The sequence below is a fragment of the Hippopotamus amphibius genome, chromosome 1, assembly GCF_030028045.1.
Source record: "Hippopotamus amphibius kiboko isolate mHipAmp2 chromosome 1, mHipAmp2.hap2, whole genome shotgun sequence".
Lineage (NCBI taxonomy): Eukaryota > Metazoa > Chordata > Mammalia > Artiodactyla > Hippopotamidae > Hippopotamus > Hippopotamus amphibius.
In genome coordinates, this window is record NC_080186.1 from 183206152 (window position 1) to 183325353 (window position 119202).

At 36.4% G+C, this 119202-nt stretch overlaps 2 protein-coding genes across 5 annotated transcripts; both read left to right on the top strand.

The window, feature by feature from the left end:
* The first annotated feature begins 7248 nt into the window (after positions 1–7248).
* Positions 7249–37893, top strand: CCDC112 (coiled-coil domain containing 112). The gene is made up of 10 exons (XM_057737168.1): positions 7249–7522; positions 21210–21331; positions 24892–25013; positions 27607–27696; positions 29703–29778; positions 30097–30487; positions 34337–34750; positions 36170–36265; positions 36952–37070; positions 37284–37893. Exons 1-10 carry the CDS (start codon positions 7406–7408, stop codon positions 37312–37314), a joined length of 1578 nt encoding a protein of 525 aa, XP_057593151.1. The 5' UTR covers positions 7249–7405; the 3' UTR covers positions 37315–37893.
* A 2831-nt stretch (positions 37894–40724) lies between these two features.
* PGGT1B (protein geranylgeranyltransferase type I subunit beta) lies at positions 40725–99129 on the top strand. 4 transcript variants are annotated; one of them, XR_009054002.1, is made up of 11 exons: positions 40725–40881; positions 46654–46772; positions 57650–57717; positions 61446–61597; positions 62867–62999; positions 68980–69025; positions 75437–75621; positions 81582–81690; positions 85277–93480; positions 94707–94800; positions 95703–99129. XR_009054002.1 is itself a non-coding variant. In XM_057737188.1 (9 exons), exons 1-9 carry the CDS (start codon positions 40742–40744, stop codon positions 85456–85458), a joined length of 1134 nt encoding a protein of 377 aa, XP_057593171.1. In that variant the 5' UTR covers positions 40725–40741; the 3' UTR covers positions 85459–95121. The 4 variants fall into 4 exon arrangements, 1 of the variants encoding a protein (XP_057593171.1); XR_009053999.1 differs by having other exon boundaries at positions 85277–94800; XR_009054003.1 differs by having other exon boundaries at positions 85277–94800; positions 95837–99129.
* The last annotated feature ends 20073 nt before the right edge of the window (positions 99130–119202 follow it).

A 119202-nucleotide genomic window follows, 5' to 3' on the forward strand; every position in this document is an offset into this window, starting at 1 on the left:
CAATTTTTTCCTTTTTCTTAGGTTTTTAACGTTTAATGTTTAGATTTTTAATTTGCCAACTTTAGTAATTGTATTTTCTTAGAAATGATTCATTTCCTCTGCATCTTCAAATTTATTTGCAGACAATCAAGCAAAATAGACCCCTGTAATTATTTTTTTTTGTATTTTTATTATGTATATTTGTGCTGTCTTAATTTTAGTTCTTGATCAGGTCAGCTAGTGGTTTATCTGTCTTAACAGCATAAATTTATTCATGAGGGTTATCATTTCTCTGTTATTTATTTTATTATTTTTTTCTTTCACATTTCTTAATTCATTTCTCCTTTTTTCCTTTTTTGATTATTGATTTTTCCCCCATCTTCTTGAGTTGGGTGGTTAGTTCATTTATTTTTATTCTTTCTTATTTATTAATATAACTACTAAAATTGTTAATTTTCTGCTGAGGATGGCTTTAGGTGTATTCCATGGATGTTGGTTTGTAATGTTACCAATGTTTTCTAATTAAATTGCAGTTTTAGTTTTGATATGCTTTTTGACTCTGGAGTTTTAAAATTTTATGTAGTAGGGTCTTTCTGTCTTCTCAGTTGATTTCCTTTGTGATCAGAGAATTATATCTTCATTATTTCTGCTTTTTGGCATTTATTGAGGTTTTTGTGGCCTGCAAATGATCATTTTTGTGACTATTTCATGCATGTTAAAAAAAAAAAGTATAGTCCCTATTTTCAGTGAATAGAGTTCAGAATATGTCAATTAGAATTACCTTATACATCTGTCATCTACTCTACTCTATATTGAAAGCCCTTTCTCTGTTCCCTTCCCCAGGTGGAGCCCCTTCTCTGTGCCCTTCTGCCTTCTTCTCCCTTCTTCTTCCATGGCTTAGAAACCTTAAAGAAGGAGAGTAATTCTGCTATAGGTGTCTGACAGCTACAGCCCCAAGCTCTGCCAAGAAAGTGAACACCCCTGCCTCTCAAGCTAAGAACTAGTCCTTGCAGAAATATTGATAGGCTGGGGAAACAAATCTGCAAGAACTAGTCATTATATCTTATTCATTTACACTGACCAGTAGCCAAGTCACGCACACACTTGGCTTTACATATTTGTGCAAACCCAAAACCTTTCCTGTTTTCTTTCTTTCTCTTTTGATTCCACTAAGGTTTCCACCAAGTACTTCCTGCAGACAGATCTATAACACCCCCTGAGCAGTCTTTCAGTGCTGCCTACTTCCATGCCCAGGTCAGGATGGCACTTCCTTGTTTTCCCTGTCCTCAGAAACCTGGTTTGGTATCTACAGTCTTTCCTTGATAACAGCACCAATGCTTGTTGATTTTCCTTCCAATATGAGCAAGCCATACAGTGTCTGTGTGCTCCAGATTTTGCCAATCACTAGACATTTACTTTTTGTTATATGTTATAAGCACCAGATAGTGCTAAAATGTTGATTATCTCAGTCTGTGTAACAAAAATTCAAAAGCATTGGTTTTAAAAATGGTTCTTTTTCTCACATAAAAAGAAGCCCGAAGGTAGCCAGTGTAACTGCTCAAATTAATACACAATAATTGTAATAAAATCTCAAACAATACAGAAGTCCCAACGATTCAATAATATTTTCTATATCATTTTCATGATGTGTGATTTCTTAACTTCCACATTTATATATAGAGACTTATTTTGATTTGAAATTCTCAAGCAAGAGTGAATACTTAATTGAAAAGTTACTTTGTTCCTATGAGCTAGCAGTTCCTGAAAAATTTCCCATAAATTCAAGGGAATATATAGATGAAATACGAGTTTAATTTTCTATCTAACTGTAGAAGAATGACCCTGTGATAACTTCTTCTGAAAGTAAAGTTTTAACGATAGGTTCATGTTCATCAAGTGGGTTTGAATTTTCAGGGAAAAGTGCTCTGTTGGGACTAAGTAGTGTAGTCATAAAACTGTCAACCACACTGAAGATTTTTCATTTCCCTGAAGCTGAGCTGAAGGAAGTAAACCTGGGACTACCTGCAAAAGAATAATCAACATCCATTCAAACACAAGTGATTATCTTCTTTATTTTCTACTGGTCTCCAGGAAAAACGTATTTTACAAAAAAAGAAAAATAGACTTGGAGGCTTTTTTGCTTTAGGAAAATAAGTTTTAACTATTCAGTCAGATCCAGGCTTGATGCTTGGCTCTGCTATATTCTAGCTGTATTATCTTAGAAAGTTTATTGACTAAGATTCTCAAACTTTATTTATTTACAGCAAAGGGTAGCTATGTGTATTAATAAGAGTGTTTGGCACACAGTAGGCCATCAAAAGTAAGGATTATTTTTTTTAAAATAAATATTCACGGTTTTTCCTTTTATCTAGGCTGACCTTCAAATTGTATTAACAGCTACATTTGGTGTAAAGATTCACTGTTATTGCTTTGGCTGTTGTTGTTGTTATTGTTCAACAATAAATGTTTTTGGCCCATCCTCAGGGAACTGACAGTGTGTTGGAGAGTATCTGGTTAGGAAACTCTAACATTACTGAGAACTATTAAAAAAAAGAGCTGAAAGACTGGGAACTCTTTAAATCACTTTCTCCTTTCAGTTTCTAGAAATATATTTAAGTGTAAACAATTGAACATTTTGTATGAGGATAGTCATTTAAAGGTCAGTGGAGGGAGTGCAGCTGTTTTTATTTGAGAATGAAAATTGTGGAGGAAGTTATCACCCCTTACATAAGTAATATTGATTAGCTTTTAATTCTGATTTCAGAAGTCAATATGAAGCAACCTTATTCCAGCCCTGTCAATTTATACTGGTGAATTCTATAGCTCACCGTAAAATTATCCATTTGTTAGTGTGTTTAAGACAGTAATACAAATACTTTGTTAATAATTAAGACATATAAAAGAATAAATCCATTGCCTAGGCATAAGAGTGTATTTGATTTTGCCTGTGTGGAGCATTTTCAGCATATTATTCTGTGACTGGGATGGATCATAACTCTTTCACCATTGTTCAGTTTGCAGTAGTGATCTCTACATAATTATTGAAACAAAACATTTGGCTCTTCTAAGTCCTTGTTTCATGATCTGACTTAAGGGGAACCCAAGTTGACAGCCTTTTTTTTTAAAAAATTAATTTTTATTGGAGTATAGTTGCTTTACAATGTTGTGTTAGTTTCTACTGTACAGCAAAGTGAATCAGCTATATGTATACAGATATCTCCTCTTTTTTGATTTCCTTCCCATCTAGGTCACCACAGAGTACTGAGTAGAGTCCCCTGTGCTATACAGTAGGTTCTTATTAGTTATCTATTTTATACATAGCATCAATAGTGTATGTATATCAATCCCAATCTTCCAGTTCCTCCCATCCCCTTTCCACTTTGGTACCCATACATTTGTTCGCCACATCTGTGTCTCTATTTCTGCTTTGCAAATAAGATCATATATACCATTTTTCTAGATTCCACATATATGCGTTAATATACGATATTTATTTTTCTCTTTCTGACTGACTTCACTCTGTATGACAGTCTCTAGGTCCATCCACATCTCTACAAATGACCCAATTTCATTCCTTTTTATGGCTGAGTAATATTCCATTGTATATACGTACCACATCTTCTTTATCCATTCCTCTGTTGATGGACACTTAGGTTTGACAACCTCCTTCTATCTTCCTGTCTGGAATAAGTGTGAGAATTGGAAAGGAAGAGATAACATGACCTCTATTTGCAGATAATGTAATAGTATTAAAGGAAACCCTAAGAGAATCATTCTAAAAATAAAGCCAAAATTAAGAGAATTGATTAAAGTAGCAATATAAAAAACTAGCAAAGAAAAATCAATAGTCTTCATATATTCAAAGAATAACTAGCTAGATGATATCAAGGGAGGGGAAATCACTTGTAGTTTCAAAAAAATTTTTTTAATGTGGGAATAAGCTTAAAATGTTTACTCTTCAAATTGCAAAAGTAGACTTGAACAAATGTAAAGGCAGACCTTGTTCATGGGTAGGGCAACTCTATGTCATACTTAATTCTTCCCAAGTTAACAAAAAAATTTAATGTGATTCCATTAAAAATATTGAGATTTTTCTCTTAAAATAGACTATTGATTCTAAAGTTCTTTGGGGAAACAAATAAGCAGGACAAGGTAGGAAGAACCCAAAAAGAAGAACAATGAGAGGAAGTAGCCCTGTAAGATATTAAAACATTTTATAATTCCTGTATAAGTAAAAAAAAGCACGTTCACTGATATATAACTAGATACACAGAATGATAGAATAGACTAAAAAATTCAAAATAGAACAATCATTTGTGAAAAGTTAAATGACATCTCAAATCACTGGTGAAAATATACTGTTTTTAATAAATGTTTTTGGCATAACTAGATAGCCATTTGGGAAAAAGTAAAAGTGAATCCATATCTCATCCTGGATATCAGAATGAAATCCAAATAATCCAGAAATCTAAATATAAAAAGTAAAACTGCACAAGAAAACAAGGATTCATTTCTTTATAAAGTGGGAGTGATAAAGCCTTTCTTTCCAACTATGATTATAAATCCGGAAGCATCAAAGAAAATACTAAAACATCAACGAACTTGACCACATAAAAATAAAAAGAACTTTTTCAAAGGAAAAAAAAAAAAGCAAAAATCATTAACCAAATAAAAACCTAGAAAAAATTTGCAATTTAAATGACAAAATTACATTACAATCACCTAATTAATAAAGAGCTCTTAAAAACTGGGAAGAGAAAGACCAAATACCATTGGGGAAAGATGTGAACAGAACAGAGTTTAAAGAAAAAGATGTCCTTCAACTTATGAAAAAAGGCTTCATTCATAACAAGAGAAAGGCATATTAAAATTACTGAGAATTACCATTTTCCACCTATTCAGATTGTCCAAAATACAAAAACTTGAAGATATACTGTGATGACAAATAATAAGGAAACAGGCACCCTCAGGCATGGCTAGTGGGAGTGCAAAATGGTACAACTTCTATGGAAAGGAATTTAACAATATCTAACTACATTGCCTTTGCACTTATCATTTGACTCAGCAATTCCACTGAAGATACACTTCCCCAAATATGAAATACTAGTGATCATTACTTGTCCTGGGGTTCAGGGCAGGTCACCCCAAAATATGCTACTTTGGCATACCAATTGCTTTGAATTAGTTACTTGAGAAACAGGCAGTTCAAGGAGGACACTCTGCCCCAGCCCTCTCCCTCTGAAAGCAGGAAATAAATCTCCCATCTTAAAGGCAATCTCCAAGCACCAAAACATAGGGACATCTTTACTGCCAGGGATAGAAAATTCAGGGTGGAAAAGGCTATGTAAACAAATTCTGCTTAAGTTTCTTCACTAATTACTACCCAAGCCTAAGTGTCTTTGTCAGTTCTTCACAAATTTATTGTTTCTTTGACTAAAAAGTATAAAAGCTTCCTGCTTTGGTCATTTCTTTGAGTCTCATATTTCTGTGAACTCCCACGTGTATGAAATTTTGGGTGAAAAGTAAGTACATCAATTAACGAGGTCTTACCTTCTCAGTACCCCCAGGCTACCCTCTTCTCACTAGTGCATGGGGAAAGGAGAGCAGCCCATCTTTTGTCTCCAAATCTACCAACCACCTTGTGCTGCAACCCTCCAGTAAGGAAGAGCAGGTGCCCCTCTCAAAGACCAAACTTTCCATTTGTGACCTAGACTCCAGGGTACGAATGCCCTCCACTAGCCCCCAGCTTGAAACACACACACACACACACACACCCCTTCTTTGATCACACATCTTCAAGCTACCACCTCATTTCACTGATCCCCTGCATCACACAATCGTCAAAATAGTTGTCTAAAGACATAATTTCTACTCCTTACCTTCATCATGTCCTCAACTGTCTCAGTCAGGCTTTGGTCCTCACCACCCCACTGACAGTGCTTTTGTCAAGGTGGCCAGTGGCCTCCCCATTGTCAAATCCAACCATCAGTTCTCTGTTTTCATGTCACTCAACCTCTGGGATGCAGACCACACAGTTGATCTTTCTCTCCTTCTTGAATCACTTTCTCCATAGGATTCTGGTTTTCCTCCCTTCTCCCAGACCTCTCCTGTCAACGCCTCCTTCTGGTTGGTGTCATCTGTGTTGGAGGGCTCTGGGACTCACTTCCCAAACTTCAGTTTATACTCTCCCTGAGTGATCTCATTCAGTCTTTTAAGATGTTTTCTACATGGAGACGAAGACCAAATTCATATATTTAGCTCCAGTCTCTTTCCTGGGCTCCAGAAGCATTTATTCATCTGTCTAACATCTCCACCAGGATGGTCTCTGGAATTAGGCCAGCCAGGCTTGTATCCCAGTTCCTACTTGTGTATGGTCATATGTGACTTAATGTTATCTGTGAAATGAAAATGATAATAGTACCTTCTTCACTGGGGTATTTAGAACAGAGTGCTGGCACAAAGTAAGTGCTCAATAAATATCCTGTGTGTTTACTTGTTTGAATTCCCTGCTAGAAGTTTGGAGAGAAGGAACCTCGTGTGTATGTCTAATTCAACAGTTAATTCTCAAGGGCTGGCATACAGTAGCAGCTGGATATTGATTGAATGGATGAATCGATGGATGAATCCATTCCATTAAAGGAGGAAAACGCGGTACATCCACAGACCAGCCGAATTGCCACTGGTTGCCCATGCCTTGACTGGAGGAGTCATCTCAGGCTTTTTTCCCACTTTCCCGACACTGTATTTTTGGAATCTCTCTTCTCAATGGCCAAGTCCTAGGGGTGTGGCATTCCTGCATCTGATATCTGATAGTGCGGGGCATGCTCTGTTTCGTTTGAAAATGTGGAATACAGTCTATTGTTCAGGCTCATCAATGATGTTTTTTCAGTTAGACTCAGTTTCACCAGAACTTAGTAGAAACCTAGAAAGAAGTTCTATTATGTAAAGTGTACCTACCGTGGATCTATAGATATCTATATATATCTGTATATATGACACGAATTAATTTAAGTAGGACAATGAAGAACAATGAATTTTCCTGGCGGCTAGAGGGCAGGGGCGGGGAGAAAGATTTTGCCTAATAAAGAGTAGATACGTGCTCTGTAATACAACCACGCCACAGAGAACGCGAAGCCGAGCCGAGCCGGCCACCCGGCCCCGCCCCGGCTCCGGCCCGCCCCGCCCCGCCCCGCCCCGCCCGGCCCCGCCCCGGCCCGCCCCGGCCCCGCCCCGCCCCGCCCCGCGGCCCACCTCCGCCCTGCACTCGCTCCGCGCCCTGCGCTCCGGCCCCGCCCCGCATCTCGGCAGCGCTCTGCGTCCTGGTGGAGCCCCGCCGCGCCGGCCGAGCCCGAATCTCCCCACGCCCGGGCCCCTCCGCCCCAGACCCGGGGGGGCCGCAGCGGACCGAGCGGCTCTGCGTGGGAACATGGCCGCTCTGACGACGGTCGTGGTGGCGGCGGCGGCCACAGCTGTCGCCGGGGCTGTGGCGGGGGCGGGCGCGGCCACTGGGGCCGGCGTGGGAGCAACGCCTGTGCCGCAGCAGGTAAATGGAGGAGGCGGGCGTGGGCCGGAGGGGGCTGCAGGCGCCGGAGGCAGGACGGGGCCCCAGGCTGAACAGGTGTCCTCAGCGACGCGGCCAGGGGAGGCGGGAGGCGCGGGCTTAGCCTCCCTTTGCCCGGGGCCTGGCACACGCCAGCGTTTCGCATTGTTCTTTTGTGCGTTTAACTGCTTTTATGGAGCCACCTCCCTTGTGGTTTTGGAGTGGAGGAAGATCTGGGTGGCAACCCTGGCTTTGCCTTTTCCTTGCGTGTGATGGGAACATATTTAACCCCTCGGTGACTCAGTTTCTTCTCTAAACATTGGAACTGATAATATGCACCTTCCCGAGCCGCGCACATTGTCTGGGAAGCCCCTGGTACGGTGCTTGGTTGGAGAGAGATTCAGTGCCCAGTGACTGGTGGCTGCTCTGTTATTGTATCAGCGCTGGGAACACAAGGAGGAATCAAACACGGGATGGTCTGAGGCTGATGTGTTTCCGAAGATCTTGTTAGGACCCCTTTCTCTGCAGTGAGGACCCGAGGATCCTCCAAGGTGAATTGTGGGATCCAGCTGCCCAGATCAAAGATCTTGACTCCTCTCATTCACAGCTCACACCCAAAGCATGGGCAATTCCTGTCTGCTCCACTTTCAGAATAAGTCCAGAATCCCAGTCTTCTCCTTGTCCACACCATCATTTCTCCCCCAGCAGAAACACTTTCCTAGTTGGTTTCTGTTCTTCCACTCTTGCCTTCCTGAAGTATTCTCAACAGTCAGGTGATTGAGTCCAGTAATGACACTTGTCTGCTCAGATCCCTCACAGTAAAGGCAAACGTTTTTGCCATAGTCTAGAGGGCCTCTGAGCTGCCCCCACCACCTCCCTGTCACCTCATCTTCAGTCCCCTGCTCTGAGTCTGCTGCAGCAATACTGGTTTCCTGGTGGTCCTTCCGACAATGGAACACTCTCCTCCCTCAGGACTTTTGCAGTTGCTGTTCCCTCTGCTTGGAATGCTCTTTCCTCATGATCTCATGGCCAGCACTATCACTGCCTTCAGATATCTTTGTTCAAATTTCATCAGCTCAGTGTTTCTTTCCATGACCTCCCCAAACTGAATCCCTTTACCCAGCACACCCTGTTCTCTTTTCTGATTTTGTTTTTCTCCATAGCACTTATTACCATATAATATATTATGCATATTATATATGTAATATATAATATTATATACTAATTATAATTATATTACCTACTTTTTTTATTGTCTTTCTCCACCCTGCCTGGAAATGTAAACCCTACCCTCTATGAGGGAAGAAACTTTGGAAAGTTTTATTCACTGTTGTATTCCCAGCACCAAAAATTGTGCCTCTTTAGTCCAGGAACATAGTAGATGCTCACTAAATATTTGTGGCTTAGTCCAAACCTGAAGGAAGGCGCTTATGAGCTGAGGGCAGCTTCTACCATTTTCTTCCTCTAAGGAAGTACAGTGTCTTCACCTGTTTCAAGAAATTCAAGAAATTATACCTCAGACAAATTTTCTCACACATCCTCTGTATTTCTTTTTATTATTCTAACTCTGGCCCAAATGTCTCAGAAAAAAAAGTAAAATATAGAAAAATACATGATATATCAGATATATTTTATTTTATTTTAAAATATTTTATTTCAGATATATTTTAAATACTTTAAAAATATTTTTTAAACCATATGGCCCTAGTGTTTTAGCCCTCTTGCTAGCTCTCTTCATGAAACCTTTCTGGCTTACTTTGGTTGAAAATGATTTGTTCTCTAAATCCTTAAAACCATGTTCTACCTCCTGGTTTGCATTTCTCACAAGTTGCCTAATACTGTTATTGATGCACACTCTTGCCCACTGCAGTGATTCTCAGAGGTTTGCCTTCCTTCGTGTTGGATCAGAATCACCTATGGAGCTGTTTCGGCTGTTACGTCAGTCCCTCATATTTAGCAATGTCTGGAGATAGTTTTGGTTGTCCCAGCTGCAAGTGGGCTATGGGGAAGGTTGTGTGTGCTACTGGCATCTAGTGGGTACAGGCCAGAGGACAGCCCCCAACAACAAAAAATTACCTGGTCCAAAATGTCAGTAGTGCTGAGGTTGAGACTCCCTGCTTTATATACTCTCACCAGTTTAGGGAAGGCAGAGCCTCATGGTTGACAATCACAGCAATAGCGAGGTAGAATTTCTCAAGGGTGTTTGGGTTTTTTAAAAAAGGATTAGAATCTCTACCATACCATATTATGATTTTGAGGAGTTTATATGTTATCCCTCTTTATACTCCCCCAACATACCATACACACATACACATAGACGCACACACACATACACACTATACACTCAAATTCTACAGCCTAGCACTGAACTTGAATGTTTGTCATAGGATTTCATGAATGACTATTCCTATTGACTCTAACAGTGAAACCAACTAATGTTTTCCTAAGAAGAGATAATTTTCCTCGTGACAACCTCCTAATATTAGAGATGTCTGCCAAAATATCTAAAGTTCATATATTAGCCTGCTAGGGCTTCCATAACAAAACACCACAGACTGAGTGGCTTAAATGACAGAAATTTACTTTCTTACGGTTTTGGAGGCTGGGAAGTCCAAGATCAAGGTGCTGTCAGGGTTGATTTCTGACTTGTAGACAGTCACCTTCTTGCTGTGTCCTCAACATGTGCACATGCAGAGAGAGAGAGAGCTTTCCCTGGTTTCTCTTCCTCTTTTTATAAGGACCAGTCCTAATGGTTTAGGGCTCTATCTTTATGATCTCATTTAACCTTAAATACTTCCTTAAAGGCACCACCTCCAAATCTAGGGCCTCAACATGTGAACTTGGGGGGTGATAATTCAGTCCATAACAGTTCCCTTGAATTATTTTGGAATAATTTTCTTTGACGTTTTAGAACTGTTTTATATTGTGTTTTATTTTACAACTCATAGAGTGTGGAATCCCATAAATTTCTTACTCATTTTGAAAACAAATATTGTGCCCTACCTATGCATTTTAATATTTGTATATTATTTGTTCATAATTCCCCTCAACCATTGCCTTTCACGGCTGAAGACTACAAATCTCTTGATTCTCCTCTCAGATGCCATTTCCCTCTTGATCTTTTTAGCAGCTGCATTATGACATTTTTGAAGTATCTCTAGCAGTATCACACTGGCATATGCCCTGGTTTTGTACCAGAATAGGGCTATGTCTTCTGTTTGTTTTGTTTCTAGTGACCGCCCTGTGATGACCTGTATTTTATGGCATTTGGCTGCCTGAAGTGGTCCTTCAGTGATAAGCACATTACTTTTCTGACTTTAAATCATTACTCAAAATGGATTTCCTCCAGAAGATCACACACATGAATGGGGCTGTGGTAGAGTGAAGAATCCCCCTCCCCACTTAAGGATAGTCACATCCTAATCCCCAGCACCTGTGAATATATAACCTTACATGATAAAAGGAACTTTGCAGATGTGATTAAATTGAGGATCTTGAGATGGAGAGTTTATGCTGGATTATCTGAGTGGGCCAATGTATTCACAAAGGTTCTTGTAAGAGGAAAGCAAGAGGATCAGAACCAGTAGTAGATGTAAAAATGAAAGCAAGGGGTGAAGTGATGTGGGCAAGGGGCCATGAGCCAAGGAATGAAGGTGGCCTCTAAAATCTGAAAAAAATGGTAAGGAAGTAATAGATTCTCCTCTGAATCTGCAGAAAGAACACAGTCTTGTGAACACCTTAATTTTAGACTTGCCCTCCAGAACTGTAAGAGAATAAGTTTGTGTCGTTTAAGCCTCTAAGTTTGTGGTAAACTGATTTTTGGTAAGTTTATTATAGTAGTGATAGGAAACGAGTGCAACCAGAGAAGGGCTAAGAAGGCCTGAGCTCTCACCTTTGGCTGACCTTGAGCTCTTCGCCACAGAAAGTGAGGGCTAAAGTGGAGTTGTAAACTGCTTGCCCAAGTACTGATGACATGCTCCAGCATGCACTCAGAACGCCTCAGCAAAGTCTGGGGACTTATTGGTTCAAGACAGCTAAGAATATCTTTGACCAACCAATCGTTCACTGACAACTAAGCTAATGAAGAAGGGACTTCAGTGCCACACAAACAAAAAATACAGACTTTACTGAATTAGTTCAGGAAAATGACTGAACAAACAGCAACAAAAACAAACCTTGGAGAGGGGAAAAAAATCTCATTTACAGAGTTGCCACATAATGTTATTTTAAGTGTTGAGTTTTTGACAAGCAAGTTATGAGATATACAAACAAGAAAGTATGGTGCACACACAGAAAAATTTAAAACAAAAAGTGCAGTGTAAAGAAACTACCCCTTAAGATGACCAAATGTTGGACATACTAGACAAAGATTTTAAATCATCTACTCTAAATATGGTCAAAAAGGTAAAGAAAACAATCTCTAAAGAAATAAAACAAACTATGAGAATGGTGTTTCACCAAATAGAAAATATCTATAAAGAGAAAAATTATAACAAAAGAATCAAATAGAAGTTTTGGAGTTTAAAAATACAAGAACTCAGTTGAAAAATTCACTAGAGGGACTCAACACTAGATTTGAGTTGGCAGAAGAAGATAGGTCCGTTTGGATTATCCAGACTGAGGAACAGAAATAAAGAATGAAGAAAAATGAACAGAGCCTTAGAGACCTGTGAGATACCATCAAGTGTTACAGCTAATGAGAGTGCCAGAAAGAGAGGAGAGAGGAAAAGGGGGAAAAGACAATTTGAAGAAATGATGGGTGAACTATAAACCTACACATTGTTGGAGCTCAGTGAACTCCAAGTAGAATAAACTCAAAGAGATCCATACCTAGACACGTTATAAATTGTAGAAAAGACAAAGACAAAAAGAAAATCTTGAAAGCACCAACAGAGAAGCAACTCAACACATATGATCTTCAATAAGATTAACAAATGATTTCTCAACAGAAACCTTGGACTCCAAAGGCATGGGATGATAGACATAGTCAAAATGCTGAAAGAAAAGGACTCTCAACCAAGAATTCTGTGTCCAGCAAAATAATTGTCTAAAAATGAAGGAGACTACATCAAACTAAAAAGATTCTGCACAGCAAAGGGAACATCAACAAAATGAAAGACAACCTAGTGAATGAGAGAAAACATTTACAAGTCATATATATGATAAGGAGTTAATATCCAAAATATATACTCATACAACTCAATAGCAAAAAAACCCCAAAACCAAAAATCAAACAAAAAAAAATCCAATCAGATTGAAAAAATGGGCAAAGGAGCCAATAGACATTTTCCTCAAGAAGACATTCAGATGACCACAGGTATGTGAAAAGCTGGTCAGCATCATTAACCATCAGGGAAGTGCAAATCAAAACCACACTTTTTAGAATGGCTGTTATCAAAGAGACAAGAAATAACAAGTGTTGATGAGGATGTAGATAAAAGTGAACCCTTGTGCACTGCTGGTACAGATATAAATTGATTCAGCCTCTCTGGGAAACAGTATGGAGGTTCCTCAAAAAGTTAAAAATAGAACTGCCATATGATCCAGCATTTCCACTTCTGGGTATTTATCTGCAGGAAATGAAAACACTTACTTGAAAAGATACATGCACCCCAGAGTTTACTGTAGCACTATTTACAATAGTCAAGATATGGAAGCAACCTGTGTCCCCTAACAATGAATGGATAAAGAAAATATGATACACACACACACACACACACGCTCACTGGAATACTTTTCAGCCATGAAAAGAAGAAAATCTTACCATTTACAAAAATGTGGATGGACCTTGAGGACATTATGCTAAGTGAAATAAGTCAGACAAAGGCAAATACATACCATCTCACTAAATGTGAAATCTAAAAAAAATTAAACTCATAGGTACACAGAACAGGTTGGTGGTTGTGAGACGCAGGGGATGGGCTGGGCAAAATGGATGAAGATAGTCAAAAGCTACAAACTTACAGTTATAAAATAAATAAGTCCTGGTGATGTAAGATACAGCTTGGTGACTAGTTAACAGTAGTTGCTGAGAGAGTAGATCTTAAAAGTTCTCATCACAAGAAAAACAGTTTGTAACTCTGTATGGTAATGGATGCTAATTAGACTTACTGTGGTGAGCATTTTGCAGTATATACAAATATTGAATCATATTGTACATCTGAAACTAATATAATGTTATATGTCAGTTATATCTCAATATAAAAATCAAAGGAGATTGGAATTCAGAGGGAGCTTGGAGTTTACCTGATACAGTGTTTTCATTCTAAAAATAAGGTTGAGACTTAAAGCTATTAATTTGCCCCAATTTCTGTTATTAGATATACATCTCAATAGAGGCTTTGTTTCCAGCAGAGTGTTTCTGCCAATGAAACGTGCTAACTCAAGCTCTAAGTGAGTTGATTTGTTAAAAATATAGTTTTGTCCCTTACAGCCTAGTAAAAACCAAAGACTTTATTGTTTGCCAGATTATTTTTCATAAATAACGTATAAAATGGAAACCTAGATTACAAAATTTGCTGCCACTAATTATAAAGACATCTTCACTCTATTGTTCCAAAAATATAATGGCAGTAAAATATAATGGATAATGGTAGACTATGGAAAATTGAAAATATACACACAGGTTCTCTGTTAGCTCCGATGTAAATTCTCCTAGAAGTCCACATCCCTGGAATTCACCTAACTAGAACAGGTAAGTACACTTGACCCTTAAACAACACAAGGGTTAGAGGCACCAACCCCGGCATAGTCAAAAATCTGTGTATAACTTTTGACTCCTCAAAAACCTTTTTAACTACTAATAGCCTACTATTACCTTTTGGTCGACTAACACATATTTTGTAAGTTATTATACTGTATTGCTACAATAAAATAGGCTAGAGAAAATAAAACGTTACTAAGAAAATCATAAGGAAGCAAAAATATATTAACAGTACTGTACTGCATTTATCAGTACTGTGAGTTTACATCACTTGTTTATAAGATGAATTGCCATTCAGTATCTACATCAATATTGTCTTATACAAAACACTGTAGATGTTGTACATATTACTAACATTAGACATCAAAAATGAAAACATAATGTGAAGAAGAAATTCATGTTTATTTGCAAGTGTAATGATCCATGCACCAATACTGAAGAGGAAGCAATATGATTGGTTTATGGTAGCCTACTATAGTCGATACATTTGCTTCACAATAGCCTAGCCTATACACTAATGAATGAATCAGTATAAAGTTTTATGGCATACAATATTATGGTCATATTCATAATGTAATATTGGGAACATTGTTCCAGTTTAAAAAAAAACCACTTACCTGTGATGATAGGCTGATAGACACTTTCTCCAATGAAGAGAGAGATAAGCATACTGTACAGTAATATAATTCTTAGAAAGCAAAGTTATAAAACAGTAAGAAAACTTAACACATTATTAATTTTATATATGGGACTTCCTAGGTGGCGCAGTGGTTAAGAATCTGCCTGCCAATGCAGGGGACATGGGTTCGATCCCTGCTCCAGGAAGATCCCACATGCCGCAGAGCAACTAAGCCCGTGTGCCACAACTACTGAGCCTGTGCTCTAGAGCCTGTGAACCACAACTAATGAGCCCATGCTCTGCAACTACTGAAGCCTGAGTGCCTAGAGCCCGTGCTCTGTAACAAGAGAAGCCACAGCAATGAGAAGTCCACACAACTCAACAAAGAGTAGCCCCTGCTCGCCACAACTGGAGAAAGCCCGTGTGTAGCAACGAAGACCCAGCGGAGTCAATAAATAAAAATAAATACATACATAAATTTATTTTAAAAAATTTTATATGAATATCACTGACCTTATGCCTATGTAAGGATAGATTAGTATCTACATGACTTCGTGACATACTTAATTTTTTCTTAATTTTTTTGATATTTCTAGGCTGTGTGGTTTGTCTGTTCTTTCAATGTCACAGATCTCCAAAATTCTTTCCAATATATTTATCGAAAAAATCTTCATATAAGTGGACCTGCTTCAAATCTGTATTGTTCAGGGGTCAACTGTATATTGCTTCTACTCAGAATTGGAGCATATTTTCATCAGCTAAACAATTTCCCCAAATGATCAGGATTATATTATACTTATAAACTAATGAACAACTTTTAAAAAATTTGTATTCTCTACACATATATCTCAAGTAAAATGTAAAAAGCTTTAGTGAAAAAATGGAGAAATTTAGACATCCCCAGATTTAAAAAACTAAGAGAATTCATTGCCAGCATATCTGCCCTACGAGAAATACTAAAGTAAGTCCTTCAAGCAAAAATAAAAAGCCCAGGACCCCTGCTGCAAGCACCCCCATCCCCACGGTGAGCCACAGCCACCGCCCCCCCCCCCCCCCCGGGTGACCCTTCAACACCAGCAGGGACTGCTTACTTTCCAGGATGTGGCCATAGATTTCTCTCAAGAGGAGTGGGAATACCTCGCCCAAGATCAATGGGAATTGTACAGGGATGTGATGTTAGAAAACTATAGGAACCTGCTCTTGGGTGAAGATACCTTCCTTCCAGAATTCCTTATCCACCCACAGGGTTTAGAGTCCATCATTTGTAGAATGTCTCCTAGAATCTTTTGCTTCTTACAATAGAGTTTCAGACTGCAACCTTTCAGGAAAAATTGGGAGTTTGTGGGTATATTTTATTTTATTTTAAAATTGTAGCCTCCCTTTTAATATACACCCTGCTTAGGGTGTGTCTGTATAAACTGTGTACTATATGCTTCTGTTGTAGTGCTTACAATATTTTATTGTCTTATTTTCTCTAACAATTTTCCATGGATTCTTTGGGCTTAAGGTATATTAAAAGGGAGACTGCAATTTTGGGACTTCCCTGGTAGCGCATTGTTTAAGAATTCACCTGCCAATGCAGGGGACATGGGTTCGATCCCTCGTCTGGGAAGATCCCACATGCTGCAGAGCAACTAAGCCTGTGCGCCATAACTACTGAGTCTCCATGCTGCAGCTACTGAAGCCCACATGCCTAGAGCCCGTGCTCTGCAACAAGAGAAGCCACAGCAATGAGAAGCCCAAGCACTGCAATGAAGAATAGCTCCCGCTTGCCACAACTAGAGAAAGCCCAGGTGCAGCAATGAAGACCCAGTGCAGCCAAAAAAAAAGGAAGGGGGAAACTGCAATTTTAAAAGAATGAAATAAAATAAAAATAAATCTAACAAGAGACACACACACAAATAAATAAATTAAATAAATAAATAAAAAGATACCAGGCAAGTAATTCAAATCCAAATGAAGAATAATATCAGTGAAGAGCACTGGTAAAGGTAAATACAGAGGTAAATATAAAAGTCAGTATAATGTAAAGGTGTATAATGATAAAGGTAATATATGATGTATTATTATAATAAAGGTATACATAAGTATTATAATACATAAAGACAAATGTAGAGGTAAATATAAACGTCAGTATTTTTTTTTGTTCATGACAAACTTTTGTCATAAAATAAAGAGGGGAACACTTCTCAACTCATTCTGTGAGGCCGTTATTACCCGATACCAAAATTAGGTATCACCAGAAAGAAAATAACAGATCAGTATCTCTTATGCATACAAATACAAACATCCTCAACAAAAAGCTATCAAACCAAATCTAACAACATAGGGAAGGATTATACACCGTGATTAGTTGGGACTTATGCCAGGCATATGAAAATCAATCAACATAATAGAACGTATTAATAGAATAAAGGACAAAAACCATAGGATCATCTCAGCAGATGCAGAAAGAGCAACTGGCAATATCAAACACTTTCATGATAAAAATATTCGACAAACTAGCAATAGAAGGAAACTCCTCTGCCTGATAAAGGCATCTATGAAACACCAACAGCTAACATAATACTTAGTGACGAGCGATTGAAGGCTTCCCCAAATGTTCAGGAATAAGACAAGAATGTCCACTCTCACCACTTTATTCACTGGATAGTCTAGCCAGGCAGCTAGGCAAGAAAAACAAATGAAAAGCATCCAGATTGGAAAGAAAGAAATAAAACTATCCTTATTTGCAGATGGTATGGTCTTGTATATAAAAAAATCCTAACTAATCCACAAAAAACTATTAGAGCTAATAAACAAGTTCAGCTCTTTGCAGGAACTTGCAGGATAAAAGAGCAATATACAAAAATCAGTTGTACTTCTATACGGTAGTAATGGACACTTCAAAAATGAAATTAGGAAAATAATGCCATTTTGGAGTATTGCTTAGCAATAAAAAAATGAAATACTGCCATTTGCAGCAACATGTATGGACCTAGAGTTTATCATACTGAGTGAAGTCAGTCAGACAGAGAAAGACAAATATTATATCGCTTATTTGTGGCTCTAAAAAATAATGCAAATGAATTTTTACAAGACAGAAACAGACAGACAGAAAAAAACTTATGGTCACCAAAGGGGAAAGGGGGGACAGGGATAAATTCGGATTATGGGATTAACAGATCACACCACTATACATAAAATATATAAACAACAAGGAGTAACTATAGCATAGGGAACTATATTCAATATCTTGTAATAACCTATAATTGAAAAGAATCTGAAAAAATATATGCATAACTGAATCACTTTGCTGTACATCTAAGCTAACACAATATTGTAACATATTGTAAATATACTTCAATTTAAAAAATTAACATTCCATAGTATAACGAAGAATAAAATACATAGGAATGAATTTAGCAAAAGAAGTACAACACATTTGTTTTTGAAATGTATAAGTTCTGAAAACTCAGAAACATCAGTGAGAGAAATTAAAGACCTACCTAATAACATTTTGTGTTTATGAATGTGAAGACTTAATATTGGTGAGATAGCAATACTCCCCAAGTTGATTTACAGATTCAATGCAATCCCTATCAAAATCTCAGCAGCCTTTTTTTTCCCCCCACAAAATTGTTGAGCTGATCCTAAAATTCATATGGGAAATGCAAGGGACCCAAAATAGTCAAAACAATCTTGAAAAAGAGAAAAGTTGGAGAACTCCCACTTTTTAATTTCAAAACTTAGTACAAAGCTATAGTAATCAAACAGTGTGGTAGTGGTGCAAGGGTGGACATACCAGTGAGAGTTAAGAGTAAACCCTTTCATTTATGGGCAGTTGATATGCAGCAAGGATGCTAATATAATTCAATAAGGAAAGAATAGTCTTTTCAACAGATGGGGTTGGGACAACTGGATATCCACATACAAAAGAGTGAAGTTGGACTTCTCCCGCACACCATATTTAAGAACTAACTCAAAATGGATTAGAAACCTAAATGTAAGAGATAAAACTGTAAAACTCTTGGAAGAAAACTTAGATGTAAGTCTTCATGACCTTTAGGTAATACTTTCTTCTGTGTGACACCAAAGATAAAATAAATAGGACTTCTTCAAAATTTAAAGCTCTTGTGCTTCAAAGCACATTATTAAGAAGGTGAAAAGACAGCTCAGAGAATGGGAGAAAATATTTGCAAATCATGTATTGATAAGGACATGCCTAAAATGTATAAATAACTCTTACAACTCAAAAAATAAAAAGACAACCCAATTTTAAAAATAAGAAAGAATATAAGTAGATATTCCTCCAAAGAAGTAGCCAATAAGTATATGAAAAGATGCTCAGCATCATTAGTCATTATGGACTAATCAAAACCACTGTGAGATACCACTTCACGTTCTTTAGGATGATTATAATAAAAAAGACAATAACAAGTGTTGGTGAGGATGTGAAGAAACTGGAACCCCCATACAGTGCTGGTGGGAATGTAAAACGGTGCAGCCGTTGTGGAAAAAACAGTTTGAACAGTTCTTCAAAAGTTTAACACTTCTGTGCTTCAAAGGATATTATCAGGAAAGTGAAAAGACAACTTAGAATTAGGGAAAATATTTGCAGATCAGTTATCTGATAAGACTTATGAGAATGCTTCCAGCTTAACAATAAAAAACCAAAATTTTTAAATGGGAAGGTAAAAAAGGAGTTACCTGTGATCCAGAAATTCCACTGCTAGGTATATACCCTCCAAAATTGAAAACATATATTCATCCTAAAACTTGTACAGAAATGTTCTTAGTAGCATTTTTCATATTGGCCAAATAGTGAAAGTAACCCAGTTGTCCATCAGCTGAGGAATAAATAAACAAAATGTGCTAGATCCGTATGGAATATTACTTAGCCATAAAAAGGAATGAAGTACAGATTCATGGTACAGCATGGATGAATCTTAAAAACATTACACTAGGTGAAAGAAGCCAGACACAGAAGGTTGCATATCGTATGATCCTGTTTATATTAATTGTCCAGAATAGGCAAATCCATAGTGTCAGAAAATAGATTAATGGTTGCCAGCAGCTGCAGGGTGGGGTATGGGAAGTGACTGCTTAGTGAGTACGGGATTTCTTTTTGCTATGATGGAAATGTTCTGGTACTCGATAGTGTTGATAGTTGCACGACTTTGTGAATATACTAAAAACCACTGAATTTTAAACTTTATGTATACATTTTATGGTATGTGAATTATATCTCAGTTTCAGAAGGATTTCTTAAATTCATTACTTTATTCTTGCTTGCTCCTTGAAATTTAAAGACTTGCTTCCTTTTTTCTTTATTTCCCACATCCAGGCTGTCAGCAATTCCTCTTGGTTATACCTCCAAGATATATTTCGTCTCCTTACTTTTAATCTTCACCGCCACCCCAGTAGCCCTCAACACCAGCGTTCCTTGTCTGTGTTGCTGCATCACCTGCCTCATCAATTCTCCTGCTTCCAGTCTTGCCTTACCTCCTCCTCCACCTCCTACCAATTTATTCTCCAAAAAAATAGCCAGAAAGATTTTCTTTAAAAATTAAATGTATTGTGGCATTCTAAAGCCTTCAGTAAAATCCAGACTCCCCTAGTGACTTAAAATGCTGTTGTGATATGCCACTTGCCTACCTCTCTACTCTCATCTCCTGCCAAGCTCTGCACTTTACTAATTGTGCTCTGCACAATTGCCTTTTCTCTGCTTGAACTAGCCAAGGTTTTTCCTGCTCTAGGGCTTTTGCACATGCTGGTCCCTCTGCCTGGCACACCTTTCCCTACAGCTTTTGGCATGGGCTGGCTCCATTCTTCCTTAAACATCATCCCCTCAAATAGACCTTCTGTGACCAATCTAACTGAAAAAAAAAACAACAACAACAACCCTTTGCTTCATTATCTTCACATCAGCACTGTTTATTTCCTTAATAGCAGTTAACATGTTGGATTTTTTTTTTTAATTTACTGCTTACTTACTATTTTCTTTTTAAGTCTGTTTCCCTCACCAGACTTTAAGTCAGGGGCCATATCATCATGGACCATCACTGTTTCCCTAGTGTCTAGTGCAGCACCTGTCACATCATGAAGTCTTCAATACATACTGGTAAATGACCAATGACCAGTGATTGAGTGAAAGAATTAGATCTTTTTCTAAAAATCCCTGAAGACTTTACATTTCTTACTTAACGATTTAGCATTTTAAGATAGATATTCCTTCTTCCACAAAATGTATTTTTAAAAAATAAGATCGGCCCAGATTTATCCCCTGAGAAACTCCATTATTGATGTTTTATCTCTGAAAAAAATTCCACCTTCATCTCCTACCATTTTTATTACTGAGGATAAATTTATTTTTGTTTTCCATTCAGAATGATGGCTGTTTTGGTACTTCAGGTGGAATTCGTCCTTTTCAGCTTCAAAACTGGAGGCAGAAAGTTAGTCGGACTAAGAAAGCAGAATTCATACGTACAGCAGAAAAATTTAAAAGCCAGTAAGTATAAGAATATTCAAATAACATTACTAGCCATTTTATAATGAACAATATAAAGTTAATTCTACTCCATCCTATCCAATCCCACACTACGTTATGAAATTCTAGTCATTAGTCTTTCAAATGTGCAAGAGAAAAGTGAGAAGTGTGAAACAGACAAATGGTAATAAACTAATATAAAGTTAAATTTTAGTAGAGTTAAATTTTATTTATTTTCACCATTTTCAATCAGTGTGTATCAAGGAAAACAAAAGTTATTTCTTTAGATCACATATATCAAGTAACAGACTGAATACATTTTCACTTACCAAAGTAAGCGCTTGGTAAATATTTTTAAGTGAGTGAATGATTTTAATGGAAAATCTGTACTGTACCCTTGAGGGTTTTTTTATTGGCCTTTTAATTGGCCTTCCTTCCTTGGTCTCTGGCCAATTTCAGCTCCATCCTGCACATTATGACTAGAATAATTGAGAAGTTGGTATTTAAGTTTTAGTGTATATGTATTTTTTAAAAGTAACCGGTGATATTTACTGGATGCTCAAATTGTCAGTAGCACCACATGATATGATAGATACCATGAGTATAGATAAAAGAATTAGAACTCAGAGCACCCAACCCTTCCCTGTAGTTGGAGGCTTTATAAAAACATTGCTCTGAATTTATACAGTATCAATTTGCTAAAGAACCAAGAGAAGAGGAATAAGAAATGGTCTCTGGAACAGAATTAGTGGCAGTTATCTGTTTAGAAATTCTACCAATAAAAAGTGTACTGTTTGAATTTTGAAAAGTTATACCATACTGTAGCCTTGTGAGATTGAATTCTCACTGTATTTATATAATTCTTATATTTGTAATACTCAGAATTTGATAAAATACAAATTTTTTCAAATTTCCAAAATGCATTGTCTTAGATATAATTGGACTTTAGGTTAAGAATTCTGGTTTATGTTTCTTTCTAGATAGGGTAATCCACCAGGCGGTAAATGTCCATATATATAGCAAACCAGTAGACTATGCCAGATATCTTGTCTATCAGTTATGTGTAGATTTTGTAACTCTGATTAATCTTTCTTCATCTAAGATTTTAGAAAAACTCATTGAAAGAGTATTAGAAAAATCCGTTGAAATTGAATCCAACAATTCTCATTGGATACAAAGGAAAGAATTCGTAATAGAATTGCTTTATTTTCAGAATAAGTTATACATTCACGTAATTCAAAAATTAGTTCATACCAAAGGGTCCACAGTGGAAGGTCTTTGTTTCACCCACTTCCCTTCCCCTCAGATAACCAGTATTTTTAGTTTCTTGTGTATCCTTCCACAGATATTTTATGTGCTTATAAGGAAATAAAAAGACATATTCATATGGTTCCTTTTCTATATAAATGGTAGCATACTGTATACACTGTCCTGCATCTTGTTTTATTTTGTTTTTTAACTTAAGAGTATATCCTAGATACCAAGGAATTATTGATTATGTAAGGCATGATAATGGCATTATAATTACATAAGTCAAGTATCCATAATCTCTAGAAATGCACACTGAAGTATGTTGGGGTGAAATTACATAATGTAGTAGATTTACTTTAGAATACTTAAGCAAAAAAGAAAGAGATAAGAAAAGGTAGATGAACCAAGAGGGGAAAAAGAGAGGTAAAATTGTTAAATCAGAGTGGTATGAGGTATATATCATATGAAGCTATATGAGGGGAGTCGGTTTACCATTCTTTCGGGTATGTCTAATATTTTCATATAAAACCTTTTTTAAAAAGAGTGTATCTTGGAGACCTTCCCTTGTCAGTACATAGAACACGGTACCACTGCATTGTATTCCAGTGTGTGAGTGTACCATCATTTATTTAACCTGCCCTTTAGTGATAGACCTTTAGGTTATAGTAAATCTTATGTTATAATAAATAATGCTGAATTAATTGCAGTATCCACATAGGTTCACATTATTTTGCACGTATGAGTGTATCTTTAGGAAAAATTCCTGAAAGTAGAAATGCTGGGTCAAAGGTATATGAATTTGCAAATGTGACGAATACTGCTAAAGTGTCCTCCATAGGCAATTTATGGCTTCACCAACAGTATATGAGAGGATCCATTTCACCACAGTTTTATCATCAGATTATGTTATTTAACCTTGTGATTTTTTCCCCCAGTCTGATAGGTGTACAGTGCTACCATGGTGTAGTTTTAATTTTCATTTCTTATGTTATGAGTGAGGTGCCATATGTTTGGCAATTTGTCTCCATTAATACCTTTTGAATGTCTTTGTAGGTTAATATTTCTAATCTGGGGATAGCAAAACATAACTTACTGTCGTCGTATATCCTGTGTCCATGACAGACATTTCTAATTTGATGAAAGTAATTTCCCCCACCCCAGCCAGAGTCTAGATGGGCTGGAGTCCTCAGCTCAGGACTCCAGGAGCCACCCTCAATCTGTTAGAACTGACCTGCAGACTGACATCTATTTGACGTCTCTGTTCTACCCCTTCCTTCCTCTCCCTACATACATGCAAGTTATGACCTCCTCAGCCTTTGGGGCAGCCAGGTAGGGCCTGTGGCATTCTCATCTGTTTATCCCAGTATGCCTTATGAATATTAAGTTTTTCTCTATGTGTGGCAAGTGAAAAAGATTGGGAAACTCTACCTTAGATAGTTGCCCCTCAGGTTGTATGAAATTAAGTCAGTGGCCAGAGATACTCTACCGCTCATTAAATTCAGGATTAGTGAAGAAGTCATATTAATTTCCACCTTGTGGGAGAAAGAAAACAGATGTTGAGAAAATAAATTTCTTTGTCCAACCAAAAAAGTTTCTTGATGGTAATTGTTTTGTTTTACCCCAGGGTTCAAGCTAACATTAGAAGTCCTACCTACCAGTAGGTAGATGGACTAAAGCCAAGGAACAAGGATGAGCTGAAGGAAGCTTTGAAGGAAATGCAGACAGTATCCCTTAAATATACTAAAATTTCTAGATTGTTTCCCTTTTGAAGTTTTAGTTTTCCTAATTTTAATAACTTGCATTTCCATAGTGCACTTTACTGTGTAAAGATCCCTCACATGTATTATCTCATACAGTGTTAATCGCAGCCCTGTTGGGTAGTGGAGAGCTGTTATTAGTCACATTTTAGTGATGAGGAAGTTTTTACCTGGAGAGGTTAAATGTCTTGGCTCATGTTACAAAGTTAACAGTCTCTCCTCTTGAAAGCAGCCATAAGCCCTGGTGACAATTTTTAGCTCACGGTGAGATTGAGAGATTGAGTTGGAATCAGTAGCCAAAAGTTTATATATTTTCAAAGCAAGTCTATGATTAAATTTGCTTAAATTAACATTTTGTAACCTAAGTAACAATTCAAATTACTTGTGATTTTAGTTGAATTTAACACTTTTCTAACTACTATTTTGACTCCTTAGGCTTATTGATCCAAGTAATTATATTTTGAATCCTTAGATGAATTAATCCAGATATAAAGTACAGATTGTGTCTTCATATTTTAAATAATTAAAAATGTACTTAAATCATACTTATACTATTTGTTTCTTTCCCTAAAGAGTTATTAACATAGAAAAAGATAAACACAGTCATTTCTACAACCAAAAAAGTGACTTCAGAATTGAACATAGTATGCTGGAAGAATTGGAAAACAAATTGATTAACAGCAGGAAAACAGAAAGTAAGTTGAGTTCATGATGAACAAAACCTGTTGAGAGATATAAAGTTATAGTTTTGCCCTGTGCTTTGTCTTTGTTTGTCGACTGTGTTTTCTTTATCAAGGTACTTTCTAGCTGGTAATGAGTTTATCTTTTAGGGATATGTATTTATTTTTTGAGTCACTATTTAGTTATTCTAACTGGATTGTTTTCTGTGTATATTTCTTTCATTTTAGTAGGAAAAAGAGGGTTTTGTTTTCTGGTTGTCAAATCAATTAATGCTATTAAATTTTTTTGAAGTAAAGGGAAATTGATTCCTGGACTGTCTGATTTTAGCTCATTACCATGAACCATGATCTCATTGACTAAGCCCCGGACTAAGTAAGCATCAACAGATTCAGAACCTGTACTTAGTGGTATGAAGTGGTCAAGTCACATACTTGCTTAAACCTAAGTTTACTTGTCTACCATTTCTACCATAGGAGAGCTGTCTGTACATCTGATGAAATAATATATAAGAAAGTGCCTTAGAGGTTGCACAGTGAATATGTTCTATTGTTTGTTGTGAATATTAATCATTGTTAACAGTGTACTAAATGTTGGCCTTAAAAAAGAATGCTACAAGAATACCTTGTTTCCTTGTAGAATAGATTTTACGTGCTGCCAAGTCCTTATGTTATAATAAAAACTTCTTAGCTTTGATTAAAGGAAAAATAATGGTCATCAACCCACTAAGCTTTATAAAATATTAAGACATTATATGGAGATTATACTGCTCATGGGACTCCCTTATAATCAATTAAAAGAATATTTTAATGTTTTTCCTTTCAGAATATGATTGCACTATTTTAAAAAGTAATCTTTTGTCAGATAGTGGCAAGAATCATTCTCCCTCTTCTGTTGGAATGATAAGACCTAATATAAATGCCAAATTTCCAGTTCTCCTCTTTGATTCATAGAGAAATTAAACATCCCTTGTTTCATATTTCTTAGTGTTTCACAGTTCTTTTACAGACAACTGCAAGGCTGATCTTTCTGTCTCTCAATCATGCCATTAAGTAGAGTGTCTCCATTCTGTGCATTTTAAGTTACTTGATTTTTGCCCTTTTAAAGCAACTTTATTTTTATCTTTTTATTTCCCCTTGTTCTACAGTTTTGCCTCTCTTTATTTGCACTTTGTGTTTATCTTATCCAGGAGAAAAAGGAATGCACTGTGTTAGTATAAGGATATAGAAATTTCCTCTTCACATATTACAGCTCAGAAGTATTAAATACATATTCTTTACATCAAATATCATGCCACAATTTTAGCCCGAATTTATGTAATATTGTACTTAAATGGTTTACCTGCAGTGCAGAATGTCAGTTCCAAATGAACTAATGAAAGATCATTTGCCCTATAGTGGTATCACTGTAGCGGATCAAACTATGGCAAAAATAAAACAAAAAACACTTTCGTGACTATTAGGGAAGTTTCTTGACCTAAAATTCCAACAGCAAGTAAGACCCTATAAAATACATTGGATAAAGTTTCTAATTTTATGGAACTCTTGAATTTTAATAAAAAATAGAAGAAGCCAAAGTCAAATATACATATTTGAGGTTTCTTTTGAATATTAGCACTGGCTTCAGGCCTAAAGGTAAACTTTAAAAAAAATATTGCTTTTTAGGACTTTTGAACAGAGCCTTTGGGTGCTTCATGTTCATTTGTGGAAAAATTGCAAAAAAAAAAAAATAAGAGGGGTGCATAAGTAAAATACCCAAAGATGATGAAATAGTACCATTATATGAATATGTATATTTGTATTATATGAATATAAATATGAATGTGAATATTTGACTTTAGCTTAATTGAAGTAAATATTAAAGTAAGATTACAACTTCAGAAAGAAAATATGCAAGAAGAATCCAGTCTTCCTGCTGCTGATACAGAACATCTGAAAATGGCTTTGAGACCCTCCTCTGTTCTTCAAGCTTTTATTGTGGGCCTAACACTTTACTTCAGACTGGTCCTTTGAGCTTGGCAACCTGTAGCATAAATACCAGTAAATGGCACCTGAGACATCTCAAGGCCATGACTGTGACACCAGTGGATATCTACAGCCCCGTCTTAGAGGATGTGGTTAGGTGAAGTTAATTCTCACTAGGAAGTTTGTCAGTATTCATAGAATTAATATTAGTTAGACAGTTTTAATATTCCAACAATGTTTGAGATAAAAATCTATGTCCATAAATTGTAACAAATTAAAAGGGAAAGAAAAAGATTGTTCAAGAACAAAGCATGACTAAACCTGTGCTACTGACCCACGTATTTGAGTGTCCAGGGACTCATTGTCCAGAATTAAAAAAATATTTCCAAGGACATTGCCTTGGCACAGGCTATAGTAAGATTTAGCCTATTGTGCTTTAAACCATTAGAGGAAATTGAGAGATGCTTTGGTTAGAGCAAGAGTTTGTTCAGGCTGTTTTGACACAAATAACCATCTTTTGTTCATTATTTAATTGCTCTTCACTGTCATTTACTAAATGATGGTGATCACTCTTGTGTATAGAATCCTGAATTGGTAACCGCATTTGTCATAGAATTATTTTAAAGTACCTACTTCTTCCTTATAGGAGCAAAAATCCAGCAACAATTGGCCAAAATACACAACAATGTAAAGAAACTTCAGCATCAGTTAAAAGATGTGAAGCCTACACCTGATTGTAAGTAAATTTAGATTTTATATTTTTTCTTATGTATTAGTTTTTTCTTTCATTCATTAGAAAAATTTGCACTGTTCTAATAAGAAAATTTTCTATTTGGCGTTAATGGAGGAGGTAAGCCCTACTTTTTGATTGGGGATTAATAAGGATACATTGGAAAACTGTAATATCTGGTGTTTATGTATTTTTTAAATCTTTCAAATGCTATCAAACCCTTACAAATTATGAAGTAGACAGAACAGATATTAGTGTCACACATAGGATGAAGAATCTGTGGTATGCAAAGATTCAGGGTCACCTTGGTGAAGGGGAAAAAAGACCACTTTCTGGATTCTTAGTTTAGTATTTTCCCATCATTTGCTCTTTGAAATTATTGCCTTTCAGAGGCATTTCAAATACCTAAGGGAATGGCTAAGTAGTATTGGGGCAAATCCTAGTCATTTGTGAAAAACAAAATTGTATCCTTTCCTCCTTGCTTGTACCAACATTCATTCCTGAGAGATCAAAGCAATACAGTAAAGTGCTCAAGATGTATGGACTTAAGAATCAGACACATGTTGGGTCAAATCCTTGAACTATCAGTTAAGTGATTTTAGGCAAGTTAGTTGCTCTCTTTGAGCTTTCATTTACTTAGCTCTAAAATAGAGATAATCATACAACCTAACTCATAGAGTTGTTGTGGGAATGAAGTGAGGCAATGCACATAAAGCACTTACGCACTGCTTATAACATAGTAAGCATGAGAAAACAGTAAATATAAATATAATTACTATTTATTAAATTAATACATGAAACCATTAAAAATATTAGAAAAGAACGTGGGTTGATATTTTTTATAATTGTATTATAATTTATAGGAACCACAAAGATCAGAAACCATAAAGAAAAAAGTGGACATAATTAGCTATTAAAGATACTTGAAACCTATAAGCAAAGTTGAAATACAAATTAAGAAAATATTAGCAATACGTATGTAACTTAAAAAGCTAATATCCATAATGTATAAAGAGTGCCTACAAATTAGAGCAACAGAAAAATGGGCAAAGATTATAAGCTGCATATTATAGCAAAAGAAACACAAAACACATGTGAAAAAGTGCTCAGGCTTATTAATTATTATAAAAATGTCAGTTATATCAATGACAGTAAATTTTTGGTTACTTTGGAAATGGCTAGAATTACATAGGAAGGAGCGCTCTCAGGAACTGTAAAGAGGTAGAGCCTCTTTGAAGGACAGTGTGACAGTATCTAGCATACTGTAAAGCGGGCATACTTTTTTAATTTAGCATTTAAAGTTATCAAGTATCCTCTAAAAATATTTATTTGAGGGGGGAGGGATAGATTGGGAGTTTGGGATTGACATGTACACGCTGCCAAGTTTACAATAGATAGCCAACAAGGACCTACTATATAGCACAGGGAACTCTGCCAATATTCTGTAATAACCTAAATGGGAAAAGAATTTGAAAAAGAATAGATACATATATATGTATAACTGAATCACTTTGCTGTACACCTGGAACTAGCACAACACTGTTAATCAACTATACTCCAATATAAAATAAAAATTTAAAAATACAATAAAATAAAAATATTTATTTGAGCATGCAAAAATATGTATGCAAAGATAGTTACTACAGCATTGCATCTATTTAAAGGCTCAACAGTTGAAGAATTAATTAAATGAATTAGGGTAGCATTAGACAATGAAATACCATATGGAAAGTTAACTACAACATTTTGTTAAAGAAAAAGTGCAAGTCACAAAAAATATGTAGTATAAAACTTTTTTTTGAAAAAATAATATTTAAGATATGTGCATAGGAAAAAATCTGTAATCAAAAAACTGCAATCACAAAAATTCACTTTTTAAAAGCACATTTTTTTCTTATCCTTTAGGCTAAGAAATGTTTTTAAATTAAGGGAACATTCTAATTTTCTTCCTAATTTTTATCAAAGTCATAATAAAATATGACATAACATAATTTTTCCTTTTCTTTTTACAGTTGTTGAAAAGCTCAGAGAAATGATGGAAGAAATTGAAAATGCAATTAACACTTTTAAGGAAGAGCAGAGGTTGATGTATGTAAATGATTTTATTGTTATATATTTAACAAAGTCAATATAACACCTCTTCTTTTGCCTTAGGTTTTAGACTGCTTTTCATGTTTAAAGTGAATTTTCATTTATATTTGGACACTATAAAGTCTCAAATAAGAATTTGAAACTGTTTTTTTCTCTGAGGAATCCCTTTTAAGGCTTAGATTTATAGATGTTAACAATGTTAAATGGAGAAGGTGATATCAGATGAGTCGGGAATAATAAAATTTGAAGAAAAATGAAGAGTTAATATGGATTGGTTTGTATCTTGTTTTTCAAACTTTATTTTTAAAATTTTAGATATGAAGAGCTTATTAAAGAAGAGAAAACAACTAATAATGAGTTGAGTGCCATATCAAGGAAAATTGACACATGGGCTTTGGGTAATTCAGAAACAGAGAAAGCTTTCAGAGCAATGTCGAGCAAAGTTCCAGTAGACAAAGTGACACCAAGTACTCTTCCAGAAGAAGTGGTAGAGTTTGAAAAATTCCTTCAGCAAACAGGAGGGCGACAAGGGGGCTGGGATGATTATGATCACCAGAACTTTGTAAAGGTGAGAAACAAGCATAAAGGGAAGCCAGCATTTATGGGAGAAGTTCTAGAACACCTTCCTGGAAGAACACAGGATGAAATTCAACAGCATGAGAAATGGTATCAAAAATTCCTGGCCCTAGAAGAAAGGAAAAAAGAGGTAATGATAATTATAATAGCTATTATTTGTTGTATATTTCTGTGTTCTAGGACTGTGCTAAATAAACTCTTTAACATATATTGTTAACTTTACAACAACCCATGAGGTATGTTATAGTTATTCCCCCCATCTTATAGGGGGTGAAACTGAGGCATTGAGAAGTTAAGTCATTTTAGTGGAACTATAGTTGGACATCCTCAACATCCAGCATCTCTACTCCAAGAAATGATACAGTGGGTCAGAAAACGTCTGGCAGTGGGCAACACCCTCTGTGTCCACTGGAAATGTGGGAAATCCAGATTTACCCAGGCTTTTGATGAAAGTCATCTTACCAGCAAAGGCCACATTATTTTCAACAGAAAATAAAGAGGCAGTACAAAAAAACTCTGACTCAGAAGTTTCTTTTAGGGCTTCCTAGGTGGCACAGTGGGTAAGAATCCACCTGCCAATGCAGGGGACATGGGTTTGATCCCTGCTCTGGGAAGACCCCACATGATGCGGAGCAACTAAGCAACTAAAGTGCAGCCACAACTATTGAGCCTGCACTTCAGAGCCTGTGAGCCACAACTATTGAGCCCATGTGCCACAACTACTGAAGCCCACGTGCCTAGAGCCCGTGCTCCGCAACAAGAAAAGCCACCAAAATGAGGAGCCCACACACCACAACGAAGAGTAGCCTCTGCTCACCTCAACTAGAAGGAAAGCCCACGTGCAGCAACGAAGATCCAACACAGCCAATAAATAAATAAATAAATAAATAAAATTTTTTAAAAAGGTTTCTTTTAGTTTTGAAACTGCAGCCTCTGCTTATTTTATTTTATTTTTTATAAATTTTTATTTATTATTTATTGGCTCTGTTGGGTCTTCGTTGCTGCAACGCAGCCTTTCTCTAGTTGTGGTGAGCGGGGGCCACTCTTAGTTGTGGTGCTCGGGCTTCTAGTTGTGGTGCTCGGGCTTCTTGTTGTGGTGGCTTCTCTTGCTGCAGAGCACAGGCTCTAGGCATGTCAGCTTCAGTAGTTGTGGCATGTGGGCTCAATAGTTGTGGCTCACGGGCTCTAGAGCACAGGCTCAGTAGTTGTGGTGCACAGGCTTAGTTGCTCTGCGGCATGTGGGATCTTCCTGGACCAGGTATGAAACCCGTGTCCCCTGCATTGGCAGGCGGATTCCTAACCACTGCACCACCAGTGAAGCCCTCATTGCTTATTTTAAAAGACTTAAAATTTTGGCAACCCCAGAGTACAGAGTAACTCTTCTTTAATTGTAGCAAATATCTAAAAAGTTCCATTTTCACAAAAATATTTTTCTGGCTCTGGTTTAAATCAGGATTTCTCAACATTGGCATTGTTGAATATTTGGGCTGGAGAATTCTTTGCTGTGGGGCCCATCCTTTGCATTGTAGGATGGTTAGCAGCATCCTTGACCTCAACCCATTAGATGCTAGTAGCACTCCCTGAATTGTGATGATCAAAAATGTCTCCAGACATTACCAGATGTCCCCCCGGAGGGTAAAAATTGCCCCTGGTTGAGAACCATGGGTTTAGATAGTCTGAGTCAATTTTTTGTAGACTTCAGCTAGATAAATTTCAACTCTATTGGTTTAACAAGAAAAGTATGACAATTCAACACACAACATACCTAACGAGCATTAAAGAAATATTTAATTCCACATGTAGTCTAAAGTTTGTCTCCAGCAACAACAAATTTGGAGAGATGTTTCTCTCCAAAATAAGTTGAATGTTCGTAAGATTGAGACTTGAAACTTTAAGAAAAAATTTTGAAACAAAAGTCATTTTTAAAAACTCAAAATAACAAACTATTAAGAATCATTTGGGATTTTTTTCCAGGATACTGAAAACTTGTGGTCCACAGGCCAGCAAAGTGGTCTGTGAACCAGCAAAGTCAGCATCACCTGAGAACTTGTTAGAATTTAGCAGGCCCCAACCCCAGACCTAATCTGAACTCTGGGGGTTGTTGCCCTGAAATCTGTATTTAAACAAGTCTTCTAGGTTTTTCTGTTCACAAGCTAAAGTTTGAGAACCACCTTCTCCAGGGAAAAGGAACAGACACAGCGCTTCTTGTAATAAAGGTAGACCACCTGGATTCCAGCTTTCTCTTGTTCCTAGCCGCTCTGTTTCCTGATCTCTGATGATTGGTTGGATATAGGGGTGAGATAGTAGGGGGTGTGAAAGTGGAGGTGTCATTTACTGAAGTAGGACATGGTGGAGGAGAAGAGGAAAGTTTGGGTGGACAGTATCAGGAATGCAGTTTCAAACCTGTTGAGTTTATAATGTTGAGTAGGAAACAGCATTTTTATCTCCTATTTCCTTTAATATATCCTGTGTTTTGCCTAAATGAACATACTTATTTTCAGACATTCCATGAACTTTCTGGCTTAACTATCCTTGTTTATCTTGTTCTAACCTTCTGGAACCTCCTTCTTTCTTCCCCCCTCCACTGTCAACCTACTCAGATCTGCCCAGATCAGATGCTGCTTCCTTCCCAAACATAAATAATCCCCTCAGAATTTCACTAGTACTTGTTTGTATGTCTTGTTTATACTTGATGTGTGATGGTGCATTCTGTATTCTAGTATTTATGCACATACCTCCCCTAGAGCAGTGCTACTCACATTTGGTCCATGGACTGAATGTTAGTTTGCAAACTATTTCTGGTTTTCAATGAGTTACCATGATTGCACGAGAATCAACGACCCAATAAGCACACTTTTTTTCATAGAAAACTTTCTCCTTGAAGGAAGCAGTATATTGATTCATTCTGGCATGAATTCCTGATATTGTTGTGGACTGATACTTTGAGTAGCACCATACTAGATGGCATTTGGTATTGTTTTAATCATCTATGATTCCTATCACATTGTCTTGCATATAGTACATGTACCATAAGGATTTATTTAATGAAAATGGATGATATACCATGAGGAAAGATGAGGAAGTGATTTCCCAACTCGAGGGGAAAGTAATTCAGTGGATGTTTCCTATGGCATAGAGAAGGCTGCTAGAATTTTAAGTATTCTTTACATACCCATATATAAAGATAGGAAGCTATATTACTTTTTTTTTTTTTTAACACTATGAAGCACTACGCGCCAGGCACTGACTCATTTAAACTTCTCCACAACTCTGTTTGAGAAGTGCTACCTACCCCTTGCAGATGAGCAAAGTGAGGACAGACCTTTAGTGACAGGGTTACACCTAGTGAGTGGCAAAGGCAGGATTTGGTCCCAGACACCTGGCTTCAGAGCACATACTCTCAACTACCCCACTCTTAATTCCTCTTCTGATATCTGACCAGAGATAGGTCACTCAGAAAGGATTCTAAGTCTAGAAAGAGAATTTGGAAGCAGAAGTGAAATGACCAGAGGAAAGGGATGTTACCCCTGAACACAAATGAAGGAGGTAAAGGGGAGGAGGATACTTCATGAGGTGCAGTCCTTGTGTACGTGGGGACTAAAAGAGGAAGAGAAAGTCCAATGGAATAGCCATTATTTGGTGTTTTAAAAGATAACTAAATTTTTTACGAACATAAGTAGGAAAAAATTGCATTGGTTTAAAAAAAACACTTTACAACCTAAGCAGCCAGCATTCTGCAGTCACTATTCTAAAAAGAAAGATGGATTTGAGGTTGTATTTTAAAATGGTTTTGGTGGGAATTCCCTGGTGGTCAGTGGTTAGGACTTGACGCTTTCCTTGCTGGGGCCCAGGTTCCATCACTGGTTGGGGAACTGAGATCCCGCATGTCATGCAGTGTAGCCAAATAAATAAATAAAAAATAAAATGCTTTTAGTTATTAAAAATATTTTTCTTGCTATCTTTTTTTTTAACCATTTAGTCTATTCAGAATTGGAAAACCAAAAAGCAGCAAAAAAAGGAGGAAATTTTCAAGTTAAAGGAAAAAGTGGAGAACGTACCAATGCTTTTTCATAATAAACAGGAAGATAATCAAAAGCAAAAAGAAGAACAAAGAAAGAAACAGAAATTGGCAGTTGAAGCTTGGAAGAAACAGAAAAGTATAGAACTGTCAATGAAATATGCTTCCCAGTTAAAAGAAGAGGAAGAGAAAGAGAAAAGGCAGCAGAAAGAGCGTCAGCGCCAATGCAAACTAAAATTGCTGCTAGAAACTTACACCCAGCAGAAGAAGGAACAGGAAGAATTTTTGAGACTTGAAAAGGAGATAAGGGGAAAGACAGAAAAGGCAGAAAAAAGGAAAACTGCTGCTGATGAAATTTCTAGGTTTCAAGAAAGAGTGAGTAAACGCATCTCCTAAGTAATTTTTCAGTGATACGCATGGAGGTATTACTTCCAGGTTCAGTTCAACAAAAATTAATTGAATGCTTCTTATATATCTGGCCTGGACCTAGCAGTTGTACACCAAAATAAGTAGGCCGTGCTCTCTGCTTTCTTGTAGATTATAGTCTAGTGGGAAAGACTGGTGTGCAGATAGAGCACTTCAGTATAGTATGGTAAACAGTGTGGTGATCGAGGTGTGGACAGAGAACTTTCAGAGGTGGATGTGCAAGGACGGGAGTTACCATAACTGTGAGTGTGAGACAGAAGGTGATACTTGAGTTGAGTCTTGGAAGAAAGGGGAAGGAAAGGGAAGATCTTTCCTAGTAGAGGGAATGGCATGAATGGGCAGCTTGGAGGAGTGTGACAGGGTAGTTTGTGGGGGAACTATAAACACTTCAGTATTCTTAGGGCATTAAGTGGGAGATGGGAACCAGCAGGAGACAAGGCTAGAAAGGTAGTCACAGGCCAGGCCGTGAATGTCTTGTTTTCTCTGCCTAACTGGCTGGCTTTTCCCCATTGGTGATTTGCTTACTTATTCCCTGTCCATCTCTCTACCATAATGTAAGCTCCATGAAGGCAGAGGTTTTGTCCTTTCTGTTCATCCTTTACCCTAGGGTCTAGTGCATTATAGATACTCAATATATACTTAAAGGAATCAAGATTATTGCTGAGAGGTAGAATTATAGGTGATTTTAAGCAAATATATACAAGAAAAATCCTAATCAGAGAGAAGTTGCAATCTTATTATCAGACAAGGTGGAATTCAGTCCAAATGTATTAAAAAAGACAAGGAAGGGTACTTTAAAATGAAAAAGTACAAATGAGAGGTAACTATTCTGAATTGTTATATGCGTCAGAATCCATAGGAACAACACTCATAAAGCAAAAAATAAAGGGAGTATCAAGAAAAATAATAGGCAAAACACATTACTAGTGGGATTTCTTTTGGTTCAAATAAAAATCTCCCTAAATAACAAAAGATCCACTCCCCAAAAAGGCAAGCAGGTCACATAATAAAAGACTTAGGAAAAACAAAACCTGTTACACAGAAAATATAATACGAGAGATCTAAAACCAGACATACCTGTATTGATAAGTGAAAACAGGCTGTCACCCATTAAAAGAAAGGAAGTTTTAGACTAAGCCATAAAATAAAACAAGAAGCACCTAAAAAAAAGTGATTCAGAAAGGATGTGCATGTATTACATTTATATTCAGAGAAAATAAAGCTCAGCTTTTTTTTTGAAAATGTTGATGTTAGAGTATTGCTATTTAAGGTAATTTAACTTTACTTGCAAGCAACTAAACTTTAAAACAAACTCTAGCTAATTTTAATTTCTTAATGTTATCTTTTTTGTTGGTATATGTCTTTTAGGATTTACATAAACTTGAACTGAAAATTCTAGATAAACAAACAAAGGAAGATGAAAAGGCAGAAAAACAAAGAAAACTGGCAAAATTAAAAGAAAAGGTACTCAGTACTGAGATTAATTTATTTTCATTGTTATTATCCTAATTCATTGATTTGTAGGGATACAGACATAAAATCCATTTTCTTTATATCCATCTCCTTTATTTCATACTTATGTATTTACGTATTACAAAAAATAACTTGGTACAACTTAAGCAGCTATTGTTTGAATTCTACCATTTCACATTATAAGCACCTCATTTCCTTTTACCGTAAATTCCTTCTCTGTTCCTACTCTTCATTCTTTTCTTCATTCTTCCTATGTGAGTCTATATTCTAGACCTATAGCAGCTATTCGCATTGTTTAAAAGATACTGGTGACTCATGGATAAAACAAATGACTTACTGGTGATTATCTTAAATTTATTGTCTGGCTATATCACTATCATACTTTGCTGCATTACATTTCCTTCATGATAGAAACAGAAGAAAATACAACAGTGGAAGTAGAATAAAATAATTGAACTAAAAAAAACCAAAATTAACACTTTGTTAATAGATTGATATAATCCAAATTTTATTTTAGCTATATGAGCACAATTAGAAGTTTACTGAAATGGTTTCATTTCTGTCTAGCGAATATCAAGTATTTTCCTTAAAAATTGCTTTTTTTACTAAGGGTCTTGTAAGTACAAACTTAATAGTTCATATAAATTAACTGGCACTCATTTTACTTCTGATTACAGGTTGAAAACAACGTTAGTAGAGATCCTTCTAGACTTTACAAACCTACCAAAGGTTGGGAAGAACGGACCAAAAAGATAGGACCAACAGGCTCTGGGCCACTTCTACATATCCCACATAGGTAAAAAGGTGTTAGAATAGGTGTTCACTCTATAATAATTTAATAAACTGCATATAAACTGTATATATTTTATGCAATTTATGTATGTGTATTATATTTTATAATAAAAGGTTGATAAAACAAATCTATATACTTTTTAAAAGTTAACATTTAATCAGAAATTTAAAAAAATATCCTATATATTTATAATTGCTCTTTTCTTCTTCTCCTTAGGGCCATTCCAACCTGGAGACATGGAGTTTAGAAAAGAATATGGCATGAGGAAATTGGCATTCAGTGGATGAGAATGTTAGAATATTCATTTATAGGAGGAGAGAGTGACTGTGTTCTTGAAATATTACTAGCCTAGTCAGATTGATTACTGTGTTGCATGTGAATTGGCAGGTATTAAGTTCCATGCGGCATTGTCATTAGTATTTCCTGTTGATACTAAGAGGATAATTAATGTATAAGTTGGTCTATTATTGATGTAAAATTTCTTTGAATAAGTTTATGTTAGAAACAGTATTTCATTTACATACTTAGAACATTTGAAAGATATTTTGTTTTTGTCATGGCATAGCAAAATAAATTGAGACAATCGTAGAGTGACATTTTTAAACCAAAATTTTTGTAATATTTATAACTTGGAGCTAAATTAGCTTGACTAACAAAAATGTAAAATTTTTTTTTGAGTTATAAAATAAGTTAGTACTTTTTCTAAGTTTAACAGATTGGTAATTTGTCAGTTACTACATTTTGTTTAACAAATATTTTGTATTTGTTTGAAGCATGCTTTGTTTTATATAGAGAATATTTATTTTAAAAATATGCCTCTCACTTCATATATACCCTATTATTTGTATTAGTGATATATAATCTTTTTGGTTTCCTTTAGCTATTCCAGATTTCCTTTCAGCCTTTCTGGGCTCCACATAAAATCTTTGCGTCTTTCACATCTTCCTGGCTGATGCAGTTTTCTTTTCTGCTTTGTTTGCCTCAAAATATGAAAATTTTATGTTTTGAAACATCATCTGAATTAAGCTGGCTTTAGAATACTATGATTTCTCTTGGTGGTATTTAAAATGGTTTAAAATTGCTAGGCTAATATATTTGGTCAAAATAGTTAATTTTAAAATTTCCAAACTTTTGTTAATGAAAACGCAGTTTAACTTAATTTGACTCAACTTTTCATATTAAAAAAATCTTAGTTCCTAACTTTAATTAATTTTATCTTACAGGAAAGGCATCATATAATAATAAATATAAGAAACTAATTTCTTATAACTTTTATTTTAGAGTATCTTTAATTGTAATTTGATCCATTTAAGTCAAATGACTCAGAAATTTACTGTGAGTAGTGGTCAAAACCTTTTCTTATTTCACAGTTAATATTCAAAGTAGATGGCTTCCAAATTTTGGAAACTGAAATCTGATTATACAATTATTGGTGCAAAATGACAGAATTAATATAAAACATCCTTAATCAGGAATGCCCATTTTTATTTGTTGTACTTGTTCTCCTTAACTTTTTAAAATGATTTGAGGCAGTTTAGAAATAAAGAATAGGACAAGGGAATTTAAAAACAGAATTGAACAGTGACAAGATACAGAAAAGTAAAGGTTTCTCATGCGTTGCTTTCTAACATGTTGCTTTTTGTTGTACACAAATACAGCTTTCGGTTTCCTGCATCAAAGGTAAGCCTACTGGGTGATGTGATTCTTATAGCTTTTTGTTTATTTTGTTTTGTTTTTAAATAAAAGAAAGTATGAAAGTATTCTGAAGAAACTAGTCCTTCTAACTGCATCTAAAATAAGTGAATTTATCATATGAATCCTTTGTGTAAAGGATGTAGAATGAGTATAGTAATGTCTTCAGTTACAGTCTCATAGAAGAGATGTCAAATAAACATTTCTTATACTGGATTTAAAAGTGTATTAATAAGAAATTTACAAAAAAAACTAAAGGAAAAATGTTATAAAGTACCCATAATTCCACTACCCTAAGGTAACTTCTTCCAAAATACACCAACATATTTTAAATAGCTAGTGTTAGAGTACATTTTAGATATACTAAAATCGCTTAACAGTAGATCACGTATATTTTTCTGTTTCTATATAATTCAAACATTATCATTTAATGGCTAAATAATATTCAATTTTATAGATACTGTCATTCCTATACTTTGAAGACCTGTGCTATTTACACTTCTTAGCTAATAATGTAGAGTGACATTTTATGTGGGGGATTAGATTCTGTCACATGTATGGCAAAAATCTTGTATGGTCAGAGTCACCCACAAAAAGGTGGGTGGGTGCTTACTTACCTAGGAGGTATATTATCTCTCAATGAGTCCACCATAGAAGTATTTACTCCAGATTTGGATCAGATTAGTGGTTCTTGAGCTGAGAATCAGATAAAATATTTGGCTTCCCTTTTAGGGCCAGATTGAATAGGATTGTCTTTCTGAGCTTATATAGCATATGCATAGTTGATTCTAGTAAGCTAAATGTTCAGTCTTCATTGTAATAATGGAGTGAAAACTCCTCTAGACTGGGCATACCTAAAGGGCAAGGACTGTTGGCCTCTGTATTTGTAGGGAAGCACCAAGGACAGCCTATACCTGGCAGTTTGTTAATGCAATATTTGTTAAAGACATGCAGGAATACCTCTGAATAATAGTTACTAGTACCTGACATTATGTAAGGTGCTTTGGATTGGTGAATTAGGATAACTCGAGCCCACATGATATGTTTTTTAAGAAATACATTTTCTAAGAAAGCTAACAATTAAAATTATACCCAAACTTATATTAGTTGATTATAAAAACCGAGTTCAGACCTGATCCTTGGGTGGATTTCTTTTCCCCCAAGACTGCCTCGTAAACTTTTAAAGGGAAGAGTATTTTGCCGAAGCAACTTAAATCCCTCTTTTTTGGGGGGGGCGGGGGGAGGCTAGAAGCCCATGTATGCTATTTCATTGTAGTTAGAGAACACGTTGCGCTTATTTGCTCTTGCAAATTGATGCAACATTGATGCTGGACGACACACTGACTCAGAGTAAAATCTTTAAATCTCGTAAAAGAAAATGATACAAACCCTCGCAATCGAATGGACAGGGTGTGTGTGCAATTCTTGGTGTTCTAGAAGACTAGGAACGTCTCTGAACTATTGTGCGTCGATAATTATTTAATAAGCATTTGGTTATCTCCATAACCAAATAACTTGATTTGTAGATTGAATTTCTCCATCCATTCAGCTTAAAACTGTGGCCTTGTCTGTTGGCAAATTTATACTGGCCCATGTCTGTTTTCATATATACCATCTTCATGTTCTTTAGGGCCTTAATTTTTTCAAAGCGAATTTGAACTTTGCACTTCCTCCCAAATATCGAACGAAGATAAAAGTTCTGGAAGAATTTGTGGATTTGTGGGCTGAATTTTACAAGGCTTGCGCGGTGTTTCCAAACCTTTGGGGCTTAGAGTATAAAAGGCGGTGTCGTGCGCTACCTACGGAGAAATCGGAGGGAGAAAGCGCCGCGTGAAGCCCTCGGTTGACAGCGTGTAGTTTCAATCGCCGACGGCGGGCGCATGCCCCCACCCCACCCGCCACCCGGGGGTCGCCCCTCGGGTTTCCTTCGCGCCGTACGCCAACTGCTTCCGGGTCGCGGCGGACGTCGTTTCCGTAGTAGCATGGCGGCCACGGAGGATGAGCGGCCGGCGGGGAGCGGAGAGGGAGAGCGGCTGGATTTCCTGCGCGACCGGCACGTGCGGTTCTTCCAGCGTTGCCTCCAGGTCTTGCCGGAGCGCTACTCTTCGCTCGAGACCAGCAGGTAACTAGCGGCCACAGTCAGCGGGGCTGACACCGGGCCCGGCCCCCCGGAAAGGCGCTGCGGAGCCTGACCGCTAAGTGGGCGCCCGCAGGGGTGTGCGCCGTCGCCCACCCGGCACCGCTTCCCCTCCGGGTCGGGCTGCGGTCTCTCTGGCTGCCGCGAGCTAAGGCGAGAGAGGTGTGGCGAGCTGTAAGTCGAGGGCTTTGGGAATCTCCAGGTTCCGCCCTTTTTACTTCTCAAGCATTTTTTCCTATCAACTCTGAGCTTCCTTTTACCCTTTCTCCGAGACTGTGAGTCACTTGGCCTCACTTCCGAGTTTAAAAAGAGAAAGACAAAGCGTTTGTTACCGTATTTTACCTAAATAGCCTCTCCAGTGCTTCCCTTTCCTCCATAAAGTCATTAACTCTTAATTGAATGCCTATATGTGTTCAACGTATAGGAGCGGCAGAGTCTACGGTTTAGGTAGGTATGAACTTTCCAGGAATTGTAAATCTAATGATAGGATTGGCGAAAGAGGTGCAGTGTTGCTTGAAGCATTCTGTTAAAGTTTATTTGCAATAGCATTGTGTGTTCGGGTTGTCTGAGGACTGTGATCTGGCAGAGGCTAAGAAACTGTGAATTAATCATTCAGAGTAGAAAACTGGGGATGAGAATAACGAAAGGAGGAAGCGATCATTGCTCTGCATTGCTGTGTTTTGAAGTGAGACTCCAAAGCTACCTGGGACTGGCTTGGAAGAGAGAGCGAACTGGGTTTGCTCTGATCTCTTTCCTGAATGTATTTTGAATACTGCATGACTGGGTCAGTTTTGGAAGTTTTATAGATTACTTCTGCATACATGGTCAACAGATTTTTATTTTGGTACGTGGTGGAGGACAGCTGAACAAGACATGCAAGCAGTTTCAATAGGGCAGGTTCCTAACCCAGATTTCCTTAGCGAGACCATCCCTAATCATCCTTTCCAAAAGAGACTACTTCCAGTCACCATTTGAAATTGTATATTGATTGGTTTATTTGTTTAATATCTTTCTTCCACACAGGACTGTAGACTTCATGAAGGCAGGATTTTTGTCTTGTTTACCTCCATAACACCAGGGCTGCCCAGTTCAATTTGGTAGCCACGTTTGGATTTGTAAATTTGAATTAGTTAAAATTAAATCAGATTAAAAATTCACTCTTTGCAGTGGCTACCACGTTTCAATTGCTCAGTCACCACAATGGCCTGTGGCTTTTGTTTCTATGTCAACATTTCTGTCATCTCAAAAAGTCCTACTGGACAACATTGCGCTAGAACCTTGACTAATATCTGGCATAAGAGAAGGTAATAAGTACATATTTATTGAATAATTATTCCAAGCTCAGCCCTGAAAGGATGAACAGATTTTTGCTAAAGTAAGAGTGAAGCATCATTTATATTCCTTTCTCCACCCATGTGTATTGATCGACTAGCAGAGCCCGTACCTCGACCTAAATTAACATTTCCAAAACTCAGCCCCTTGATTGTAATGATATGGGATGTTTAGAAGTATATTGACAAGTCACAATTATATTTTATGATTAATTTTATGTGAATTTAAAGCATTTGAATAAAAGATATCATCCATCCTATTTTGACCGTTAAACAGTTGAACTTTGCTTATAGCTATCACAGGTCTGTGGTTGCATTTTCAAAATATCAGTGTGTTTACTCTGTTTAAAATTCATCAAGGACCAAACCATATACACTAATGCATGTTGACAGTAAACTGTAATCCTGCTCATAGCATAAGTAAAACAGCAAAAATCGTCTGATTAAACAACTAAACAATTGATTTAATAATGTAGTATAATCTTAGGATCTACACCAGGTATTGCATATTAGATAATAGGTATATAATATCACAGTGCAGTAGTTAAAAGATATTAAATTATATCCTTTTTATGCCTCATGTTTGTCACTTAAATGTTTTATCATTTTTTAATGGCTCAATTAATAACCACATTTAAGATAATATGCACATACTGGGTTTTGTAGTGATTTTTTTTAAGTTTTTCAATTTTTCCCTTTCTTGACTCACAGTCTTTACTTTCTTTAGTTCAGCATTGTCTTTTTGTGTGTATGTGATTCATAATTGACTTTAAGATGCTTGTGAAGAAGCTTCAACTTTTTAAGTAAAGGTGACTGGTCACAAAATTTTTACTAATACCAGAGTTTTAAAATAAAACAATGTGTTAACTAAGTCATAATGCTTAGCTAGTATTGTAGTTCAATTCCACAAACATTTATGGAGGGCTACCATGTGTCTGGGTATGGGGATATGGCATAAAGCAGTGATTCAGGTGTTCCTGTGTTCATTTCTTTTTACTGATAGATATGAAACAGCTGACTCCTAGGAAGGCTAATATTGAACTAGACACTTAGACCCTTATTTTCTGACCCACCATTATGGCAGAATTATTCTATTTCCCTGTTTCTTTTAGCCTGACCAATAGAATAATTTTTATTTTTCTTATAGCAGTAGCTTTATGAAAATTAAAAGATAAACTGTTTATTGGTTCACTCGAGATTTTTCTTTTGTATTAACTTCTGAAAAGTGATAGTTACTAGTTAGGTGACTAGACCTTGGATTGTGAGCTTTGTCAGTTAACAGGTTTCTTTTCATGAATGGTTTAGAGAGCTTTTTGGTTATGTGATATTGTCATTTGTGTTTGGGCAGTGGGCATTAGAGTAGGCCTTTTTTAATTGAGCAAAATATTGACCGTTTTCTATTACGTTGTTTATATTACTTATATTACTATAAGTATTAATATACTTACATTATTGTCTAAAGTTTGAGACAGTTTGCCTAATAGGAGAAATAAAAGTACAAATTATTTAGTACAACAGTGCTTCCCAACTCTAATGTGCATGTGAATCACCTGGGTGTCTTGTTAAAATGCAGGTTCTCATTGCATAGGTCTGGGTGGGGTCTGGGATGCTGCAGTCGTGACAGGCTCCCGGGTGAGGCTGATGCTGCGGATCCCCTGACCTCATTCTGCGTTTGTCTGCACAATGATTGTGATACTCACAGAGCATTCTGTAAGCACCTAAGTAACTCTACCTGAAGAGGCTTCTTGGAAGAAGTAACCCTGGAGTGAAATGTTAAAGAATGTGTTGAGTTTTTGTGTGGGTGGGTAGATTATGGGCGAAAGGGCAATAAATAAAGAAATAAAGATAGGTAAATGAGTGTTGAGCAGGGAAACGTCAGTCACTTCTCTAATAGTGGTTCAAAATGTAAGGCAGGTGTGGTAGGAATTTAGTATGGAGAGGTAGATGTGGGCTTTGTTTGCCACATCAAGAAACTGGGAATTTGATATCTTGTAAGTGTTGGGAAGTTACCAACCAGTGGGTCTTCTTGGTTAGATTTGCATTTCAGAGTGATCATTGGGTTTGAGATTGGTTATTGTATTAAGTAGGAGAAGACCCAAAACCAGGGACACCAATTAAGGAAGCTCTTGCAATAGTCCAGGAACCAGATGCTGGAACAGCAGAAATAGGGATAGAAAGGAGGGGCTGAAGAAACAAAGAGTCCCAGAATTCTAGAGTTGGAACTACCAACTGGTCTAGAGAACAAGAGGCAAAAGGAGCAGATTTAGAAAGGAAGAAGATGGTATCTGTAGTAGCACTTAGAAACATCATTTAGTTTATCCCTCTTCCCTGCATTTTGATCTACTGGTGAAGCAACTTGTCGGGGGGGAGGGGAGGTGGCAGGGATGTTACTTCTTCATCCATGTAAGGTAAACTTTTTATATGTACTTTTCAGAGTAGGAGAGGGGTCAGGAAGACTCGGCTTACTTTGATTTTTCAGGCTACAGACTCAGAGTTCAATTCTAGGGAAAAGAAGAAAGGAAGAAAACAGACAGATGCTCTCCAAAGAAGTAATAAAGTAAAAATCACTGGCCAGATTTTAGGTGCGTGCTTTGGCAAGATTACCTCTGTAGATGCGTGCACCAAGGCAGGTTGCCTAGCAGTCTCTACTTTAAGCAGCAGTCATCTGGGCACCATAAAACCCTACATGATTTCTCCCAGAGGCCCACAGCCCAGAATTCCTTTTTATTCCTTGTGATTTATTTAATTCTCTCCCTCTCAGAGTTTTAGGACAACCTGAGAACTCTAGTGTAGTCAGAGGAGGAATACTTTCTTATTATCCTATCTTGGAGGCAGGCTGGATGTTTGCTCCAAATCAACTTGGTTCTGTCTGCCAGCCACTGGTGGGTGCTTAACTTGATAAACAAGCTTTTCACTATAGCATTGTTAATCCTATAAAGCTTAATATAAACTGCTATGGGTTGAAAATGCTGGATTTTGAGAAGCCTTTAATAACTAACTATGCAGGATTTTAAAATAGTTTGCCATCGGATGACTAATTTCTGGTGTTTGCATCCATACTGTGGAGCAAGTAAAACAAAAAACCACATCATTCAGGTAACACTTATATACAGGTAACAGTATGACTTTAGAGCAGAGTTTCTAGACCTCAGCACGTTTTGGGCCAGATACTTCTTTGTTGACTGGGGCGGTCCTGTGCATCATAAGATGTTTAGCAGCATCCCTGGCTTTTACCAACTGATTGTCAAGTAACACCGTTCCCTAGTGATGAAAACCAAAATTGTCTTCAGAATGTCCACTGGGGAGCAGTATTGCCCCAGTGGAGAATCGCTGTGCTTCTAAAGCCTGGCTGCCCATTAGAATCACCTGGGAAGCTCCCCACCGCCCACCCCATCACCACTCACCCAAACTCCAGGTCCAAACCCCACCTTCCATCAGAATTTATGATATCTTTGTTGTGGAGTAAGGCCTGAACCTGTTCTGGTTTTCTTGCTGGTGTAAGTTGTTTGTTTTTTTAAACTGAATCTAATTATGCCACATATGAGAAACACCCCTTTGACTCAGAATTCCTTGTTTTCATTGGTTATCTAGCATGGAAATCACAAGCAAGTTACTTGAATTCTTTGGACTTTATTATCTTGAGCTATAAAATTAAAGAGATGAACTAGGTAATTTCTGCTTTTAACTTAGAAAATAATACCTACTTATTTTTATAGCCCTTTGGATATGTTTTCTTATAACATTTTTTAGTTACAGGAATATCATTGTTTTATCAACAACCTCATGTTTCTCACTTTTATCTCTCTTCCTTTTGCTTTTCTCTATAATAATGATTTAATAAACTAAATTATTAGATACTTAATTTTACCTGACTGTAGTCATTCACTTTATAGATTACAGCAAAACCAAACCCTATGATAGCTCTCCAGAAGGCCTAAATGTAGTATTGCATGTCTTTTATTTGTTAGTTAATTCAATAAATTGAGTGCATACCATGCACAAGGAAGACCTCATCTCATGAAACATAATTAGCACTAAGAGCAGTGATTTTCAAATGTGGGTACTATTAGGTAGAGATTTTCCCCATGTCTAAAATGTTTTGGAGAAGATTGGGAGGATGGTGGAGGTTGCCAACTAATGAAAAGGCCTGTGTAGCATGTTAGTCCTGTCCATTCAAATCAGGGAAATACCATTAATAATAGCTTTGCTTGTTAGCAGGTAAGCACAATAACTGTGTGAAGTATAATGATTTACAGATAAGGAAGCTGATATTAAATTATAAGAATAAATTGGGGTTTTTGGCTTTTGCAAGTTGGGAGTATTGTTTAAATTATTGTAAAGTTAGACTGAGTTTATTATTTGTTTGAACCAGAAAGACTTCATTGAGTTGATAGTTAAGATGGAATTTTATATTTTTTTCTTTTAGGTTGACTATTGCATTTTTTGCACTCTCCGGGCTGGATATGTTGGACTCCTTAGATGTGGTGAACAAGGATGATATAATAGAGTGGATTTACTCCCTGCAGGTCCTTCCCACAGAAGACAGTGAGTGAGTTTTTAGCATTTTATTTTTAGTGTGGCTGGTTGTACCTGGCATAACATGTGTTGGACTCGGAAATCTTAGTATTTATTCCTAAACTATTAACATATTTTATTCATCTGTGTTTTCCTTGTAATGCAACACTCCCTTTCTATTTGAACATAGTGCTGACCAAGTCTAGTCATTAATCTCTGGAGAGAACAATTTAACAATGTCTAAGGTTGGATGGAGATTCACAGTTGTGCACCATGCTGTGTTGTGTATTTCCACATTGATGACTGCTTGTGGACTACTTGTATTCCATATTTATGTTTGATTAGTTTTGTAGCATTCACTCTATTTTTCATTCCCAGCCATTCTTTTTGTCTCTTCAGTGAAAAACTCTTTGCCATCAAAAAGTTTCATTCCAGTCTCTTGGCCACTTTCCCTCTAATGTTCCATTAGTATTTCTTTAATGGTTTCTTAGAGCTCTTAGTTACACTTCAGTTATTTTTATGCTTCTTAAAACTTTATACATTTTGACCAATAAATAAATTCTCAACATTCATAATTACTGATCAACTACACAAGTTTTATAAACTCTGTTCACTCCATTAAGTGTAAAATACCTAATATCTATTCAACTTATAAATGTTAGAAGTTCTAATGTTGAATTGAATTAGATCAAGCAAATAAACTCCCATGCAATTTTTATCTATGGTCACCACTTACCTATCTTTTAAGAGTCAGCATTTATAAATTAACTGTGTGGTTCATTGGTTGGAGTAATCATGTATAAATCTCACCCAGGTGAACTTTGGGAAAATAACAAGCTAAAGCTTTATTTAGAAAGAAAGAGCTTTGATCTATTAGCAGATGCTGTTGGACATAGTTTGTAGCTTTCTACTTTATTGTTCTTGAAGTTTGTAGTATCTTTTTATATATAATTTTAAGAATCTGTGTCTGTTGATGAATTCTTATTAAAAATGATTACGTGTCTAGATCTATCAGAATTTTATTGCATAAATATTTCATCACTTTTCACCAACTATATGAAGCAGCATATATAATATACTGGTGAGTAGTTATAGATTGTAACAGATTGTTGAGTAGGATTTATTGAATGTTCTGCTAAGAATACTCTGCTAAACCTGTGGAGGAGGGCCAGTGATAAATTATAAGATATGGTTCTCATTCCCTGGGAGCTTGCATGGCTGAGATGAGGTCACAATTCTAGGCACCTGCAAAATGGAAATAATTTGTGTTTTTCTTTTTTAATCAGGATTTTTTTTCACTAGTTTAAGTGAAAGTCGAATTTTTTAAAAAGTTAAGTTTTGTTACAGATTATATATAATTTTTGTTTATTAAAAATACATGTCCTAATCAAATTATACATTGTAGTTTCTTAAATATATTTCACTGATACAGATAGGAAGTTATACACTGTGATACATAGGAAAGCTATTCTATACATTTTTGTTAAAATATATTTTATATTATTTTCAGAAATTATTTACAATATTCGTTTCCTTGGAATAAAATAGCTATTGTCTCTCTAGAAGTGTAGGGACCATAGCATTTTAGTGAGAGACTCATGCTATAGGTTACAATTACCAGAACACTAGTCACTTATTCAGTATGCTTTCTATTTTCTGTCTTATATTTTTATCTGTCTTTAAGGACTATTTGCTGGCTCCATGATTGAGCTAATTAATACCCATATTCTTTTTGAAGGCTTTTTACTTTTCTCGTTATTTGATTTTTTGTTGTGCGAGCTTTGCTGTTATCTGAACTTTCATATTATCTCTAATAATTGTGTTTGCTATGTACTCACTAGAACGGCCAAAATAAGAAAGGTCGAAAATAACAAATGTTGATGAGAATGTTGCACAACTGTAACTACTATTTTACAGCTACTATTTGGCAATATTTACTGAAACTGAACATATATACATTCTGTGAACCAGCAGTTCTACTCCTTAGTGTATACCCAACAGAAATGAAAAAATGTGTCCACCAAAAGATGTGTACTAGAATGTTGATAGCAGTATTTTTCACAGGAGCCCAGAGTAGGAATATTCAAACTACCCATCATTGGTGTAATAGATAAATGATGTATTACAGTTCACACAATAGAGTAGTATACAGTAATGGAAAGAACAGTTTAGACCTGCATGCAAAAATTTGGATGAACGTCACAAACATGTTTTGAGATAAAGAAATATATAGTGTACTATTCTATTAATACAAAGTAAAAATGTAGGTAAAACCAATCTGAGCTTTTGAGGAGTGACAAGAAGGAAGCAGGATGGGGCTTCTAGGATGCTGGTCATGTACTTTTCCTTGAGCTAAGTGCTGGTTATTCAGGTGAGTTTGCAGAGTTTGTTCAGCTGTTTATTATACTTTGATGACAGTTTAAAATTTTTTGAATTAGGGTGTACTCATCATCTCTTTTAAGATCCATCAGAATTCTTTCCCATCGTACTTTCATCTTCATGGACTTCATTGGGTTGAAGCCCATTGCTAATTTTTTATTTTTTCAGTCATTGCTGCTTAACTGTTGCTTACATCTGAATCATAAACTTCTGGAGGACAGTGAATACGTCAGTCTTACATTTCTTTTCCCTTTTGGTGCCTAGAGCATTGTTGTGTATCAGCAGTTGTTGGACTGCTAAATTACCTGTATCTTTTCCTACTTTTCTTCTTTTCTGTATTTTCACCTTTAGCCTAGAGCATCCTCTGGCTCCTCAAATATTTTCTCATTCATAAGGCATTTGCAGACTGAACAGAATATGCTTTCTGTAACTCATAGCTTTATATTTGTCCTACTTTGCGATATCACATAAAATCTTAGGGAATTTAAAAATCTTAAAAGTGTTAAAAACCAGAGACCATAAAGGAAAAAATTGGTAGATTTGACTAAATAAATATTTTTAAATGTTATGTAGGGAAAGATAAAGTTGGATAACTGACAGACTTGGAGGAAATTGCACCAATATATATACCAGACAAAATATTAATATCCATACTATAAAGAATTGTTAAAAATTGAGAAAAAAATGACACATTGCTGTTTAGAAAATCACAAGCTTTATGACTAGGTAGTTCAGAAAAGAAGTACAGATAGTTATTAAATACATGAAAAGAGGATTAATCAATATTAGAAATTAGGGAGATGCAGTAGAAACAAAGATGTTAACATTATTTTTTACCTAACACATCAATTTAGCAAAAAGTTTTTAAAAGTTGTAAAAATGTGGGCAAAAGAGCACTTTAATATTCTTTTGGTGGAAGTAAAAATTACGGCAACCTTTGGAATGGCATTTTACCAGTGTAACTTTTTACCCTCACATATTCTTGTGTGTGTTGTAGTTAGTTAAATAATGGCCCCCGAAAGGTATGTCCATCCAGAAGCTCAGAATATGACCATATTTGGAATAAGGGTCTTTGCAGGTGTAATTAAGGTAAGAATCTCAAGATCAGTGACTGGTGTGCTTCCAAGAGAAAGGAGAGGGAGATTTGAAACACAGAGGGGAAGGCCGTGTGAAGACAGGTGCAGAGATTAGAGTGATGGGTCAACATGGTAAGGAACATCAGGATTGCCCACAGCCACCAGAAACTAAGAGGGGGTGTAAAATGGATTTTCCCTCAGAGCCTCCAGAAGAAACCAACCCTGCTGACAACTTGATTTTGGACTTCTGGGCTCCAGGACTATGAGAGAATAAATTTCTATTGTTTAAAGCCACCAGGTTTATGGTAAGTTGTTAACTAACCTCAGGAAATGAATACACATGCACAAAAATCTGTATAGAAGAATGTTTTGGCATTGTTTGTTGTAGTAACAGATTAGAAACAAAATAAATATCCACCAAATTGAAATAGTTAAGTAAACTATGGTCCAGTAAAGAGTACTGCCCAGTAGTAAAGTGACTGAGGTAGATCTGTATATGTACTGACATGAAACCGTTCATCAAACATAGTTAAATGATGAATACCAATATGTACAGGGGTGTTTTGTTTTAATAACCTATTAACATCAGTGTATAGGAGAAACTCTGAAAGCGTGCATAGATGGTCTTTGTGGAGAGGGAAGTAGATGAGAACAGAGGTAGGGCCTGGCAGGATAAGTTAATTTAGTTTTATTTTGTATATCTGCATTGTTTGAATGCTTATAACAAATGTTTCCATATTAAAAAATTCAAGTTAAAAAATCTTTAGCTTAACTTCTCTTCAAAACACAAGAATAAACAAAAACTAAACCCATTTATATGGTTATACACAAATATTCATATTTTGCTAATGGCAGAAACAGTGCTTACATTATTTAATATTTTATAATTTTCAAATACATAATCAAATTTGTTCTTCCTCTAATCTGCTTTCCCCACTTCCCACACGTTAAGAGACCTGCCCGAGGCCTCACACAGATGTAAAGTAATAGAGTCAGACTGAAATCCCTGTCTTCTGACTCCAAATCCCAATGCGGCTTTACTGGTGAAATATATAGGTCCCTAGTGGAGACTGTCATGTATGGCACTTAAGTACATTGTGAATATTTAATCACAATTAACCCTGGCCTTTCACTTAATTCCAGGGTTATAAAGACCCCATGGTATCCTAGTAATAAGTGTGTGGTCACACCATTGGAGAGTTGGGCCCTTCTCATCAATATCAGAAAGTATTTAGGAAACACAAGGGATCAGGCTGGGAATTTTGTGTTACCCTCTCTGATCAGGGATACAACCAGAGAATTTTTGAACTAGAACCAAACAAGGAATATTATAGTCCATCATTTTACAAATCAGGATATTAAGATCCAGAGAGTAATAATTTGTCCACAGTAATATATTTAGTTAATGCTCGGGGCAGAATTAGAATACAGTTTTCTGTTTCTAATTTTCAGTTTTTCTAATACTAATCCCACGCAATAGGTGCTCTGTTTATCATGTATGTTTTTCTGTGAGATATGGATTTTTTTTCATGAGAACTGTGAGGCTCTCATGATTCTAAAGGAAAATCTGGTATCTCTTGCTTAATAGAGTTCATAAAACATTAGAATTCAGTGTTTGGAAATGTAGACAAGGTGGTTCAATATTAAAAGGTAAAATGCTTAGTGATTTTGGTTTTTTAGTAGACTTTTCAGTCAGCTTGCTGCCTTTTTTTAACAACGCTGAAAATGTAAGTATAGTTTCATGTGGCTAAATTGAGCATGTTGCAGATTTTAGAGATTGTGGAGCACCTGTTTGGGAAGCATTGTAGATCAAGAATTTTTTGCAAAGATGGTCTCACAGTCGTTGGTTAGTTTATGTCCCCAGCTGCCCCTAGTCACATGTCTGGTAGGCTGTACCACAGATATTTTCACAGTCCACCTGCAATTCCAGATTCTCAATTTACTATTTTGTTGGATGAAACACTATTAAATATCTAATCTCTGTGAAAGAAAATCTCCCACCTGCCTTCTGTTTAATTGGTCTAGGTCCTGTTCTAAAACTATCTGTGAAATTTAGAAAATAAGAAAACACTTTTTAAGCTATGTAATATTTTATTTACCTTATCTGGGTCTCTCTTGACACCCTGAAACACAAGTTGTGTGAGGTGTGTCCATTTACTAGGAAATCTTGTGTTTCTTGAGACCTATGAGAAATTATTTTGATAGCCATAAAATATAAATGTCCATTTTTATGTTTAAAAATCACCGCATTCCTCACTTGAATTCTGTTTGCTTAATGCAAAAACCTAACTTTCAAAATGAGAATTAGAAAGTTAAGAACATGACCAAAACATGTTTTGAATTATATTTAAGCATTAATATATGATAATATGTTATTTTAATATATGATGTTTTAATAATATGGTATTATTAAAGCCCGAGTTGTCCTTTATTAGAAGCACCTAAATATAATTTTTATGTATTTTTATTTTATCATTCATAATAAAGTTTTCTCTTAAAAGAGGGGAAATACATTTTCTTATGAAGAGCAAAAGTAACTGCTGATTAAGTCTTTTTTAAACTCTAAAGTTTTACATTCTGTGGGTTTATAACCATTTTCTTTGCTTTTTAGAGAATATCTAAATGCATTGTCTTTATGATGCTTGACATGTAGTTGGTGTCTATATGAGCTTAATAGTAAAATCCTAAGTTGTAAAGTGAGATATGACCCAGTCATCAAGCAGGAGTCAGCTTTGTAGCTTAATAATTGTCTTTGATGTGCAGGCATGCAGATAGAGGGATTGTTTTCCTTATGGTCGATAGCTACACATGTTATAGTCTCCAATAGCACATCCCTCTACATACTCATAAATACGCATATATGTATTACATCCATTTGCATATGCCCTTTTCTTTCCATCGACCCAGTTTCATTTTTAAAAGTAACCTGGATTTTTATGATACATAGCTGTCTAAACTGCTTCCATATAACAAGGTAAACTAGTTTAACTTTATGGATGCATTCACCAAATCAGTGGTTCTCAATTCTGACTGTGTATCAGACAGGGATTATTTTTCTTTCTTATATATGATTGTTCAGGCCCTATCCTGAGAGTTTTGATGTGGGCCGAGGTTAGGATCCAAAGCATCTATATTTTTTCAAACTATACTTCATTCTGTTGATCAGCCAGATCACACTTTGTTCACTTCGTTACTACTGAATAGGAACACTAGATGGTGCTATCTAAAAACCTCCAAAGAAGTTTAAACTTTATCCTGAATATGCATTCAGTTGTAAATTTGGAATAAATTTCATGTTTATACTTTATTAATTATCATGAATAGGTAAGCTTACTAGAATTATAAAAGAATGCACAATAGCAGACAAATCTTGACAGGAACCAGAAAGAATGGCCTAAGGAATTTTTTAAGATGACGATATGTACTCCCTTTAGAAAATGGAAAAAAAGGTATTTTTATTTTAAAGAAACTTTCCATGATAAATTTTAATGGAAGCTGTTAATTTCCTCCTATTTCACTTTTGATAAAATCTAATTAACTGATTTTAAAGGTTACTATTTATTGAGTCTTGGTCGCTGTGCTGAACACGATATAAACATGCCCTTGAACCTTTTACAAGAACCCTCCTAAATATTGCTTATAGTATGTTATTGTTCCGAATTCAAAAATGGAGGGAACCAGCTGAGACACATTACTTGTCTATAGGACACAGTGCTAGTAAGCATAGGATCTTGAGTTTGATTCCAAGTGTCCTTGCTGTAACCCCTAATCTTAAATTGCCACAACTCCTAACCGTAAGTGGTATTTTTGAGCATCAATATTTTTGCCACTTTTCAGAAAAGTTAATAATTTAAGTAATATAAAAACAGAAATGAGGAAATAGAAATGTCATTCATTTATTTTTAAGGAAATAATTTCATTCAGAAACAGGTATTTATTAAACCTCTACTATATGTCAACCTCTGTATAAAACTAACAGTGGGGGCTCCAGAAAGACTTCCTGAGGGAAGTATAAACTCAGACCTGAAACTTGGAATCACAGGTTTCCCCTATCAAAAGTAGAAGTAGGATTTGATTTTCATAGAGAGCTATCAGCAAATCAGTAGCTTGAAAGGATAACTTTTAAAAAGGCAATCCAAAGGAAAAAAAGAAGAAACATTGCAAAAATTTAAGTCATAATAGGAAAACATTTTAGGCATCAATTAAAATATAGGACCTAGGAAAATATACCTTTTGACACTACCCCTCACCCAATTAAAGATGGATTAAAACAAGTGATGAAAGAAGAATAAAGGAACCCATGGCTTGGTAAGGAAGGGATAATTTATTTTTAGATTTTAAAAGTACAATATTACATCCAATTTGGAGTATGGAAGGAGTATTAGGCAGAATTCTAAAGATGTCACCCCCTCTCCCACCAAAATTCCTGTTCCCTGGTTATTCAGTCAAACGCTAATCTAGGTACTGCAGATTTTGCAGATGAAGTTAAGGTTACTAATTAGCTGACCTTAAAATGTGGAGATTGTTGATGGGTGTTAATACATACAGGCACAGTGTAATCATAAACCCTTAATAGAGAAGAAGGCAGAAGAGTCAGAGAAATTCAGTGAAAGAGGGCAAAAGAGAGATCTGCAGAAGGGGAAGCCAGAGAGAGTCTAAGCATAAGAAGGATTTAAGCACCATTGCTGATTCTGAAATACAGGGGCCCAGATGCAAGAAATGGCAAGAGTGCCCTCTAGGAGCTAAGGGGGTCCCCCAGCTGACAGCTAGCAAAGGAATGGAGATTTAGTCTTATAGCTGCAAGGAACTTGATTCTTCCAAACAACTTGAGTGAACTTGGAGGCAGATTGTTCCCCAGAGCCTCCGATAGGGAATGTAGCCCTACCAATACTTTGATTTAGCCTGGTGAGGAACTGCCTTGGCTGTCTGACCTTACAGAACTGTGAATAATAAATGGGTGTTGTTTTAAGTTGTTAAGTTTGTGGTAATTTGTGATGACAACAATGAGTAATAAAGAGAACAAAATTCACCTTTATTCGTAGCATCCCACACAATATTATTTTATTTATTCCCTTCCAGGCTTTGAGGATGAGCCCACTTCACCTAATTATAAACATAATGCACATATATTTTTGTATCCTGCTTTTCTCTTAACTTGATCATTTATATTTCTCCATATTACTATGTAGTTTTCCCTAGTCATTACTCTTAATAGCAGTATAATGTTCCTTTGAGTAGAATATGTTATATTTAACCTGTTGGACTTTTGTGTCACTTCAAAATTTCTGCCATCATAATACTATAGCGGGTGTTTCTGTGCATATGACCATCTCATATTTGAAGTTACTGGAATGCATTTTCAGGTGCATCATTACCAGTTGAAAGGTATGAGACTTTTTATGACATTATATATTGACAAATCTTAAATGGCTTACCAATTTAAAAGTCTTTAGCAAAGATAAGAGAACCACGTTCATCAAAATCATTATCACCATTAGATAGCATTCTTTTTTAAATAATTTTTTTTTGTTAATAGGGTGAAGATGCTTGGTGGAGAGTTTTAAATTTAGGGATAAAGTTTCCTAAATTACTCCAGGAATAAATGTATAAGCTACTATTCTAAGTATTTCAGGAGATATAAAGCTAAATAGTGTTTAGTACCTGAAAACCAGTTATGATTAGTCATCTACCAGTCATAAGATGTGTGAAGCTTATTCCTTACCTTGGAACCTGTTTTTAAGTCCACTTGATTTATTTATTAGCAGTGCATATGCAATCTGTTGGTACTACATTCCTACCTTCTATCATGCTGATTTTATAATAGTTCTCAAAACCATAATTATTTTCTTATTGTGGGTATGACCATTTTTTAATTTATATTTTTAAATTTCTTTTTTTCCAGCTTTCTGGAGATATTATTGACATATATGTAAGTTTAAGGTGTACAGCATGATTATTTGAAACACGTATATACTGTGAAATGATTACCATAATAAGATTAGTTAGCACCTCCATTCCCCTCACATATTTACCTTCTTGTGTGTGTGGTGATAAAATTTAAGGTCTACTACTTAAGGTTTCAATAACTTCCAAGTATACAGTACAGTATTGTTGATTATAATCACCATGCTGTACATACATTAGATCCCCAGAACTTACTCATCATATAGTTAAAAGTGTGTACCAGAAGGCCAACATGTCCCCTGCCAGCCCTGACAACTACTATTCTACTCTCTATTTCTATGAATTCAGCTTTTTAAAATTACACATATAAGTAAGAACATACACTATATGCCTTTCTCTGTCTGGTTTATTTCACTTAGCATAGTGCCCTCAAGGCTCATCCATATTGTTGAAAAAGGCAGGATTTCCATCTTTTTGGTGGCTGAATAATATTCCCATGTGTGTGTGTCTGTGTGTGTTTGTGTGTGTATAGCATGTATATGACATTTTATCTGTAAAAATCTCACATTTTCTCTATCCATTCATCCATCATTGGACACTGAGGTTGTTTCATGTTTTGGATATTGTGAATAATGCTGCAGTGAACATAGGAGTACAGATATCTCTTTGAGATAATGATGTCTTTTTTTTTTGGATATATAACCAGAAGTGAAATTGCTGGATCATATGGTGGTTCTATTTTTAACTTTTTGAGGCGCCTCCATACTGTTTTCCATAGTGGCTGCAACAATTTACATTCCCACCAGGGGTCATAAGAGTTCCCTTTTCATAGATGTAGCTATTTTCTTTCTTAAGTTACCAAGTTATATTCCATCCATATCTTGAAAAATGAAAAATTTTAGGTAGGAAAAATACCTGTGTGAGTAAACATATTTTGAATAAGTAGAGACTAACTGCTAACTTACAGTTTTCTTTTGTACTTTGAAACAAAGTATTGGACATAGAATGAGGCCTGTCTAATACTAAAATACAAAGTACATGTATTTTCTGTGACTGTAGAGCAGTTTATACCTTTACCTTGCTCCCCTGTAAAGAAGTCATGAATTAAAGTAAAAAGACACTGGATGGGACATTAGGTTTCTACATCCTTTTGTGTTGCTAACCAGCTATATACCTTGAACATGTCACTTAACATCTGGGCTTCTGCTTTCTGTTCTATATAGCATGAGGGATTGAATGTGTTGATCACATGAAAAATGGTCATTTAGGAAAAGTATGAAAGCATGTTGTACTCAGTGAGGTAGGCTTAAATTAAAGGTACATGGTAGGAAGTCATTATTTTGGTTTGGACTGGTTTGGAAATTAAATGAAGAAATGCCCATAAAGCTCCTAGAGCAAATATTAATGTTAGCTAGCATGAAAATGGAGACAGTGACAAAGCTTTTGTACTAAAATACTCTGTTTCTGAGAGATTGTATAATTGAACTGCTTTACAATCTGTACAAAAATAAGGTACACTTTAAATAAGTACATGTTTTTATTTTTCAGGATCAAATCTAAATCGCTGTGGTTTCCGAGGCTCTTCATACCTTGGTATTCCATTCAATCCATCAAAGGTTAGTTGTGTTTGGGTTAGGAGGAAGGAGGAGGGGGAGTGGAGAGATTTTAGTAAGAAAGAAAACTAAGAACGTATACAGAAAGAACCAGGCCTCCAGGTTTCAGTGTAGCTAAATACTGTCTAATAAAATGTGTTATGAACTGGAACTTTTTAAGGGAAACCTGCACCCACCTTACTTCCTGGAAGAATGCTCCGTATATAGGCACACAGAAATTCCTGTTGTTACAAAAATTATGTCTTTCTTACTGTTGCACATGTGTGTGTGTAAAAATTATTGGTGATTTCTTGGAGAAAATGGAAATAAAGCACTCAAGTACATGATACTTGTTCTCTAAGAACAATGAACCATGTGTTACAGAAGGACTTTATATTTGGTTCATATTTCTTAGTAATGAAATAAAAACCTCTTGCTAAGGCAGTGATTGGAGACCCAAGTAGTGATGAGTTATGATGACCTTCATGACAGTAGGCAGACTGTCTACAGGGTTATAGGCAGAGGCTTTGGTACCAGCACATGCACATATAGAAAACAGTGAGTGCTAATATATGAGAAGTTTTTTCTTCTTCAAAAAAGCAGACCCCAAACTTTTGTAGGTGTTTCATCTGTGTACAAAATATTTTTTTACAATTAAAGGCAGAGAAAAACTTCATCATTTTGTGGGAAAAGACCTCACAAAATAGAAACTTTTTCCTTGATAGGGGTCAGTCTGCTTATGTAATGGTTACAAGCCGATTTCTGGCTACACTGAGTATATCAAGATTTATATCCGGTTCCAAGCTGAAGGTAAATGGCATGTTGCCAGTGTTTCCATACTCTGCTTCAAAATTTTGGAATAAATAGCAGTGATTTTGGAGAAGGTGACATGATTTGATAGAGGCACTGCTTCAGCTTTCTTCCCTTGCCTTAAGCTGTAGACCTGCATGCCTGTGTCAAAGTCGTATGTTTCCAATCATGTATGCCCATTGCTTTTAGCATAGAATCTAGAAACAAAAGATCCATAAAAATAGTCCTTTTTTTCCCATACCTATAATACTTTCCAACTTAAGCCAGTCCTGAATGAAGGTAGCTCTCCATTTAGTCATAGTGGACAGGATATCTAAAAGTCATGACAGTAGTAATGACCATTATACAGCACCATACCCTTTACAGATGTATACCTACACTTGTTGGAGTAAAACAGTTCTTTGATAACATTACTTTTAAGAGACAGTCCCCTTACTCCCCTCACCCCCTCCCAAGGCATTTTCGAAATAACAAGGATAAAATTTAAGAAGAAACCATTTTGTGCCTTGAGTCACAGTCCCCTGAAGCCCATTTTTGGCCCTTAATTCATCGAGACCCTGGCATTTTCTGGGGAAGCTAGGTCCCACTCCGTTCTGTGTTGCATTGATCTGAATCTTGAGTGGTAGAAGGAGCTAGAGAATATATATTCTAGGTGAAATCATATAGAGCCACAAGGACTTGTTACTTAGGGTGGTGGGTGAGAATCCAAGAGACGGATGAAACTAAGAATCTGGGGAGGCGCATATGATTTTCTAATACAGAATATAAATAAAATAGTATCACTGATTTTTCTTCTGAAACCACCGATGGGCCATTGACTTACCTAAAAAATGCTCAGGACCTTTAGTGATCATAGAACACTTTGAGAAACACTAATGGATCCTTTCAGCGCTCTTTTCTCACTGTTTTCCTTCAACAAATCCATATTCTCTATTAAATTATGTACTGTCCTTAACACATGCTATATAGCCTGGAATTTTCCTTCTCTGCTTTAATTTTACTTTTTCTTCTACCTGTAAAGCTTTCTCTTCATTTGTACCTAACCAAGCTCCTCTTCTGCGGCAGAAAAAAATTTTTTATCCATGTATAATTGTATCTCCATCATGACACTACATTCTACTTTGTACTGTACTTATTCAGGTAGACCTCTTCTACCTTCAAGGTTAAGGTCCACATTTGATTTATGTTCGGATTCTCCACAGTGCTTTTAACGTAGCAGATATTTAAAGTACCAAAAAATGAAATGTTACAGGAGTTCTAAGAAGGTGATTATAAATATAGAATAGAATATCTAGGAGTATTAGAGCTTGAGTTCTAAGGAGGAACTCAGAATGAAAGAAATACTACGATGAAAATTTGCTTGTCATATTTGTGAGACCATATAAGGAGTTGTATATGTAAGGCTGGATAGGTGGGTGAGTTCAGATTATAGAGGATATTGAATACCTTACCAGCTTACTCTGTGAAGAACTACAGAAGGTCAGTGAGCAGGAAAGTATTCTCATTAAGTCACCGGTGATTTCAAGACCTTTGGGTCAAGACTCCAAAGAAGTAGTGGCCCTTTTGATGTTTGCCTTGCACTTGCATCATCATCAGTAAGATAATCAGCATCTGTATAGACAGTAATTATATTTAATCCTCACAGTAACCCTGTGAAGTAGGTACTAATATCTCCATTTCCCTGAGTGAGAAAAATGAAGCAAGCCAATGAGTAGTAGAGCCAGGATTTGATGCCTTTCAGTAGTGTAGAAGTTAACATTTATTGTAGAAAGCAGAAGTCTGTTTTAACCAAAATCTTGCTACAAGCTTCATTTTAACTTTCTAGTATTATGAGCAGTTATTCTAGTATTTAAAGCAATTATTGATGACCTCAAATTAAAACAGAAGGAAATCCTATGAGAAAGATGTATTTAAAATACACTCTTATTCTATCAAAATTAAAACTTTCTTAAACTGTGAAATAAATTAGTACAATGTGAAATTTTACCTTTTTTAAGTGAAATCATCTTTTTAAAATAATCGATTAACAGGATTAGCTGCTTATTTGAAAATAATTATAAAACTTTAAATGCTTTGTATATTGTGGAATGTAAAGTTACGTGGCTTTACATTTTTACTTTTACTTTAATAAGTTTTTAAATTAATTTTATCTAGCCCAATGCCAACTGGAGTCTCTACAGGATTTCCTCCAAGGAGTCACATGTTTTATAAACCTTAAGAGATCTTTGATAACTGTTCTTTTTAGTTTTGTTGAAATAGTCAAATCAATGAAACTAATCCAATAAATACTCTGGTTATATGAGTTTCCTACTTTGACTTCCCAGTTCTGCTTGGGCAATTACTAGTCTAACAGTCTTCACAAAACACTTTTTGCAGTCAATACTCATTTTGGATTTAAACTTTAAAGGTTCGATTATTTTATTTCTAGAGAATTTTTCAATATTAGTATCTTGAACTCTGCATTTTTTTGTCATTTGCTATTCTGTGTTAAGATTATTAGACTCAAATAATTAAACTATATGAGAATAGAAAAAGATTTTTCAACTGTATTGTTTCGTAGTGTTTTTAAATGGTAATTACTACTGTGATATTTATATTAGTATGGCATAAAAAATAATTATTTTTACATGCTTTTCCAACTTTGTAAGACTTATAAGTGATATGGTTGGTCATATAGGAAGTTGAAATAATTTGGTTTATTTCAATATCAGATCTACTTCCATAAAGCTTGAGGATAAATTTTAAAATTATGTAGCCTGGAAAGTATGTGATAATACTTACGTTGAGACATATATGAAATTGAGTTTTGTTTTTCTCTATCAAATGTCTATACAAATCGGTATAAAAAAGATTTAATTTTACTGTTTACTGAAACCTCTTGTCAAGTTGCATAATGAAATAAGATTTCAGTTTTCTAATTAACATATTAATTTCGAATCTAGAATCCTGGAACAGCTCATCCTTATGATAGTGGCCACATAGCAATGACCTACACTGGCCTTTCATGCCTAGTTATTCTTGGAGACGACCTAAGCCGAGTAAATAAAGAAGCTTGCTTAGCAGGCTTGAGAGCGCTTCAGCTAGAAGATGGAAGGTACGGGTCATTCTTTGTTACTTTTTTTTTTAGAAAAATCTTTTGGAACTAAAAATGGATGTAGTACTAAACTAGAACTGTGGAATTTATCATAAACTCTTATGTGAATGAAAATAAAAGTAATCACAGTAACGGAACTCCATTCTTTCTTAGGAGACAATAGAGCCATAATAAATGGTTTAATAGTTTAATAGTTTCAGGATTAGGATCTACTTTAATTTACCTTTTGGGTAAAAAAATGAACACTTTGAAGCAGGCATACATTTAATCTAAACCTTATGCCTTAAAACATAGTGATGTGGGGAAGAGGGATGAACATTGAATATTATATTATATTCAAGTGTAGGTAGTTTCCATGGTGTTTTTAAAGGATAGAAAAAGAAGTTCATTAATATTTGATGGTTTGAATGGTTTGTCTAACAAAAAAAGAATTTTAAGATGAAACATTTTTTTTAAGTCTAGGAAGTGATAGAGCAGTAGTGATGCTGTGTAAAGGAAAGACTTTGCAAACAGATCCTGCCATGTTGTTATATCTGTACTCCATCTACTGTTGTCTCTATTTTCCTGTCAATATTTTAAAAATACTGCTCTCGATGAGGGGAAAATTAGTGGAAACGTAAGATAAATTGGCATTAATTGGAAATACTATAAAACTAAATATTTACCTCAGCAAGTACATGTGACTAATTTCTTAATATTTCATTATAATCTTTGGTTACTGCTATCTTATCTTTGTTTATAAATAAAAGAATAGATATGAAATGCAGACTATTACATACTTCTCTAAAACTAATTAAATAGGTGAAAATTAATATCATCAGTTAATTAATGGTTACATATATATACATTAAGAAGAAATTTCACATATGCAAAACTGGGCTTGAGAATTTCTTACTACCCAGTAGTTCCCAGGTTTTACCTGCTACTTTTCCTGCTTTTAATTCTCAAGCCACTGTGCCACAGCTTACTATGACTGAGAGCAAATAAACTTACTCTGAGTGGTGGCATCAGGGAAGGAGTAACTGCAGTAGTGTGTTAAGCTACCCAGAAATCAGAACTTTGGAATAGAGTGATGATTTAGAAGTAATTTCATGTTATTCAAGTTAATAGTCCTATTCTTTATTTAATAATACAAGTGGTATATGGTTTTTAAGTCCATATTTAGTGATAGATTTTTCTGAGTGAAGACATGAAGTAAGTGTTTCTAACCAAGCCCCCCTACAAAAAAATAAATTATATTACAATAAATCATATGGTTATTATTTTCAGTTTTTGTGCAGTACCTGAAGGCAGTGAAAATGACATGCGATTTGTATACTGTGCTTCCTGTATTTGCTATATGCTCAACAACTGGTCTGGCATGGATATGAAAAAAGCCATCAGCTATATTAGAAGAAGTATGGTGAGTTATGTTGATAAATTTACTCTTTGTTTTAGGTTATTGTTGCTAGTATATGGGGGCTGGCGCAAGCCTCGTCTCTTCTAGTAGTAATTTGGAAATAAGGGTAATAAGATTGCTTTCTGGGTACATCATATATCAGAATAGCCATATAAAAATAATCTTCAAGGACAAATTGACTCTTTAGCCATTAAATTTTAAATGTAACCTGATTGTATCCAAAGAAACAATGTCTTTAGCAGAAAGAAATTAGTCAATCTTAGAAGCAAAATATAGTAGAATCTCAAAGGTGAATATTGATAGCCTATCCTAGTAGGGGTCATTGGGAAGTCGCAGCTAAGCATAAAAGAGAATTATGGTGCCCTTGGTGAGATTGTTCCTATATTGGGTGTGAGGTGTGGGTTCCTTAAGCCATTTTGACTAGCAAGATTGGACTAACAATAGATTTTTGGATCACTTTTGGTTTCTTAATACCTTTATGTGTTTGGTTTTTTTTTAATCTAAGGTTTATTTTAAAGAGAATATCAAGTAGAAATGTTATTCTTTCACACAATACAATTTAGTCTTTTTATCAACAATAGTGAGGAAAACTTAGTTTAGTCTCAACCGGAATTATCCTTTGCTCTACTTTTCAGTGTTTCATATAAAACCAGAGAAATAGAAGGGCTACTTCCCAGGTTTATTTTACTTCTTAAACATGAAATTTTTATTTTATAGATTAGAATATTTTAGGCTATTAGTTCAACTTTTACTAGTCCATATTTCAGAATGAAAATGTAAGTTCTTAGAGGAATGGAGTTATTTTTAATTGAATTGTGAATGTAAATCAGATTTTATAGAATCTACAATAGCACAAATTTTTTAAAAGCCCGTGAAGGTAGAAAGAACAAACCTAAAGGAGTTTTAAGAGGAAAGGAGATTTATGTTATAGACAAAGGTGGGTTATATGCATTTTGGCATGAATATTGCAAAAATAATACCACGTTTTCAGTGCACTGTATTTGGAGGATGCAACATGTTGATTCGCCCTGTTATTGATGACATTAACTTTGATCACTTGGTTAAGGTGGTGTATGCCAGATTTTTCTCTGTAAAGTTAGCATTTCTCCCTTTGTAATTATTTAGTGTCTCATGGTGAGATACTTGGAGACTGTGTAAAATATCCTGTCCCTCATCAAACTTTTATCCACTGGTGTTAGTATGCATGGATGATTTCTAGCTCTATCATTCATTCTGTAATTATCAGTTAAAATTCTACTGTTAACAAAAAGTTTTCCCTTCACCTTTATCTATTTACTTATTTAATTTCAGTATGGACTCTAGATTCTTCTTTTATTCAACTGTCATTATTTATTTTAATGTTGTCCCAGATTCAGCCCGCAAAATCCTGTTCACGCAGGCTCTTGTGCCCTTTTGATATGTTGTCCTTTTCATTCTTTGAGCACCTCTTTGCTTTCTGGCACAAGATATTCCAGGTTCATAGTTTATTTTCCCAGCCTCAGCTCTGAAATCTGTTGTTTCCTCAAGGACTTCTAGCTCTTCTTATTGGAGGGTGGTGTTTAGAAACCAGGATTTGGGCACAAAATGTGCTCATTGGTACTGGGATATCATTGCTTCTAGCCCTTCTCTCAGAGGTAGGAAATGTATATGTATACACAGGCATCCCCCATACACATATCTATATCTTTTTCTCTGTCTGTCTATCAAAAACCATGAGTTCATACTAAAACCTCAAATTTTAATCCAAGACCACTAGGTTCATTTTAATCTTCCTCATTTCATTTGTAACTCCCTTCTCAGACAGTGACAGACCGGGCTCCTGTTATCCAGAATGCATTGGTTCTCTTTGTTTATAGCCTGAGGGTGTATAGTCAAAATGTTATATTTAAGAAACACTTGAGTTACCTCTTTTATTCCCTCCACCACCACCCCACCCCCAACCTTTAGTATGTTTATGTTATTTATTTGAAATAAAGTTGTTTGTTTCTGTTTGGATTCTATTTTAGGATTCCCCCCACCCACCTTTCTTAATTTTATTACCTTAGTAAGTGAAATATTAACTTGGTTCTGAAAATTATAACTATACAAAAAGTTATATTCATAGGTGTGTAACTCACAAGGGATTCCTGTTCCTTCTATCTCCACCCCCTTCCTAATTCCCATGTTTACCACCTTGTTCCCATTCTGTATGTAAACATTCTCATTAGTTTTTGGGTAGTCCAGTAATACTTCTTTTTGATTAACAGATATGTACTTTTTTTTTTTTTTTTGGAGTATAGTTGCTTTACAATGTTGTGTTAGTTTCTGCTGTGTAGCAAAGTGAGTCAGCCACATGTATACATATACCCCTCTTCCTTGGATTTCCTTCCCGTTTAGGTCACCACAGAGCGAGATATGTACATTTTAATTTCTCCTTTCTTACTCACAATAGTAGTTTTTTGCAGTTTGCTTTCTTCACTTAACAATATAGCTTGAAAACCACTCTATATCAGGTCATAGAAATTTTCCTCATTCTTTTTTTTTTAACAGCTTCATAATACTCCATTATGTGCACGTCATAGTTTTTTCAACTGTTCTATATATAGGGTACATATTTTCCAAATGCGAACAGTGTTGAAATTAATACCTTCTGCAGGTGTGCTTATGTATTGCTGGGGAGGTATCTTCAGAATAAATTCCTAGCAGTGGAATTGCTTGATCAAAAAGTAAATGCATACATCAGTTTTATTAGATATTGCCCATTTTCTCTCCAAAAACTGTGAACCAATTTATTTTCCCATCAGTATATAAGAGTGCCTATGTCCACACAGTTTCACCAATAGAATGTGTTGTCACACTGTTTTTACTTTTACCAGTCTGGTGGGTGAAAAATGATATCTCAGTGTGTTTTTAATTTGCATGTATTTTGTTAGGAGTGAGATTGACCATTTTCTTAACTTTAGAACTGTACAGAACCAGGCCACAGGCCAGATTTAGCCTGCAGTCCCTAGTTTGCTGACCCCTGCTTGTAACCCATTATTTTTCCTTTTTCTTTAGGTATTCCAATTTTGTGTATTTTCTTTCTTTATCTTTCATTTCAGCCACTTTCTCTCTGACCCTTTTCACTTCTTTATCTCATTTTTATTCTCTTGGCTGTTTTCAGCCTTTTTAAAATGTCCCTTATTATCTTTTCCTGAAATCATTTTTATTTCTTGCTACTGTATATCCTTTTCATTTTTAAACTTTAAATCTCTTTTCATATTCAAAGTGCAGTTGAGTTTAGGGTGCTGTATTGCAGTTTTCCTTTGCTTTGTCACTATTTTGGGGAGGTGAAGTCAGATTTTCCTATACTGAGATGTTTTCATTCTGATTGATGTGTTTTCATCTCAGAGTTACTTTGTGTAGATTTGTCTTTTTCTGTTTAATCATTAGTGGGTTTTTAAATTTTGCTCTTTGGAGTTTTCCTTTATTATCTGATCTTCAAAGGGCCCCTCCTCCCTTCCTTTTTAACTGTCTTCACCAGAGTTATGCCCATTGAACGCTGCCACCCTGACTTGCACACTCTACTCGGTCCGCTCCCTGTAGTCAGTGCTCAGTGTTACTAGAGCTCCTACAGTACACACATCCTCGCTTTGCCTGGTAGTGCCCGACTGTAATGATGGTCATGCAGGCTGAAATGATGCAGGGTGATCTTAATCATCGGTGGGAAAAATGACACTTGTTCTGTGACCTTTATAATTTTTTGCCAAAACAATAAAAACTTTTACTGTCAGTTATAAATGTATAGAGAATTTTTTAATGGTAAAACCAATATTTATTTATTAGTACACTGTAATTTAAAACATTAGCAATATTGAAAATTAAAGTGTTTTCTGTGTAAAACATTCATTAAGAGTAGTTTGAACAGCGCCCCTTGTCTTCTTCTCGTTAAATAACTTGGAGCAGGCATCTTTTCTGTGTTGGTAAATGATCATACTCTTTTCTGAGTTTGTATCAGCTTCCAGCATTTTGTCCTTTCCGTTTCCATTGTTGTGAAATATCTGAGAGTTCCTTTTTTTTTGTAAACATTTTTTTAATTAATTAATTTATTTATTTATTTTATTTTATTGGCTGTGTTGGGTCTTTTTTGCTATGCGCGGGCTTTCTTCTTTTTAGTTGCAGTGAGTAGGGGCTATTTCTTCGTTGTGGTGCGCGGACTCCTTATTGCTGTGGCTTCTCTTGTTGCAGAGCATGGGCTCTAGACGCGTGGCCTTCAGTAGTTGCAGCACATGGGCTCAATAGTTGTGGCTCACGGGCTCTAAAGCGCAGACTCAATAGTTACGGCGCATGGGCTTAGTTGCTCTGCAGCATGTGGGATCTTCCTGGAGCAGGGATCGAACCTGTGTCCCCCGCATTGGCAGGCAGATTCTCAACCACTATGCCACCTAGGAAGCCCCTGAGAGTTCCTTTTATGTGAAGTTTTGCCAGCATCACTTCTGTAGAACATCTTCATCTTTTTCATCACAGCCACTTTCCTAAATCGTGTAGGTATTTTGCCTTGACTTAATTTTTCTGACTGCATATCTAGTCTCAAACAGCCAGCACTGTCATGATAGCTGTTTCTTCTATTACTGTTTGATCTCATTTTCACTTTTAGTGTTACTGCTTTTCATTTCTTTACAGCACTTTCATCTTTGGTGGCCAGTCTCCTTTTTTGGTTATGACTTTTTGTAAAACATCATGTGGGTTTATCACTAAAAAACAAAGAGACAGCACAACCACATACGTTGCTGTGTGTGAACTGAATAACGTGTTCGATAACCAGTTATTAACAGACTTTGAAAAAAGTGATGTGATTGGTCACTGATTGTGATACACATTTATTATTTATGTAGTGATTTGTGGACTGAGGAGCTAGCAGCAAATTTGTACTTTATGCAATTGCTCACAGTTAATATACTGTTTATTACTGAAATTTGAACCATACTGTGTTACTTAAGCCATGGTACCTGGAATTTGTGTACATTGAAACTGTGCAAAGCAAGGATTACTTGTATTTCACACTTAAGGTGGCCTTTCCCTCTGAGCCAGTGATTTTAGGTAATCTCAGACCTGCCATCAGCTCCCCTTCTCTTTCTCCCTCACAATTTTTCATAGATTGCCCTTGCTCTCTGCAAAAGTGTGTCAGGAGTGTGGGATTTTATGTTTCTTTTTCTATAGACAGGTCATTTGAAGTTTGAGCATGTCTTCTAGCTTTGATAAGGTTTCCATTTTACGCAGTTCTGTTCTTATCCTGTTTTGATTTTGTGGGATATGTGGGGAGATTCAAATTTAGTCAGGTACCATTATCTGCAGCTACCCAAAAGCCTCAAAATAGATTTGTGTTTATAATGTTATATGAGTATAAAATCCTTATACTTTCCTTAAACTCATATATATTTGCAAGTGGGAAAGGAATAAAGCTTGCGGCTTTTTATTGGGTAGAAATTAAATACACAGGTGCCATCTTTGAAGAGACTATTCTCACAATATGCCTAGCATATGCATTTACTGATTTGGCTTGGTGAATAAGACAAGATCATGTACTTGAAAATGCCTACTTCATTGTGCGAAAGAGTGCTTCCCCCCCTTTTATTTATTTATTTATTCGTTTATTTATTTATTAATAAATCTTTATTGGAGTATAATTGCTTTACAATGTTGTGTTAGTTTCTTTTGTACCACAAAGTGAATCAGCTGTGTGTATACATATATCCCCATACCCCCTCCCTCTTGAGCCTCCCTCCCACCCCACCCCCATCCCACCCCTCTAGTTCGTCACAGTGCACCAAGCTGATCTCCCTGTGCTATGCAACAGCTTCCCACTATCTATTTTACATTTGGTAATGTATATATATCAGTGTTAAGGAGTGCATATTTTGAAAGCTATAAAGGAGAAATAAAATTAAATTGAGACAAAATTAGCATAATGATAACATTTATTTATTACTGTCTCCCTGTTAAACTGAACATTTTTTTTTTTCAGTCCTATGACAATGGGTTGGCACAAGGAGCTGGACTTGAATCTCATGGTAAGGCATCTTAAAATAAATGACCATGTAGTTCCTTTTGTTCCTTTAAATAACATCATGGTATCTTCAACATGTAGGACCTCAGAAGTTTGTCTCAACCCTTGATGCAGCCTGATTATCTTCTTTCCTACTTCTCTCTGCTGACACTGTTGTGCCAACTTGAGTCTCTTCTCGGTCAGTAATCATTTAGAGATTATTCAGACCAGAATGTTCAAACAGTATTTTCGAGTAATCTTTTCACCTGTTAGCTGCATGATAACATCTTGGGATGATTTAAGATATTGTTAGAAAACAGCAGGTTTTCTTCTTTGGTGTCATACTAAAAAACTAAATACAGAATATTAAACATGAATCAATGAATTTGTGAAGAAAAAAATTTTTTACCTTCATTAATATAATTGTCCTAAGTCATAGTGATAAAACACTTTGCCACATAGCATATGTTCACTACATACATTAATACAATCTCTCCTCTCACTTTTTTCATCAGTTTTGGCAGAACCAGAAGAGTGAGCAGTGTAGTCACTTAGTTCGTCAGCATGTCAGTAACCTGAACTCTTTCAAGTGGAAAATATCACATAGAAGTAAATATACTTCCATGCTCCTTTTTAAAAACAACCAAAAAAAAGAGCCAGGATCAGGGAGGCTCTATGAGTGAAATACTTGTTTGTCTTCATCACAGCAGTGTTTTTGTGCTCACCTGTTGTGTCCATCCCTCTGCTAGCATGATAGAGTAGAAAGAACACATCAGTATTCAGGTCTCAGCCCTAACACTAGCTTTGCAACTTAGGCTCTTCACTTAATCTCTCTGAGGATTTCCTCATCAACAGAGTAGAAATAATTATATCTTTCTTTAAGATTATTGTTAGAGATATGAGGGAAGCTGGTTTGTAAACTATAAAACGTATAAAAATTTTTTAAACATATTCCTTGCACTTCCCCTAGGACCTATCCTATCAGGTATCTTCTCCCTCTCCCACATTTTCACTTCCACCTTCGATGGTATTTGTAGAGTATATGTGTTACTAAAGGGCTTATAGAAGACTGTCTTGGATTTTCTCTGAAGCCATACTATAATTAGAACATCATGATTCTTATGTGTATCTGAGTCTGTATGAGACTGGGGGTGGCGATAGCAGTTATGTCATTTGTCATCACCACTTGGTAAGGAGGGATATACTTATAGTTGCACAAAGAGGAAATCTGGCATCTGTAAGAATTTCTGAGAAGACAGGGTCTGGGCTCACTGTTGTGAAGGATGTTAACGGGCACTCTGGCTGAGGAGGTACTTAGCAGTGCAGTAGACGTGTGGAACAGACACTGTTGTTCCCCAGAAAATGGGATTACATTCTCTGATATATGAAACAGAAAAGGCCACTCACACATGATACTCTGATGGAAAAAAGTCTTGCTGAGTCACACAAGTAGTGATTTTGAGTCAGTATGACTCGAATAGGATTGCACTCAACAAGATCATCATTGATGGACTGTGGTTCATGCCCAAAAGCTTACATCTTCCTTTTACCTCTCTTTTTGGTTTGATAGGTTTAAAGTCTAAAGCTCTAGAGGAGGGCTTCCTACTCAGGGTGCCACAGTATACTGTGTGCTGCAAATGGGCTGTAGACCTGCCAAGCTAGTGCTCCCTCAGCCTTTGGGGCAGTCAAGACCTGGGTGTCTAGAGGTGCTCCTATTTAGGTGGCCTCTGGTCAGGAGCACGCTCCTTAGGGCACTGCTGTGTGTCCTATAAATGTTGGACATTTCCAGTGTTCTTGAGTGCTGTAAGGTTAGATAGGCTGAGAAGTACAACTCTAGAAGGCTTTGGTATAGCCTCCCTTCCCTATCTTATCAGTGTCTACACTGACAAGAGAAACCTCTTTCTACAAAATAGTCCTGCAGTTTGGGCACTCTGTGAAGTCATTGTGTTCTCCTTTTTTCTCCTTTTACTGTTAATCTTTTTAGCATAGTGGTCCAGGTATACTGTTTGCCCTTCAGTATAAATGGCTTGTTCTTTAATTTTTCTGTGTAAGATTCAGCAACTTAAATGAAATTTTTCTTTTGAAGTCATCAATGATCTACATTTCAAATCCAGCGACTTTTCCTCATTCCTCATCTTCTATTTATTGAAGCAATTAAAGCTGTTACCTTCTCCCCCTTCTTTCTTGAAACATCACATTCCTCTTCTTGTCCTTCTTCCTGACAAGTTGTTTCTGGCTCCTTCACCATTTTTGTTTCTTCCTCTTGCCTCTTTATCTTACTTAATGAGTCCAACTTTCTTTTCTTTGGATCATTCATCTTTCTAAATATCAGGACTCTTATACTTGCTATTCTTTCTATATAGAATCCTCCACTCCCATCCCTAGAAAACATCTGGCTTCATTTCACATCCTTCAGGTATTGGCTCAAATGATATTTTTGGATAAGCTCGCTTCTTAATATTGCAAACCACCCACAAACACACCTCCTATTTAGAATTGCAAACCAACCACATATACATACCCCATTCTCTATCCCCCTTTCTGGCTTTATTTTTCTCCATATCACTTATATTTTATTTATTTGTTTATTGTCTGTCTCCACATAATATATGCCTCATGGGAACAGAGGTTTTGGCCTGTTTTTATTCACTGTTATATCTCCCACACCTGTACCATGTAGCACATAGATGAATGGACTCACAGATGGTTCTCTCGTACGAATCATCACTGGGGTGATGGCACTCACGTTTTGTCTCCAAATCTATACTGTTGCTTCTGAGCTGCATACCCCTTTTGTGTGTGGCTGCCAGGCATAGCTACCTTTATATCTCTCAAGCTGCACATTTTTAAAAATCATCATTCTCCTCTTTCCTTCCTCCCATGTCTGTTTTTGCTATTCAGGAATGTGGAACTATGCTCATCTACCGATTTTTCAGAGAGCCAGAAGTCCAGAATTCGGGGTGTTTAATCTCCTGTTTTGTTTTTTGTTGTTGTTCTTAACTTGCCAGTCACACCAGTCCTCTGTTAGTCACCAGTGTATACTCTTTTACAGACTTAAAAGGAAAAGAATTATTTATTAAGCAGCTGCTCTGTGCCAGCTACCATTTATTCTTACTTAATCCTCATATCAGCCCTCTGAGAGTGGACATCTGTATTAGTCAGATTCAATCAGAAACAAAATCACTATGAATATTACAGACTAGGAATTTATTATAGGAGTAAGATTTTACATGGTTATGGAAGAAGATGAAGAAGCAAGGCCCTGAAAGGGGTAGTTGGTGGATCAGGGAAGAGGCACTGACAAGCTCTCCTGAAGCACTGGCACAGGTGGATGAGTGAGACCTTGCAAGGGGAATCTGGAGAGCCAGGCATGTGCAGCTGCCAGAATGTGACTGGAGGGCTGTTGCTCTTACATCCATTTGTGGGCCTGATGTCACTAGAGCAAGAAGCAAAATGAACTTGGATTCCAAGTATATGGGAGAATAAGGGCAAGCTAGACTCTCACAGACCTCTGCCCTTGTCTCTTACTTTCTGTGACCACAACCAGGGCAATGGCTGCTGCTTGACTTCCACCTTAGAGATCTCACACAGATTTCTCTAGCTTCAGACCATATAAGGAAGGGGATTCTGGGAAACAGCTCTAGCTTAGCCAAGTTAACACAGTACAGAACCACCACAGGAATTATTGTCGTTTTACTCAGAGCAGGTGAGTCGTCTACCTAGGAGGCTTACATATCAAGTAAGTGTCTTGAAATCCTGTGCTTGCTCAGCAGTACCATTCTGTCCATATTTAAATCTCTTAAGTTTAATTCTCCCTGGTCCGGTGCCAGCCTTGCTTTGTAGATGCACGTGTGAGAGATCCCTTCCATGCGCTCTAGGTGGCAGAGAAAATGTATTCTACAAATGTTCTTACATGCCTTTTCACCACAGGACTTTGCTAATATTCTTTTTCCTTTACTTGAAATGCTTCCCCTTTACCTGCTTCTCTTCATTTACCTTTTCTTAAACTTCTGATTTTACCCACCTTTCTATGCCTAGTTTCACTGTCACATTCATCGTAAAGTCTTTCGTCTCTTGTGTCTGCTAGCCCTAAGCAATCTCTCCCTTTTCTGTATTCCTGTAATACTTAATTCATACCATCTACCTCTGTTTACCTTATTTTCTGTTAGATTGTAAGCTGATCGTGTTTTATTTATGTCATACTCCATATGCCCTTGAACATTGTAGGTGTTCAGTAAATATTTGATGAGTTGGTTATACTGTGTTCCACTCTGCATCCCAAACGTGGGAAGGCTGAATTTGGAATGTGTACTTCTGCTACAGTTTGATATTTCTTCATGTGCTTTTCCTCCTAATTCTGCAGTCTAAATGCTACTTAATATACCGTTTTCTTTTTCTTTTTACTTCAACTGCTTTTCTCCAACACCTGCTTAGCCTTTAGCCCACTTGTCACGAAAACTAAAGAGGTACAGTGTACCCTTCTAGGCCATGATCATCAAATGTTATGATTCTATTTATCCTAGTGATTCTTTTATGATAGTACAGTTTTAGGGTAGAATGTTTGTGTGCTTTGGAAGAATTAGATTTTCCTCCTTTGCTAGGATTGAAACTACTTTTTCTCTTGAGATTCATAATGTAAAAGTTCAGATATATTAATTTAATTCCATGATTCTTTTAAAATATCGCTACTCCTTAATCCAGAAGAGAAGTATTAAACTTTATTTGGCCTGATTTCATCTAAGCATTCAGCTCCCTTGAGTCTACCTCACTTTATCTTTTTCATGTGTTTAAGAGTAAAATGGTATATTTATTTGTGTACCTGTTTACTTAGCTTTCTGCTTTAGCTGTATGTTTGTTGACCATCTTAAGTTAAACATTTCAAAGCACATAAATTCTTTCAGATTATTTGGTAGATACAAATAGATACTAAAAGAATGTTTAAAAATGAGCCGTAAAACCTTATGGGAGCAAAACGTTAAAATATAAGTAAATCATAGCAAACTGAGCCAGAGTCAGGAACACTTCCTTTTCCCTGCAACTGGGAGAACTGGGGTAGTTTGTAAAGAGACGACCAGTGCCCTCCAGTTGTGATTTTTTTATGACTGAGGTATTCTGTGTACATTAATTATCCACATAACTGAAGCATTTCACTTTAGGTAGCAAACTTTCAGCAATTTCAGATGGAAGTCTTTCTCTTATTGTATGTGCCTTAATATTCTCTTACTCTTACATGCCTTCGATAAAGAAGGTTATTTTCATAACCTTCTTCAATCAGGGCATAATGAACACAATTTAATCTTTTCTTGATGAATTCAGATCATTATTATGAGAAGGAATTCTTAAATTGTACTTTAATATAATGACGTAATATTCTTGAAGTTTTTTGAAGCTTGTAGGAATCATTGACCTAATCCTCTATAGCCCCAAAAGGATATTCTAATTGAGTTCTTGTGCCTGCTTTTTCTTAATGTGCTTATTGACAGAATGTTATCTGTCTTTTCTTACTGTTCTTATGTCTGCCTCTAACACTCTTCTAACATTCTACTTTTAATCCAGGGTTTTAGAACTAGTTTTTTAGAATTGTTTAGACAGGAACCTCTCAGGGATAAATGTTGATAAGTAAATTTTAGTTTAATGAATAGACTTTGTAATGACTATGTGTGGCTACTCAGAGCCCAAGCTTACTTCAGAAATTGTCATTTTAAATATCTGGTCATTTGGGCAAAGTAAAGAATATTTTTATTTTGAATTGTGCCAGTTTGCTTTAAAAAAAATCCTAACAGTTATTTTGGAGAGAAGCAATTGAATGCATATTTATTTCTTGGTAATTCTAAAGATTATGTACTTTCTCTTAGAGACTTTATATTTAATGATGTAATAATACCTGAAGTCATGGCTAGCTTATCATGAAAGAAAAATTGAGACTAGGAGGTCATTAAAGGGAAATAAGATTGATAGTTGCTAAATAGAAGTTATTCTAAAAGGTTATAATAAATTTGTTTTACTTTTAATTCTCTCATGACTAACATAGATCTCCCTCTTCCCCCCACCCCTTGAGAAAAATTCTGAAGACCAAATAGTTCTTACAGTGACCCTTTTATTTATTTATTTTTATTTTTATTTTTTAATGTGATAGCTGCCTTGCATTTTCTAGAGAGAACACTCACTTTTCCTTTACCAGAGAATACAGCCACGATTTGTAACACCAAAAGGAAAGTTACAGGATGGGGCATGTTAGGAACAATCTATTTAAAGAGCTGAAATTAATAGAAATCACTAGGTGAAGTTGTAATAAATTGGAAATATAATTGTATTTTAATTTTACTTTTATTTCACTATTTTCTAGAATTGTTTAACCTTTTTTTCCTTCAATCATTTCATATTATTTTCCTAGACATCTAATAAGTTTAAAGTATTGTGTGATTTTAATTAACAGGAGGATCAACTTTTTGTGGCATTGCATCACTGTGCCTGATGGGTAAACTAGAAGAAGTGTTTTCAGAAAAAGAATTGAACAGGATAAAGAGGTGGTGTATAATGAGACAGCAAAATGGTTATCATGGAAGACCTAATAAGCCTGTCGACACCTGTTATTCTTTTTGGGTGGGAGCAACTCTAAAGGTAAGAGAAATAATAAAAATGAGAAACCTTTACTCTTTGTTAATAAAAACTGTGTTTAAAGGGTTTGGTCTTTTAATGTTGATTAAATATTGTTAGATTTAGGCCAAAAAGTTTTTCCTGTCGCTCTGGCAGAGTTGGTCTCTGTATGGTTTTTCCACAGGATTCAGTTATCTGTTGTACCACTTAAAAATTTCTATTCTTACAGAACTCTAGTGTCCCAGAACCTATGTAAGAAAGTAGGCGTAATAGCATAAAAAACTTGTACCTGAAACTGATTGGTAGTCTGCCTAGTGGGGAGATCTGTCCAAATATGCCAGTAAAGGATTTATGGGAAAATATTATTCTTAAAAGATAAACCATGGGTCATTCCTTTAAAAACCATTTAAGGTTTTCTATTTTGTATTAATTTATTTGTGTAAGCCTTCTGAAATGTATTGATTAATATGTTCATACATATTCCCCATCTCTGCTTTTGATGTACATAAATCCATAAGGTTATTAGCCATTGAGTACCCACTAGTTGTCAATATCTTAAAATTGCCTTTTAACCTTTAAAAAGTATCACCTAGGCCTGATATTCTGGAATCTAACAAAAGTCTATGTTCATCATCTATATACAGTAAGTCCCCTGCATAACAAACAAGTTCTGTTCAGAGAGCGTGATCGTAAGTCCAATTTGTTCCCAAGTCCAATTTGTTCGTAAGTCCAACAGAGTTAGCCTAGATATCCAACTAACCCAATCGGCTATATAGTACTGTAATAGGTTTATAATACTTTTCACACAAATAACACATAAAACACACACACACAAAAAGAAAACATTTTTAACCTTACAGTACAGTACCTTAAAAAGTACAGTAGCACAGTACAACAGCTGGCATACAGAGGCTGGCATCCAGTGAACAGGCAAGAAGAGTTACTGACTGGAGGAGGGAGAAGAGGTGGGAGATGGTAGAGCTGAAGGCTCGTCAGCAATAGGAGATGGAGGGCAAGCTGCAATTTCACTCATGCCTGATGTTGATGCCATAGGTTCTGGTTCCTTGCTGGATTCAATTCTATCTACCCTCTTGAAAAACGTTCCGGTGATGTCTGGGTAGAAGCTGTTTATTTCTCGTCATAGATGACATGGTAGCACTGGATTGCATTCTGAAGAGTTGCTGCGAGCTTTGTGTACTATTGTACTTTTGGGTCCTGTGCCTCAAAAACTAAGTGCCTCCTCAAATAAAGAAAATCCCCTTGCCATTTCCTGTGTTGTGAATCTCTTCAGTTCTTCATTTACTTCTTCCTCTTGTCTCTCTTTGTCCTTTCTCTGGGCCTCCAATTCCATCCGGTCTTCATTAGTAAGGTCCTCATATTGTACAGCAAGGAGTTCAGTGAAGTTGTCCTTTTGCAGATCTAGCTTGAAATAAGGATACTGTACTCTATACAGTACTGTACAGTAAAGAACACAAAAAGCACAACCACTTGTAGAGGATGCACTCATGTGATAATGCACGTGAACTGACATGTGATTGGACATGTGAATGCATGTTCGCATCTTTGAAAGTTCACAACTTGAAGGTTCGTATGTAAGGGACTTACTGTAATATCCTAATTTTTTCTTTTAAACAGAATTCATACGTGTGGTTGAAATGAATTAGAAAACTAGAATGATTTAAAATGAAGGCAGTATCTTCTGTCTCTCTTATTTTAGTGCCATTCCTCAGGTGCACCATTTTAATTTTTTTAATTATGGAAAATTTCAAACATACTCAAGAGAGAATAGTGTATAATGAATTCTTAATATGTTCATCAACCAGTCTCAGCAGTTTTCATCCCAAAGCCAGCCTGCATTCATTCATATACCTCCCTCCCCCTCACAGTATTATTTTAAAGCAAATCCCAGATACCATTTTTTATATTATCTGGAAATTCTTCAGTGTAATCACTAAACAAGAATAGCTTTTTAAAAAAGGAACTGTAATGTTATCACTTATAAAAGATCAGCCATAATTCCTTACTATCATTAAATATCAAGTCAGGATGATATATATTTCCTGTTGCATCACATCAAGAGACATATAATCTCTGGTTGTCTCTCCTTTTGATCAAAGGGCTCAAGAGTTGTCAAAACTGATTTATCCATTATAAAATTCCCTATCAGTTTTTTTTTGGTTCACTTTTTTTTGTGGTGGTAAAATATACGTAATGTTACATTTATCAGTTTAACTATTTGTAAGTGTACAAATCACAGTGTTGTATAACCATTACCACTGTGTATACGCCAAACATTTTCATCATCCTAAACATAAACTCTGGTCATTAAATGATAACTCCCATTTCCCATCCCTCCAGCCCCTAGTAACCTCTGTTCTACTTTCTGTCTCTGTGAATTTGCTTATTCTAGGTATGTCATATTTGTAGAATCATATAATATGTGTCCTGTGTCTGACTTATATTTCTCAAGCTCCATCTATATTGTCACATATATCAAAATTTCGTCCCTTTTTATGGTTGAGTAAATATACCTGTTGTGTGTACGAGGGTAAGTCAGAAATTATCCACACTCTGGCTGTAGAATTTATAGAAGTTTTAATATAACCACGGTGCAGATAATTTTTGACTCACATTTTGTTTATCTGTTCATCTGTTGATGGACACTTGGATTATTTCCACCTTTGGGCTATTGTTAATAAATTGGCTTTGGGCATTGGTGTAAAATAAATATCTTTTCAGTCCCTGCTTTCATTTCTTCTGGATAATTGCCTAGGAGTGGAATTGCTGGATTATATGGTGGTTCTGTGTTCAGCTTTTTGAGGAACCACAAAACTATTTTCCACAGTGGCTGCACCATTTTACATTCCCACTGGCAATGTATAAGGGTTCCAATTTATCTACATTCTCACCAATACTTTTTTCTTTTCCTTTTTTTTTTTTTAAAATAATAGCCATCCTAATGAGTATGAGGTGGCATCTCATTGTGGTTTTGATTTGCATTTCCCTAATGATTAGTGATAATCGAGCATATTTTGGTGTGTTTATTGGCCAAATGTGTATCTTTTTTGGAGAACTGTCCAATTTATCTATTTTTTCTTTAGTTGTCCATGCTTTTGGTTGCTGGTCCATGAAATCATTGCCAAATCTGATGTTATGAAGATGTTCTCCAATGTTTTATTCCAACAGTTTTATAGTTTTAGCTCTTGAGTTTAGGTCTTTTACTGACTTTGAGTTGATTTTTATATATGCTATAAAGCAAGGGCTTCAGCTTCATCCTTTTATGTGTGGATATCCAGCTTTCCCAGTACCATTTGTTGTAAAAACAGTTCTTTACCCATTTGTCGAAAATCACCTAATGATGTATGTGAGAGTTTATTTCTGGGCTCTCCTTTCTATTCCATTGGTCCTTACTGTTTTAATTACTGTAGCTTTGTAGTAAGTTTCAGTGTCAGGAAGTATCAGTCCTCAACATTTTTCTTTTTGAAGACTGTTTTGGCTCTTCAGGGCCCCTTGCAATTTCATGTGAATGTAAGGATTGGCTTTCCTGTTTCTTAGGGAAAAGGCTGTTGAAATTTTGATAGAGATTGCATTGAATCTATAGACTGCTTTGGGTAGTGTTGACACCTTAACAATATCAAGTCTTCTTATCCATGATGATGGGATGTTTTTCCATTTATTTAGATCTTTAATCTCTTTCACCAGTGTTTTATAGTTTTTTGTATATGAATCTTTCACCTCCTTGGATAGGCTCATTCTTAAGTATTTAAATTTTTTAGAAGCTATTATAAGTGGAATTGCTTTCTTAGGTTCCTTTTGGATTGTTTGTTGCTGGTGTATAAAAGCTTCATCATCTTCTTACGGAATGGTTTTAGCAGCCATGGAGGATTATTTCTTAGGTCCATTATGTCATTGGGGGTTGTTAAATGGTGATGTTCTATCATTCCCTCTAAATTTATTAACTAGGATTCTTTTATAAAGAAGAATTTCACTTTATCTTAAGGTATGGTTGTACAGAGAAAGACAGATGATTTTTTCTCTTAATTTTAATAATGTTCATTCAGTACAGTGAGTTGGTTCCCTAGCATCCTCTAAAGTTTTCCAATAAAATAATTGGTTTTAGGGTTTTGTCTCTTTTACTCTTTGAATATCATTTTGAACTCATAGATGTTAACATATTTTATCCTTCTTAGTCCATTACCTTGTTCTTTTTAATGCTCAAACTGTCCCATCTTTAATCAGTAGGGGCCCCTTCAAGTTGTTTCTTGAGTCTTTTTGATATGACCTTGGTGGTCTTTGACAACTTTCTAAAGGCAACTACTTTTAAACCTTTTTTAAATTTTTAATTCTTATGGATAACTTTAAATAATAATTGATTATGCTGATTTCTTCAGTTTAACACCTTTAGACTTTATCTTTGATTCCCAACTATGAAAAATGAAGATTTGTCCTCCCCTTTTTCCAGCAAATTGGTTCTCGTATATTTTTTTTAGTTCTGAACTGGTTTTCTTCCTCTCCCTTCTAAATCTGTCAGTTTACCTTTACTTTAATAACATCAAGTTAAGTAACATTAATACATTGTTCAGTAACAATGATCAAATGTTTTATGCTTTGCCTGTAGGTAGATTTTAAAATCTGAAAACCATACTAGGGTTGTATAAATATTGTTTATTGCTAAACCAAGTAAAGTGTTAAGATTATAGTTTCTTCTTTCCGTGCAGTGACCCATGTGCTACTTGATGAAAAATGTTTCTAGCATCAGGAGTCTAAAGAGTCTCTGCTTGTATTCTATTAATTAAAACAAATGAATGAATAAGTTTGTTTCTTATTTGTACCATAACTTTATTATTGGTTTTGTTTCTCTTTTTGAGAAATAATACTTTTTTATTAATTATTAATACCTTTCATGGCTCTGATTTATTGACATACTTTCCACTGCTTTGTGACACTTGAACTTTTTTATCTACTGCTCACCACCCCCTGGGCCCTGTTCTCTTCACAGTTTGACTTATCTTTTATTTTTTTCTATTTAATGGGAGCTTGAGAGAAAGGACAAATACATATCCTGAATCTTTAAGCGACATAATTTTTTATGCTGAAATTGTACTTGTCTCGCCTTTTATCTTTCCTAAAGAGCTTTAATTTTTTACTATTCTCAAACAAAACTGTCTCTAGCACATGGTTAATAATTTTTGTTGCTCTTTTTTGAAATATTTTTAGTTCTCATTACTGGTAACTTGTAACTAATAGTTCAGAAGCGTGTCATAAAAGGGTTAGAATATGGGTAAATAAAATTTCCTTTTAAAAATAACTGATGAAGTTGAACACACTGCGAAGTTGTGTTTTGAATGTAGCTAAATGTGATGCAGGCAAGTCAGTTGGGTATGGTTCAAAAGAAGGAAATAGTGAGTGGGTTAAGAAGAGTATATTTGATAAGATGATAAAAAATTAATGTGGTTGATAATTTTATTTTTTTTGTTTATTATTTTTAAGGTCTTTATTGGAATATAATTGCTTCACACTCTTGTGCCAGTTTTTGCTGTACACCAAAGTGAATCAGCTGTATTTATGCATATATCCCCATATCCCCTCCCTCCCGCGGCTCCCTCCCACCCTCCCGCGGCTCCCTCCCACCCTCCCTATCCCAGCCCTCTAAGTCATCACCCATCATCGAGTTGATCTCCCTGTGTTATGCAGCAACTTCCCACTAGGTATCTATTTTACATTTGGTAGTGTATATATGTCAGTGCTACTCTCTCACTTCGTCCCAGCTTCCCCTTCGCCCCCACCCCCCACCCCGTGTCCTCAGGTCTGTTCTTTACATCTTTATGGTTGATAATTTTAAATGTTCAAGTCCCCTAGTCTTGTTCTGAGAGCCTTACTTAACTAGAGAAAAGCATATTTAAATTACATATACCCGAAAATTGAGCCAAAGGTAGGTATGAAAATTTTATGTCAATAAATTTATATTTGTCATGTCATTTCAGCTTCTAAAAATTTTCCAATATACTAACTTTGAGAAAAATAGAAATTACATCTTATCAACTCAAGATCGCCTGGTCGGGGGATTTGCCAAGTGGCCAGATAGTCATCCAGGTAATTTATTTTTTGTATAAGTCCAGAACAACTTTTGTTTATTTTTTTGAGTGGATCTTCAAGCATCTTTGTCATAAAGCGCATAGCTAGAAAATATAGGCACAGTTGTAAGCTTGCTTTAAATAATGTTTCTAAAAAGGTAAATTAAGTTTACAGAAGATTCAGGGTCTTTGGAGTGTAAAGGAAGAATTTGATTATGAAGATGTATTGGTATAGTTTGCCCTTTTTTCCATTTATTTCACTTAGCAACATTTTATTTTGTTGCAGGCAGTAAGGCAGATGGTCTGAATGGTCCCTGTCCAAAATAGAGTAATTTGGTTCATTGAAAATCTTTAGAATTATTAGCTGTCACTTGAGCTCTATAGAATAAATTACTCTTAAATCCAAAAGGGAACTAGTTCTTACTCTTTTCAGAAGTTATTAAATCAAAAATCTCAAATCCTGAATATAGATGTCCCTCAGTGTCCATACTCTTATTCTCTGAGTTTTGGCAGATTCAGATTATTTTTTTAGATGAATACTTTTGCTGTATGAACTCTCAAACCACTCACTCTCTAAAACTCAAGAACCAAATAGATTCAGACAATACAATATCCCATGCCTTCCCAACTCAGGAAAGACATAGATGTGAAGAGCAGAGAATTCTTATATTTTATAAGTACTTTTAAAAGGGTTCTTCAGAAATAATGATATTTCTTCAAAATATGTAGATAATTCTGCAGTTTTCCAAACCTAGACAGGCCATATTCTAAGCTGCATGCTCTAATGTAATAAAGTCAGTAAGTACATGGATGCCATCTACACACCCCTCAGGCCTAGTCCGCCAACCCAACTCATCATCTGCATGTTCTGCCCAGCCTTAAAACTTTGGTGGCATTAGGTCTAAGTTCAGGCCTAGGATTCTGCAAAAGTCTTACCAGTCTTCCTCAGGTCTAGTGCCCCTCCTGTTGACACTTTTTGTGTATGTGTATGTACATTTGCTTAAATGAGAGGAGAGGGACCAAAGCCCTTTTCAGTCTCTCAGAGGTATCTCTGATGCAAAAACAGTTGAGAACCTCTGAACTCTTCTATTAAATCTCTTAAAATCGTTCAAAAACTTTCTTGGCACTCAAGAGTCAGTTGGCATGGCACACAAGGCCCTCTCAAGATTTGGCTCCTCTCCAACCTCTAGCAACTTTCTCCAAGCTACTTGCCCCTCCCCCTTAGGTTTCATCTCCAGTAAAATAAATCTATTTACAGTTCCGAAGAACTCAATTCAAGACTGTTAAAAATAAGTCAGAACACTGACACTTTTGATAAGCAAATTGACAAAGTATTAGCTATAAATATATGAGACTAGATTCAAGGAACGATTGTTCTTGCAGCATTGCAGTAGTATCATGGTTTTTATTATTAGTTTAGAACCTCTTCATCTCATCTCTTGTCAGAACTGTTACGGTCAGAATATGTACCTGAATCGAAATACAAATAAGGGGCTCATGGGATCATATTTTCCTACCTGAAGTGAGCAGGAATATTTCCTCACATCTATATTTACTTGTATTTTCATGCACAATATGCTTCTTTTTAAAAAACGTACAATGCTTTTAATTTCTAAAGCAAAATAATATTAAAAAAATTTTTGGTATCTATAACATAGCTATAAATATGTTTGAAAAGTGCCTCAAGAAAACAATTATTTTCGTATTGATTCCATTGTTTTCAGTCAGTACATGGTACTATTTTTAAAAATAATGTACTCTTTTAACAAATAATGGGAATGGGGAAATGACAGTCTCTTGAAAAGCATTTCTTATATAAACATATTGAGATACATTTTGATTTTTTTTACAATAGCTTTTTTCTAGAGAGATCAGTTGCTGTATTTAACATTTGTGTAAATACTTGGATATAATATTTTTTATAGATATGTTACAATATTTTCAGATCCTATACGTTACAGAGCATAGAAAGTCTTTGTATGAGAAATTGAATTTATGTGGAAAAGATCTGTTCCCAGAGCTGTTATAAAAATTATTTTAATAAGAGTTTTTTAAATTAGCTTATTCTTGGTTCTAATAAATGAATCTAGTAGCAGATTTGACACAGATTTTATATACATTTATAGGGAAAACATGAAAAGAATGAAGTTTTATTATGAAAAATATATAGATTTCAGCAGCTAAAGTACTTGAATACAACTCTACTTACAGATAAACAGATTTTTTTTTAAGTTATTTTTGAGGTTTGAAACGTTTAACTTCTGTTTCGTTATCTTTTACAAAAAATCCTTTTGAGAAAAAAAATTATTTTTACGTTAGCTGGAAAACGTAAGATCCTATTTTATGTTATTCTGAGTGTATTTTCTGTTGCATTTTTTTCCTAGAAAAGTTTCCTTATTTCTGCACAATAAAATTTGATACTGCTTTTTAATTTTAGAATAACTGCAAGAAAAATATAATAGTATAGGAAAAATCAAGTTTATTTTTTGTGGTCTGGAAATTAAATGAAAATGAGCTAGAAGAAACCTAAGCATTCTCTGAAAAAGGCGAAAGGGAATTAGCATGGGCCTTCATTGGTGAAATAACTTTTTCCCAAACAACATTGAGTAAGCACAACTATCTGTCATTCCTTTTTTGAAAAGTAAATGATACTTATGAAAGTAAAACTTTCTCTAATTCTTTTGACAGAGTTTGATTTGGTAAGATGTTTTGAACTTTAATAGCTCCTGAGGCCATAAATGATGACCAATCTCAAAAATAGAAAAAAATTTTGACTGCTATAAAATCTGTTTTTGTAGTGTTCCCATAACTGCAGAGCTCTGAGCTCTTTCAGAAGTCCATATAAGGCTCTCAGGCAAGCAACAGCCATGTGATTTCAGGGGCCATTTAACGGAAGAAAGTTACTGCCCCTGAAAGATGGGAAGCTGTAGTGAGGCCAGTGTAGAGTTGTTATGGTATGAAGACTCACATGATTATAACCAAATAGAATGTGTGAGTTTGTTTTTATTGTCAGGTCAGATACTTTTAGAATGACTGACATTACCCAAAATAGGAAAATTAAATATGGTACAGCATTCCAGAATGGATTATTTTGCCTGAGCTTCTTTCATTTAACATAATATTGGCATTGTATATGGTTTAGGAACTGCCAGAGGTAAAACTTAGGGGGAATGGATAATGCAACTTAGATTCTGAGGTTTGTTTATTTTCATTTTTAAGAAAATAATTTCCTTTTATGATATAAAGCTCCTTGTTTCCATGTTCTGTAGTAAGCAAAAGGGAGAACCCATTAGAGTGAGAAATCTTTTATGTCACTGGTACTCTTCCTTTTTGTTCTTTAATCACAGAGGATGTTGGTAATGTCACTTTTTCAGCTAGGAACTGTTTTCCTTTGTTAGTGACAGTTTCTTGAGTAATGTATCATCTGATTTTGATCAGCTGGTTTTTAAAAATTGGGGGTTTGAGACTTTGAGAAAGCAAATATTTCAAAAGCTGTATTTAGTATTTTTATAAATTTATTTTTAGTGTAGCGATGAGTTGATAAGTAGCTAAAATATTTTGTACAAATAAGAGTACCTGTTGTGATAAAAATGCCTTATTTTCAGATGCTTTGCATGCATATTTTGGAATTTGTGGCCTGTCACTAATGGAGGAAAGTGGCATTTGTAAAGTTCATCCTGCCCTGAATGTAAGCACACGGACTTCTGAGCGCCTTCGAGATCTCCATCAGAGCTGGAAAACTAAGGACTCTAAACAGTGCTCAGAGAATGTACACATCTCCACATGACTAACTTTAGATTGGGAGGGTGGGGGGTGGATTTGTAGCATAACTGTAGCTCAAGGTTAAAAGCCATGTATAACCAAGTGTGCTCTTTTTTTAAGAGGGAGAGTCTTGCAATCAAATCTTGTGCTGATGTCACTTTGGGGTATGGTCTTGAGCTAGTAACCTTCATACTAGTTTTCAAGAAAATCTTTGTTGAAGTTTGAACCACAGTGGATTCTATTGTGGTTCTTAAATGTTTATACTGTATTTCTAAGTTCTTTGAGGCAAATTAACTGTATGTATGTAGGTTATCTTTTTAAAAAACTCTTCAGTACAAAATTGTATCATATTAGAAAATGGACACAAATCTTCAGAAGAAGTTTACAGTTCACATAGCATTGATAATCTTGGGGTGAACACTTAGTGATCATTTTAAAAGCTTGACTGCTGATGGTAGAACATTGCTTTAATGAATTAAGTATCTGGGATTATTCTGTGAAAACATGATCCCATAATTTTTAAAAAGTATAATGATTTATTTTGTCTTAAGTAAAATGTGCCAATTAAACTTTTGTGGCCTATACAAATGAAATTAACTTCATAGCAAGAGTGAATAGGCTTAACTAATACAATACTTTTCTAAAGGGCGATTGTTTTAAGAAGACTATTATGTAACTGAGGGAGAAGTAATTTAACTGTATGTGATTGTGAATGGGAAAGTTTTGTGCTGTGTGGGTCATTTTAGATGTTGCTGGGGTAAATAACAGTTATGTTTGATTTTAATCTCTAATCATTAGTCGGGTTTTTTTTCCTTTCTGCAGAGAAAACAGTCTTATCTAGAAGGGAAGACATTTAGTAGTTTTGTTTCTTTTTCTGAGATATGTGATACTGTAAATTGTACTTTTATAAGTGAGTTATTTTTAGCCATTTGGATTTTTTGTTGTTGTTGTTGTTGCCCCCAGTGTGTTAGCTGCTCTAATTTGAAACTGATGATTTTCTAATTTTTTCAAATTGAATAAGTAAACATTTAAGTAAAAAAAAATAGCACCACTCAAGTAAATTTTATGGTGTAGCTCCATACACGGTCATTCATATTTTTGTATTTTCAGGTAAGTGGGAAGGAACCATTTAGGGGTTAAGGACTGGGGTTTTGCTTTGTTTTGTTTTCTTCATTCTATGATCTAGCTAATTGTAAAGGAGTTAGTGTAAAAACTCATCTTTATTAGTAATCAGTTTATCAATAAATCACATCTATCACTGTTGCTCTGTGACATTCAAAGTTATGAGAGTAGTGCTGAAATGGAGAAGGAAATCTCTTCACCAAAGGGACTACATTTAAGTTAAAGTCTTGGTGATAATAAATGTTGGATTATTAGTTTTACAAGTATCAGTATAAAAACTAGATTACTAGTATCACTGTTCAGGTATTTAAATTTTTATTTTAATTTCTTTCCTACAGTGGAGAAGAAATATCCTTAAAGAATGGTCCTTCCCAGGGGAAACCTAGTATATACCTGGAGAAATGATTCATTTATTATTGGCATGCTTAGTTTTAAAACTCAGTTTGCCAAAGTCAATTTTTAAAATTTTAATTAGAAATAAAATCACTTTTCTGATGGTGGGGAAAAAAATAAGCCTAAAAACAGATGTCATCCTTCCATGAGTTATTCCAGTTTGTAGCGGTTTAAATCTTGACAAATTGACAACTGCATCTCAAACTAACTCATTTCTTAGACATCAGGAGTTAAAATGGCATATATGTAACAGCTTTAGAACTATTGAAAAAGCTCCAGTTTCTTTTTTCCTGAATTGCCATTAGTGGTTGGAAGCTTAAAAAGTTAGTAATAGTAACCATATTCATATGAAGGAGAATTCCAAGGTGAAAGTATTTCGTAAAACTACTAAATATTTTCTAACTCCTTGTGTAATTTAATAATGTAAGGTTCTATATTACAGTATGATTCTAATTGATATACTCGTGAGAGGCCTTTTTGTGAAACTTTATGAACTGGTGAATATTCACATTCCATAGCAGCATATTGACCAAAAAAATACCAGGCCATTGTGAATTGTGGAGAAACTATTTCCAACTTTTTCTAAAAGTTACTTACAAGGAAAGTATTAATAAAATAAATTAAAAGCACTATTTCATATATATATACTTGGTTGTTTAGCAGTGGTGATACAATGAGAAAGGGGAATGTGAAGTCTCAGTAACTCTGTTCCCTCTGCTCTACCCCCATCTCCAATATGGTATTTTTTAGACTATGGTAGGAGAAGCCTTGTTTTGAGCATATGCATGAAAGCAAGTTTGATCAGATCATACAACACAACTGAGCCTTTTTATCATCTGCGGTGCTTTTAGATGACCTATCATATGTATACATTTTAATTACATCTTTAAATAATTATTTATAAATATTTAAATTCAAATAGAAATTTTGCTAACAATGATACATAGTTTGAAGCTGTTGGGCCTGATAATATTTGAGAATCAGTATAGTAAGGAGGTGCTCTGGAGTCAGATGACTTGGTTTTAAATTCTAGATCTGTCAGTTCACCAGTGTAATCTTGGACCCTAACTTACCCTTTGGTAAAATGAGGGGGGAAAATCTAACTCAAGTTTTTTTGTAGATCAAATGAGAAAATACATATAAAGTACTTAGCATAGTGTCTGAAATACAGTAAATCCCTAATTATAATTTCTGTCATAACCATCATAAAATTGTTTTTAAAACTTCTCTTTTTATAATAGAGATCCCACAGAGTTTAAACTGGAGGAAGATGATGGCAGCAGGGTAGTTTCTGAATCTCCCCATTTGAATCCAGAGTAACTAGGATAGCCACAGACCCTGTTCTACAAAACTAGATGACAGGGTGTCGCCATGAACTTCCAAATACAATTTTATAAGGACAAACCACTGACCAGCATAGTTTTAGCATCTGTGTGGGAGGAAGTGAAAGGCAGGCAGCTGGTTGCTGACAGCCTTGAGAGTAGAACTATAAACATTGCCCACAGTTTCTCACTGGAAAGTGCAGTGGGCCAGTCTGAGAACAGAAGCTGAAACTGGGAGGGGTTCTGCAGGTCCCAATTTGCAGGTAACTGTTAGAGCAATTTGCAGGTCTGATGGTTGTGCTGGAGCAGTCTGGGCCCTGTCCTGTATACATCTTAAAACTAAGGAGACAAAGCCTAGCTAGAATTAGAATCCAAATTGGACAGGATAGGTACAATAGGACGAAGAGAAGAGAGAGTCCAGATAAATAATTGGGAGGGAAGGTCAATATACATAGACATTATATGGGGACATAGACAATCTTTTAAATCACTTTGTGAAAACGAAACAGGAACTTTAGGGCCATAGAGCAAAGAAAAGGCATCCTGGGGCACCCCTTCCTCCTAAAAGTACAGGAAAACTTACTTCATGAAAACCAAAACCCAAGAAGGATCACAGTCAAAGCCCATTCAAAATTGTTTTAAGGAATTAAAGAATAAGCAGCCCAGTATCCCCACAATGAAAGCACACCAGAAGGACATGACCACAAGACTGATGAAAACCCAGTATTTTTAAAAAGCCATTATGACAGGAAATTTATAGTTTTAGAACACTATCCATAAACGTGGGAAAAGCTAAGAATTATACAATCAAGTCTGGAAAACTAGAGGAAAAAGCAAACCAAAAGGAAGTGGAAGGGATTAATAAAAAGGGGGAAGGAGGGAAGACAGGATAGACAAACCAACAGCCAACCTTTTCAAGAAAAATAGGAACCAAAAACACAGAAGTTTAAATGACAAGAGAGAAATAACCATAAAACAGATTTTGAAAATTAACACTGCTTTCAGTAATTTTATATAATAAACAAGAAAGTAATAACTTTTCTTAGAAAAATGCCATTTGCCAAGATTACCCTAGTAGATACAGAAATTGAAAACAAATGGACACTTTACCAAAAAAAAAAAATCAGGTCCAAAATGTTTCAAGGGTATTTCTACCAAACTGTCATGATTAAATAATCCTAATGTTGTTTAAACAATTCCAGGCGCTAAAAAGAGACTCTTGAACCTCAAAGGAAAAAAAACACAAGCAAAAAAGACTTCTAAATTCATTTTATAAAGTGAACATGATAGTATTTCTAAAACCTGACAAGATGGTACCAAAGAGAAAATTACAGACTGCTCTGACTTATGAATATATCAGTGCATAAATGTTAACAATACATTAGCAAAAAATTCAATAGCACTTTCAAAAAATATTAAGTCATGAGTAAGCTGGATTTATTATAGCAATGCAAGAATAATTTAATATTAGACAATCCATTAATATTAATATTCATTAAGAGTTAAGGAGAAAAATATGATTATCTCCATCTTTTCAGAAAAGGTATTTGACAAAATTGAGCACTCGTTTATGTTAAATATACTTAGTAAGTAGAAATTGATGAGTAATTCATCGACCTTGTACCTCTGCCCAAAAGCCAGCACCTTAATGTCGATACAAGAGGCTTTCCTGCTAAAGTCAGGAACAAGGCCCACCATCTCCTCTGCTACTTAACTTTGTGTTGGGGGATTTAGCCAATGAAGTTAGACAAAAGAAAACAAAGACATGTGAATTGAAAAGGAGGAGGAAAACTGTTCACAAATATGATTTTATATCTGGAAAACCCAAATGAATTTGTTGAAAAGCCATAAGAGAACTTAGAAAAGTAGCAATTGCATACAACTAACATAAAAATATCAGTAGCCTCCACCAGACACAAAAAGTGCATACTCTGATTCCATTTAGGTGAAGTTCAAAATGGACAAAATTATCTATGGTGTCAGAAGTCAGTGCCCCCATTTAGTTGCTGCCTCCCTCCTCAAAGGTAAGCACTATCATGACTGAAATCACCATCAGTTTTGTCTGTTTTTGAACTTTCTATAAGTGGAATCAGAATCAGCACATTAGTTTTCAGCTGGCTTCTTTTGCTCCACAGGGACTGAAAGAGTGCAAGGCAGAGTCTGGTGCTGGCGATATTCTGTTTCATGATTTAGGTGCTGGTAACATAGGTGCATTCACTTTATGTATCAAGCTGTACACTTAAGATCTGTGCACTTTTCTGTATGTATAATTATAGTTCAATAAAAATGTTTACTAAAAAGAATAAAAGACTATATATATATATAAACCTCAACTAGTTAGAAGATGTTCTTGAAGAGAAGGTCCCTTTTATGACTGGAAAAAAGAAAACAAAACAAAAAAAACAAGAAATGTATATGTAAACTTAAGAGGTCCAAAATCTGTATGAGAAAATCTTAAATAAAACTCTTGAAAGCCCTCCAGGTGGCTCTGGTGCACACTGAAATTTGAGAACCAATCACTGATTTAGAAAAAGCAGCTTGGGCTAGGAGAAGCAGGTAAGAACCCCATAATTATTTGCAAATTTAAATTTTAAAAAGAAGTTTTAGTTAACAGTAAGCTGACTGCAGTTCAACAATGTGATCTTTGTTCCCACCCCCCAAAAAGGTACTGTGATCTTAGTCTGTGGTAGTAGGGTTGAGATGTAATGAATGCTCAGCTATGCAAAGAAAATATAATATTTATTTTCTCACATGGACCCAATCTTCACTTGCCCGTATCTTTGGCTATGAAGGGGTAGAGGAGGCTAAGGAGCGTGGCTATTTAAATTTGTCAGCTAACAAACAATCTCAGTCTTCTAATGTCAGTGTTTTGTTTTTTTTTTTTCTCCTGTTCCTTGTTGTCTGGGTATATGTGCCTCCTGGCAGTTGGGGGGGCCTTTGTTGCAGGTTGCTGCTCTAATCTGGTGTCTACTAAGGTGTCTGCTGCTGGTCTAGTGTGGCCTTTCCAGGTGGGTTGCTGCCGTATGCCTGATTCCACAGTCCCAGCAGTGCAGCATTTTTGCTCTAATCCCAGGCTACCACCAATCTCCCTGATTTTAGTGATTCTGTATCTGCACCTTCCAGTCCTCTACACACACACACCCCTACACATACATCCCCACACCCACCCCATCCCTTTGGCCTATGCAGAAACTCCTGGGTCTTTGTTCCTAAAACACTATCTTCATTTCATTTATCTAGTAACCTCCCCTCCCACTTCAATGGTACTGAGCCACCCTGGATGTAGAGGTAAGTTAAACTATTTCTCCTAGGACTGTAACCTCTTCTAGGAAGCCTGGAGAAGCAGGTCAGAGGGCCACCTCACATACCACATGTCTAAATATTTAAGAGTTACAAATCACACTAGAAAAGTATGTTCTATCCTCCTAGGCTGACAAATGTAATAGCAGATTTAGGGGGGTGGGGCAGTGGAGCAAGTCATACCAAATAATTGTGAATAGTGTAAATGCACAATTAACTTCATTTTCTACCTCAGGCTATGACTGGCAGTGGCTGCTGCTGGGCTGGAGCAGGACAGGCAAAGGGAGATTTCTCCCTGGCTTGCTGGCCTCCCAGCCCTGGGCTCTCTGCAGTCATTAGAGAGACTCACAGAATATGCATCCACTTTTTCTTCTTGGAGTGTAGGGGGTGGCTCTTTCACCCCTACTTGATCTCTCTCCGCTCCCTGCACCTCCTCCGTCTGACAACAAAGTTTCTCTTTACGCCACACGGTCTGAGTCAAGTGATCTTTGCCCACATACACGTCTAGACTCCTACCCTACCAACATCACCCTATCAAGCGTCTCAAAGGAAACTGAGGCTCAAATCTGGAAACCTTGGCCTCCTCAGGGTTCCCAGCCCATGGCCAGCCCTCTTTCTCCAACCTAGGCCCCCTCCCACACCTGAGGGGCTCCCTTATGCTCATAACAAGCTCCATATCACCTCAAGCTCCCCCAGGCCGCTGCTCCATCATCACACCTGGGACCCAGATGTGTATACACACCCTGGCAGCACTGTCCAAAAAGGACCCAGGAGAACCCCATGCAGGCCCTGAAAGTTGGCTCACATGGGAATTCCATGATCTCTGGTACCTGGCGTCATGCTCTAGAAAAGGAGCCCATCAGTGTCTTATGGAGAGCACTGGAATGGGGCCCTCTTTCCCGAATCTAAGGGCAGTACTGACAGACTACCAGCAGCTATGTTCTTAGTTTCCTTCACACCTGTCTAGACCTTGCTACTAGGCATTCCACACACTTCTCCTCTGCCCATCTCTTTCATCCTTTCCACACTTTCCCAGGGCTGGGAGTAAATAAGATTTTGCCCCTTCGTTTGTGGCAGGGACTTTCATTTTCTGAGTTCTCTCTACCATTGCCTTGACATGTTAACTGAAGTTTGAGAAAATCCTTTCTCAAGTGACAAAGGCTGGCTTTATGATTCTTATTTTGCTGTATACTCTAAAGTTGCTTATTTCTTCCCTTTCTCATTGCTGTAGTATGCTAAACCTCTCAAGGTAAATAAATGAGTGCCTCTGGTGGAACAGGAAATGCAAAGGCAAAAAACACATCAAAGTTTTTCAAAGTTAGTATCCTTGCCTATTAAAATAACACTTTAATAGAAGTAGGGCAGCTAAAATGAAGGAGGTGATGACACCACTGTGCTGTGTACTGTTGGTTTCAAGGTACCATGTATTAAAAAGGTCAGAAGTGGGAAGATGAGGCTCTCTAGGGGGGCAAGGAGAAATGGGCCATATTTATCATATGGAAAATATCTAGAGAGCCGTTCTGTGGAATCAGGTTTAGATTCAGTGCTAACTTCAGAATTTCTTTTTAGTGGGGGCTTAGGGTGTGGCCAGTAAGAAGGTGAGGCCTAGGGGGCTTGCCTTGAAGTTGATTTGCATTTATCACTGAACTCTGTTTATTGTGTGTTCATTTGAGCTGGCTTTAGAGAGAGCAGGTGAGGATTAGGGGTTAATCTTAACATACCCTTGCTTAGTCACATCCTGCTCCACCAGTAACTGGAGTGCTCAAAACTTTATAAACATGCACAACAAATAATATTTTTGAATAGAAGAATTGATAAAGGAATCCCTGTGTGACAGAGATAAAGGACTTTACAATGTCAGAGCTGCGTGAAGTTGGAATGGAACCAGTAAGCTCCCTGCCCTGGAGAAGGTAAGCTCAGCTGGAAGGCAGGGAAGGAGCAGAGGACCACAGGCTGGCAGTGTATAGCTAGACTCACTTTCAGATGATGTTCAGTTTGGACAGAGAAGTGTCAAACAGGAAAACAAACACCATTATTTTAGAGCATTACCCCATTTCTCTAAAAGCATTCCTATTGCCTGTTCTTGAACAAACTGCATTTTCAGAGTAAACAAATCATCCTAGTTGATGAGGGAAAGTTCCAGTTTTCAGAAAAATTCTCAGTTTAAATGTAAAAGGAATGATGGAGGTAGAAAAGAACAATTTTGCAAATGCTCATAAATTCTAGGCCAAAATCATCAGTGGATACTGAAACCATTAGGAGAAAAGGTGATGGAGAACTTTAAAATGGAAGGCTCATGCTGCCAGCACCTGAATCCACTAATCAATCCTGTGGTCTCTAAAAGGAGAACAATCAGACAGTAAGAGCCTCCTGACTAATGCCCTGTGAGGTACACAGTAGTAGCTATAAAGTATCATTGCCAAAAACAGCAGAGACTGAATCTCATCAATCTGCTAGATCCAGCATCTAGATCTCACCAGTGAAGTGGGAAAAGTAAAATGGCACCACAAGGGAGCAGTCAGGCGTGTCAGAGGTAGCACATCCTAAAGATAAATCTGGTTTCTTCAACAAGCCAATGGCATAAAGAAATGGAGGGGAAGGGATAAGGCAGACTTTTAGATTACAAGAAATATGAGACATAACACATGGACCTAATTTGGGTTTGGGTTCTTATTTGAACCAACTAACTTTCAAAAGACATTTTTGAGAGGACTAGGGAAATTTGATATGAACTAGATATTTGGTGATATTAAATAATTATTTTTAATTTTGTTAGTTGTGATAATGGTTTGTGTTATACAAAATTTTTTAGAGATACATTCAGAATTTGGATTGACAGATTCAGCGCTGAACTTTTAAAAAGGTGAGACTCACCTCCAAAGCTTTGCATTCAGAAGGTTATGGTAGAGACAGGAATCTTTAACGTTCCACAGGTAATTCTGATGAGAAGCCAGCTTTAAGAATCACTGTATAACTCAAAAGGTCCATTCTAACATGGAGAGTAGATGATCTTAAGGTGACTTCAGGCTGATAAATGTGTGTTTCTTAAATAGTAGTTAATAGTAGCAGTTAATAGTAGTAGCTGGAAGCAGGATCTTTAGGAGATAGTCAAAATATGTATATGTACCTCCCCCAGCCCCGCCCCGTGCAGCACCACAGCCCTGCCCAGCCCCAGAAGTTCATCAGTATTAAGAAGCCTGAAGATTTGGAAGAGAAGAAGAAAAAAAAAGGTAAGGATCCCAGCAGCTCTTGATGTTCTGTGTCACACCTAGCTGGACAAGGCTATGTCCAACACTGAAGAAGGAAGATGTTTTTATTGAAAACATTGAAGTGGGAGTTGGCTCAGTTATTATATTGAAATATTTATATTTTATCTCTAAATCCCTCATAGATGAGACCTAAAAATGCAGGAAATTTCTAAATGGAAGGCCTATTAATACGTAAGTAGACAAACGAGTTTCAGGAAGCACTGCTAAGTTTTTTTCAAACACTGTACTACTTCCTCTGAGGAGAGGAAACACAGATTACAGAACATAGAGCTCCAAATCAAATTATTTCAGCTTTCATTTCTACAACAGGCATGTACCAACATTGCTTTAGTGTCTGAATGACTTCAGAGAGCTCATTCCAATTAACTAAAATGACATTTAAGTCAGAGGAGGTTGCAAATGGGGTTATAACTGTCAAATGTTTAATACTCATAGTATTTATGGAAAACATGGTGCTGCTTCTCTGCTTATAAATATATAATACCATAATGGAAGTTATCCATTAAATGTTAATAGTCAGTGTAGCATCTACCTGGAATGTGCTTTTCTCCAGAGTTCTGTGATAGTATATTTGGGGGAGAGAAGGTGGCAGGAAGGGCATCGATGAAGATGTTTGCCTGTGTTAAAAAGAAGTGTCTTTCCCTCCAGTTTGTTTTTATTTTGTAGTCTTACATCTCATTTCGATTGTTTCACCATTGTCTGAAAAGAGGGCAGAAATTGTCAACTTAGGACACAATTGAAAAAAATTCTGACTTACAGGGAATTTATTTCAAACATTTAGTTCCTTTATAAATTACTTAGGCTCTGGGTAATTTAGCTTTAGGAGACCTGATGACTTTCATCTTTTCCCCTTAAACACACAGAACAAGAAGAGCTTTAAGACAAGATGCCCCAAGAGGAAAGTGATTGTTACGGCCTAAATCAGCAGTAACAATGCTGCAAGTGTCATCATGCTTTTTAACCACTTAGACATCTGTCTTCTCTTTTTTTTTTAAAGGTAAGCAATTATATCAGAAAAATTTTAATCAGGACAAAAGGGTTACTGCTGATGAGAAGTTCTCCCTCCCACACGGACCCCCATTCTGCAGCCCTCTGCAGAGGCCACACGTGTGACCAGCTTCTAGAAATGGACCTACAGATGCACCCACATACGTGTGAATACGTTTATAACTCACATGCTTACATACGATGGTGACCTCAAGACCAGCTCAGCAGAAACTCAAGTTTTCAGTTGTTTACCACAGCCTGGAATTTTCCTTTTCCAGATTTCTATTACCAGTTATTAGGAAAAATGGTCCATTTAATCATCTCTGTTATATTTTGAGAGGACTTAGGAATGACTTAAATTAACATAAAAATAATTAAACAATAATAACTGGAAGTTCATAGAACAAGATTCTTATTTCTCATTTCCACCACTCCTTTGTTGCCCCTGTGTAGTGGAAACTTTGAGCTTTGAGCTTGGTAGAGCTGGGCTGCTGCAGACACCACCACAGGCTGGATGAACTGAGTCCCCCGCAGAGGTGAACTGGAACCAAGGTTTCAGTCTCCTGACACTTAATGCTTGAGGAGAGAAGGCTCACGCCAACAACCAATATCAGCAGCTTTGGGTAACGGGCCATTTGTTGCAACACTGTGGTTTCTCAGTAGGAAACCAGATTGTGGTTCTTATGGTGCAGAGCTGCTTGTTTGGACCAGCTTGTCTTCTCCACCTTCCTCACATCACAGAACACATGGAGAATATTGTAGGGTACCCACAGTAAGCCCAGGAGGTAGCTTATGGGCAGAATCCCAGAGGCTCTGTTGGCCCAGGTCCTACCCTAAACCCTTCCTCTCAAAGGATTAAAGGTAGCATAATATAGCACACAGGTGATCCATTCCAGCTACTCGAATTGGCGAGTATCTGCTACCTAAGTGAGGCCTGAGAACCATTTCATTGCAGCAGCAGCACCTGACACTTATTAGAAAAGCTAACACTCGGACCCATTGAATCAGCATCTGTTTTAACGAGCTCCCCATGAGTCTTGTGAACATTAAGGTTTAAGAAGTGCTGTCCACGGGGTAACGTGTACCTCCCTAGCATGGTGTATAAGGCCCTGAGCACCTAAGCCCTGCCTCGCTTTCCAGCCTCACTTTTGGTCATTCCCCTCTCCCCAACCCATAGTTCTTGAAGGCACTCTGCTCTCTCTGTTCTTTACTTTGCACAGACTGCCTCTCAGCCTAGAACGTCCTTTACTTGCCCTTCTGAACTCTTACTTATCCTTCAACTGTCAACTTAAAAGTCAAGTTCCACCTGCCCAGCTGAATTAGGCAGAGCGAGACACTGGCCCGTTTTAGTCTTACTCCCACCCTGTTGCTCCCTGGTTTTGATTATGTGCCTCTGCTAAAGAACTTCCCACATTGGACAGTAATTACTTGTTTGTTGTCCATTGTCTCAGGCAGACTGTGATTGCTTGGTGTCAGCAGCTTTGGCTTACTCATCTTTGAATTTCTAGGTTGTAACACAGACCACACATGGTAGGTGTGAAAGTCATGCTTATTGGATAAATCAATCAGTGAATCTTGGCCATTTTTACTGGAAAGCGATTTTCCTAAAACAGTAGTGTATATAATATTTATAAATCATTACAAAATAATTCTGTTTGTATGCCTCTGACTTGTGGCCAGTTTCATGAAATGCAGTATAACATGTAAAACTATTTCTTAAATCCCTCAGGCCAGATGTGAAATTATGTTCTTTTTCACGATTTAATGTACAATAACAAAAGTATTGCAAAGAGAAATTAAATCATATCCAATAAGTTGCAGAGGAAAAACATCTTCTGAAATGACTAATGTGTACTAAATCACCATTCATTGCTTATTTTTAAAAAATGTAACACTAAATACTGATCACTTTTTCCTTAAACATACTAAAAAAAAAAATTCCTGATTACTAGCTATTCTGCATCCACTTTAAAAATCATATTCTTGTATCCTTTTTCTTCCCCAAGTATTGTAAACTTACCTCCACACACATCCTCAGCCAGCCTTTTCCAGACACCATTTTTAAAATCCTCTTCTGGGTGTTAAGGTCATTTCACTGTGTTAGGAAGACTCATAAAAGGAAGATGTTATAAAAGACCAATTTCCCCCTGAGGGCTGAACAATTATTGGGGTAATTTACCAAGGATTTGCAGCCTGTAAGACCACACCAGCTGCTGAACAAAGCCAAGCAAATAGTTTCTTTCCTTTTCTGTGTTTAGGAAAATGAGTGTGAAGGAAAGGACGTCAACTCTCTCAGGATATGACATAGGCATTGTCTTTGAGAGCAGGAACTTCTAGGACATGAGAGAGGGGCTGGTGGTGACAGAGAAGACTCCAGGCAGAGACAGAAGAGGACCCAACAGCTCGCTGCTCATCATCTTCAGAAAATATGGAAAGGGAGCAAATAATTTCATAAATATATAGAATAAAACTAGCAGAGACAGCTGATTTGGAGCCTCCAGTTTAGGAAATTGCTTCTTTAATTCAGAGACTCATTATTAAAAAGAAAGAAAAAAATCCCTTGCATTTGCAAAATGGGCTTTGTACAGTGCCTAAGACCACAGCCTAGAGGACTGAAGAGTTACCATGGCCCCTCAAATCTCCCACAGGGAGGAAACGGGGCCAGGAAGTGGTTCACAACCTACAGAAGAAATGCCTATGCCCCACAATCAAAGGGTATAAGAAAATAGCATTAATTTACCTGGTCCCAACTAGTTAATCAGTCAATAAAAGCTCAGATAGAAAATTCAGGCTGTCACACTCTCTTAAGAACACCAACATAGCTCACAGTCCAGAAGATCCTGCACGGATCTCCTTTCTCTTTTTATACCTCAGAGACACAGGAGGAAGCCAAGTAAATTGGACCATAACTTTTTTTGCCTTTTTCTTTTTTCACTATTTTGCTATTCGTTTATATCAAAGCCCTTTCATGTTCTCACAAGATTTGGGCCACTGAATGGAAGATTTATGCCCTGCCAGAAAATGGGCTTCAGTTCTGCAGTCCCACTCCTGCCACCAAGTGAACTTTCAGAAGAGCCTTTGGGGCTGTAGCAAATTAGATGCAGCAGGACCTCTGAGGAACCAAGAAACATATTTTCCCTAACCAGGGCTCACCTGCACTTCAGGCTGAGATTTTTCCTGGGGCTAAAGGGCCACCTCCCATCTGGGGGAGCCTTTCCTCCCAGCTCCCTCAAGACACTCTCCACATGTCTGCCTTGGCACTTAGCTTCTTGTATTGAAAATAACAATGTATTTGTCTCTCCCCAGCTGCACCACACAGCCCTTGAGCAGGGAGCTGAATCTCATTCAGTTTAAGATTCCCAGTGCTCACAATACTAGTAGGTGCTAGCTAACGTCAGTTGAATTGAATGGGATTGAATTCATCTAAGACAGTTTCCCTGCCAAGCCAGCAGAGGTACCAGGAAAGGTAAATAAACAGTCAGGGCTCCACACCCAGCTCTGCCCCCATCCTGGTGACCTTGAGCAAGCCGTTGCTTGTTCCAGATCTCATTACTGTATAACACAGGGATCATAAAATGTTCCCTGGATTGGAACAAATAAAAACGGAGGTGTGTCTCTCTGTAAAGTACCCAAATCTCTTAAAAGGAGAGGAGGGGGTGTTGGGTTCAGGGTTTCTGTAAATGTGAGAACAGTATGTCAGCCAGCCCAGTAGAATCTCACACATACAATAGGACTTGACGACATTGCCCACGTTTGCTTTGTTTTTTTAATAAACTTTATTTTAGAAGTTTTGGATTTATGGAAAAATTGCAAAGATAAATACAGAGAGTTCCCAAACACTCTGCACCCAGTTTCCCATGTTATTAACATTTTACATTAGCAGGGTATATCTGATACAATTAATTAACCAATATCAACGCATTCTTATCATTATTAACTATTCAGATTTCCTTAGTTTTTGCCCGGTGTCCTTTTTCTGTTCCAGGATCCCATCCAAGATACCACATTACATTTAGTTATCGTGTCTCCTGTTGGCTCTGACAGTTTTTCAGACTTTTTATCACAACATTGCCAGTTTTGAGGAGTACTGGTCAGGTATGCTGTAGAATGTTCTTCAGTTAGGATTTGTTTGATGTTTTTCTTATTATTAGACTGAGGTTATAGGTTTTGGGAGGAAGATCACAGAAGTACAGTACGTTTTTATACTTTTCTGCTTTTTAAAAATTCTGTGTCACTTCCTCCTTATCTCCCCATGACCCTGCCAAAATGCTGTTATCGCATTGATAGTGCCAGTTAGGATCAAGAAAATAGGCTCTGACGTGTTATGGGAAGTCATTCTCCCTGAGTGGATATCACTAGCAGGAGTGGACTCTTCAGAAAAAAAATCTCTGTGAAGAAGTGGCCTTGGAACCGCAGACCAGAGGTTCTCATGGGCTTTTGATAGTGAGCTCAGATGAACGACCAACCAAAGGCAGTAAGCCCCCAGCACAGAAAACAGTACAGTCCTGGTATTTGATCTGGTAGACGCGCTGCCTGAGGGATTTTTATCATCCTTTGTGAGTAAAGAAAGAGTGGAATAAGGAATAACAAGTGATAAAAATATGGCCACAATCAAAGGCACTTGGTCAAAGAATCACACCTCTGCCCTCCATCCGCAGGGCATGAGGCTTGGAGAGTAAAGGCAGAAGATGGAGAGTTTATGAATCTAAAACAGATACTGGGTGCTGGCTAAGAGCATGGGCTCTCTCCTGGCTCTGCCACTGCCTCTCCTGGTGATGCTGGGTAAGTCACACTCCATTGTTTGTGGCTTAAAGGCAACCCTCTCTGAATGATGGACATGATAGTATCTGCCTTGTAGAGTTTCATGAGAATCACATGGGGTGGTAGGAGTAAGCACTTACGATAGTGCTGACTCAGAGTGAGTCCCTCAGGACATATCAGCTATTATCATCATTATCATATTGAGATTACAGTGGAGCTAATCTGAGAGGCATCCTAATTTAAAACCCTAAAGCTCAGAAGCCTTCTAAATAAACCAGCTGGAAAAAAAAAAAAAAAGTCAGATTTCTGAAAAAGATTCAGGAAACCTCTCTTTTAAAAAAAGAAAAAAGTCTCAGTTAAAACCCACGCACAGCTGCTGGCAGGTGGAGAAGTCAGACAGTTTCTCCAGCATGGCTGAGTTATACTCCCTCATGTCTTCTGCCACATGATTGAAACTTGGAATCATGTTCCGAGGGCAGTTAACCAGGGCTAAGTGTGCTGCACAGTCTAGGGCCATGAACCGCAGCCCAGCCAACTGGCCCTCACTAGAACCATGAACTTGGACTCCAGCCACTGAGCCAATCAGCTAATGACCTGCCAACACAAACAAGCTTCAACATTCACCCTCATCTCAGAGCTCTGGTAAGGCTTAGAGGAACTCAGTTATCTGAAGGTGCTTGGTAATCTGTAAAGTGACTCTAATTGAGAAACATGCATTGTCGTATTACGAGGGTTCTGTTAAGCTCTTTGCCCAGGTCTCTGTCTCTGAAGAATGTGGCAAGAAACAAATGTAGTGATTTCACCTCTTCACACGCCCTCTGCTTTCACATTTACACTCCAGGTATGACATTATAGATGGTGCAAGTGAATAATAGTAACACGTGGGATTCATTGAGTGCTGTCTACTCTGGTTACAATTCTTATCACTTTACGTGTATTAATTCATTTAATCCTTATAACAACTCTCTGAGCCAGTACTATTATTGTGCCCATTTTTACGGATGAATAAACTGAGATACAGAGAAGTTAAATGAATAGCTAAAGGTCAAATAGCTATAATGTGGCTCTATCAGTTGGGACTAGATTTGGTTGCATGTAACAGAAAACTCAAATAACATGGTTTAAACAAGTTAGAGTTTAATTTTCTCTTGAGGAAAAGAAGGTGGGAGGTAGATAGTCCAAGGCTAGAATGGAAGCCCCACGATTCCTAAAGACTTGGGCTCATCTCTTTTTCATTTCTAGTCGTTCTAGTGCGTGACTTCTATCCTCAGGTTCTCCTTAGGATTCCGAGATGGGGATTGAAATGCCAGCCATCAGAACTTGTTTCAGTTAGAAGGGAAGGAAGGAGAGGGCAGAGGGCTTTTCCAGAAACCCTACCTAACAACTTACAGTGATATCTCATTGGCTACCCCTAACTGCAAAGAAGGCTGGGTTTTGGGTTCATTTGTTTTTTAAGTTGGGCACATTTCTCAAGTTTCTGTAGTAAAGAAGGGGGAGAAAATAAATTTTGGATTTATGTGCCATAAAATACACATTTTCAGACTAGAACTGTGGTATTGGTAGCAGGTGAAGATAAGGCTGTATTTCTGGTTTTATTTCCCATTTGCAGTAGTCATTTGGAAAATACAAACAAGGTGGTGTGTGCAATTTTTTCAAAATTAGAACTTTGCTAAGATTTTCAGCTTGTTCCTATCCACAATTTTGAGTTATAATTGATGAGACTAACTTCATAGTATTTAAATGGTTTTTTCAGAATTTTACAATTAAGAGTAAAAGAAAGACAGAAGTGATGTTTAGATGAAATAATTTTCTTCCTTATTCTGAAATTTTAATCTGAAAGTTTTTTATCTATAAAACATTACTCTCAGACTTCCCTTTCAAAAAGTAAATGTCCATTATTAGAACTTTCATTTGTCTTTTAAGGAAAGAAAGGAAAATAATATTTGAATCAGATTTTTAGAGAATTTCTTGAGTTATACATGATTATGGCTAAACCTTTCTTTTGACCTCAGTTTCTCCACTTGTAAAGTAGATATATTCATTCACTCATTCATTGACTATATGCTTGTGGACTTTATAGGTATTGGATGCTTTATATATGATAGTCATTTTTGTCTCATTGTTAACAAAATAATGGGGTAACGTAAAAAGCATTTAGAATTTGTTACTCAGTGAGTACTTTTACAGTAAATAGAAAGTATTTCTTTTCATAGAGGTAAACCAAATTTGGAATATTGAAAAAAGAAACTTAAAACTCCTTCTGGAATCATGAGATACAAAGATTTCAACTAGGTACACATTACACATAGTAAAACATGTATTGTGAATCTTTACATATAAGAATACTGGAAGATAAATATTAACAGTTTTCCTTTTTAAGAGTAAACAATATACTATGAAGTGCCTTTGTGAAATGCAGTGCTCCCTCCTAGCAAGCAGAGGGAACTCTAAAATAGCTATATTTTCAGCAAATATTCTTCTCATTTATATTAATGTAGCTATACTGCTGCTTCTCTAAGGAAATACTTATAAATAGCGTCACTGTGTTCCAGAAATATGTTAGAAAGAAAATCATAGTGGAATCCTCTATAATGGGAAATGTCATAATAATGTTTCCCCTGATAGAATCCAAAATTGTGCATGTCTCAGTAAAGGAAGAGACTAGAGTTCAGAGTCAGAGCCTGAGGCTGTGGCTGGGCTATTGTGGTTTATCTTGGTTTGTTACTGATTGTAATTACCTTCTGACACTGGCCAAGCCAGTCAAATATGGAATTCCTCACTTTCTTTTGCCAGAGTACATGGACAACAGTGGCTGTGGGAGGAAGCTTGGAGCTCCTGGGAGCTTCAGGATGTAGTTGAAGACCTGTGGGCATTAGGAAAGGGGCCGCAAAAGTGGTTTGAGTCCTTAAAAGAGAGCATATCTGTTTCACATCACGAAAGACTCGGATCCCTCCTTTTCAATTATGGATTCAAATAAGAAGCAGATGAAGTAAAGCAGCGTCAGTGAGGAGCACTGAGGTAGCAAGAATAGCCAGACCCTGAAGGAGAGTGTTCTGTGGGAAGTGAGTAAATACAGTATTTACAGAAAAGCAGCAATAGATTAATAAATACAATTCTCAATGTGCTTTACTGTTGTGCCCTTAATCTTATTCAGAAAAACGTGCTATTTTTAAAATTTTAAACAGACACCATAGCTTCCCCTTGCCTTGGCCGGCCAGTTTGTAGGTGAAAATGTGCCTGCTTCTTGACCAAAATCTTGTCCTTCCTACCGCTCAAAGTCAACGTTATTTTTATAGTATGATGCTTATAGAATCCCTTTCTTAGCATTTTTTTCCTACTCTGCAAATTTCTTCTCAGATATTTCTCCCCTCTGTAATAGAACTGCAGTGCTCAGAGCCCTAGCAAATACTTAGATTAACCAATAAATCAGTGGCCGATATTGATGTTAACATTTTTAACTTCAAATTAATGGAGATATGAGCTGTGTTCTTTGTTGAGGAACAGTGACACAAGAAGTGGATCTTTAAAATATGTCTTTGTGGCAAAATAAAACAATAGACACACTTTATCACTTTTGCCAGAGCCAATGAACTCTATGTGATAATCTTACACTAATTTCTTTTTCCTCTGAATACACCCCCATCTCTTCACTCAGTGCCACCAAAACCAATACCAGATCTGAATCTGAGATCCTGAAAATGATCCCTTCTCCTTCCTCCTATATCTTCACTCCCCCAACTCTCACAAAACAATCCTACAAAATAAACAAGGAATTAGAGGAAGATGGTCATTAGGGCCAGTCCATTTATCTTATTACCAGCACTAATAAGTAACTTCCTCTATCCCTGGCTTATAACATCTTAAAGCAACAATGCACTCAAGATCCTTCAGGATGGTTAAAAAACACTGATGCTGAGCTATGAGGCAGGAGGAATAATACAAAGTGGACCTTGGCCCCAGGAGGATGACTGAGGTCCCGCCGGGAGATTCTTTAGCCTCGCAAAGAGCAAACTTTTCTGGCAGTAACACAACTAGGCATGATGAGAGAAGCAGATCAAAGAAACTAAAAACGGCATATGTGGTTAAATTATTTATGATGATGTCGTGGCTGTATTGATCAGAGGCAGTTTTGTCTCTTAACCCTACCTTCCCCATACCTATAGAAGGTATCATTCCAAAGAATTATGCCCCAGTGTGAACAGGTTGGGGGATGGGGATGGGGTTAGTGGTCAGGACCTTAGTTAAGAGAAGCCTGGTTATCCGATATAGTTCTAGCATATCTAATGACAAACAAACCAATGATCTCTTTGCATATCTCATTTCCTAGGAAAGAAATGGTATATCATTTCACAGTGTACCTTGCAGGAAAAATAGGTTCTGCCCTCCCTACCAAGATCATATTACCTCAGCATCAAAAATTCTAATACAAAATTGAAGCTTTCAAAACACAGCATGGTATTAAAAGGACATTTATATTTTAAGAATCTTGTTTATCTTATTCACTGCTGAATCTGCACTGCCAGATTACTGCCAGGTACACAGTAGGTGGTCAGTCATATTTAATGAATGAATGAATGTTGTTGGTAGACATATCGAGACTCAGTGAATGGACGTGGGTTGCAGGCAAGAAAGTCTCTGTGCTCAGCAGCATGTCTTATGGGACCGCCGGCTCCTAAGATAGCCTGAGTTGGCCATCCTAGGCTTCCTGCTGGGTCAGGTCTTGCTTGCTAGAGAAATAACAGTGTCCTCTGAGACCAAGGATGAATTTAGGATACGTGCACACAGTTCCAACCTTGCAGTTTGGGAAACTCTGTGACAAGAATTGATCCTCTGTCCTTAAACAAACCACCCCCGAGCAGTATACCACCCTCTTAGGGCCAAAGATTGTCTGTGATAAACTTCTGAAGAAAAGAAACTGCTAGAAAATACAATATCCTTTTCACCTCAAGGGAAAGGGGACTTAAAAAAAACAACTCTTCTTAATGTTGCTGGGGTAACCAGCGTTTCATTTGGAGAAAAAAAATCCTTATTCTGATGCAGAGGAGAAAAAAAAATATTGGTAGATGACCAAGTTGGTTCATTCTAAAAAGAAATTCTAAGAATCTGTCCCAAATGGATGTTGAAAAGTCATCTAGGAAAGGCATATTGTGACGTTCTCCGTAACAGACAACTTTGGCTAAGGTATTACTACCTTTCCTAACAGTTAACATTTCATGGAATTCAACCAAAAAGCACATTGTGGAAAGAGAAGAAAATGTTAGGTGGATGTGCTTAGTTTCTGGTGATGTTTAAACTGATCAGAAAGTACTAGAAATAATCAGGTTCCAGAAAGAGTCTAAAAATGGCATCAATTTTGAATTTTGAACAAGATGGAAGATAGAGCCATGCAAAGGCCTCTGTCCTTCCCATTCTAAATTCCTGGAAATGACAGATCTTTTTTGTTTTTTTAAAAATTCACAGCAGTACTAGAAGCCGTGGAACGTGAGATGGACCACATAGTTTCAGGTGACAAGGTACTTCCCCCCTCCTTCTCTGAGGCCATGCATTTGAATTAAGTTGTCTCCCCTTAGCCTGAGTTCCTGAGGATCTGTTGTGCCTAGGTTGCAGACTCCGATCTCTAGCCTAGTCCTGTGCAAGGACTGATATACCACTAGCCCAGTCTGTTGGGTCTCTCTGTGTTTTGGAAGACTGGGGGTTTAAGAATATTTAATGTCTTTTTAGGATCACAAATATAGATAGATTAAAGATTGTTATATTCAGGCTTTCAGATTTTAAGTGTTTTAAATATAGTGTTCAGATTGTAATGGGTATGTTTTTGCCATCTGGTCTACTCAAATGTATATTTTTATTTTGCAAGACAACACAAGACTTACTCTATGTTGCTTTGTTCAGTACCTTTTGAATTGCCCAGAAGAGTTGTTTTCAAAGCAAACATTCCAAATGAATGTAGCTCTTCAGTGGAATGTCCCCGTTGTGCTGGAAGTGTTTCTTCTCTGGTTGTAATTTTAAATTGCAGGCTCATTTGAGCTATGCCCCTTCCTCTCAGTATCTTTACAAGAGCAGTAACTTTGTCCTCAGGTAGAGAATGTGCAATTTTGTGTGAAAGTATATTACAATTTATTTGAGTTTATTCCTAAACCTATCTATTTGGTATTTTGGAGTAGATCAAACCAAGAGGAGATCAAACCAAGAGAAAGTTCCTTGGGTCTTAAAAGGGAATGTTCTGATTGCTTTGGGCATCGTGCTGACTGCACGCTTTGGCCACTTGAAGCATGTTAATAAACGTCACTGATTAAAGCAGCTGGAATATTTCTTGCCCCATTCCAGTTAAGGAGCAGCACGCTGAAATCCTAGCATCTCTCACTTTCCTGTAAGGACACCATACAGGCTGAGAGAGAACAGAAGGGGGTGGAAGAGTCAGTGAGCTCAGTCCCCCTGGATATGTTCTGCTGTTCTCCCTGCTCTCTGAGCAGACAGAGTAATGTTTCCTTTTTCCTTTTCCCAAGGAAAGGAAAGTAAGGGGGAAAATATATTTATGTATTTAGACCAGTCATATTCTGTCATTAAGTTAGCGTAGATCGCCATATATTAGAGCCAACTGAGTATAATATGGAACAAGTGTGACTAGGTCAAATCTTAGGCTATAGCTGAAGTTCTTAAATTTTTTTCCTATTTTATCTGCACTCTTTCTAATACATCTGAGTCAGAATCTGTCATGCTGCAGCAAACTCATATCCCTGTTGACCAGCTAATTGACAGTATTTATCAGCATCACCATTTAGCATTTCATTTTATCACTGAATTGTGATAGGCTTGACTGGGCGCATTACAAAAAGTATAGTTTTCAACTGGACTTACCTTTAGTTAAAATAAAGGCAAATAAAATTTAAAAACATAAACGTGGTGTTTCACAAGAAATCAGTTGCATATTATCAGTTACATTTATAGTTTCAAAAGAGAGGAAAATACTATTAAACCAAATGGTATTTGGGGGCATTGAAGGAATTTTTCTTTCTCTGAAGAGCGTTGTACAATTATATTTTTATGAAAAATAAAATATCTTCACCAGAAAAAAACAAAATTCACAGCAGTACTAGAAGCCAGAAATGGATACACTGGGTGGGCCAGAAATTATTATAAGGAATCCTGAAATATGCAAAGCATATGGAATAATGTTAACAGAGAAAAGCTACTACCTAAAAATGGAAATGACTCAAATGTGCTACTGACTCAGGGCAGATACAGGGAACAAGAAGGATCCTAGGCCACCAGAAAGTGACCAAATGAGACAAACGTGTACATTAAGGCAAAAATGCTGAAGAACATGTTGGTACATCAGATTCAGTAATGTATTAATAGATTTACATATCATAACCAAGTGGGATTTATCCCAGAAGAGGTTCAACACTGGAAAAAAAACTAATGTAATTCACTCTATTACTAGATTAAAAATGGAAATCATACAGTCATGTAAATAGCTGCCTTATAAAAGAATTTGATAAATTTCAACATGTATATCTAATAAAAAATTCTTTTTAGCATAGGAGGAATTGAAAAAACCTTCTTAACCAATAAAACATAAAGTTAACCCCAAAAATCTTAACTTCCAAAATCCTCAGCTACAAAGGTGAATTATTTGGATGGTTTCCATTAAAGTCAGAAATAAGTCTAGAATGACTGTTATCATTTCTGCTATCCAATATTATAATAAAAGTTATAACAAAATAAGAAAAAAATTCTCTTAATATTAGCAAAAAATAAGAAAAATGACCCATGTGTATTCAGATAATATAATGATTTTTTTTTTAATTCCTGGAGCATCAACTAACAAACTATTAGAAATAATAACAGAGCTCAACAACGTGACCAGAAACAAGATCAGGAGACAAAATCTTCAGCCTTAGACTGAATGTATGCGTCCCCTTAAAATGTCTTGTGTTGAAATCCTAACCCCCACTGTGATGCTATTAGAAGACAGGACTTTTGGGAGGTGATTGAGTCATGAGAGTGGAGCCCTCAAGAATGAGATTAGTGACTTCTATGAAAGATATTTTTCTTTCACGAAAAATGTCATTGGTATTTTGATAGGGATTGCATTAGTCTGTAGATTGCTTTGGGTAGTATGGACATTTTAAAAACATTAATCTTCCAATCCAAGAACATGGGATATCTTTCCATTTCTCTGTGCCATCTTCGATTTCCTTCACCAGTGTTTTATAGTTTTTAGAGTTTAGGTCTTTCATCTCCTTCGTTAAGTTTATTCCTAGGTATTTTATTCTTTTTTATGCTGTTTTAAATGGGTTTTTTTTTCTTGCTTTCTCTTTCTGATAGTTCATTTTTTGTGTAAAGAAAAACAAGATTTCTGCATATCAGTCTTGTACACTGCAGAGTTACTGAATTGTTTGATGAACTCTAGATTTTTGGTGGGATCATGGTGTGTGATCCTTTTTATATATTGTTGAATTCAGTTTGCTAATATTTTGTTGAGAATTATTGCATCTCTATTCATCATATTGGCTTGTAACTTTTTTTTTCGTAGCATCTTTGTCTGGTTTTGGTATTGAGTATTGGTGGCCTTGTAGAATAAATTTAGAAAGTGTTCCATCCTCTTTAATTTTTTGGAATAATTTGTGAAGGATAAGTATTAGCTCTTCTTTATATGTTTGATAGAACTCCTGTGTGAAGCTGTTTGGTCCTGGCTGTTTGCTGGAAGGTTTTGTTTTTGTTTTGTTTTTGTTTGTTTGTGTTAATTACAAATTCAGTTTCACTACTAGTGATCTGTCTGTTCAGATTGTCTATTTCTTTTTCTTCCTGATTCAGTCTTGGAACTGAATGTTTCAGAAATGTGTTCATTTCTTCCAGGTTGTCCAGTTTTTGGACATACAACTGTTTGTGGTATTCTCTTATAATTTTTTGTATCTCTATGATATCTGTTGTTATTTCTCCTCTTTCATTTCTTATTTTGTTTATTTGGAGCCTCTCTTTTTCTTAATGAGCCTGGCTAAAGGTTTTTTAATTTTGTTTATCCTTTCACAAAACCAGTTCGATTCCATTGATCTTTTCAATTGTTTTTTTTTTTTTCTGTATTTTTTAATTTCATCTCTTTATTATTTCCTTCCTTCTGCTGACTTTGGACTTTATTCATCTTATTGTAATTAGGTTAGGCTAATTATTTGAGATTTTTGTTATTTCTTGAAGTAGGCCTGCATCACTATTAACTTACCTCTTAGAGCTACTTTTACTGTATCGCATAGATTTTAGGAAATTGTGTTTCTGTTTTCATTTGTCTTGGGGTATTTTCTGATTTCCTCTTTGGTTTCTTCATTATTCTGTTGTTTTTTTGGTAGCGTGTTGTTTGGTCTCCAAGTGTTTGTGCTCTCTCCATTTTTCTCCCTGTAATTGATTTCTAGCTTCATACGGTTGTGGTCCAAAAAAATGCTTGATATAATTTCTCTCATCTTAAATTTGTCAAGACTTGTTTTGTGGCTTAGTGTGTGGCCATGTGCATATGGAGAATGTTGCATATGCACTTTGAAAGAATCTGTGTCCTGCAGTTTGGGATGGAATGTCTGATAGATAACTCTTAAGCCCAACTGTTCTATTGTGTCATTTAAGACCACTGTTTCCTTATTGATTTTCTGTCTGGATGATCTGTCCATTGATGTAAGTGGGGTGTTAATAGGCCACTGTTACTGGCCACTTTCTCCCTTTATGTCTGTTAATATTTGCTTTATATAGTTAGGTGCTCCTGTAGTAGGTGCATATATGTTAACAAGTGTAATATCCTCTTTTTGTATTGACCCCTTATTCATTATATAATGCCCTTCTTTGTCTTTTGATATACTTTGTTTTAAAGTCTGATATGAGTATTGCTACCCCTGCTTTCTTGTCATTTCAATTTGCATGAAATATCCTTTTTCCATCCCCTCACTTTCTGTGTGTATATTTAGCTCTGAAGTGAGTCTTTTGCAAGCAGCATATAAATGGGTCTCTTTTTTTATCCAGTCAGCCACCTTATGTCTTTTGATTGGAACATTTAGTCCATTAACATCTAAAGTAATTAATTTTTATTTATTTATTTAGTTAGTTGTGCTGGGTCTTAGTTGTGACAGGCAGGCTCCTTAGTTGCAGCACATGAGTTCCTTAGCTGTGGCAGGTGGGCTCCTTAGTTGTGACATGCAAACTCTTAGTTGCAGCATGCATGTGGGATCTAGTTCCCTGACCAGGGATTGAATCCAGGCCACCTGCATTGGAAGCACAGAGTCTTACCCAGTGGGCAACCAGGGAAGTCCCTAAAGTAACCATTGATAGCTATGTACTTATGGCTGTTTTGTTACTTGTTTTCTGGTTGTTTCTGTTGTTCTCCTCTGTTCTTTTCTTCTTTTAGTTCTTTTTTGTTTCGATGATTTTCTTTAGTGGTATGCTTGTGTTCCTTTTTCTCTGTTTTTGTGTATCGCTTGTAGGTTTTTGATTTGTGGTTACCATAGCATTTATATATGTTGACCTAAACTGTGTCTACCTGTTTTAAACAGGTAGTCCTTTAAGTTCAAACACATACTAAAAGATCTACATTTTTTACTCCCCTCCCCCACATTTTGTTTTTGATGTCATATTTAACAGTTTCATGTTTATCTTTTAAATGATTATTATAGTTGATTTTATAATTTTTTTCTTTTAATTTTCATATTAGCTTATTTAAGTGGTTGATCTTCAGCCTTTACTATGTATTTCCTTTCCTATAGATTTTTACTTCTTATTATAGCCTTTTCTTTTCCACTTAGAGAAGACCCTTTAATACTTCTTTTAGAGTAGGTTTACTGTTGATGAACTCTTTTAGTTTTTGCTTGTCTGAGAAGTTCTTTATCTCTCCTTCAATTCTTAATAATAATCTTGCTGGGTAGAGTATCCTAGGATGCAGATTTTTCCCTTTCAGTACTTTGAATACATCATGCCACTCCCTTCTGGTCTGCAATGTTTCTGCAGAAAAATAAGCTGATAGCCTTGTGGATTTTCCCTTGTATATGATTCTTTGTTTTTCTCTTGCTGCCTTTAAAATTCTTTTTTTTTCACTTTTGCCATTTTAATTATGATATGTCTTGGGGTGGGTCTGTTGAGTTTATCTTGTTTGGGACCCTCTGTTTCCTTTACCTGGATATTTGTTTCCTTCTTCAGGTTTGGGAATTTTTCAGTCATAGTTTCATCAAATACATCTTTGATTCCTCTCTTTCTCTTCTCCTTCTGGGACCCCTATAATGCAATTGTTGGTACTGATGTTGTCCCAGAGACCTCTTAAACAGTTCTCATTTTTAAAATTTGTTTTCCTTTTTGCTGGTTCATTGGGTGATTTCTATTATTCTGTCTTCCAGATCACTTATGAGTTATTTTGTATCACCTAGTCTGCTTTAATTCCATTTAGTGTATTTTTCATTTGTTATTGCATTCTTCAGCTCTGATTCTTCTTTATGCTTTCTAGTTCCTTGTTAAAATTCTCTATTCTTTTCCATACTTCTGTTAGCATTCTTATTACTAATTCTTTGAATTCTTTGGTAAATTGTTTATTTCTGTTTCATTTTTTGGGGTTTTTTTTTTTCAAGGGGTTTTCTTTTGCTCTTTCAATTGGGACAAATTCCTTTATCTTCTCATTTTGTTTGACTTTCTTTGTCTCTCTGAAATTGGTTACCTGTTGTGGTCTTGAAGGAGTATCCTTATGTGGGAGCATCCTCATTCAGTCTGTGTGTGCCCAGTGGCTTTGGTGGGAGAGCTGAATCTGATGAGATCACGAGTCACATCTTTCTCCAGGATGTGATGGTAGCTATCACCTTGCTAGGAGGTGGGGCTTAAGATGGAGAGGCTAGGACTGGAGCCAGGTATGAGCTAGGTCTTCCCGTGTTTTCTGTGACTATTATCACCCTATCTGGGGTGGGTTTTGGTCCCAAGTTATTGGAGCAGAAGTCTGGAGGGTTGGGTGTGTTCCCTTTAACTGTGTTCTCTTGCCCCTCCCAGCACCAGCACGCTCACCCCAGAGGGAAGCAGTGCTAGAGCAAGAGGGGCTGGTGTGGGCACTTGGCATGAGTCAGGGCGTGGCCTGTGGCAGTCCGACTAGGATCAGAGACCCAGACTGTTTATAATGTGCTGCCTATGTAGGCGCCAGTAACGGCTGCCCCTGCCCTGATCAGATATTGTGTCAGGTCTGAGCCACCTTTGTGTCTCACTGCTGAGCTCTCTCCTTGGGCATTGGCAGACCTTGCCCCAGTGTAGAGCTTTGTCATGATGTGAGTGGCTGGAGCTATCACTTGTCTGAGGCTGGGGCATGCGAGGGAATGGTGGTGTGCAGTCTCAATCCAGTCTCTGCCCTGCTTCAAGAGCAAGCAAGTGTTCACGCACTCCTCACAAATGGAGTCCAGGCTTCCCACAGCCCTTCTGTTAGTGCCACTGGCCCTCCAACCAGGCAAGGGGGCTTGTCTTCCCTGTGTTGGATCCCAGGGCTAGGGTGCCCAACATGTGGCTTGAAACACTCACTCCCAGAGCAAATCTCACCTATGTAATCTCCCTTTTCCTCTGAGACCTCTCCCAGGAGCACAGGTCCCAACCTGACTGTTTCTCTTCCCTTTCTACCTGATTCCGCATGTATCTTTCTTACAGCCTCGATTGTATAGCAGTCTTTCTGCCAGTCTCCAGTTAGTTTTCAGTGAGAATTGTTCCACATGTAATTGCATTTTTGATGTGTTTGTGGGGGGAGGTGAGTTCTGCATCTTCCTACTCTGCCAGCTTGATCTCCTCCCTTTCATCACTGATTTGAAATATCACCTTTATTACTGAGAAAATAAATAGAAATCATGTAAAATCTAATCATAAGTTTTAATCCAGATTTTCTGTTCTGTTTTATTGATCTACTTGTCTATTCTTGTACCAGTTGTGCTAATTATTATGGCTTCATTTTTGTATTTGCTACAGCATTGTTCTTTTGTAAATTGCCCTGGGCAATCTCATGCATTCCTCTTTTGAATTAATTTTAGAATTAACTTGACGTGTTCCTAGAAAATCCTGAGAGTAATTTTATTGTGATTATTTTGGATTTACAGATTAATTAAAAGGTTGAAGAAACTCATTGCTAACACATCGTCTTACAAATATACTAAAGGAGGTTCTCAGAATGAAAGGAAATGACTACAGATAGCAGGAAATGATGAGTGCCAGAAGTGATAAACTGCATAAATAAATTGTATACATATTTTTTTCCTCCTCTTAATTTCTTTAAAAACACAGCAATCTTCTGTTAGATCGTATAAAGCAATAATTATAAGAATGTATTCTTGGCTTTATAACATACATAGGTGTTATACATACATAATATGTATGGCAATGCAGGGAAGAGGATTGGAACTATATTAAGTTGTTTTGTTTTACTGGTATTAAGTCAGTATGAACCTAAAGTAGATTGTGATCAGTTAATATTTATATCATAATTCCTAGAGTAACTATTAAGAAATAGGAACTTTGTTAAAAATCAACAGATGAATGAAATAGGTTCACTAAAAAAATATTTAACATAAAAGAATACAGTAAAGGAGGAAGAACGAAGACCTAAGACATGGAAAACCAACTTTACCTGATTCATGGAGTGCTCCACCCAACAGAAGAATACACATACCTCTTAAGCATACATGGAATATTACCCAAAACAGATAATATTTTAGGAAACAATCAGTAAACTGCAACCAAAGGGCCAGACACCTAATTTTTTAAAACCATTTTTAAGTGTGCAGTTCACTAGCATTATTTATATTCATAATGTTATGCAACCATCACCATTCACTGTACCCCAAGTTTTTCATCATCCACAAGATAATCTCTGTACCCATTAACTGGTAACTCCCCATTCCCCTTTCCCTCCAGTCCATCTAATCTACTTTTGTCCCTATGAATTTGCCTATCCTAGACATTTTATATAAGTGAAATTATATAGTATTTGTCCTTCTGTGTCTAGCTTATTTCAGTTAACTTAATATTTTCAAGGTCTATCCATATTGTACCATTCATTCCATATTATAGACAAATAATATTCCATTATATGTATATACTGCATTTTGTTTATCCAGTCATGTGTTGATCAGCACTTGGGTTGTTTATATCTTTTGGTTAGTGTGAAAAATGCAGCAGTGAACAGTCGTGTACAAGCAAGTATCTCTTTGAGTCTCTGCTTTGAATTTTTTTGAGTATCTACCTAGAGGTGGAATTGCTGGCAATTTTATGTTTTACTTTTTTGAGGTACCAGTAAACTGTTTCCCGCTGCATCATTTTATATTCCCATCAGCTATGTACAAGGCTTCTAATTTTTCCACATCATCACAAACACTTATTTTCCATTTCCTTTAACTTTTAAGCATCCCAAAGGTGTGAAGTGGTATTGGGTTTCATTTCCCTAATGACTAATGATGTTGAACACCTTTTCATGTGCTTATTCAGTTCCTATTTTCGTAAATAAATGTTTTTTGGAACATAGCCTCACCTACTTGTTTATCTGTTGTTGACTGTGCTTTCATCAAAAAGACTCTATTGCTGCAAGTGTTAAATGTTTAACTAATATCCCACCCAGTAAAAGAAAGTTTGCTAACTCCCATGTTAGCCCATAAAAAAGATTCAATATATTTAAAAAACATTGAAATAATTTTAAAAATCGTCTTTGTTTAAAACTGAATTAAATTAGAAATCAACAGGAAGAAATATGGGAAATCTAAATTATTTAGAAATTTGGAATAATTTGGAAATGAAACAACATATTTCTAGATAGCCTGTCACAAGGGGAAATTAGAAAATATTTTGAATAAAAACAAACCCACAGTGTATCAAAATTTATGGAATGTAGCTAAACCAATATTTAATGGTTAAAGATGGAATGTTTCTCTCCTACTCTTGGGAATAAGGCAAGGATGTCAACTCCTGTCACTTTTATTCAGTATTATAATGGAGGTTCTAACTAGAGCAATAAGGCAAGAAAAATAAAGGCATACAGACTGGAAAGTAAAACTTTAATTATGGATTAATGAATTTTACAACAGTGCAAGATATAGCTTATTATGCAATTATTAGTTGCATTTATGTGTACAGGCAATAAACAACCCAAAAATTAAATTAAGAAATTAATTTCATTCCCAATAAGATACTTAGAAATGCATTTAACAGAAGTAGTGCAATATATCTGAATGCTAAAATCACAGCTAAGAGAAATTAGAGAAAATCTCAATAAATGGAGAGATATTCCAATGTTTTGGAACTGGATTCTAAGATGACTGCATTACTCCATAATTTAATAAAAATTACTAAACTGTATACTTAAAATTGGTGAATTTTATGGTATGTAAATCATACCTCAATAAAGCTGTTTTAAAAAATTGGTTTTTTAAATGACCTTTCTGGCTATAGGTGCTAGGATGCATTTGTGTCAGAAAGCTACATTTTACCTTTATACTTTTGAAATGAAGACTGTTGAAGTAAATATGAGTGTTTATTACAACCAGGATATTTTTATATTCCTAATTCCAGTCTCTAACTCTTAATCTGCTAAACATTCACCATCACAGATTTCAGCTTCTAAATATGTACAATTATTCATGTTCACAAAAAAAAAAAACTTGGAATGTGTATTTTTTGTGTTGTTTGTTAAAACTATTGTGTTATGTTGTTTACTATAAGGAGCAGAAAATAGGGTGCCATGGATGAAAATGAAGCCAAAAGCTGTGGCTGTCTGTAGGTTACAGTTATTTCAGTAATCTGCATGGCAATTGAGCAGTTATATTGAAAAGTTTTCTCCATTAGATGGAAACTGACAATTAGATTTCCCACAGTGAGGGACTCTTTTAATATTGCTAGACTTCTCAGTGTGAAAAATTCACATATCACGTAATCCCTCTATTAAATATCTTTCTTTTAGGTGGGGAAGTTCCCTGTGAAGCAGCATCTGTCATGTTACTTTTATTATTTTTTAGAAATGTGAATTAACTTTTTTAAAAATTTTGGTTCCTGTGGGGGAATGAAGTTAGATATTAATTTGTATGATATTAATCTTATTTTGTTCTTAGAAGTAGGAGAAATAATAAAACAAATTTTGTTTGGCACGTGCTGACTGACCCTGTGTCTCTGAAGTCCATACAGAGAATTTCAAAGGAAATGTTAATGCAGTCTTCATTTTGTATGCCAGTCATCTTTGAAAAGTCCTTAATGCTCCACAGTGCTATTCACTTACTGACTAAAGAGTGGTGAATACCACCAGGCTTCTGAGTAAATGCTCAGTGTCCAACTTGTGGACACCGATCTGGAATCTCATGGGCAGTTCCACTCCCTGCCACTACAGCAGCTGATTCTAAGACCCTTGCGTAGCTGGGAATCCAGACAACTGTTAAGCATATTTTACCTGGAGTATTTCCTAATAGCAAGTGATCGGGTGGACAGATTTTTTATTTTATTTTTTAAATTTAAATTAAATTTTTTTTTTTGCAAAGAATACACAGTTTATGGTTCAAAAGGCAGGAAACAGCAAAAACACATGATTAAAAGGGAAGCTCTGAAAGCAGTAAGACAGAGACAGATTAACACAATAATTATAGTAAATATAAATGAGTTAACCACTCCTATTAGGGACAAAAATTCTTAACAGATATTTTATAACAGCAACTTTTTCAGGGAAAAGAGGAGCAGCTAGTGCTGCCAGATGGTAAAGGGATCCTTAGAACGGGGACATTAGCATTAAGAGCAGGAAGAGGTTAGAGACCATTTAGTTCAAAACCAATCATTTCATAGAAAAGAAGATTGAAATAGCAAACTGGGACTTCCCTGGCGATCCAGCAGTTAAGACTCCATGCTTCCACTGCAGGGGACAAGGGTTCGATCCCTGGTCAGGGAATTAAGATCCCAAATGCCACGTGGTGTGGCCAAAAAAGTTTTTAAAAAAAAGGAAAAAAGAAAAGAAACTCAGGAAACTGAATGGACTTATCCCAGGGATAGCAGAAACTGACAGTTTCCTACTCAATATCTGTTTCTTCTTCTTCCTCACTAACAAATCCTTGATTTTGTTTAGCGTGGCAATGTTCCCAGAGTAAAATAACAACCTTCCCAGCTTTCCTTGTAACTGGGGGTGGCCATATGTCCCCATTCTCTCTGAGTTGGGAGATACAAGTGGATGTCATTGAATGGGGTTTTGGGGGAAAGCTTTTTAAGGGGAAACATTTGACTTTTTTTGTTCCTTTGTCTCTCCCTTCCTCCTTCCTGCTTGTCATGCTGACATAAGACTAGTAGTTTGGCTCTAACATGATGTGATTTTATGTGCCTGAATTCTTTCTGGGTGTAAAAAAACTTTCTCTTTTAAAGCAATACCTCTTTCTGGCAATCTGTCAAGTATTGCTAATATTAGGGAGGAATCCATTCATGGATGCTATGGACCTTACTTCTATCTAGTTTTCCTTATGGAAGCAAAGAGCATACACAAGGTTCCGCAGAACTTGAGGACAAGAAGCTTCTACACAAGAAGCATTATGATTATGTCTTACCTTCTACTGAGCTCCAACTGTGAACACCCAACACATGACTTCTGCTGCCTGCTCTAAGAGGCAATCAGCATCCACTCAGAGAGGAAAGTAGCATACTAAAGAAGGAGCAAAGTTCTGGTGGAAGAAGGGTCAAGGAGCAACATTACTGGAGCTTTATGGAGAGGTGCGCAGGAAAGAAGAAAAAGAAATCATTATATATTTTTGGATTTCTGGACCAGAGAAGAGAAATCAGAAAATGACCAAAAGAAAAGGCAAACAAGAAAAACCCTTAAGGAAAATGGTTTCATTCTTGCAGTAAATCCTATAATTGTGTCTAACCTAATCATACCTGGCATTTATTTTTCTTTTCTCTTTTTGTTTTTAAAAGAAAAGCTCATGCCCTTATCACTTTCCTCCTTTTCAAGAAAGGTAAGAGACTGCCTATAGTGGAATAGAGTAGCCCTGACTTTGTTTAGCCAAGTTTTCTTCTCAAGAGAAGCAAAGATTGTGAGGTATGAATGAAGCAGGGTGAAGACTAAGGCCGTTTCAGCTGCAGCCTGCTAGGGGAGCTGCTATTTTAAAAAGAAGTATAAAATGTGAGAAACATGCACTGAATGTTTAACTCAATCAATGAAGTGAATAATTGGAAAGTTAGTCGTAACTAGGGGTGAGAATGTCCAGGAATCTTGCTGGCAGGAATTTGTTTTTTCTAATTAAAGGAAAGTAGTGTATCAAGAGGATATAGAGATACAATCGACCTTACACACTTAGAGTGTTTAAAATACAATCCTAGTATTTGTTCTCATTTCAGAAGTGCTGGCTTGGTCTTTGTTACCTATTAGATTTCAGGAAGGCTGACTTGAGATGCGGCGGTGCCGTTTCCTGGGCCCTCACTTTTTTTTTTTTTTCCGGCGCTGTCAGCCAGATCCTTTGTTGTGCCTGCTCTGCATTTATTCTCTCTGCCCTCGCACCTCCAGACAGTGGGATGAGGATTTTTCCTGGTCCTTCCTCTGAGAGCTCCAGAAGGCCAACATCTCAGGCATCGCATAAAGGAGGGCTTTAACCATCCAGTGGGTGTCCGAGCTGGGTCGGC

What these genes read in the sequence shown, in the direction of transcription:
- CCDC112 (XM_057737168.1), top strand. Translation starts at nt 7,406, where the DNA reads ATGGCCGCTCTGACGACGGTCGTGGTGGCGGCGGCGGCCACAGCTGTC. An exon ending in CAACGCCTGTGCCGCAGCAG is followed by an intron (nt 7,523 to 21,209) that starts GTAAATGGAGGA and finishes TTTTCCATTCAG; the next exon opens with AATGATGGCTGTTTTGGTAC. An exon ending in TGTGAAGCCTACACCTGATT is followed by an intron (nt 27,697 to 29,702) that starts GTAAGTAAATTT and finishes TTCTTTTTACAG; the next exon opens with TTGTTGAAAAGCTCAGAGAA.
- PGGT1B (XM_057737188.1), top strand. Translation starts at nt 40,742, where the DNA reads ATGGCGGCCACGGAGGATGAGCGGCCGGCGGGGAGCGGAGAGGGAGAG. An exon ending in GGTCCTTCCCACAGAAGACA is followed by an intron (nt 46,773 to 57,649) that starts GTGAGTGAGTTT and finishes TTTATTTTTCAG; the next exon opens with GATCAAATCTAAATCGCTGT. An exon ending in AGCTGGACTTGAATCTCATG is followed by an intron (nt 69,026 to 75,436) that starts GTAAGGCATCTT and finishes TTTAATTAACAG; the next exon opens with GAGGATCAACTTTTTGTGGC.